This window comes from Poromitra crassiceps, assembly GCF_964638095.1.
Source record: "Poromitra crassiceps genome assembly, chromosome: 23".
Classification (NCBI taxonomy): Eukaryota; Metazoa; Chordata; class Actinopteri; order Beryciformes; family Melamphaidae; genus Poromitra; species Poromitra crassiceps.
In genome coordinates, this window is record NC_139639.1 from 1617133 (window position 1) to 1759741 (window position 142609).

The window sequence follows — 142609 nt, forward strand, 5'->3', positions numbered from 1 at the left end:
GGTAGTCAGTTAGGGTTGGACAAAACTTCTCCTCTATTTGACGAGCTGTTAACAACAATGGAATGAAAGGTCACCGGGAACATGGTGGTAAGTAAGTAACACACACACACACACACACACACACACACACACACACACACACACACACACACACACACACACACACACACAGTCTCTAACTGCATCGTTCTTCTAATGTGAAATACCATGCTACTCTGTCAATATCTGCAATACAAAGCTCATTGCTGCTGCTACTTCTCAGCACCCTGTACATATGTTGTTAAATAGCAATTTTGTTTAGGCTACTACACTTCATTATTAATACCATTTATATCTTTATAGGTTGTTCATACTGTTTACATATATCTTTATATCTGTTAATATCTTTGTTTTTTATATATCCTTTATATCTTTTAATGGTTTATATCTTGGGTATTTGTTCTAATTTATCGTGTTACTTGTGCACCAAACACACCAAGTCAATTTCCTTGTATGTGTAAACTTACCTTCACGAAATAAAGAATTCTGATTCTGATTCATCTTCTGAAGTAAGCTTTATTTATATGGCACAGGTCACAAAGTGGTGGTGTCTGGTGCCGTCTCATCAGGACACTGGCACAAGTGGGATCAGGCTATGGTTGAGGGGACCTGTCCTCCTCACCCACACAGGGCCTGCATCAAGGACCTGAAGTTGTCTGAAGCTAAATGTACTGCAGAGTAAAGCAGAGATCAGAGATATGGAGTTAAAGAGACATGCCAGACTCTGTAAGAAGTACTCTTTCATCTACTAAGTGAGGAGTCTGACCATGTTTGTGCACGGATCAAAGCTGGCCTAATGCTTTGCTCACTCATCCCAGCTATTCGTGTGTGTTTCAGCACCACGGCTAGCTCCGTCACTGTGATCTCCGTCCGCAAGGGGTCGCGCTAGAGCCAGCCCAGCTGTACTGTGCGGAACTATTGAGCTTTCCTCAGAGCGGGGGGATTAAATAAATGTGACACACGCACCTAATACATTGCAAATGTGAGAAAAGGTAATCTAATTCATGATCGTTCTTATCCTACAACTAAAATCATTTGTCTTTACGTGTTTGAAACGAGTACTTTTCAGTTTTGTTTATATACGTTCATGCGATCCTCTCAATGCCTTTTGTACGTAGTTTAGTCAGCTAAGCTAAGCTAGCTGCCTGCTCAATGTCAAGGCATCTGTCTTCTTCTGTTGACATCTGTTCCATCCGTTTACTGCACGTTGTTGCGATTATGTTTTCCTCTCTAGCTTATAAAATGCAACGTGAAATCTATTAATGTCGTGACCACTCACCGTTCCTTCATCGACTAGACTTAATCATGACTGAAGCGATAACGTTAAAGGAGAAAACCACTGCATATAGCCTGCACCTCTCCTGTGCAGTGATGTAGACAGGCTGTTCTACGAGATTGGATTATAGAATTACCCAATTCCTATGGTACATATTATGATAATTAGTCGCCAACGAGTTCCATGACCACAACAGTGAAAACTGTACAAAACTGCATAATAATCACACGTACTGTAACCCATATGCCTCAGTCATGCAGGGTCACACTTGTAAGCTTTAATATGATGTGTGAGTTAATAATGTAATCCCTTAATTCACAGCTTGACTTTAAGGAAGCAAATACAATACTTTGATTGAAACTTTATTTATTCAGGTAGTCAAAATGAGATCATGGTCTGTATTTCAAGAGACACCTGAGAACAGTGCAGAATGCAGATCATACAAAAAATGATAAGCACAATCCAATCACATGTTACAGAGTCGGTATTCAGTCAGTCAGTATTCAGTGAATATACAGGAATAGCCTCAGTCAGAATTATCATTACGAGTGAAACGAGATTGAATAGTCGAATTCTGAGGCTAATACAGGGACAAATAATCAGAAACAATCACAAACACCATTGAATAGGTCAGCAGTTAAGAATTTAAAATCATGTAAAGGATTAAGATGTACTAGTTCCATAATATAAGGTGCATACTGTAGTACTGGAAAGCTCTTTCCAATTCATGACTTGCATACTGAATATATGATTAGCAAAGGTCTAAATGCAAAATGATTGTATGACACCATTGAATAGGTCAGCAGTTAAGAATTTAAAATCATGTAAAAGGATTAAGATGTACTAGTTCCGTAATATAAGGTGCATACTGTAGTACTGGAAAGCTCTTTCCTATTCATGACTTGCATACTGAATATATGATTAGCAAAGGTCTAAATGCAAAATCCTTGTATGACTCACACAATGTAAGACAAATATGTCAATTGAACCAGCCAACCAATCAACTCCTGTGCCAGAGTGTTTTTAAGTCATCTTGGTGTTGTGATGAGAAATGGGTAGAGGGCAGGCAGGCAGAGCATGGCTGTCAGGGTTAGGGCTTTGGCTCTCACTGAGGCTTCCGGCATTAAAACTCTACTCATAGACCGCAGCTTTAGGACAAAAGCCTCCACCAAATAACAAATGTTCTGTTAATGGAAACGCAGCCAAGGTGACCCCCCCCCCCTGTTTTCTTTTCTTTTTCTTTGCAGCTCCACTCTGAATCAATATAAGCCGTACAGCATGTGTTTCAGCAGTAGTGAACATGGACGTATGAAAATGGACATTGTAAATTACAGTATATAAATACACTATATAGTATAATAATAAAGGCTGCATTCTGCACATAGCGTAATCGTCCCTACAGTCCCATCACCTTGGTCTCCCACTGTCTGACTCACATGATGTCGGTGACTCTTCCCTCTCGTGTTCCTCCGAGGTTCTTTGACCATGGTGTGAAAGGGGCAAACCAAGATGGCCGCCCCCCGGGTCCCGCTGATCCTGCTAGCCTGCGGCTCTTTTAACCCCATCACCAACCAGCACATGAGGCTGTTTGAGCTGGCCAGAGACCACATGCACAGCACAGGTCAGATCCACACTGTGGAGAGAGAGAGAGAGAGGTTCAGAAATCAGTCTAAAATGTGAAATGTTTTGTAAATCTGCATTATAATCTGTTCATAATGTCAAAGGTTCAAATTGGCCAAATCATGGCCTTTGTTACATGTCTTCCTCTATTCCTAGTTCAATAAATAGTTTGTGTGCACAAGCACATCCAACCTGTTTTGAGGCCAGGTGCTGGTCTGGATACAAATATACATAAGGGTTAAAAAAGTAGAATATCCACACACTGGAGCAGCTCCAAATATTTAATGATGACTACAAACAACGTTTCAACCCACGCAGTGGGTCTTAAATCAGGCAAATGATTAAGCCTCTATTCCTCCCATCTTTCGTGTCCCTCTCCAATGTGTACAGTGTAAGCCAACTTTTACACCTCCAATTTCAATTCAAACCACTTGTCATGTGCTTTATTTGACTTTGCAGACACAGCTTCATAAGTGAAAACTTGAGAAATGATTTTAGTGAAGCACTCCATTATTATTTGTTCTAGTTATTGAGCTGAGTTTTCTTTTTCTATTTCCTGTATTGCTTCAACTATTTTCAAACATGTCCTTGGAAAATATTAATCATCTTTCCCCTCTGAGAGAAAAAAAACACATTCTGTCAGACCAGCAGCAGAAGGGAAAGAGCTTCAAAATTAATTTTATCGTTTTTTTTCCCAGAGTAATATTCAGAGGATATAACATAAAACAGAAACACAAGATGTACCTCTGACCTTCGTTCAGTTCTGGTAGGGACAAGGCTTGGTTACCCTTGCCCTTGTGTCCCAACATGTGCTGCAAAACACTGTTCCAACTATGTCACACTCCTTATATAAGACAGGCCCTGTTTTCACCCCAAAGCTGCTCAGAGTAAGAACACTGGCCTGCAATCACTAGACTGGTCACATGGTCAAACAAACCCCATTTGAACTTAAGAGTCCAACTGATCTGAGGTCAGTATTGTCATGCGAACTAAAAAAAAGAAAGAAAAAACTTCTGAATCAGCTCGATTATTCTAAGATGCTTTGTGAAGCTAGATCCAGGGGCACAGCGCTACATTACGTGAACAATGCTCTTATAGTTTCCCTGTGACGCCTTACTTCTGAGATATCAGCTGACTGGTTTCAAGCTAAAACATGAGCGTTTACTGTGAGCTGCATATAGAGCTGTTTTCATTGATCTGTTACAGATTTTTTTCTGCTGTGGTTGCAGATCAGTTTGTGTTTTTAACCTGTTTCAACACCAGAATTAGCACAGTAAACTACTTGATTGATTGGGTTTTCTAAAACTGCTGTTTCACTCAATATATAAAGTCGTTTCCCAAACCCTGAAATCTGTTACGCAGCAGCTGCAACAGGAGGGTGAAAACAGCCAGATGCTTGCCAGATGCTTTGTAGTGTATATAATGGTACGTTTGGCTGTTGTCTCATTTTGTGTAAAGCCTAGCATTATCCTGTTGTAGAAAGTATAGGCCTGATTGTAGAATTGATTTCAACCATGGCAGAATAAGTATGTTGTGCCTGTATTGTTGTTTCAAAACTGAAATATGTTTTTTATGTGGTTGTTGTTGTTGTTTTTATGAAAAGTCTCATCACAGAAGTGGTCTTAATAGCGTCATGGCTTAACCTGGTAACGGCTGAATGCTCTCTGGAGGTTAGCAGATGAGTTACACAGGGCAGCTGTTAAAGTGGTCATAAATAAATAGCCTAGCCTATATGGCTTAAATCCAGATTATGGGTTCAGAGTTAAGCTTGCACCGCCAGTGTGTATAAATTGCTCTCTTATACGGTATGTGTTATAAAACTCATTTTGATACATTCAAGAGAAATCTTGTGCACAGAGGCAATTTAAGAGATAAGTTCACTCTTAATAGTTTCCATTATTTCCTCCTCCCCTTATCTGGGATCTGATAAAAAAAATAATAGCGTTATTATCAGTATCACTTACACTTACTGCTCACTTAATCATCTGATTTCTCTTCTTTCCAATACTATTATGGGCTATCATGACCCAGAAAAGGATCTTAATCCTCTCTGCTTTCAGGCCAGTACCAGGTGGTGCGTGGTGTCGTGTCCCCAGTGAGTGACGGCTATGGAAAGCAAGGCCTGGTACTGGCCAAGCACCGGATCGCTATGGCAAAGCTGGCGCTCCAGACCTCTGACTGGGTCACTGTTGACGAATGGGAGAGCCAGCAGCCGGACTGGACGGAGACGGTGGTCACCATGAGGTGCGGAACATGTTATTATTAACAGTGTCGGCCAGTAAACTCCAGGCCAGAGTCAAGCCTACTAGTCGGTGGAATATTATCAGATATCTGGCCAATCTGGGAAGACATTCCTTACCAAGAACTTTCTTCACCAATGTGTTTTTAAAGGTGTCTCTCAACACATTTCAATCCCTTATCGGGATTCAATCAATCCCTTATCGGCTCCTAGGGGAGCTGAATTTCAACCTTTCTGAAATGGGTGAAGACATTTCTTGCTAAGGAATTTGTTCCCAGATTTTTTTCAATATTCCAAGACTATAGGACGTATCAGCGTGATGTCACTTGACACCCAGAAATGCGGAACCCCGCGGCAGTTAATAGTATGAGTTGTGCCAAACAAACATTAATATCTCAAAAACTATACATCACATCGCTTATATTTTGACATTCCGAGTGAGAGCAGAAGTAGCTCAAGACTTTGGTGTATAATATATGCATGTCGTCTTAAAGTTGTGTGAACTGTCGCAGTTTTTAAAATGTAAAGAGTTAACTGGCTAGAGTCAGACACACAAGCCTCGCGCCACTTGGGCTCCATAGGGTTCCATTGCCGTTGCCACCCAGTGACGCAGTTTGTTTACCAAAATGCTGCTCGGCTGATCCCTCGTATACATGATGTCTCTACAACTGCTTTTTTTTCAGATCAAATGCAAAACTCTAGGATTATGATGTTATGATGTTAGATTATGATGTTGGATTATGATGTTATGATGTTGGATTATGATGTTTGATTATGATGTTATGATGTTGGATTATGATGTTATGATGTTGGATTATGATGTTGTTACATGTCATCAAACCACCGCACTCATCATTACACTCATCACACAAGTTGCTCCTAATAACCTCAGTCAGTGTAATTCCCTGTGCATCCACTGGGTGCTTGGCTGTGCCTAATGTTTTATTCAGAGCACTCCGGTGGTTAATCAAACAGGAGATGCACATCACAAACATATCATTTCTGCTCTATGTGGTACAACAAGACAAAACATTTTCGAAGCTAAATTGCCCATAGAGAAATGTATTGTGTTGTGGCCTAACCAGTGGTCATTCACTCTTTATTGAGATTGAGATTTTGTAACAGGCTGCATGCTGAACCCACCCAGTCGAGCGATTTGGGCCTTTTGATATCGACAGGTGTCCGCTTCCTTTATTTACTGATGTGTGCACTACACACAAAGCTTCCCATTCCAATTTCAACAGCAGTTGAGCCTTGAATTACTGATCCGAAACATAATTATTAATAGAAATGGATCTATTATTGATCCATTCACAGATGATGAAACATCCTCTTTTCATCCTTGATGAAATATATGGCCAATACTTTCCCCTTCCTCACATCTCTGTTGTCTGCCATGGCACCAACGCAGCCTCTCCACATGCATTCTCCTTCATCAAGTATGTAACGGAGAGTTGTTGGTGTCCTTGGGTGTAGATCATGGGTTGTAGCCACTAAAGGGGGCTGTTGGCCTAGCATGGGCTTATAAATCCGGTCTGGGATTTTTACACGGTCAGATCCCCCCACCTGCAACATTCAACTGCTTCTGTCTTCCCTGCTCCCCCTCTCCGCTGCTCCCCCTCTCCTCTGCTCCCCCTGCTCCCTCAAATCCCTTTGTGTGCGTCAGTTGCATCAGTTGGACTTCTGTAAGCTGTGTTTGCGCAACAAGGGAGCTGATTAAGACATGAAGTAGCCCGTTGTCCCAAAGCAGCACCGCGGCCGTGAGAAGCTATGATGGACCACGTCATCACATCACGCACGCACACGCGCACGCACGCACACACACACACACACACACACACACACACACACACACACACACACACACACACACACACACACACACACACACTCACACCTACCAGAGCACCTTTAAGAGGCTTTATTTCAAAACAAGTGAAGTATTTCATTCATGTTTTTTGTAATTTCCTCTCACTCATTCCTTGTTCTGTGTGTGTGTGTGTGTGTGTGTGTGTGTGTGTGTGTGTCTCTCTCCCTCTCCCTCCATCTCTCTCTCTCGTGCCTTTGCTCAGGCATCACTATGGCCGTATCCTGAAGCAGTATGAGCAAAGCACAGGAAACCCCCCTCCCACCTCGAGTAAGTTTGGATCAGTCCAGCCCCCAGAAATATTCTCATGCCCTTTGACCCCTAACTCTGTTTAATTTCCAAAATGATCGAAGTCTCTACTGTAGATGAAATGCATATTACCTTCTGTATGCCCGAAACAAATACACGTTTGATCAAATGGCTTTTCAACACATCGCACCGTCAGCCTTTTAACAGAGTGAGGTTTAAGGATTTGCACCAACCCCACGTGGTGTGCCTGTGCTTACCTAGCATGTGCCCAATAACCCAACTGTGTTCTGAATTAGCATTAGCTTTAAAGATATGGGATCCCATTAAGACGTGTTCGTGCGAGCGAGTAACGGCACAAAGGAGAGCTGTCACACGGCTGGACAAATGCATAAGTATTGCATGTGTGAGTGAGTGCGCTGGCTGTCATGTGACTAAAAGCTGGCCAATCAGTATTCAGGAAAACTTTCACGGATTTGGTCAATTAGAATAGTGTGTGTTTTAGTGACTGGTGTCGGCTCTGTTTCGCCATAAGAAGTGTAAATCGATGTGTGAACAGGAAAGGGCACCGAGGTGAAGTGAATTAAAAAAAGACAACTCTTTCAAAAGATAAGATCAGACTATGAACTGTGTCATCACCAGCACCATGGATATCTGAACTGTGTCACCAGCACCATGGGTATATGAACTGTGTCACCAGCACCATGGGTATCTGAACTGTGTCACCAGCACCATGGGTATATGAACTGTGTCACCAGCACCATGGGTATCTGAACTGTGTCACCTGCACTAGGGATGGGGCCGATCCGATCCAATATCTGTATCGGGTGCCGATATTGGCACTAATTCACGGATTGGATCGGATCGGAATCCGATCCAATCCGATGGGTATCTGAACTGTGTCATTTTGTCAAACTAGACTTTCACGTGTCCACAAGTGTTTATTTTCAGCCATTTTTGTGCATTGATCAACTACGGCTGCAGTTTTGAATTTAGCATTGCAGCAGTCTGGGCGTGGTTTCCTCCGAGGAGAGACAGTCCAGTCATGCAGACAGTGAATATTCTGATTGGACCCCCATTTTGTGAGCTTGACTGCGGACTCGCAGGTTGGCAAACACCCATTGGGCCGTGCCACCATGTTTTTGGGGGGAGGCAGAGAGCATTTTGCAGATTACATCAAACCAGAGACATGTAGATAGAAGAGTCCCGACATCTCCATTCACTCCAATGGACAATTCTTTTTGACTCTCAAGAGTTCCAGGAAGTAAGGTCCTGGATTAAGCAGCACTGTCGAGTTGCAGCAAAATAGACAGTTTGTGTTGTACTCTGAAAGGGGTTTTCCCCCCTTGAATCAAATTGTACATTATCAGCTTTATTTTAGCATGCAAAAGTAGCGCAAGACCCATTCCTGGCTGTTCATTGCCGAATGAGTCTCGCATTTTGGTCCTCCGCTGACGCCACTCTCTAGAGGACACTACATCAAACTCTTTGATTGCTCAGGAGTGATATAGGCTGATGATTGAAATATGGTTGGTCCAGGGTGACGACAGTCCAATCACAGTGGAATTCTTTTTTGGATAACATCTTTTAATTTTGACGTTAGGAAAGCAGTCGGTGTGGTTGAAGAGTGAATACCTTTTGGAGATGAAAACAAATGATTGAAGCGAGCTCTTTGTTATCTGAGTCTATTCATAAACTATCTCAAAGTAGAATTATTAATCACAAGACTTTTTTCCCTTCTTCTTCTTCAGAATAAATACAATGATCCAGGGCCCTGAGTGTAGATCAACACTTCTCTCTGAAGGAGGCCATATGAGTGGTTCAAAATTAGAAGCTTATCTTATAAATTATATTTATATCATGACTTATTTTTGTCCCTTTTTTAAGTTTGCGTTCAAAGATAGCGTCGTTATCAAGGTACCAGTCAGCCTTTCCTCTATTTCACCATCTCGCCCTGCCTCTCTCTCCCCAGACCCGTCGTGTCCCCAGCTGAAGCTGCTGTGTGGGGCAGACTTCCTGGACAGCTTCGCGGTGCCGGGCCTGTGGCTGGAAGAGCACGTGGAGGAGGTGGCCGGCCGCTTCGGCCTGGTCTGCGTCAGCCGGGGCGGGCTGGAGCCCGAGCGGGCCGTGCACCACTCGGACGCGCTCTCCCGCCACCGGCGCAACATCTTCCTGCTGAGGGAGTGGGTGAGGAACGAGACCAGCGCCACGGAGGTGCGGCGCGCTCTGAGGCGGGGCTTGAGCGTCAAATACCTGCTCCCGGACTCCGTGATCGACTACATTCGCCGGCACGACCTCTACACGGAGGACAGCGAGAGGAAGAATCAGGGCGCGGTGCTCAGGCCGCTAGCCAAGCAGGCGGACGTGCCCCTGAAGAGTCCGGATGACTGATTGACTGACTGTGGGCAGATGAGAGTTGAATACAGTTTGTCGTTGAAGTGTGTTTTCACTCCCGGTCCGGATCGCTGCTTTTCTCCACAGTTTGGATGCTGTTTTCGTCCAGCGGACTGCAGTATTGAAGAGATTTGCCACAAAACAAAAACTCAATGATTTAATGTCTGCAGAGAAAGGGGAGCATGTTTGACGTGACTGTGGATTTCCTCCAGGCATCACATTTTGTCAGTGCAGGGCATCAACACAGTGTTGTGTCAGGGCATCAACACAGTGTTGTGTCAGGGCATCAACACAGTGTTGTGTCACTTTATTGTGAAATATGCACACCGACGCCGTCTTGTCGCGTTGTCTTTGTGCCACAGTGTAAACGACCATGAAGACTTTTTTATTGTGATGATTCAACAGTGTGGCTTAGGATGCCTTTAATCCTGTCTGCTGCCGAAGCTTTTTCCATCATAGTTATTTTTTCACATCGCGCATCACATGGAGACTGAGCTATAAGAATTAAATCCTATGTGTTTGGAGTATTTTTCTGTGTGTGACTGGCTTTTTTCCCACTTTTAGCTCTCTTTCTCTATCAAATCAACAGATGCCAGAGATGGATTTACATTCCTCCCTTCTTCTTTCGTCCCCTCGTGCGTACAGCAGTGGGGTGTCTCTCTGTTCTAGCAGCCCACCGAGAGCCATTCATTCTGCGTTTATTCACTTTCCCCATTATGTGGCTTGCGAAGCTTTCTTCCTCGGGATTTTAAGTAATCCTGACAGTCGCGCAACTACAGGAGGCGTTTTCTCACTGAGGCCTATGGCTGAAAGCACCACTGTGTTACTGATACTGACTGGCATCCTTTGAGGGGTGGCGTGCGTGCGTGTGTGCCTGTGTGTGTGTGTGTTCGTGTGTTCCAGCCAGCCAGCCAGTGAGCGCTTAGACAGGGGGGTTGGTTGATTGCAGTTTGCCCAAAAGAGAGCTTAGCAAATTAATTGAGTTATTTAGGCAGGACAAAAGATGTGCCAGCCCAATTGTGCTGCACCTGCGCAGGTGATAGGCCCACTTGTGTCTTGTGCACTTGACCCATACAGTGCTCCAAACTCATTTCACCACATCAGAGGATGGTGAATGGTATGGTATCACTCTCTTGTATGCATTTTATTGCAATACTTGGTGGTCACTGTCGCACATAATTGATGCTCCTGATAAGGCATAAAACCTTCGAAGTAGAAAAACTCTTCAACCTCTTGCTCATCTTCCCTCACACGTTGATGAATGTTGAGATGTTTGTGGAAACCTTCAGAAGTAGCCTACTACACTTTAACATCAAATCTGATAAGCATGTTTACTTGATCAGTAGGCCTACTACTACCACCTGACACCTCCCACCCCCATTTTTAAAATTTAATTTTTATTTAACCAAATAAATGAAAAGCAAATGTTGATTCAACATTGTTTGCACATTTTCCCCCACTAGGTTTTAGTTGTTTTCCTGCAGACTGCTGTTACTTTCTTTCTCCCTGTGTTTATTCCTTGGTTTTAGGCTATTTTCTTGCCCTTATACACTACATCAGTATGCCTTAGAGTACAATATGGATGCAACATCATCACAAGTAACCAGTGGATAAGCAGTAAAATAGATCTTTTTCATCTTAAGATTTTGTAAAAGTGTACAATGCCAGAAGATTTAAATGTGCTTATTAGCATAGCAAACAATAGATCTTACCCCCGAGGGCAATTTTTGTTTCACATTGAGAGAGCTAGTGCACCAAATGCAATAATTGTGCAATGCAATCATTTCATAAATTGTACAGCAGTTCATGCAGAAAATAATGTTTATTTTTATATATTTACTTTGAAGTAAATGCCTTTACCCTAATCCCATAGCTAATAGCTATAAAGTAAATGTAAGTATTAGCACATAACCTGTGTAAGATAGGCATGATGTAGGCTGCATGTTGTTTGTATGGAAAGTGTGTGGAGGATTGTTGGTTCTGTGTCGTGTCTCTCATGAGGGAGTGGGAGGTGCTGCATTTTCCTTCCAAACAAAAAAACAGCAGGTAATCGGATTAAAGTGAATCTGGTTAAAATTGGGGTTTTCACACGGGCCCCGGCATTCGGTCGCAAGTAGTTAATTCTGGCGACTTCGGATCTCCTTTACCTCTTCATTCATTGGAAGTAAACGTTAAAGGAAACCACCAGCAACAACACAGCCAAGATGCCAGTGGATCTGAACGGGTATTGGAAAATGATTTCCAACGAGAACTTCGAGGAGTATATGAAGGCTCTCGGTGAGTTTGATGAGAGTTTTAACGAGAGAGGTGGTCGTGGAAGAGTCTTCATCGTGGCTAGGAGGACCGCTTCACAAGTTTCCACTGGTTTGGGAATAAACTTGATCGATTAATTTCACTGACTTTTCAGTGCAACATCACTGAAAAAGCTTCATAAATCTCCTTCATGAACTCTCCTACTTTTATAATCTAATTCATTCCATTATTCCTGTAGGTAGCCTACAGTAGAGTAAGTTTTGCTGTGACGTTTGTATCATCAAAAATGTTTTACAGCTTCTGATCACTGGGACGTCCTTGGCTGACTGGTTAGCGTGTTCGACTTTTGATGAAACGCTCTATCAGGTTCCCGGTGTCACCGGGTTCGATTCCCCATGGTGGGCAAAGACTGCAGTGGGAGATAGTAGTAGGCTACATGTGATCACGCTGGCCCTTGGCCATTGGGATTGTCCATTTAAAAAAAATCTTGGGATAACTGTAGAACTTTATTTTCGTTACACTTTTTATTTTCAAACTTTTTTGTGCATTTGAGCGGGTGAAATCAAGGCATTGAAAGTTTTTTGAAAATAGAGATAGGCCTACATAGTCATAGCTTGAAAGTGCTTGAATTAGCCTATATTTGTGCAAGAATAGAAAATGAATTTCTTTTGATATTTCTTAGACACATGGGTCATTGAAAGTGCTTAAATAGCCTCTGTGCAAGTAGCCTATAGAAATGGAAGTTCTTTTGATATATTGTTTTACTTAACGTGTAACATAGCACAGTTGAGAACTGTTCACACATTCAAGCATATAACTTACTATAGGCATCTTGCGCGCTATGCGCGCTCGATTCCTGGGCTCGCCCGCTGCGTGGGCTCGCCCGTCCTGCAGCTCGCCAAGCTGGCCCTGCAGCTCACATTCGCAGCTCGGCCGCTGCGCGCCCACAGCTCGGCTGCTGTGTGTCTCCCTCTCTCTCTCCCTCAGTCTCTCTCCCCCTCTCCCTCTCTCTTCCTCAGTCTCCCCCCTCTTTCTCCCTCTCCTCTCTCTCCCTCAGTCTCTCTCCCCCTCTCTCTCTCTCCCTCTCTGTCAGTCTCTCTCATGAGCCTCCTCAGTCTCTCGTGAGCCTCAGACTGATGACATCACCATCACTGATGACATCATCACTGATGACATCACTGATGCCATCAGTGATGATGACTGATGACATCACTGATGCCATCAGTGTGTGTGTCTGTCTCTTGTGTGTGTTTGTGTGTGTGTGCGCACACGTGTGTGTGTCTCTTGTGCGTGTATATGTGTGCATCACTGATGATGTCACAATGCCTCTGACATCACTGATGATGTCATCACTGGGACTTTGTGTGTGAGTGAATTTATGACATCACTGATGATGTCATCAGTGGAAATTATGACATCACTGATTATGTCATCAGTGGGACACAGACAGACAGGGCCCTTTTATATACAGTATAGATCGATTAAAGAGAGATAGGCTTGGGTGGGCCTTTGAATTTGAGGGAATTAGGTCTGGAAAGTCCTTGAATGTTTAAGCACCCTGAGCAGCCTACAGAAAAGTTTCACTTATCCTCAAAATGACCAACAGGTGTGAGGAATTTACATTTTACAAGTACTGCAGCTATTTAATCAACATGAAATTGTATCATTGCACACAAATGTTCTACTTCTCACAATCCTTCTCTCTGTCTCCCATTCATCTTCTTATTTCCACTTTGCGGGGAAACCTGTCACAGATGTAAATGTTGCCATTCGGAAAATCGCCACCTTGTTGAAGCCTGACAAGGACATCACCCACGACGGGGACCACATCACCATCAAGACCCTCAGCACCTTCAAAAACTACAACATGGACTTTCATGTGGGCAAAGAGTTTGAGGAGGATCTGTCCGGAGTGGATGACAGAAAGTGCATGGTGAGTGGGTGACAGAAGGTGCATGGTGAGTGGATGACAGAAGGTGTATGGTGAGTGGATGACAGAAGGTGTATGGTGAGTGGATGACAGAAGGTGCATGGTGAGTGGGTGACAGAAGGTGCATGGTGAGTGGGTGGAAACCTCAGTGCATTTGGACCAGTGTGTCCAGCAGCCATTTAATGCATTTTGAAGTAGGTTAAACCGGTTAAACCTCACTGTTGAAGGTTTGGGGACCCATGGCATTACTTAAATATGCATTGCATATGGGTGCAACACCTTTAGGTGTCTACATTTGACTCTTGCTGGCACCCATACAAACTATTATGAAATTCAGCCATTTTTTTTGTTGATTTGTCCAATCTCCGTGTCTTTTCTCTCAAACTCCCTCAACTCAATAAGCCATTACCTACTATCGCTATCACTTTTGGAATATTTCTGGATCATAAGCTTCCACAGTGCTGTGAATTGATGTCATCTATGAGGTCCAATAACAGAGGCTGCAGGGAAGGCACCTGAGTATGTGACAGAAACAAGTGCCAAAGTCATGTCTGCAGCAAGACTACATTTTATATGATCAGATGTATTCACTGAATACTGGATAGGATCAGAGACCCCCCCCCCCCCCCCTCAGAGAGAAGCCTCATTTGTAAGCTGATAGGCTGATTATATATCAGCTACATGTATAAGCTGTTTTGGGAGGTGAGAGAGATGGAGAGAGAGATAGATGGAGAGAGAGAGAGAGAGAGAGATGGAGAGAGACAGAGAGGGAGAGAGAGAGAGAGAGAGGAGTGTTCTGGGTAAGATTTGCCTAATGCCTGATTTCCTCTCCCTGACCCCAGACCACCATCACCTGGGAAGGGGACCGGCTGGTGTGCGTGCAGAAGGGGGAGATCGAGGGAAGAGGCTGGACCCACTGGGTGGAGGGGGAGGAGCTTCATCTGGTAAGAAAACATATCAGGTCGCGCCACGAATGTTAATGCATGCAATTGGGACATTTTGAATCCAAAATACCTCACAGACACAGTACCGTATGTGGAGTGCATTATATAGCCTATTTTTAGGGGTTATTCAAGACCGCTAAGTCACAGGCCCCTGTAAGACCTGTCTTCCACATGGATACATAAGCCTTACTTATTGTGCCTCATATAGATGATTTCAACTCGACAACATAAACATTCTAAATGTCCCCCAGCTTACTTCCGGTTGCAGTATTTGCTAAGACAGGACATAAGCTAGGTTCCAAACTGTTCCCAAGCAACACGATTCCGTGAAAACCATCTATAGAAGAAAACCAGTTTACAAAACCTCCAAGTATCCAACCATAGCCCTTTTATTGCAGAAGACATCAGATGAGTCTGAAATGAAACCTGCCACACAAGGAATTGGCCCTGAAAGTGCTTTTCAAAAAGATCAAACCAAACAAACGTCTATAGTTTGTTTTTCAATCAAACAGCATGCAAGATTAAGAATCAAACGTCTTTTTTTACTTTCTGAAATGAAACGCTGACCAGATTCATTCATCTCTCAGTTCTGTCTATCACGATGAACCGAGTCTTCCAATAATCTAGCAGACTGAGCAGCGTGGTCAATCAGCTTAGAACTGCCGTGCTATTATCTTGACGTGGCAGATCTAATTTCACTAGAAGAGTTCAATGGCTTCTCCTTTTTAATCTCTTCAATCAAATTCATGGTGTCGCTGAGTGTGCCCTGTAATGAAAACATTAGCATCTGAAAAGACCTTACAGTAATGACTCGCACATTACCATTTTCATTACCTCGGTATTATCAGATTTTCCTCTGTATGATTATTGCCATGAAAGACAAGTAAAAAAATAATCTGCCAAATTATTTGGTTTAAGTGATAGCAACAGATGTTCTCAGTCAGCAGCCATGAAATGAGTTATTAGTGAGAAGTTCCCTGGAGATCAGAGGGCCCACACAGTGCTGCGATGTGGAGCAACAGCGGCCTCTGGTGGCAATATATACACTGCAAGCTGAAAGCCCAATTCCACTTTACCCAATACCCACTGCCGAGTTATTCCTCCTGGGTGGGTATTGTCACTATCATTTAGTAGCTTAACATTTTTATGATACCCTTCTTGGCTAGCTACTTCTTGGCATCTTAAAAAATAAAGATAAAGACAATGATTGCTGATTGTTAACAGACTGGAAGGCTTCCAGTCTGTCAACACAAGCAAGTAAGTAAAGATTTATCAAAAAACACTGGCAATAACGGCAGTTCTCCCTGTGTTACCAGTCTCCTTTTGGTCTTCCTATTTGTCTACACATATGTACATTTGTCAAAATCACATTCGGACTTCATATCTATTGAATTGTTTGGGGATTGTTTTTCTGCAGGAGCTGAGAGCCGGTGGTGCTGCTGCCAAGCAGATCTTCAAGAAAACCTAAGCTGGCTCTTACGGAACAAGATGGAGCCCCTGGCCGAGCGTGGCTCACAGAGACACACCAGACACAACCCACGCCTCCACATACCATCCACCCATCCTCTCTACACCACCCTAACGCTCCATCCCTCCATCTTATACATCTTATTGTATTCGAAATGTCTCATCACATCTGTCCGTGACTTTCACTGTACATCTGTCTCAGGGTAGGGATCCCTCTGAGTAACATATTGATGTGTTGGATGCATGAACGCTGGTAGGTGTAGCTAGGTAGGCTTCAAGACTAGTGTCTCTGATAGGTGAGCCCCACTGACGACTCGGTGTGTGTGTGTGTGTGTGTGTGTGTGTGTGTGTGTGCGTGCGCGCGCGCGTGCGTGTGTGTGTGCGCGCGCGTGCGTGTGTGTGTGTGTGAGAGAGAGAGAGAGAGAGAGAGAGAGAGACACCGGCGGCAAAGCAATAGTTGCAGAAGGGAAGAGGCCGGTGAAAGAAAAGGTTATGAGTTTTGCTGAATCCTCTTTCTTTGTTCTCTGAATATGATATGATATGGAAGAAGGAAAAAGCTGAAGATGTAAGTTTGGTTAAGGACTGTGAATGACTGATGCGTACAGTCTCCAGGATGGATATCAGATGTGATGTGTGTGTACATATTCTTCCCTATTTCTTTGGAACTTGGTCCTTGATAGGAAAATGAAACAATCAATAAAACAGTACAGTGCTCAACAATGTAATTTGTTTGTGTCTCTTCTTTTTCCACAAAATCTTTCTTTAGACCGAACTACACCCACTAGCTACTAGTTAGTTCCTACATGAAACTGCTGACAACTAGGTCTGTGTTATCTTGGGTAACCGGGTCATTATTTCTGGAAAGAGACAATGCTGTTGAGTTTTTCAAATGTATGTTTTTGCCGTTTTGAGCACCACAAGCTGAGTGCCATCCAGTTCCATTGTATTGTAGAAAAGGCAGACATCTCTACGCCTGATATCTCCAAAACTCAGCAACTCACACCAAAACAATGGAGATGGATAAATAACACTACATGTAAGAGGAAAAACATGTAATTTTGGATTTTAGGGTGAGCTGTCCCTTTAAACTTCCATGCTCAAAGTTCCAAGTATTGTGGTGTAGTGTTTGAGCTTGTCACTTGAATAAATACAAGAGGCAAGAAAAAGATCAACTACAGAACACACACACACACACACACACGCACACGCACACGCACACGCACACGCACACACACACACACACACACACACACACACACACACACACACACACACACACACACACACACACACACACACACACACACACACACACACACACTCTGCTGGCAGATGTTACAAAATAGCCAGTGCACTCTGTACATATCATGCACTGTACACTGATTCTGGTGTGTGTGTCCCTCGGTAACCTCCTTCAATGACCATGTAAACAAGACTCAAAGAAAGGGGTCATGACCCTGCGCCCCCTCCCCAAAAACAACTGCCCCTGCCAATCCGCTCAAAGCCATACACTCACTTATCAATAGTTCTCTGCCCTCCTGTCCCCCTGACTTGTATAAAAAGCAGGGGACACACTGCACCTTCGCCCTCCTGACACAGAGTCAACTCTATCAGCCTCCACCATGCCTGCAGACTTCAGCGGAAAATGGATAATGGAAACCAGCGACAATTTTGAGGATTATTTGAAAGCATTAAGTAAGAGCGGTTTGATTCCGGCGGATTCCGGTGGTGTGGTATTTAATACTATGTTAATTTATTGTTACAGGGTGATGTTGCAACAGCAATGAAATCATCCAATTTCATGCTCTTTCACTCTTTCAGTTGAGGCTTAACGGTTGTTAAGTAATTCATGGAAAATTCATAGAGTTTGACTTTCAGTAGTCTACATTGAAGAGGAAATGCAAACATTTATGCTATCAGTTTTGAGGCATTGTTTCAACACATAAGTAAAGCTGATACGTATAATATCCATGATAGCAAATGTCAATGTTATGCTTAATAGATCGACATCATAATCTACTTGGATGATGGAGTATTCAGATATACAGCTTATTTCCCAGACTGAAATCAAGTTTATTCCAAGTCTAACACACATAAGTCAGTGGGAATCTATATGTAAAAAAAAACTGTACTGTAATGCATTCCTGTTAAAAATACAATTGACACGTATACAATGCACTCTGATTTCAAACCCTGACATAACCGGCTTTGCCTGTCCTGGCCCTATATAGATATTGATTTTGCGACGCGCAAAATTGCCATCTCCCTGTCTCAGACCAAAGTGGTTGTCCAAGACGGAGACAAGTTTGACCTCAAAACACTGAGCACCTTCAGGAACTATGAGCTGGGCTTCACTGTAGGGGAGGAGTTTGATGAGCACACCAAGGGACTAGACAACAGGAACATCAAGGTGGGTATAGCCTTCTCACAGACCCATATACTGTACACTGCTGATACACTTTCAACCATTGGACCACTATCTCGTCTCCAGAGAATATACTGACTGACTCTATCTGATTAATTTTTCACAAGTTAATTCATTGCCTTTATCTTGGTTAAAGCTCTTTTTGACACCAGGCCTGGGCATGAAATAGTGATTCCCTGATTTTCCATTCTATCTGTCATAAGTCAGACTTATGAAATAATCTTGCAATCCCCTATAACCTATAACTAAATTCATAACAAATCCCCAAAGTGTTTTCCAGTAAATTTGGAAGACACTTCTTTTGATTTGGCATCATTTAATAAGAATGTGAAGTGTCAGAGTGAGTGAGTGAGTGAGTGAGTGAGTGAGTGAGTGAGTGAGTGAGTGAGGGAGCAGAATTGTGTTCAGCCACAGCTATGCCATTTTACGTGTGATCACGCTGAATCTTTCAGCAAGTGTAAAGAGCACCCCTGCAGGTGACCTAACGAACGAAGCCAGATTTTTTAATTAGATAAATAGGGCCGGCCAAATAGGCAAAAATGGCTAATAATTAGTGGCCGAAATTCCTCAAGACAGGTTCAGCACCACGGAAAGCTCCAGAGTGGAGCAGCTGGACACAGGTGTTTGAAAAAGCCAGTGAACTCCAACTAAATGGCCAGTAATACAGGGACGGGTATTCCGCTAGCAGTGTATTAAATAGCTTGTGGCTCAAAATCTCAAAACTTAATCGAACATTTTCTATAACCTTTTGAATAATAATAATAATAATAAAAAAGCATGATTTTAAGCCAGATAAGCCCAAACTGCTTTATCTTGGGACGTCCCATAATGGGTACTCACCATGAAAAGTCTAGTGATACATTTTGGGCCTCAACCCATAATTTAATGAGGAATCACAGCTGAGAATAACATCAGATGGCTGAATGCGCTGCTGCAAACTCCAGAAAGCAGGATGAATCACAGTGTAAATGCAGCCAGGATCATTGAGGGAAGTGAAGTGTGCACACATCCTAAGCAGCTGCTGTTCAAAGATTGAGAACATATTCGAGTGGCTGATGAGTGGCCTTGACTCTAAGAGACCTAGATGAATCCAATCATCTCTTTTGGCCAGAACACGATTTCTCACTAGCTGAGTGTGGGAGTTTGTGTTGGTGTTTAATGACATGATTTTCATAAAGGTGATAATAACCAGTGTGCCATATATAGAAAGTGGTACAGCAGGGCGTGCCTGCCCCTGAGACAGAGGCATGCATTTAACACATTTCATTTGTATGCAACGCTTTTTTCCAGATGCTCAATCACACTTTATCAGCAGCTGAAGGTGCGAGAACATAAGCAGGCAGTGCAAAATAACAAGCTAATCGCACATTTAAGATTAAGGGCAATCTTATAAAAGGTGAGTCTTAACAGTGTTTAAAAGTAAGAGTGGGAGCAAAGTGAATAACTAATGCTGTCCCTCAAAAACTACTGAGATGCCCTTGAGCAAGGACCTTCAACCCAGCTACTGCAGTGGAACAGCTGTGGACGAAAGGGGATGGCACAGTGCAGGTCCTGTGTCCTGTGGAGCGAGGTGGTGATGTGTGATGGAGACGCCACTCGCAGTGCTCCTCGAGTGAAGAGCGGAGCTTTGAGGGGAATTCTGTGTTTGACTCGGATCCGTGATGGCAGAGCTGATCCCCGTAACCTGCTTCCAGTGACTATTTGTGAACACACACTGCAGTTTGCTGAGGAGTGAGAGTCGGAGTTCCAGTAAGTTGCACTCACCTTTTTTTTTGCTTGAATCTCTCTGTCTCGACTTCCAGAGTCTGGTGACCTGGGAGGGGGAGAAGCTGGTTTGCACCCAGAAAGGAGAGAAGGCCAACCGAGGCTGGAAGCACTGGATGGAGGGAGACAAACTCTACCTGGTGTGTTGACAACATTGGTCATGAGAACCCACTTTTGTCATGTTGTTGCAAAAGACTTGAACTTGGTAAGGCAGTTAGAGGCTTAGGGTGATAGGTATTTCATTATGTGACTGTTATGTATGGTAACTTAGTTATAACATCCTCAATGCTGTAATTTTTGTTGTTTTAATAAACAAATTGCTTCAGTAACATGACCCCCCGCCGATATATTTTCTTTTCTACTTATACTCATCATAAACATTGTTAACTCAGTTTTCTCTCTACTCACAGGAACTGACGTGTGAAGATGTAGTTTGTCTTCAGGTGTTCAAGAAAAAATAATAAAATAATAATTTATTTCTGTTTTCATTCACACCTCTGTTTGTTCCTTGCTATATAGCCGGTTTTCATGGAATTGTGTTGCTAGGGAACAGTTTGGAACCTATAGCTCATATCCTGTCAGGTATTATACTACAGTAGCAAACGCTGCAACAGGAAGTAAAACTAGGGGCAATTTATAATGTTTATGTTGTCGTGTTAAAACAGTTAACACACTGTATTTATACAAACCTATGAACAAACTCAATAATAAAGATGATTTTCAGGGTATAGAGGGGTATGCATGTGATGTCACAGAGGCAGAAATCACTGGGGGGGTCACGCCCACTGAGTCACAGCAAGACTGAGCTTGAATGCAGTAATCAGCCTAGATAACTGACACCTGCTGCTCAGGGAGGAACTTGACACTCATTTTGACACTCATTCCTGATTGAGGGGGCGTGTTCCAGTGGGTGTGCATACCCTCTATTTACCATTATGGAATGAGTCAAACCTGTTTACTATGATACATCAATTTGTTTACAGTAGGTGCAACAGTTGAATTGAACTGAGTCCCTCGCACAATGTGACTGCTGTAATGAAAGTCAAACTAATATTTTGCCAAACTTAATTGTTTCTTTCTTTGTAGCAATTACATAGTATTTTTCATTCCAAAACAATAAACACAAAATCGTTGTGATCAACTAAGCTGAAAATACCACCTCATTGCAATACTAGAAAAACTATATCAGAAAGAATAGAAGAATTACGGATAAGAATGTGTGTGTGTGTGTGTGTGTGTGTGTGTGTGTGTCTGTGTGTGTGTGTGTGCATGCGTGCGTGTCATATTATTTTCTTTTATCCAGATTCACAGCACCATCTAGAATCCACAGCACACATAACGAATGGATGTCATGCATACAAACAACTGTACATAGCTCGCCATGACCGTATTGTAAATATTGTGTCTGATGCAGTCCATAACATCATGCCTGCTAGTGCAGTACTGTATAAGCACAGTAGAGTGGTACCAGAGTGGTTTGGGTCTGCCTGTGATGTCTTTGCTAATATCCCCAATACACCCGACGCTGTTTTTGTTGACACCAGCCATAAGCAGGTGCTGATGCTAGAGGTAGGCTGTGTCTTTGACCTGTACATGGACCAGGCATTCCAAGACAAATATATAAAATACCAACCACTACTCGAGACCATCACGAGCCTAGGTTATACCTGTAGATACAGTGTGCTTATATTTGGAAGCCTGGGACATGTACATAAATGCACCATGAGAGGCCTGCAGATTGCTGGCCTGACAAGGGCAAGAGCCAAACAAACTGTCAAATATTGCTCTGTCTCAGCAATTATTGGCAGTCTAGCAGTATGGAGAAGGAGGTGCTATGTAAGTGCTCAGTATTAATTGACCCTGATATATTTGTTTCCCTGCTTATGAAATGTAATTTGTGGAACCAAATAAAGTATTTAAAATGTGTGTGTGACGTGTGTGTGTGCGTGCGTTAAGTTAAGTTAAGTTACTGTCTGCATAGAAACACAGTCAAATCCATTGGTCAAACCTTAAATCACTCTGAAATGCCTACGTGCGTGTGTGTGTGTGTGTGTGTGTGTGTGTGTGTGTGTGTGTGTGTGTGTGTGCGCGCGCGTGCGTGCGTGCGTGCGTGTGTGTGTGTGTTGTTTTCTCTCTGCTGACCTCAGTGTCAGAGAGTCACGTCACCATTTCCAGTGAGCAACTCACGCGAGATCGAGTTTCAGGAAGTTCCACGTCAGTCTCCAGACCAGACTGGACTTCACTGAAATAGCAGAATTTAGACCACGATTGCTACTGGCAACAATATTCATCGTATTAGCGACAACACGGGGATAAAACATGGTAAGTAGTTGTAGGTAGATACTCTTCCCATACATGCCATCTGATTCGCTTAAATGACAATTGTAAACGCTTTCAGTTTATACTGCATCATTGTAAATAGCTCGGCAGCTAACGTTACATTAGCTGGAGCTAGCTTGACTGCTTGTTCATCAATGTAAACTTGCTGGCCTGGTAGTGCTAATGATTGTCATTTATAAACCTCAAATGTGCTTGCTGTTGCTTTGGGAAGTTATCAGATTCAACATAGAATCATGGTATTACAGAGTATTGGAATTGTTTAGCGTTAGCCAGTTAATATTAGCATGCTAAAGGCTATTTTGGCTTGACTGCCAATCCTACGAAGCTAGCTAGCACTCGCATTGAGGACTCGAACAGCATAGGAAGCTAACTAGGTTGCAGACAGTTGTGCTAACTGTTTCCCAGGGTGAATTACGTTAAGTGGCGTCCTAAGAATGTCTTGCTATGTCTGTCATTTGCAGCCTCTTAGGCTGGACATCAAGCGGAGGCTGACAGCCAGGTCGGACCGAGTGAAGAGTGTGGACCTTCACCCAACCGAGCCATGGATGCTGGCCAGTCTGTACAATGGCAGCGTCTGTGTGTGGAACCATGAAACACAGGTATCATCAAAATGTACTGGGTCGTTAATACAGGGTTAACTGTACCTTATGAGTGTTTATACATAACTGCTTATTATGCAAAGACTGACTCCCATACAGACAAACGCATCAAACACACCACATGTTGGAGAATTGATAATGTGGCATGCCATTCAGTCCTCAGAACATGGCTGGTACGTGATTTGTGTTTGTTTTTTTCTGTTTTCCAGACACTAGTGAAGACATTTGAAGTGTGTGACCTTCCAGTCAGAGCTTCTAAGTTTGTGGCCAGGAAGAACTGGGTCATCACTGGAGCGGTGAGTTACACAATGTCTTGTGTATTGGGATCAATCCAGTGAGAATGGCCATCAATAACAATGCTACTCATGAAAAAATGTTGCATAGAGTTGAACTTTAAATTAACATAATACCGTTATGTTATAGTTTGTGTAAACACACACACACACACACACACACACACACACACACACACACACCCTGTTTCCCTGTTTCAATACTGGTATGTACAGTTAAGTATTCTCTTAAGCATCTTGTATGAAATCCACAATTGTCACCATGATGTTTGCATTGAGGCTCTTTGCTTCAATATTCAATACATTGTGTATTAGATTTCCTGAGTGGTGGCAGCCTATTCATTGTGTTTGAGTCAAACGGTTATGGTTTACATCATGTGTGTATGATATGATGTTTTCATCCTTTGTTTGTATGTTTGTTTGTTTGTATGTATGTATGTTTGTTTGTTTGTATTGACATATTGATCTGTGCAATTAAACAAAAGTAAATTCAGCCCAGGACCACGTGCTTATATACAGAATACACCACAATGACAGATTAGCAAAAAGAAGAAGAAGACACATTATTAAACTGTCATAGTAATAATCATCAGGAGAAGTGAAGCAAAGACAAACCTGACACTGTTTCAAGTCATCTCAGCCTTCAAGGCTAGCATTGCATGGGAAGCTCTGTACCCTGGCATCTCATGCCATAGGACCTGCTTCAGCAATGGCGTACGTAACAAAGGCCGATTTAAAGCAACTACAAATTTGATGACATCATCACTGATGACATCATCACTGATGACATCATCACTGAGGACATCATCACTGAGGACATCTTATCCATTATCCATTCCTGACTGAATGAATGGCCGGAGGAGGTGATTGGAACTAGACGATGGCTTCCGCCCCTGGGCTGAAATCTCTATTAACACATTGAGTGCCAGCGACGCCATATGGCGTCAAGAGAAATTTACCGTAGACTGCCAGCGACGCCAAATGGCGTCAATAACTCCAAATTCATATTTTGCCGGGGGGTGTCGATCTAAGCCTCTTACATCGCCTCTTACAATATGGGAGCTATTGAATGTGTCTAACCTATTTTACAGAACCCTTAGGTGGCGACAGTGCCCTCCCGATTAGACAAAGGCCAGGAGTAAAGAGAGAAGAAGTCATGAGGAAACGGAAATCGCCATTGATATGCTTGAAGCATAACGTTACTTAGCTGTGCCTGTGAAAAGCAGTCATCTGCTGCCACAATTGAGCCCCATCCGTGTCGGCTGCGATAGTCCATCCATATGATTTAGTTGCCGACACGGCGACACCGGCGTCTTTATGAAAAGTGACATTATTCTCAGCTGGGAGCCGAGGACACGCTGTAAAAAAGCGGGGGGATGCAGGCAGCGGACTTTTCAGTGCAGATCAAACTCAGCAAACTGCAGCAGAGACACTCGACTCCTCCCACCACGGAGGCGGAGGAGGAGGGGGGTGGTTGCACGCAGGGCACTAACAGCATACAACAGCAGGCTCGATGCATAGAGAGCAAACAAGCTAGAATAGGCTATCTGATGCCCACCAGCAGTAAATCAAGACCAGCAAGAAGGTGTAGGGTCTGCGCACGCAGGGGCCAGCGCTGCTGGTTGCAGCTAAAACATATTATTTGGCCAAACAAAATTCCTTTGTTTTCACTCTTTTATTGAAGGAAATTATTTTTGAGGTGTCATTATATCAGAAAATATTAGCTTCAGAGTCAATGATGTGCTTGAATGATAAAACAAGGGGTGATAAAACAGTGCAGGACATGTTGTGTTTTGAATATTGTTATTATGTTACACATCAAATCAAAGCTTTCAATGTGTAGTTTCTTTTGACATACTTTTTCCCGCAGGTAAACTAGACATTCTAACCTTTCATTTCAGCTATAGCATTTTGTTCAACTCAAAGCAGAATTCATTCTGTCGCCTTTCTAACATAAAGATGTGATTATCTCAGAAACTAATTTCAGCATGCTCTTTTCGGTCGAAAACACTCTTTTTCAGAGGGGTGTATTTCCAAAATGGAACGGTTTATAAACACAGTTTTTTTTTTAAATGAAACAGAAGGGTTCAAAGTTTCATTGAGGCTATTGGTTGTCCATATAAGAGGAACACAAAAAATGATATGGCTATATTAAAATGCATTGCGGCCTATGTGGCACAGTACAGCAACCTTTTGCCCAAGGGCCGTGGCACTCAAAGTGTTAATGGAGAACCCCTTCATGAAGGTGAAGGCACGTTGCTCAGGAGGGATGAGGTGCAACAGCCAAGATTGAGGAGGTGTGAGAAACACCGAAAACGTGAAAGAAGAAGAAGGACCAGGTCTAGAGTGAGACCATCCAACTGTGAGAGGCAGCAATGTGCCGCAAGGCATCCAGTCTGCCGGAAAGCCATTAGAAGAAGAAGACTGAATGAATGCATGACTCACCCCCAAAAAAAGCCTTTTCTTGACCACGCGGTGCCAAAAAAAACACCTCAAGTCAAATCACACCACAACTCAAAATGCATTGCATGACATATTGTTTTTGGTCCTCTGTGCAGGATGACATGCAGATTCGTGTGTTCAATTACAACACCTTGGAGCGGGTCCACATGTTCGAGGCCCACTCTGACTACATCCGCTGCATCGCTGTTCACCCCACACAACCCTACATCCTCACCAGCAGTGGTAGGCCAGTCGTAAACTTGTATCATGATTGGTTACAGACTAGGCCTTTCTAATTGATTGATTCTTTGAATAGATTGATTTGATTTATTACAGAAACTCAAATGTTTCTTTCTGTGTGTGTGTGTGTGTGTGTGTGTGTGTGTGTGTGTGTGTGTGTGTGTGTGTGTGTGTGTGTGTGTGTGTGTGTGTGTGCGCGCGCTGCATTGATGTGTTTTTGTTTGTGTGGGTTTATGTCTGTATAGATGACATGTTGATCAAGCTGTGGGACTGGGAGAAGAAGTGGTCATGCAGTCAGGTGTTTGAGGGTCACACTCACTACGTCATGCAGATTGTAATCAACCCCAAAGACAACAACCAGTTTGCCAGTGCTTCACTAGACCGGACCATCAAGGTGGGAACCATCAACTGCTTATCATTATTATCATATAATAATAATCTTATTGCACAAAGACATACAGAGGCTCCGGCCAAACAATATTAAGCGCGGCAGTTTTCAGCCTGTTTAGACTGGACGGGGGGGGGGGGGGGGGTTGGGGGAGTTAGACCAGAAAACCCCTGTGCCATCAAAAATGCATTTTCTACCTAAATAAATATATGACACGTAGTAGTTTATTGATGTGCTCACATATTACAATGGGTATTTCTGTATCTTTTCAAATTTTCTTTTCAATTTCTGCGCAAACAGGTTAAGACAGATAATTTCGGTATAAATTCAGTATAAAAAATGTTCAAAAACCAGTGCAAAATAGACAGGCAGGGTACTTTTCCCTTTTAAACCAAAAATGGAAGGGAAAAAAACATTTTCTTGTTTTTGGTTTAAAACTGAAAAACAAAAAATGGACCCGTTTTGGTTTAAAATGGGAAAACTTTGGTACCCCGACCCTCCTTTTTAAGTGGCCCGCCATGATTGTTATTTTTTGCAAAATTCATGACGGGCCACTTCAAAACGGGCAGCGGGCCGCAGTTGGCCCGCGGGCCGTAGTTTGGCCACCCCAACTCTATATTATGTCCTCTGTGTTTCAGGTTTGGCAGCTGGGCTCCTCGTCTCCCAATTTTACTTTGGAGGGCCATGAGAAAGGAGTCAATTGTATTGACTACTACAGTGGAGGAGACAAGCCCTATCTCATATCAGGGGCTGACGACCGCCTGGTCAAGATCTGGGACTACCAGGTTAGAAAACGTCACATTTTGCTTCTGATATTCTAGATGCCCAAAGGAGAAACTGGTCCCTTTATGATGTCCTCTCTACTTTACTATTTCATCACAATATGTTTGGAGTGAAATGAAGGAAGACGCATACAAGACAAGATCACAGTGAAAAGGCAGCTACTTCTCTGTGAGCTTCCTTTTTGCCATCTGGTCTATGAAAATAAGCATGTTCTTCTGACTGTGTTCCTCACTACATTGTAGAACAAGACCTGTGTTCAGACCTTGGAGGGCCACGCCCAGAACGTCTCCTGCGTCAGCTTCCACCCAGAGCTGCCTATCATCATCACCGGTTCAGAAGATGGTGAGTGAGCAAGGACTCACTCACACACTCACTCACTCACTCACTCACTCACTCACTCACTCACTCACTCACTCACTCACTCACTCACTCACTCACACACACACACACACTCACTCACTCACACACCATCTCTTTCTCTCACAAGGCCTCAGTAACATCTCTCCTTGGCTGTGTAGGTACGGTACGTATCTGGCACTCCAGCACTTACCGTCTGGAAAGCACTCTGAACTACGGCATGGAGCGAGTGTGGTGTGTGTGCGGCCTCAGGGGCTCCAACAATGTGGCGCTGGGCTACGATGAAGGCAGCATCATCATCAAGGTGAGCGAGAGAGATCTTCCATTTTAATTGTGAAGACAAAGTCATAGAAAGATTAATATAGAAAAAATAGAATCAATACTTTTACTAGTATGAAGACTGAACACATTCAAATGTACATCTGAATTCTTTGGTTTAGTTTATTAACACATACAAAGTGTCATAATACAGAAGAAACAATAGAATAAAATGACAGATTGTTGAGCTGAAAAAAGAAAGAAAGATGATATAATGCATGTAGTGGAATAACAAACTACAATGCATTTTTCCCCCTGTCCCTCCGATTCTCTCTTGTCCTCAAACTTTCTCGTTCTGCCTCTTCTCATCCATCTCTCTCCGCTGTGTAGCTGGGTAGGGAGGAGCCGGCCATGTCCATGGACACCAACGGAAAAATTATCTGGGCCAAGCACAGCGAGGTCCAGCAGGCTAACCTGAAGGCCATGGGCGATGCGGAAATCAAGGACGGGGAGAGGCTGCCGCTGGCCGTCAAAGACATGGGCAGCTGTGAGATCTACCCCCAAACCATCCAGCATAACCCCAACGGAAGGTAACCATCACGCATTATACTCACTCTCACGCTCTTTGATCCGGTACTACTTGGTACAGTCTTTCCCACAAACACTACGCGTCCTTCTGCAAGAGGAGCTGTTTAACTCAGCTGTGTGTGTGTGTGTGTGTGTGTGTGTGTGTGTGTGTGTGTGTGTGTGTGTGTGTGTGTGTGTGTGTGTGTGTGGCAGGTTCGTTGTGGTGTGTGGAGATGGAGAGTACATCATCTACACTGCTATGGCTTTGAGGAACAAGAGCTTTGGTTCTGCACAGGAGTTTGTCTGGGCTCACGACTCCTCTGAGTAAGTATACAGTTTCAAAACCTTTGTCTTCAAACTTCATCACGGTTAGAAAAATCTGCTCTGTTTTTGTTTTGTGCAGTATCTACTACTAACAACAGGAAGTCCTAGACCCTTGTTCTCAGGAGTTGAGATCACATTCAAATATGCTCCTTAATAATGAAAGAGCAGTGGGATTGTACAGACTTTGTGCTTGTTGTTACTCAAGGACTAACCCATTGAGCCTGTGTTTAAATCAAGGACTAACCCATTGAGCCTGTGTTTAAATCATACTAATTGAGGGACTGCGCTGTTCTCTTTTTTCACAGGTATGCCATCAGGGAAAGCACCAGCATCGTGAAACTCTTCAAAAACTTCAAGGAGAAGAAATCTTTTAAGCCAGACTTCGGTGCTGAAGGTAAGCAGAACATTGCTGCATGGATACAAAGCGCTATAGAGCGTGCTTCTCAGAGAGTTTGAGGTTGAATCTGTGCCTCACTGCCTGTGCTCATGTTCCCTGCAGGTATCTACGGAGGTTTCTTGCTGGGGGTGAGGTCAGTGAATGGCTTGGCATTCTACGACTGGGAGAACACAGAGTTGGTCCGCCGCATCGAAATCCAGCCAAAACATGTGAGGCTGACTTGCTCTTCATCTTCTCGGCGATCACCTACGATGTTTTACCAGTTTGTGAATCCTCGTGGTGTTGGGCTGTCATTCAGCATCTTTTACTGCTTCTCTTCCTCTCTCTCCCTTTGTCTCATCCTTTCCCTCACCTCTTCTCCATCTCCTCCCTCTCTCCGTCTCCTTCACGGTCTGTTCAGATCTTCTGGTCAGACTCTGGGGAGCTGGTCTGCATCGCCACAGAGGAGTCTTTCTTCATTCTGCGTTACCTGTCGGAGAAAGTGGCCGCCTCCCAGGAGTCCAATGAAGGAGTCACAGAGGATGGTATTGAGGATGCCTTCGAGGTGAGTGTATCTATGTGGATGTGTTGAATACTTTCAATACTAAAAAAAATATATTCATAATTATTTCACTACTGTAAAATAAGTATGAATATAAATAATATAAGAAATAAATAATATTATAATATAATAATAATAATAATAAAGTTTATTTATATACCACCTTTCATCACATACCGTAAAATGCAGCTCAAAGTGCTTTAGAGAAGAAACGTTTTAAAAGCAAAGATTTAGAAGCTATTAATGAGTCTGATGAAGGCCCATAGAGTACCGCTCAAACATCTGTGGGCTATATTTAAAAGAGGAGGTGGTATATTCTTTTCTTCATGTTACTTTAAAATTATGCTTAACTTTCATCTCCCTCCTGTCTATGTGGTCTGTGTCCAGGTCCAGGGAGAGATCCAGGAGATTGTGAAGACTGGACTGTGGGTGGGGGACTGCTTCATCTACACCAGCTCCGTCAACAGACTCAACTACTTTGTAGGAGGAGAGATTGTCACTATTGCTCATCTGGACAGGTATGGCGAGAGAGCGATTTGTGTGAATTCAAGCAGGGACGTGGAGGGTCTGATAAGTTGCATGCGGAGTCCAGTTAGAGAGATGTCACAGACGATTAAATAAACTGCCCATACTACTATTTGAAAGTTTCATTCGTTTCATTTAGAAAATAATTTTACACCATGCGAGCCGGGCTTCCGGCATGACGTTCTATCGTTGCCATGGAGATGTGAACAGCTGTACCTGCTGCCGCAGAAATGTGCACCAGCCGTGGCCGTACAAATATCACCATATTCTTATTGCCCGTTAGCAGAGCACGTCAGTTGATTTGCCACTTAACGAGGTGTCTATTTAACGAGGAGTCTTTCAATATTCGTCTGATCGACTTTATGGACCACAGAGGCAGCATCATAGAAGCTACAGGTAACACAAGGCTAATCATCTTCTTGCCTTTGGTTCCAGTTTATTGTAAAGCAAATATTCCGATGTTGTGAAATAGTCCTAATAAGTCCGTTCTGAAAGCGATTTGGACGCCCGCGTATCAAACAGTTGCGGTCTGCTTTTAATAACGTTATCGTCACCTCATCAATATAGACCGCTTGGTTTCAGAAAATACTTGAGTGTCTGATTATGCCTGATGATCTCTCCCTCGTCTCTGCTTGTCACAGACACGGTAGGCCTGGTGACGAGTGCGTGCTTCCTAAATTGTAACTGTAACAGTTGTCTGTATTCCTATACTATCCTTACTACCTCCACTGGCGTAACAAAATGACACGCCATTCCGTCCTTGTGCCTTTTTAAACAGGAGGCGAGGCGTAATGACGCCGCGACGATCACGGCTTCCACAGGCTGTGTAAAAGGGGATATTGATTGTGGAGGAGCTGCCTCTTTAACTCCTGTACTGCGTTCTTCTCTCCTTGCAGGACCATGTACCTGCTGGGTTACATCCCCAAGGACGACCGTCTGTACCTGGGAGACAAGGAGCTCAACATTGTCACCTACTCCCTGCTGGTGTCCGTCCTGGAGTACCAGACTGCCGTCATGAGGAGGGACTTTGGAATGGCCGACAAGGTGCTACCCACAATCCCCAAAGAGCAGAGGACCAGGGTGGCCCATTTCCTGGAGAAACAGGTCAGGAAGTAACATTTGCTGTATTGTTTATGATTTGAGTGGCAATTTTGTGTGCTTTTGTGCTTTTATTGCTGTAAGTCAGTATAATCAACTTTGAGTGAAAGATGGTATGATCTGGCGTTATAACCTATTCTGCTACAGTGCAGGCACTGTGGCAAATGTTTTAAGTTAATAAGAGATTGAAGATTCTAAACTGAATCGTGTAGCTGCACCCCCAGGCACTGATGGTGCTGGAGATTTGATATCACTTATGGTGGCCATCATCAGTGCTACCAAATGACATAGTGACTGATGTGTTCTTAGATGGAGTGCTTAGAAGTTTCACAATGTGATACTGAAAAAAAGAACAACAGTATATGCACAGCATATACATCTACATTAGGGCTGGGAATCACCAGATGCCCCACGATACCATATTATCACAATAGTTAAGTCACGATACAATAGTATTGCGATATTGCGATATATTGAGCATTGCGATATTGTGATATATTGTGATCTATTCCCTTTTTTCAATTGCAAATGATGTCCCCCAAAGGAAGAAACTTTGTCAACATCTGTTTTATCTAATGAGATAAAGTTTCCAGTCTGTTCATCTGATTTGAATCATTTTTATTGCACCAAAATGGGGTTGTCAAGCAGACAGACTGACCAACACTGTCATAAAAAAACGGTCATAAATGTAGCATGCACCTGACAATTCATATAATAAAATAGTGCAATACATAATATACATATACATATTACGGTACTGTACAAGGGATGTGCCCGTTGTGCCTGTAGCATGCTGATGGTTGATGTTGCTTGGTTCCCTCAGGGTTTCAAGCAGCAGGCTCTGGCTGTATCGACTGACCCAGAACACAGGTTTGAGCTGGCCTTGCAGCTGGGAGAGCTGAAGATAGCCTACCAGCTGGCTGTGGAGGCTGAGGTAAGGACCATTCAAACTTGTTTAATGACTACTGAGTTGTGAGTTCTTCTTCTATGTATTTAAAACAAACCACTGAGCTGCTTGTGTCAGCCACCTGGCGGTCAAAATTTGTGATACCCAGTATAAACCAGTTTTAAAGATTTGTTTTTTTTACACTGTCTGGCCCAACCCTATACATGAGCACACACTATTATATATTTAAAAATTCTCATAGGTTTTGTCTTCATCTAAAGTTATAACCACCCTTCATCTATACAGTTTGCAATTGTGTTGTGTTTGATACTTCAAGATAGCATACCGGCTGGCTTTTGAGCTAGCCTGGGTAAACCCATCCCCCACGTGACCTGCTCTCAGACCTGTTCTCAGTCACTATGGTAGTGATATGATAGTGACTGGGAACTGAGAGAGCAGGTCACGTGGGGGCTGGGTTTACCTAGGCTACTTTTGAGCCACAAGGCTAACTTGATGTGCTATTCCATCTCCCCCCCCCCCCCCCCCCATCTATTCTGCAAGTACTCAAATCAGCTGTGCTCGCCAAGGTTCAAAGAGCTGTTCTGGTGTCACTGATTAGATCCTCTGCCTAGGCCGTTTTTAATGAATTCATTGAATTGTCACGCCAACCCCTGCAGTCGGAGCAGAAGTGGAAGCAGCTGGCAGAGCTGGCTATAAGCAACTGCCAGTTCGGCCTGGCCCAGGAGTGCCTCCACCATGCCCAGGACTACGGCGGCCTGCTCCTCCTCGCCACAGCCTCCGGTAACGCCGCCATGGTGGGCAAGCTGGCCGAGTGCGCCGAGAAGGACGGGAAAAACAACGTGGCTTTCATGACCTACTTCCTGCAAGGGAAGTGAGTACCGGGGGGGTCCGAGTGGATAAATGAAGGAATAGACTTGTAAATGATTTGTGTTGAATTTATGGTGACCAATCTAACTGTTTTCTTTCCCCACATCCTTTGCCAGACTGGATCAGTGTCTGGAGCTGCTAATCAGAACTAACCGGCTACCGGAGGCCGCCTTCCTGGCTCGCACCTACCTGCCCAGCCAGGTGTCCCGTGTGGTCAAACTGTGGAGGGAGAACCTCGCGAAGGTCAACCAGAAGGTTGGTCCTGTTGTCGACTAGATTATTTATTAGAACAATATTGCTACAACTACGACAAGGAATTTTGGCTTTTTTTTTTAGATTTTCTAGATTTGTAGAAGCCTGGTATTTAAAGGGTTTAGGTACATTTTTGATTAGTTAATATTGTCTAAATATATCAAATATTTCATTGTCAAAATTGTGTGCGAAATTTTATCTTCAATGTTGTCGCTGACCACATAATTGTACTGTAATCTTAATTGAAGGCGGCCGAATCGCTGGCAGACCCTACAGAGTATGAGAATCTATTCCCCGGACTGAGAGAAGCCTTTGCAGCCGAGTATTTCCTCAGAGAGACCTGCTTGGGCTCTTCCAGACCCGCCAAAGACTATCCTCTTGTCACGGTGAGCAGTGGGGCTTTGGAAGTGGGAAGCGGAATGATGACAATCGTTTTTCATCATCACTGCTGATAAGTCTGTGTTGTTAAATAGTGGATGAGCATTGCTGTGGTGAAGGAGTCTCCCTCCAAACCCTAACAACCATATCTCTACAATCCCTGCCTCAATCCTATCTCATGCATTTCAACAAACTCGTTCTTTTTCAGCTCAATGAAGACAGGAATATTCTTGGGGAGGCTCAGGGATACGAGCCAAAAGGCACCTTCATTCCCCCTGTCACCAAGGTTGGTTTAAACTTGACAGCATCCAACATCTCCTGTTTACTTCTATCTTAACCGCAACCTGGTCAAAACTTTGTAATCGATAGTATATCTGAATGCCGTGTTCACCCTCCGCACATAGTAAGATTTTACAAAAGGATGGAAAAAAACGCTGGCTAATATTCTGACTCTCCCTTGCGGCCTCGCTCGCTCCAGCAGCCAGAGGAGGACAGTGAGGAGTCCAGCTCAGCGGCCGGTGTGATTGCGTCCATCATGGCAGCAGCGGTGGCTCCGGTTGCTGCAGCGGTGACCGCTGTGTTGCCTGCACAGCCTTCTCCTGAACGGTCAGCGTCTCCCGCAGAAGAAGAAGAGGAGGAGGAAGAGAACGATGAGCAAATCCTTGAGTTGTCACAGTCACAGAAGGATAAGGTAGGACGCCTTATAATGAGGGTCAAATCATTCCGATCCTAAGTTAAATTCCACGCGGTTTCATCGAAATACGTCTTTGTCATGTGTCTCTCCCTCAGGCTCTGGACGACCTGGACGTGGACCTGGACAACCTGGAGCTGGAAGACCTTGACACCACAGACGTTAACCTCGACGACGAAGACTTCCTAGATGCCTGAGACCTGCTTCCACTCTGGTCCTTAGCGCTCTTCACAATTTATTTAAAAACAAAACAGAGACCAAACCAACCCCCTAACCCTTTTGTATTTGTACTTAAAAATGTTATGTTGTTTGTCCTCCTGTTGCAGTAGAAGGATTTGAATAGATGAGGATTTTTTTTTTGTCTTTCACAGAAGGAAAAGAGGCAAATGATATGTCTATTTCAGACTCAGTTTTGTACTCCATTCGTTCATTGAGGACCTTTGACTAACTGTTCATTGAGTTATATATACTACTTGGATTATGTTGTCTTCAATGGTAAATCAAAGTTCATTCAGTCCAATAAACTGCAATTGCTGTACATATTCACATTTGAGTGGAGGGTATTTCATACTAGATGCTGATGATCTTGCAATTTCATATCTCAAGTTTTAAGTTAGCACAATTATAAATGCATTTTAGAAGTAGAGCGATTTAAAAAAACTGATCAAACGGAAATGTTTAAAATCAAATAATCTGTCTGTGAGATAAAAAAACAAAATACACTGGGGTTGTAAAAGCCTATCGCCACAAAAAAGTACAATATATATACAGTATATGACAAGCTAAATAAAGAACTCTACTGGATGGATGGAGGAACAATAAGATAAATGTTTATTTGAGGTCCTTGTATTATATTAGTGCTCGTACCTGCCATGTCCTGCACTAGCTGAAATGCACCAAAATAATTTTAATTTAATTTTTAATAAAAAAAAGAAAAATGTTTTAGCTCTTCTTAGCTCTGTGGAGTCTGGAGTCATGCTACCACAGTGCTATGCTCTGTCTCGCAGGCTGTTTAAGGACATGATGACCCTGGTTTTCAGCCAGTTTGAGAAGTGCTTGATTAAGACTGCACAGAATATGTACAGTATGTATATATTCAATATGGTTGCACTTGCAACCAAACCGTTTCAGGATTGAGGCCAGGGGCGGTTCTAGGCCGTTTTTGGGTGGGCTTTAGCCCACCCAAAAATAGTCTCAGCCCACCCAAAAAAATAGAGGCAAAAAAAACTTTTTTTTTTTTTTTTTTAATCCCTCTCCAAATCCATGGTGGTCATTAGTAGCAGTTTCTGACTACACTCAATGCGCTGTGTGCATGTTTCCCCCCCCCCTCTATGTTCTTAGGGTGGGCTGAGACAAAAATTTAGGGGGGTTCAGCCCACCCGAAAAGTTTCTAGAACCGCGGCTGCGCAGGCGCTCCCTCCTCCATCTATCTGCCTAATCCCACATCACTTCACACAGGTCACACACACAGTACAGCAGCGAAGTGGTCCTCCACAGTCCACACAATCGTTCTCCCCACTCATGATCAATGAAACTGAGGTGAGCATTGAGCAGTCAGAGTCGTTAGTAGTTACTTAATTAGCGCATATTGATATGCAAATTAGCACGTAACGTTGTCGTAGGCTAAACAAAAGAACTTGACGCTGTGCCTGCCAGACAAACAGGTGGACTGGAGGAAGGTAGGTAGGCTACCATGGCACCAGCCAGCCATGTCATGCTAGCTCGCAGTAAGCGGGTGTAAATGGATGTGATGTTTTTTGAGAAACATATGGGCATAAGTGACAAACATTTTCAAACGGGTCCCTTGTTATCTGAATGAAATTAAGCCCTTCAGAATCGCAAGTGGCTGCTTTACACAGCCTGTCTGATGTGATGATGACGATAGCTTAACATGCGTGCATGGCATCACTTATGTCTTGCTGTGATGTTAGTTCAGTATCTCAATAAAAGTTCTTACAGGCTTGTTATTTCCCTCTAAGGCAGGGATGTCAGAGATGTCGGATCAGAGATGTCAGAGATGCCGGATCCGGCCCACGGGCAGGTTTCATCCGGCCCGCGAGATGTTTTGGAATATTAAAATATATATATATATATATTATTATTATTATTAAATTCGCACCCCATTATCATGAACTACGTGTGGCTAATAAGCAAGCTAAGAGTTCATTCATAAGTTAATTAACCTGCACTACAAGGAAGTATGTCAGTAGGTCATCAGGTGTAAACAAAGCCGCCATGATGCCACGCTGGAATTGAATCGCGCATTCAGCTACCTACCAAAAAACAAAAGAATCAACAAGATCAGGCGCGGACTGCATAATCGGGCACGTCGGGCAAATGCCCGGTGGCCTGGCCTGGCCTGGCCTGCAAAAAAAAAAAAAAAAAAAAAAAATTGTGCCCGCAGTCAGGCCACTCACTGAACAGCAGGCCAGGCGCCGCCTACTGGTTTACTAGTGGTTTTATTACTTTATTCAGGATTAAAGTGGGTGCATCTCATTGTAAAATTGGACTTGGCCCAAATTGGGCTTCAAACGGCCCAAATTGGGCTTCAAACGGCCCAAATCTGGCTTTAAACGACCCAAATTGGGCTTCAAACGGCCCACATCTGGCTTCAAACGGCCCAAATTTTTCTGACGCCGGCACGTGCGTCAGCCCGTATCGGCCTGGCCTGCTTGGTATCTAATGCCCGGCCTGAATTATGATCCCAGTCCGCCCCTGAACAAGATGCTGTCGAAAAAGAGAAAGGTTGACACGGAATGCAGGCAGTTTCAAGAGAAATGGAAAGAGCAGTATTTATTTTGTGAAGTAAATGGGTAAATGAGTCGAATTGATTTTAGTAAAAAAAAAATCCGGCCCCCATGAGGTCTCAGTTGAACAAATCCGGCCCTCTACCTAATATGAGTCTGACACCCCTGCTCTAAGGGAGTGCAAGGCAGATATTTAAACAGCCTTGTTTGTGTACAGTACCAGTGGCATGGGAGTAATAAAAAGGGATTAAGGACCAGGACCCCTGGTGGTCAGTAAGATGGGCTGGTTGAGCCAATGTTAAAATGATCTTTATTTATTATTTATTTTTGCTTTAAAACTATTTTTTAATTTTCTGCTTAAAGTTCATGAAAAAAGTGGCATTCTTGTTTTTTCACACAATAATTTCATAATACCATTTGTAATGCCACCGTTGTAGTGCTGTTGTTCAAAATTAAAGTACATTTTCTCAGATTTATTGGTGTCTTTCTAGTCACACAATTTAATAGTCAGTGTTTCCCATACACTGATCTATTTGTGGTGGTACACCCTACATAGATTTTGACCCCCACAAATACTGCCACATATTAATTTCAACTAGTTGACTGCAAACTCCTGCTTTAGTGCTTACAGTATATTATTATCTTGTCGGAATATTATTCCAGCCAATAAGTTAGGAAGTTCCCTTTTGATTTAATTTTACTTTTGTTTTGCCTACAAAGCAAAATGTTACTTTACTTGAAACTCCCCTGAAGTGATTTTGGTATTATTTATGCAAGCATAATTCTACCATATAGTAACCTGTATGCAGAATCAGAGGGGGTCCTAGGCATCTCGAGGCTCCAGGCCAAGCCATGAAGGAGGCCCCTACCGGTGGCGCCCCGAAGGACGTATTTTGCCATATTTAGAGGCTGTTTGAAGTTACATCCCCCCTCAGATTCAATGGGCATGACCCTCTGCATCCTCTCTCATTCTCTTTGTGAATCTTGTAATCTTTATATCTTTGTCACTTGTCATCTTTATATCTTTATCTTTGTCACTTGTGATCTTCATAATCATATCTTTATCTTTGTCATCTTTATATCTTTATCACTTGTAATCTTCATAATCATATCTTTATCTTTGTCACTTGTCATCTTTATACAGTAAACCAAATATAGATCACTCATTCAACTCAACATCAATCTACAAATAAACATCAATGTGTAAATAATAAGTAAACAATAAGGCACTCCCACAATACAAAGAAACATCAATAACTCAAATGAAGGCACTATCAGTGGACAGCGAACGGGCACTGCAATTTAGCATGAACAAGGAGCCACATGGCGGACGAATCCACCGCATGTAGAACACAGTATAAACGTCATTCCACACAGACAACAACAAATAATAACACTCACTTGTTCCTTGGACTAGGGATGTCAACGGTTAACCGTTAATCGATTAACCGTCGCTAACGTCGTTGTTCGGTTATTGCTGTCGGTCTATCAGTTAATATTAAAAAAAAAAAAAAAAAAAAAAAAAAAAAAATTTTTTTTTTTTTTTTTTTTTTCTGCGAGGCCCTCTATTGGACGAGGCTCCAGGCGGCTGCCTGATCGGCCTGGTGGAAGGACCGCCTCTGTGCAGAATATATATAGTATATATAGGGAAACAATTATTTTTTCATTGCTGTAAAACCACAGAACGGTAAAGAAGATATTGATGTGTGTAGTTCTTCATAGATCTAGTCTCTTCATTTTGATCTCAAAGTGCGCCAGTTTGATCCATTTTTACTTGAAACTGTACAAAATTTTCTTCCGGGGGGGCATGCCCCCGGACCCCCCTAGGGGTTCAGTGGTCCATGACCTTTGGGTGGGCTGAGCCCACCCAAAGCTCTGATGCTAAAACCGCCCCTGATTGAGGCCTTGCTCAATCCAATAGAGTTGCAATCCAATATAGTCCCTTGGATTAACAATGGTGAGATAAGATTGCTAACAAAAATATTGTTGATGAAGAACACTGTTAAACTGGTTATCAAGACTGTCCAAACAACGACAACCTTGTAAACGTAGCTGCCCAGACATTCCAAAATAGAACCGAGGAAGGCTTCCATGGTACATTGTACTCCTTGTGGCTGTTTTGTGACAGGTTCACCTCTCTGCTATAACTAGATTCACTTAACATGATGTTATGTTTTAAAATAGCTGATGAAAGTCATGGGACAGAAATGCGTTAGCCAGGGGCAGTTTTTAAACATTTCATAATGAATAGCCAAATGAAATAAAGACTTTTTAATCTAGTTTGGAGTGACATGGATGTTTCCTTGTAACTAGAGGACCTTTACCAGCATAATAAGAAGCTTTCCAGCCTCTTGTTTGTTTTCTAAACTACCAGACTGATTGAATTTTAATCTGGGACATTTTCTCAACTCTGGATATCCTGCCTGAGACTGAGGACTGGTCTGTGTTGAGGCCAAACATCCTATCACTTTCCAGCTGCTGTATCTGGGGATCCCCAGGGGTCCTTGAGGGGGTTCCTGGGGGTCCCCAGCAAAAGGGTAATGATTTATTTTCACTAGAATTCCTAACATAATGTATGACTATTTTGGTCACACTTTCTGTAATAAAACGTCTAAAAGTATGACGATCCTCCCACTCTAGAGTCGTCGATTGGGTGCAACGGGGGCCAGTGCAGACCTTTGACCATTCTCTCTCCCTCCTCATGCACCTTTTGTTCTGTTTGTTTAATGTAGTTTGTGTTGTCTATTTATTTTCCCTTGGTTTTAGTTAATAAATTATTGTTCTAACTTTTACTTTGATGTATGACTGACTCTCCTCATATGTTACAACCTGGCTCAAGGAAGTAACAAATGAGGGGAGTCATACACCAAAGTTAAAACAACAATTTATTAACTAAAAACTATGGGAAAATAGCTAAACAACAACAAACTACATTGAACAAATGTACAGATCAAAAGGCGAGGGGGGAGAGAGACTGAATCATCTGAAGGTCTTCATAAACCCAGTGAGTGAGAGGGGCATCACAAAATCTTATGATAGGGGACCCTGGGACAAAATGTGATCAAATGGGGGTCCGGGGTCTAATTTGTGTCAGCTTAGGGGTCCTTGATGTGAAGAAGTTTACATTTTTTAACATTGTTTTCAAAAGTGCATACCAGATGTGGTCGAGCACATGGTGCATCTTTACTTGAACTTGGTCATATGTTTTGTGTTTGGAGAAATTAATCATCTTAATTCATGTAATAATTTCCAGACGTTTGCCTCAGGGATATATCAACTTTGATCAGATCACTGAAAAACATTCATAGACCATTTTTTGCATAATAATTGTCATACAGAGAATGGTACAAAACTGAAATTATTGAAATATGGTACTGTGGGCCACAACAGTACCATGTGATGATTTACAGTATGTGCTCCATGTGTACCAGATAAAGGGCCCATACAAAGATGCCCTGGGGCTGGGGGCTATAGGTGGGATAATCTGGACATGGCTTTTATAGCTCGGTTTCTTTCTTTCCAAATAGTTTATGATTGTATACTACAGTATTGAATTGGTCTCTCTGACTATTAAATATTATAGCTACTATAGAAGAATGTACAAACAACATAGCCTAGAAGAGCTGCTGTAATCTATTAAAGGTGTGTGCTGTTGTGTCCCTGTGACTGTAAAATGAAACGTTTCCCAATCCTTATTAACTATTTGGATGGAAAATATTGACAGTCTATAGCTTCTGTAAAATATCCGCTGGGGTTGACTACGGGTCAAAGTCGGGGGCTTTCTGCTCCACTGGTGCTTCAGCAACATGTTCCTCAGCTGGTGCCACCTCCTCTTTCACCACTTTCTCCTCAACGGGCACAGCCGATGCGGCAGTTTCTGTGATGGGGCGGGGAGGGTGGTCGATGAGGCAGTCAGGGTCCCAGTACGGGTCACAGTCGTACTCCATGCCCTTGACAGGAGGTGGAGGCGGGGGTGTGGGTGGGACAGACTTTTTGGGAGCAGGAGGTGGGGGCGGAGGGGGTGCAGCAGCTTTCATCTCCTCCTCTGTCATGGGCCTGCAGGCCGGGTTGTGGCGCGGGTCGCACAGCACCGGGACGGGACGGTGCTCAGACACATTGAGGATATTCTATGTGATCTCCTTTGGATAACTAATGTAATATTGTTTCACTTCACTGAGCGTCCCCTGAAACTGCTTGGAGCCCCACTGGGGAGGCCCGCCTCCCACTTTGAAAACCCCTGGAATAGATCAACAGCAACTTACTAAGAACATTTCGGGTTCGGCCCCATAAATAAATGCAGCCAATGGGACAGGCCGGGCCGGGCTTGTTTTTTTGGGCCTGATCTAAGCTCTATATTGTCCTAGCAAACACTGTAACAGGAAGTAAGCTATGCACAGCCAGTGCACACCAGCACAGCAAAAGTGGCTTGGAGTGGCTGTCCACCTGCCCTGCTGCTCGCTTGGTGCTGCAGCTTGATTGGTTGTCTTGCTGTCTTTCCATTTGACATTTTGAACTTAGCCCCTCCTCATGTTGCTGTAAATGCTCTCATCCATCACCAGGTATCCCAGCATGCTTTGGAAGGAGATGACAGATGCATCCAACACACAATGAATGAATGAACAACTGACTAGTGTCACTGTGGTGTGCATCATGCACCTTAGAGGGGTGAATAGAGAGAGGTGTTACAATGAAACTGGAAAATGTGTAGTTTTCACACACTCACTTTAATGATCAAAGAAAAACAGGATATAAAGAAACATACTGGATTCTTGTTTAACTTTAACTACCCCCCCCCCCCCACACACACACACAATAATAAAACTAAAACATTTTGTCTATGTCACATGAACATGAGCCATAACACCACACACTTTGCCAAGAAGAAGAAAGGTAAAGAGACAAGTTACATCAGTAGTTACTGGTCTTCTCTCAGTGGAGAGCCCTATTGAAAGAACAAATTAAATGTGCTAGACAAGTCTGCAAAGTGTTTTGGTTGTTCTATAAAATAAAATTCAACATTTGAATGCTTAGTAGTTACCTATAGAAAAAACTATAATGTGTGTAAATTGTCTTAACTGACAGTGAATCCTGAGGAACATGAATGTTTAGTCTAATCTGTGTGATTGACAGGAGAGATGATCAGAGGGGTGGAGTTTTTACCACCATTATTAGACAAGGGACTGAAGTATGGGCAGAGTTTCTCAGTGAAGGTGCAGCCAGTAAAGGAATAGATCAGAGCTGCAGCATCTACATCATAAAAGGAGACTAGACCCTCCTCATAATCCACAAACACCCCCACCTTCTGAGGCTTCGTCTTCAGAGAGAGGATGACAGCAGGGCCAGCAAGAGCTTGGTACTCATTTCCATTCCTCATCCGTATAGTCCAGTAGCCATTCTGAGGTCTCAGTTTGATGTCTCCCTTCCTGTTGATCGACCCTCTGGCCACTCCTACATCCCAGCCAGTCTTCCCTTCAACCTGGACCTCATAGTAAAACTTCCCTGAAGAGAAGCTCTGCTTTGCTAAGACACAGGTACAAGGAGAAAATCTCTCTGGGTTGTCTGGGAGTTTCTTCTTTACACCACCATCATGTACTTGTTTCCCATCATCAGACAGGATGAGCTTGGCGTGTGCTGTATCAGGATCCAGAGTCACATCCACTGCAAACTGCTGGACCCCCTTCAGCTCAACATCAGCACACAGCTTCCCCATCTCTTTACTGAGTGTCTCCTCCAGCTGAGCCACAGCTCTCCTCACAGCCCCCTCATATGATGAGTGGATATGGACCTCTATCCAGTCCTTGGTGTGTGGAGGAGTGTTCAGGGATGGGAACCTTTGGATGAGGTGAATGTGGTCTTCAGTGTGTGAGAGCTGCTCTACCTCAGCGGTTCTCTTCATCAGCTCAGAGATCTCCTGTTCCAGCTCTTTGATGAAGCCTTCAGCCTGCTTCTCTGTTGTTTTCTGCTTCTCTTCAATTGTCTGAATGAGCTCAGCCTGGCCTCTCTCCATGGACTGCCTCAGAGCGGTGAAGACCCGCACACCGTCTGCTATCTCTCTGTCTGCATCTTCCTTACTGAGCTCCACTGAGTGTTTGATCTCCTGAATCTTCAGTCGTCTCTCCTGGATCTTCTGCTGAATTTCAGCCTCCGTCTTCTCCAGCTCAGCCTTCCTTCCTTCATATTCTTCTTTCAGAGGAACAAAGCGATGTGACTTGTGGTCTGTCTCAGTGCAGAACTGACATACACACATCTGGTCAGTCTTGCAGAACAGCTCCAGCGGTCTGTCATGCTTCTTACACATCATGCCTTCCAGGTTCTCCACAGGATCCATCAGCTTGTGTCGTTTCAGGCCGCTCACTCTCTGATGAGGCTCCAGGTGAGTCTCACAGTAGGAGGCCTGACACACCAGGCAGGAATTCATGGCCTTCCGTTTGGTCCCTGTGCAGATGTCACAGGGAACTTCTCCTGGTTTGGCACTTTGCTGGTCTGGGCAGCTGCTGGCTTTCATCTGAGCTGACCTTCTGAACTGAGCAGCCATCTCAGATATGAAAGTATTGACATGCAGCTTAGGTCTTCTTCTGAAACGCTTCTGGCACATGGGACACTGGCACTGGACACTAACATCCCAGTGCTGTGTGATGCAGTTCTTGCAGAAGTTGTGTCCACATGGTAGGGTGACTGGATCAGTGAACACATCCAGACAGATGGAGCACAGAAACTGCTCTTCAGACTGGAGACAGCTGGCAGCAGACATATCTAGACACAAGACCTGAAGGGAAAGTGTGAAATAATATGTATTACATAATTCTTGAATGACAATACCTTTAAAAGGGAAACTGAAGTTGGATAAAGAAAAAGGGCAAAAAAGGGACTACACTAATGTTTTATGCAGTTTTAAAGTGTCAACGAGGAGGAGAGCTAAGGCGTGTCCAATAATTTAAAAAGCTTTCATTGGCCTGTCTATAGAGACACTGTTGGGTTAATGACAATGAACTTAGCTTCTTACAAGTTCAACAGCCGATTATTGCTGCTTTCTACTGACTTTTTAAATATACAGAAACAGCCTAGGACCGTGTTTCACAACTTGTGGGTTGCGACCAGCCGCTTTGAGTGGGTCATGGATGTGTGCATGGAAAAAAGTCCTGGGGTCCACGGCGGACATTACTGTTTTTCAGGCCTGTAGCGGACTCAGCTGTAGCTAGAGTGATGATTCTCATATCAGATGGAACTAGAAGACCTAAGGCATCCATTGGTACCAACCATTTCTTGCTAGCTTGTCGGGAACGGGACTAAATAACGCTCCAAACTTAGGCAAAAAAAATTGTGAGGCTATTTTCAAAAGGGGTCCAAATCTGAAATTTGCAACTTAATGACTAAGGAAAAATGTGGGTCGTGAGGCTAGACCAGTTGAGAACCACTGGTCTAGGAGACAACCCACCTCAAGTTGCAATATTTTATCTGACAATGGTTCATTCACCATAAGTGCATCTCAATATATTGACTTCATTAATGAAACTCTCCTCCTATATTGAGGAAACAAATGATGTCTCCATTCACACTCCTTGGTAGCCTATATGCTAATATCTCTATCATAAGTTCATGTCTGCTTTGAGACATGTCCTGCCTTATCGGCTGGATATCAGGTTGTTGCTGTACTGTCTTTAACTGACTGGATCATTCACAATCACATAATTATCTTTAGGGACCAAATTTACGAACAAAAGACCGGTGTTCTTGTGGCCTCAAGTTTATCTCCGATCTATAAGTGAATGTTTTTCTGTTTTAAATAATAATAATGTCTTAATAATCTTTTTTTTTTATCACTATCTTACTAATGATATTTTCTTGATATCATATTCAGTGGGAAATCAACTATTGGCCACAGGGCGTGGTTATTGCTTATCCTATGTGGGTTTAGAAATGCTAATGACTAGCCGATCCAATGGGTTGCTAGCCTCTCCAAGCTAGTAGCTAGCCTAGACAAGCTAATGACCAGCCGATCCAATAGCCGATCCAGTGGATTGCTTGGTAAGACAAATGAATAGTCGGCTTCTCATTTCTCACCGACGGTCTCTCAGTTGCCGGTGCTGGCTTGGGCAAAGATATAGCCTCTGACGGCTTCTCCGTAGTCTTAAATTTGTACGCTGCCCCATAAGACTACACTTCAGTGAAATCTTGTCAGTACGATAACAGGCTGCATTCCATTCCATTATCTGGATCGGCCTAGCAGCAAGTTTGTGTTCTTTCTTGCTCTCTGTTTAAACACAGACAGTAAATATGATCTGCTGTTACTTACCGCTAGTTTTATTTCCTTTTGAGAGAAACAGAGACACTTTTCTCGACTGCAGCAAGCATCGTTGTGGCGAGTTTGACTTTCTCTTTCAATTCCGGAGTGTGACGTTGAAATAGCTGCGTTGTATGAGCAAATATAAGAGCTAGCAAATATAAGAAGTTCCGGTGAGATTTTTCAAAAAATTTCAAAGTAAAATAACGATTCTGCACAATAGAGAGCCGCAGTAACGAGTCCGGAAATCATCGATGCTAACGCCCCTGGTTCCATACAGTTTTCGCCTATGGGAGTTTTGAATGGGTTTTTGGCGCGATGCTTCTAATAATCTCTCTGGGCAACGCTGGCTTAATCAAACGCGAACCAGTGTTTAGTAACATCATCTTCACACATGAAGACCACTTTTATGAGTTTTGAAGCTTTTACATGCCGTTAAACGGGCGGCTAGCTAGCAAACGGCTAAATGAGACTACACTGCTGAGTCGATGTGGATATATACGTCAATAACGTCACCACTTCAAAGGGCGAACACGGAAATTCTCTTTCCCTCACCTGGTTCAGCCCCGTTCAGCCCGAGGTAATCAGTGCACACATCAACAACAGTCCAGGTTGAGTGCTGACGTGACGTGAAGCCTATGCGACAGTGTGTAGTTCAGGATTAGCTTAGCTCGAGCATTTTACTTCTAGGGCTCGCATTTACGCTACAAAACTCATGAAAGTGGTCCTCATGTGTGAAGATTATCCCGCTGAACCTTGGTTCGCGTTTGATTAAACTTGCGTTGCCCACAGACATTATTTGAAGCATATCGCCAAAAACCCATTCAAAAATCCCATAGACAAAAACAGTGTGGAACCAGGAAGTTCGGGACTTCCGCATTCAGCCTACAAAAATACGTCATCCCTGCGGCTCTCTATTATAGAGCAGACAGGGGCGAATGAAAAATGATTATTTTCTTATAAAAACATGAATTACGCCGCTTTTACTCTGAAGGTAACCGGAAGTCTTATATTTGCTAGCTCTGCAAACCGGAAGTAAAGCGGAAGTCTTATATTTGTTGATGGAACACAGCTCGTTGAAATGCTCTCTCTCCTCCGTTTCCTGTTGCTCCGCCCTTTGGGGGAGGGGGGGTCAAATCAATTTGGTGATTGGTTTTTATTCTTACCACTAGAGACAGAGCTGTAGTAGTAGGCTACCACAAATAATTGGCACACAACTTTATTGTGCATTTATTTTTTATGAACACACACACACACACACACACACACACACACACACACACACACACACACACACACACACACACACACACACACACACACACACACACACACATACATACAAACTTGACGTCATCATACAGTGTAATTTGTGATTTGGACAAACAATGGCCATACAAATATTGTGTGTTTGCCTGTCCCCACAACAGCCTGTTCTCCCTGTTACCCTCAGGGAGAAGATACAGGGTCCCAAAAGCACGCACACATCGCTTGAGGGACAGTTTCTTCCCGCAGGCCACGAGACTCCTTAACATACACAAATAGTGTAGTAGCTGTACTGTACCAGACTGTAGATGCTACCATTATGTATGTCTAATGTTTAATTGTATGCTTAATTAGGTATATGCTATTTGCACCTGTACGTCAAATAGGTCGAATTCAAAATGTTTAAGTACGTCCAAGTATGCACATGACATGTGCACCTATGTGCAGTGAATATGCCACTGTCTCTGACTTGTCTTATCACTCTACTGCCTTGTTGCTTGTTGTGTCTTTTGTTGTTTTTGCACTCATATGCCCTGTTATATTTGTACTATGTTGTAAACGGAGTTCACAGCACAATAATTTCACACGTGATACTTGTACCATGGAGTGACAATAAAAATCTTGAATCTTGTCCTCTGAAGCAGTCCTGACTGGATTGATCCTGTACTTCATATTTTAGTCTTTCCCTGCATTGTAGGCTATATTTTTTAAGCTTGATTTTTACTCAGGCTCTGGAGCTGGATCAGCGTAACGGAAGAGGTCATAGAGGTCACGTTTTAAATCATAACACTGCAGCAACATTGTGGTACATTGCCTGCCGCTCTCCTCCTCTCCGCTAGACGGCGCCCCTCCGAGACGGGCTTGGATGAATGTGTGACGGCGCAGCTTCGTGTGCAAGTGGAGCTGCCTGGCAGCAGCAGCAGCTACTAGTAGCGAGAGAACCTATGGAGAAAACCGAGCCATCCTGAGATTGTTTATCTTTCTTGCATTTCCAAGTTATTTCGCAGCATTTAGCGCTATATCGGAAGGCTAGTACATACAAAGACTAACACGGTTCAATTTTCGGACAGTGTTTTGGACCCTTTGTGGAGGAAAGCAAGGTGCTTTTGAATTGAAAAGCAGGCGTAGCGAGCTGGCGTAGAAAAGCTTCAGGACTCGGGCTACGCAGCGAGTCAGCTAGCCAGGCCAGGCCAGGGAGAGCCGGGAGGACCACGGCCCAGCCAGCAGCCAGCCGCCCGCCCCGCAGCGCCACGGGGAGTCGGGGCCCGAGAGGGAGCCTGCCAGGCCCGCTGGCTTGATGCACCCTGCCTGCCTCGCCCCAGCCGCAGTCCGAGATGGGGGAGACCAAAATTATATACCACCTCGACGACCAGGAAACACCTTATCTGGTGAAATTATCCGTGGCAGCGGACAGAGTCACTCTCGCGGACTTCAAAAATGTCCTGAAGAAACCCAACTACAAGTTCTTCTTCAAATCTATGGACGATGACTTCGGGTAATAATTGGGTTTGTTTGGTTTGACAAACGAATTGGCATTGCACACATTGGTTTGCCTAAATTGAGCTAGATTACGTTTGTTGTTAACCTTATCTGACTTGCTTGTCATCGGGTTTATTTAACGTAACGTTGCCTAGCTAACGTTAGCGGTTAGTAGGCTAACCCTGCTGCTTGTATTACCGTTTCTTTGTTAGCTGCTAGCCTGTACTGTTAGCAAGCCAGTCTCTGGTTAGCGTCCCCGCTCCAGTTGGGCCATTTGTTTACATTGCTTGTGTGTGGTTAACCTTAGCTTAGGACGTATACGTCTTATATGGGTTTTCTGTTTGATCGTTTCACAAACGCGAACGTACCAAAATTCGCCAAAAAGACTGTCTAGCTGGTTTCAGATAGTGGAAAGACAGGAAGAGTTGACAACATCTAGGATAGTAGCGTTAGCTATCTGCTGTCAGTAACGTTAGCTAGCTAACATATCGTAAGCGTATGCTAATGAGCAAATGTCAGAATGGAAACGGCCACTCAGTAGTCAGCACAGCAGGGCCCTGCTGTTGTTGTCCATTAGTCCAGAGGAATGCAGACTTGGACACAGGAATGCTCTGTTCATCACCCTGGCAGCTTTATGAGCATGTCCTTTTGTGTTAAAACATGGCTGCAAACTACTATCGTTAGACTTTTCATGTTACACCAAACAACTCCTTTTACAACCCATATAAGTTATTTAAAAACAGATGAAGGGGGTGGGGGGGGGGACTATTTTTCAAGCACTCATCCCAGGTTTCCTTCTTGTTTTGGCTAAACTCAAATAAGGGTGGGGCAACAACTTCTGGACCTTTGCAAGTAGGACAGACCAAAGCTATTCATGCTGTGAATAGTGGTGTGGTATCCTGTAAATAAACTATTGAAACCTTTAATTGGCCTCTTGAGACTAAGTATGCAACAGTATGTAACAGAGTAGAGAGGAACCTGTCATACAGGAATAGAGATGGGCCTGTAGTTATGAAGACTCAAAGAAGGAATCACTGACCATCTCTGATCCTTCTTCTCTGGAAGGCAAGACTAATCCTGTTAGCACCAATAGTATGTGGACTTTCCCCTGGATTTTGTGTCAAAGTGGTAAACCTACCATCAGATGCTTATCTTGAAGCAATCGTAACTGATTGGATTTTTTTTAATATATATATGCAGGATTGCTTCAAATTCACAAGGTTGAGCAGGACTTGTGTAATTTGGGGAAAACCCTGACACTAAGCATTATATACACATTCCCTGAACTAATTGATTTCAAAGTTGCTTCCTTGTGACAAATTCTCTAGGTCAGAGTTCTGGCCTTGTAGAAGACCACCCTTGACAAAATGGTGATGTGGGATTTGAGTTTGTGTTGTACACTGTAATTGGGTCTAACTCTTTTTTTCCCAAATCTTGTTAGCAATATCATCTTTTCTTAGTAAGGGAGATTGAAAGTTCTCACATGGTAAACAAGCCAAATTCCACTCCTGCCTAATTTCCACTTGGTTAGATTGGAATGCCGAGAGTTTAAACGGTTCTTTCATGAATTGTTTGTTTTCTTTCAATATATTTAGCTTATGTATCTACATATTGTGTTTTATATTCGTCATCCATCAGCTGAGGCTGATGCAAGCTAGAGAGCACCAAGTGCATTCATTTACTTCAGTGCAGAGTTCCCACGGGTCCATGAAATCCTTGAAAGTTTGTGAATTGGGGGGGGGGGGGGGGGAATCAAGGCCTTGAAAGTTGGTGACAATAGACATGGGTCCTTGAAAGTGTTGAATTTAGGGTAGCATATATACCACAGTATTTTGTTGTTGCTGTGCTTGCTGTGTTAGAGAAGGCAAGAGACCACATAGTCTGCCATCACTAACACAGCACAGTTGAGAAGTGTTCACACATTCAAGCCTCTCTCTTTTTAATTGTCTAGCGTGAGCTTCTGCTAATTCTCACCATAAAAATTCTTATTGTTGTAGCAGTAATTAGCCATGATCCATGTCCCAAACTATGCTGTGTTGTTGGGTCCTTGAATTTGATGATGAGGAAGCTTGTGGGACCCCTGTAAGGGAGTTGGAATTTGAAGATGAGATATGCGTATGCTTTCATGAGGTACGGACTACAGTATGAATGAACACAGGCAATATATGATTTTTATTAATTTGTTTATTTTTTTGCTATTTTTTTGCCTTTATTATTAGATGAAAGTGAAGCGAGACAGCAAGGCTTGTGAGAGAGAGAGTGATGACATGCGACAAAGGGATTCAAACGCAGGACGTTTTACCTTTAGACTACTGAACCACCAGGACACCCCCACTCCGAACAGCCAGTATTTTGAGGCAGTAGATTAGGAATTTGTAACCAATAGTGTTTTCTCAATGTACGCCTTTGTAGTGAACTAGGATCCACATTTTATTTTCATTCCATATTGCCCATCTCCATTGCCTCAATGTAGTCAAGTAGCCTAACGTTTCATTTCCCTGTCCGAGCACTTTAGTGTGCCTGAGTGAACTAAAGGTTCACTGAATCAAAGCTGTGTCTTCCTTACAGGGTGGTGAAGGAGGAGATTTCTGATGACAACGCCAAGCTGCCCTGTTTTAACGGACGCGTGGTGTCATGGGTACGCTCAAAATAACACATTCTGGAGGAATTCTTCTTTGTGTTTTGTATGTTTTGTCTGTGTGTGTGTGTGTGTGTGTATGTGCTGCTAACGTTGACTTGTGTTTAGTTGGTGTGTTTGTTTAAAAACGGCTGTGTGTGTCTACATGTGTGCGTGCATGTTTAGCAATTATTGCCATCTGTTGTTGGCCACTTGGCCAGTGACCTCAACCATACTCTGTCCCTAGGGAGAGGTCCTGTATGATAATGTCATTAACACATAATGATCTGAGTAATGATGACACGCGCGCACTCTCCTCTTGTTCTTCTTTTTCTTTCTGCGTAGTAAAAGGCTACATTGCTTAATGCTTATATCAACTCATCTCATATGATGTGCTGTCACCAAACACCGCACACACACAAACACACACGTGTGTACATGCATGTACTAACTGACTCAGACAGAGGCACAGAGCAATAATTCTGCTGTCGCCACCACATGGGAGACATCTGGTGCCTTCCCCTCTTCATTGAGATTGGATTAAGAGCAAGTGAAATCACAGGATAGGGGAAAATACTTCTTAACAAAGAGCCTCACTGCACGCCGCCTAACACGAAGATTGAATCACAGAGGGTGTGGTGTGTGTGTGTGTGGGGGGGGGGGGGGAGAGAAAGAGTGTTTTGTGTGTCGATGTGAGTAACTGATATATTGGGTTGATTAAGTGCAGTATGTTTAGATTATTTATGGGTTTTTTTCTATTTAGTTTGCGATGCATCAGTGCGATGGCATTGGTAGGTTTCTTCTTGAGTGTCTAGTCCAGCGTGTTTGTCTCGCTCTGTGCCTGGGTTGTGTGGCCATTTTTATTAGTCTGGTTGTTTGGTTGGCTCCGTTTCAAAGACCATTCCTCTTCCTCTGTGTGTGAGAGAGAGCAGGAACGCCTGTGAGTTTGTTATTCTGTAGTAGCGGGGGGGGTATGGAAATTTTCCATGTATGAAATGTTATGTCTGTTACAGTCTGTCCCATGTGTTTGTCTCCAGTGTTCATCTGTTGTTTCAATGACCTGACTGATTGTTCTCTGGGGCCTAAAGTCACAATCACATCATATGGGGGGGGACCTGCGCTGCGACCTGTGTTGTGCTGCTGGCCTCTCGTATATTTTCAGCTGGCGCAAACTGATTTTTGTTCATCAAATCATTTTCACCCCCCTATCTCGGTGCACCTTAACTGGCCCGCAGTACAAATCAAACACACACACTCTGCCCTTTCTGCGCACCAAAGTAAACAGCCTGCACTGCAAACAAGCAAACGAAGACGGCACAAACACAGCCTATAGGCACAAACTGGAAAAGAGAGAGGGTCAACGAAATGGGCAGTTTATATCCCCGCTGTGACCTGCCAGATGCACTCGTAAAGGTCTGATCAAATAAGGTTACCTTATTAAGTTACCTCACGTTCAGCATAGACATAGTTCACTATAGTTCAATGAGTTAACCCACTGTTTTTGTTGGTCGGATATGCCCCCATTTCTCTGTAGTAAGACTGACAAACACCGCTCTGTTTTCATTCATCCAGTCAGTCGTGCTCGAGTCGCTCGCTCATCTAACACGTCTGGGCTGCGCTCATTGACCCACCCTGAGTGGACTTATTATTTATTACAGCTTTTCGACAGTGTCTAGCTTCTGGTCTTTCTAGTCTTTCCACCTGAACGTGTCTAACTTGGTGGGGGTCTTAAACCTTTGGAGGCGGTGATCCAAAAGTTCTCTGTTGCTCTGGAATCTGGTCCAAATGTAAACACACGAGTGCTCTGCCCTGTCTGTCTGGTGCCCACTGGTTCCATGAGTGCTCTGCCCTGTGTGTCTGGTGCCCACTGGTTCCATGAGTGCTCTGCCCTGTGTGTCTGGTGCCCACTGGTTCCATGAGTGCTCTGCCCTGTCTGTCTGGTGCCCACTGGTTCCATGAGTGCTCTGCCCTGTCTGTCTGGTGCCCACTGGTTCCATGAGTGCTCTGCCCTGTCTGTCTGGTGCCCACTGGTTCCATGAGTGCTCTGCCCTGTCTGTCTGGTGCCCACTGGTTCCATGCTAAATAGACTTGTGTGCATGCTTGTCGTTCTGCTTGGTTATCCCTCTGTGTGAGTGTGTGTCTCATCTCTCTGACCTGTCTGTCTGTCTGTCTGCAGCTGGTCTCTGACCTGTCTGTCTGTCTGTCTGTCTGTCTGCAGCTGGTCTCTGGATATGACCTGTCTGTCTGTAGCTGGTCTCTGGAGATGACCTGTCTGTCTGTCTGTCTGTCTGTCTACAGTCTGTAGCTGGTCTCTGGAGATGACCTGTCTGTCTGTCTGTCTGTCTGTCTGTCTGTCTGTCTGTCTACAGTCTGCAGCTGGTCTCTGGAGATGACCTGTCTGTCTTTCTGTCTGCCTGCAGCTGGTCTCTGGAGATGACCTGTCTGTCTGTCTGTCTGTCTGTCTACAGACTGTAGCTGGTCTCTGGAGATGACCTGTCTGTCTGTCTGTCTGTCTGTCTGTCTGCAGCTGGTCTCTGGAGATGACCTGTCTGTCTGTCTGCCTGTCTGCAGCTGGTCTCAGGAGATGACCTGTCTGTCTGTCTGTCTTTCTGTCTGTCTGCAGCTGGTCTCAGGAGATGACCTGTCTGTCTTTCTTTCTGTCTGCAGCTGGTCTCGGGAGATGACCTGTCTGTCTTTCTGTCTGTCTGTAGCTGATCTCTGGAGATGACCTGTCTGTCTTTCTGTCTGTCTGTCTGTCTGTCTGTCTGTCTGTCTGTCTGTCTGTCTGTCTGTCTGTCTATCTGTCTGTCTGTCTTTCTGTCTGTCTGTAGCTGGTCTCAGGAGATGACCTGTCTGTCTGTCTTTCTGTCTGTCTGCAGCTGGTCTCTGGAGATGACCTGTCTGTCTTTCTGTCTGTCTGTAGCTGGTCTCAGGAGATGACCTGTCTGTCTGTCTGTCTTTCTGTCTGTCTGCAGCTGGTCTCTGGAGATGACCTGTCTGTCTTTCTGTCTGTCTGTAGCTGGTCTCAGGAGATGACCTGTCTGTCTGTCTTTCTGTCTGTCTGCAGCTGGTCTCTGGAGATGACCTGTCTGTCTTTCTGTCTGTCTGTAGCTGGTCTCAGGAGATGACCTGTCTGTCTGTCTTTCTGTCTGTCTGCAGCTGGTCTCTGGAGATGACCTGTCTGTCTGTAGCTGGTCTCTGGAGATGACCTGTCTGTCTGTAGCTGGTCTCTGGAGATGACCTGTCTGTCTTTCTGTCTGTCTGTCTGCAGCTGGTCTCAGGAGATGACCTGTCTGTCTTTCTGTCTGTCTGTCTGTAGCTGGTCTCTGGAGATTACCTGTCTGTCTGTCTGCAGCTGGTCTCAGGAGATGACCTGTCTGTCTGTCTTTCTGTCTGTCTGCAGCTGGTCTCTGGAGATGACCTGTTTGTCTTTCTGTCTTTCTGTCTGTCTGCAGCTGGTCTCAGGAGATGGAGCCCACTCAGATGGAGGCTCGGTGGCGGACAGTATAGAGCCGCCTCCCCCTCTGGAGAGGACCGGAGGCATCGGAGACTCCAGACCCCCTTCCTACCAGTCAGTACACTCAGAGAAGTGTGTGTGTGTGTGTGTGTGTGTGTGTGTGTGTGTGTGTGAGTGTGTGTGTGAGTGTGTGTGAGTGAGTGAGTGATATTGTTGCCATGATGCACGCCTTGTGTTTGGCTCAGTGCATGTGTCTTGAATGAACCTTTCTGTGCTGTCTAATAACCATAATAACAGAGGACACAACACGTTGGATAGAAAAGTGTGACACCCTGTGACTGCCTGAGGGAACACAATCTGTTTCTACACTTTGACATATATATTTCTCCCTCTGTTTCTACACTTTGACATATATATTTTTCCCTCTGTTTCTACACTTTGACATATATATTTCTCCCTCTGTTTCTACACTTTGACATATATATTTTTCCCTCTGTTTCTACACTTTGACATATATATTTCTCCCTCTGTTTCTACCCTTTGACATATATATTTCTCCCTCTGTTTCTACCCTTTGACATATATATTTCTCCCTCTGTTTCTACCCTTTGACATATATATTTCTCCCTCTGTTTCTACACTTTGACATATATATTTTTCCCTCTGTTTCTACACTTTGACATATATATTTCTCCCTCTGTTTCTACACTTTGACATATATATTTCTCCCTCTGTTTCTACACTTTGACATATATATTTCTCCCTCTGTTTCTACACTTTGACATATATATTTCTCCCTCTGTTTCTACACTTTGACATATATATTTCTCCCTCTGTTTCTACACTTTGACATGTATATATTTCTCCCTCTGTTTCTACACTTTGACATATATATTTCTCCCTCTGTTTCTACACTTTGACATATATATTTCTCCCCCCCATTTATCATTACACTGTTTTTCCTCTGCAGAGTAATCAATCATTTCAATCATTCATAGTTAAGCGCTTTTCACTTGGAGATTGCACAGTTAATTTGTGTTACTGTTTTCATACTCGCTGTTTTCAAACATTTAGCTGGATTGCTGATTTTTGTATTGATTTTTTTGCTGAAAAGAAATGAAACGCAGCTATTCCCGGTTGTCACAGTTGTAAATGTAATATGATTAGTCAACATGTGAAAGGTGTATAGAAGTCAATAATAGCAATGAAACGCTAAATGCTCGCCAGACTGGAACAAATCAACCATCAGTAAATAATTGCAGCTTCTGCAAAGAGTATTCAAATTGTGTGCAGAGCAAGTCGTACACATCCTTAGCCTATAACCACTTCTCTGACTCAAGACAGTTATTGTGATAAGAAGCACATAATATAGAAACATTTGCTGTAATGCTTGTTAAACTACTCTGCTGCTGATAGTGAGGGAAGCATTCTCTCTTTGACAACGTCTTTGTCTCTCTGCTGTCCCTCCGCTCCCTCTGTCTCCGCAGTGGGAAGGCAGCAAGCGGCCGGGACACTCTGGACAACGACACAGAGACGGGCTCCATGGTGTCACAGAGGAGAGAGCGGGAGAGGCCGCGTCGAAAGCACAACAATGACCACGGTCAGAGAGCTGTTCACCGCATAGACCCTTTTCGCGGGGGCCATTTTGTGCCGAAAAGGCAGGGTAAACACGGGATTGATTGAATTGTTATACAATCAATGCTTGCACCCTGCTTTTTTGCCACAAAATGGCCCCCGTGAAAAGGGTCTATTGTTTTGTGTTCTAATCTCTCTCACTGTCATGCTATGCATCAGTCTTATTGCACATCATTCACAGCTCGCTCATTTTTATTTAACAGCTTAGATTAGAGTCCTGTGTTTTGTTTGTTGCAGGCAGCACAATATCATACATCATATATCACCAGAAATGGCTTTCCCAAAATGGTACAAATGAAAAACTGTTGTGTGCGCACAATCCTGTCTGCAACGCGACTCCTTACACCTACCCAGCCTGGCTGCTGTCATCACAGAGTCTGGAGGACCCTGTAGTTAGGTTTGGTGCTGAGGTTGGATGGCCATGGTTTGTGTCACAACACGACCATTTGCGGCGGTAAAGCTGGGTTTTCACGTGGTCGAAATGACAAGAACTATGCATTTATGGCACTGAGGGTACAGTTCTTTATGGCTATGGTTAAAGGGATTGCGGGCATTGTGTGAATATTTGCAGCTCCGGGGGGTGAAAGACATTTCTTCTCATTTTTATTTTTATATATTTCATTTTATTCAAGATTCACGAGCAAGTCATCCGATTTTAAATGAGGAATTTGACTTGGTGCGAGTATGCCGCATGGCGATCACATCAATAGTAGAAGATAAAGCTATATGTAGAAAAACAGTCAAAAAAGAAATCACAAAATGTAAAGTGCAGTCCTTTAAAGGGACATATGTGACAGTGGGGGGGGACCTCGGCCCATTGCCAAGCCGACTGCTTGGTCTCCCCCTTCCCCTGTCCCTTAAGCTTCTGGCATACTCTTCGCGCACGTGCTGGAGGCGGGGCTCCACGGAGTGCGCGCGCAAAACAGAACATCGCGCTGATAGAAAAATCTCCATGGACGCGCCGTGCTGCGCTCAGGCCTCGCCCCCCGACACGCCCCGTGCGATGACGTCAAAATCGCCGCGCGCCCTATGTGCTTGGCTGGGCGTGAAGAGTATGCCAGAAGCTTTATTCGTGGGGACTTTCAGGCCTCGTTGATGTCGAAGAGGTGGATGGCAGACGAGAGGTTCTGGTTCTGCCAGACCCCAGTCGCCTCGGCCAAGGGGGAGTGCCTCAAAGAGTTTGTGGCTTGGGTGGGAGGCGTCGGCGTCCCCCCCCCCCCCCCTTCCCATATCACTCATATGTCCTGGTTTCATGTGTGTCACCCTGATCACCACCCTGTTCCCCCCTGCAGCTGGAAGGCAGAATGGGTACTCGTCACGGGCGGCGGGCCGCGGTGGCCCCGAATACGACAGCTGCTCCTCCTTCATGAGCAGCGAGCTGGAGTCTACTTCCTGCTTCGATTCGGAGGATGACGACGCCACCAGCAGGTCAGACGCACACACTGTGGAGCTGCTTCTTCGTAATTGCACCTCCCCAAAAGGAAAAAGGCGTTTGGCCGGAGGACTAGGGCTACCTCTGGAATGACAGTTTCTGGGTTTTGGCACAGAATGGTACAATAGCGTCTAACCGCTGGGTGGTTTTTGTGGCTACCCTCCTGGGGTTCCTCACAAGGAGCCCTAAGAGGATCTGCTGCGCCCCACTTTTCGAGGCCCTGCTGTTCTCAGCATCCTGACACGGCACCAGCAGGTCTGGGGAAAAGCTTTCCACCACAGCAGGAAATGCTTTTCTGCCTGAACTATATTTCTGTGTCTCTTGGCGCCAACTCGATAAACTAACTGCTTTAAACAGTTAAAAACCCCATGTCGGTGACTTTAAATAACTGTGGGTGTGTCCTTTCTGTTCACAGCAGAGCTTTGATTGACAAGTTGATGGCCAATCACACACTAGGGGTGATCATCATCACGCATGTCAATTTGTAAACAGTGTTGGGCAGGCGCTAGCAACTGAAACACTAGCCTATGGAAGCTAACAACATCTGCTTTTGCAGATTGTTGCTCATTTGAGTTGATTGAGGGAATGGCATCAACCATGAGTCAACCGAACTTCTCACTAGCAACCACAATAGAGCGGTTACACTCAAGTAACCTCTCACTAGCAAAACCACAATAGAGCGGTTACACTCAAGTAACCTCTCACTTTCAAAACCACAATAGAGCGGTTACACTCAAGTAACCTCTCACTAGCAAAACCACAATAGAGCGGTTACACTCAAGTAACCTCTCACTTTCAAAACCACAATAGAGCGGTTACACTCAAGTAACCTCTCACTTTCAAAACCACAATAGAGCGGTTACACTCAAGTAACCTCTCACTAGCAAAACCACAATAGAGCGGTTACACTCAAGTAACCTCTCACTTTCAAAACCACAATAGAGCGGTTACACTCAAGTAACCTCTCACTTTCAAAACCACAATAGAGCGGTTACACTCAAGTAACCTCTCACTAGCAAAACCACAATAGAGCGGTTACACTCAAGTAACCTCTCACTTTCAAAACCACAATAGAGCGGTTACACTCAAGTAACCTCTCACTTTCAAAACCACAATAGAGCGGTTACACTCGCACAGTGAGAATGAGGGTGGTGCATTGCTGGGATCAGGAAACATGGGGGGAAAAATGCAACCAATGATATTTACTCTAATTCTTGGGCTAAAATACATGGAGAATTTCTACACAGATTTTTAAACCATCAGGAGCAAGTTAAGGTTTTGGTCATACAATGTTTTCTTTCAAAATATCACAAACTCTGAAAGCTGGTCCTGGCCAGGGCAAGCCTCACTTTGTTCCAATATGGAAACGGTGGTTGAAGCGCTTCTTAAGTTAGGTATTACTAAGGATGATTTGAAGTTTAGATATGCTAGTAAGTTTTGCTAACTTGTGGAAAAACATATCTTCGTTTCCATCCAAGTGTTTTAAATGTGAATTATGATCTCTCAGTTTCTCTGCTTGCTTGAGGCGGCAAAGATTTGTCAATAAAGAAATGTGTGCATACCCGCTCATCAATTAAATGATGACATCATTTAATTGGGGCGGCTGTAGCTCAGGAGGTAGAGCGGCTCGTCCACTAATCGCTTTGGATAAAAGAGGTCGGTGGTTCGATTCCCGCCTCCTCCAGTCTGCATGTCGAAGTGTTCTTGGGCAAGACACTGAACCCCAAATTGCTCCCGATGGTGTGCCAGCACCCTGCGTGGTAACCTGCCGCCATCGGTGTGTGAATGGGTGAATGTATACCTACTGATTGTAAAGCGCTTTGGATAAAAGCGGTATATAAATGCAGGCCATTTACATCAGACAGAGCAGAGGACAGAAAGTCCCAGAAATGTCATATGCTCTGTTGCTCCCATGTTTTAAGTCTCTTGTCATGATTGTTTGGCCGTTCTTGTGTTGGAATATTGTCAAGTGAAGTGTATCTATTTTCTGTCATTAAATGGCTACAGTCTCTCTCCCTTCTTCTCCTTCCCACGTTCAGGTTTAGCAGCTCCACTGAGCAGAGCTCCTCTCGTCTGATGAGACGACACCGCCGTCGCCGACGGAAACCCAAGACCTCCAATATGGACCGGGTACGACCACACACACACACACACACACACACACACACACACACGCGCTGTCGCCTCACAGCTCGAAGGTCCTGGGTTCGATTCTCACCTGGGATGCTGTGGGCGCTGGAGTTGTGACCCCCCCATATCTTCAGTGCCTACTGCCCAGGTGGGCTATCTTGTCGAAAGGGCCTTTCTGTGTGGAGTTTGCATGTTCTCCCCGTACCCCCCAGGGGGTTCCTCCGTACATAACCCCCCGCTAAAAACATGCAGAAGATCGTCATCCGACCAGTGACGTCGACAACATCTGAAGTTGGTCCAATGAAGGTCCCCGGGCGCTTGAAAGAAATAGCGACCACTGCTCCCGGCCTGCCCCCTGGAGGAAAGGACGAGCCTGGATGGGTCAAATGCAGAGGACATTATTTCACCGGCCACCGTCAGCATGAGTGTGTGTAGTGGCCGCATGCATGTGTTGTAGTGTGTTCGTGTGACAATAAAGACGGGCTGCCGTCTGAAATCGTGTTTATCATTTATTCTTTATCAAACATGTTATTCTATCCAACTTTCCTGACTTTGACTCTTTGTTTCCCTCCAGTCGTCGTCATTCAGCAGCATCACCGACTCCACCATGTCTCTGAACATCATCACCGTCACTCTCAACATGGGTGAGTGGCTAACATGGTGGCCTCATTTAACCGTCTCTGAATTCCACTTGCATTTGTTGGACTAAACGGAGCCCGCTGTTGTGTCCAGTCGCACATTTGTGGCCCGTGCATTTATTGTTGTTTGAGTCAAAAAACCTTTTCACGAGAAAGTAAACAAAAACAAATTCATGCTAATAATGATTTGTTGCTTGATTTGGGGCAGGTGGTAAAGCTACTTCCGGTCAGTACTGCCTTACCTGAGCTAATAATGCACTCATTAGCACCCTCGGTCCTCTTCTCATCCCTGCTCGCCTCCACAGAGAAATACAACTTCCTGGGCATCAGCATTGTGGGCCAGAGTAACGAGAGGGGAGACGGAGGAATCTACATCGGCTCCATCATGAAGGGAGGAGCTGTGGCCGCAGACGGACGCATCGAGCCTGGAGACATGCTGCTGCAGGTGTGTTTGTGGGAGAGAGAGACTGGATACATGCTGCTGAGAGAGAGAGAGAGAGAGAGAGAGAGAGAGAGAGAGAGAGAGAGAGAGAGAGAGAGAGAGAGAGAGAGAGAGAGAGAGAGAGAGAGAGAGAGAGAGAGAGAGAGAGAGAGAGAGAGAGAGAGAGAGAGAGAGAGAGAGAGAGACTGGATACATGCTGCTGCAGGTGTGTGGAAGAGAGAGACTGGAGACATGCTGCTTCAGGTGTGTGTGTGGGAGAGCGAGAGAGGAAGAGAGAGAGACAGGAGGAAAAAGTTTGTGGTGTGGCATACCTGGGATTCGGACCAGGAAAGTCTGTGTGTGTGCGTGGGTACATGTTGTGTTTGCGTTGAGTGCCAGCACCCGCAGCGAAGTGAAATGACTCAGTAGTGCGAGACTAATCAAAAGTGTTTCTATCCAGATGGCATTGTGTGTAACATTATGGAAGTCATCATGTTTGTGAACAGTTTGAAAACAGACTTGTCTTTTCAGTTGTAAATAGAGAGGCAGAGTGAACGTCACTTCCTGCTTCAGCACTGTACCAGAGATTTTCTTCCGCAATTTATTTTGCCCTAGACATTTTGTAAAATGCTTATAAAAATAGTTGTACTTGGTCAAACCAAACTGTTCAGCTATATTTAGAATTGGGAGAGACCATAAAACATTTAACTCAGACCAAAACCTAAAAAAACATCGAAAAAATATTTTCTTTAAACCCGCATTTTTTCCAACGTTTTGGTCCTAGTGAAATGTTATGCGATCTCTCCTGTTTCTAAATATATCTGTACTGTTTGGTTTGAACCAGTACATTTCTTTTTATAAGCATTTTACGAAATGTATATGGCAAAATAAATGGCGGATGAAAATCTCTGGTACAGTGCTGAAGCAGGAAGTGATGTTCCACTTTGGCTCTCTATGTGCTTAAGAGCCTATCTGACTGTCAAATTCTAGATTTTATACATGTTCCCTATAAGAAACGCTTGATCTCAAGTCCATCGTATGTTGTGGTGATATGAATTGTGGTGAATTTGAATCATATTGTTGGTCAAGCATATGGTTAGAGAGCCTGAGCCATCGTTTTCTTTTTCTTCTTCTGTCCCTGTAGGTGAATGACATCAATTTTGAGAACATGAGCAACGATGACGCAGTCCGAGTGCTGAGGGACATCGTACACAAGCCAGGGTGAGAGGCTCACTCACTCACTCACTCACTCACTCACTGACTCACTCTCACTCACTCACTCTCTCACTCACTCACTGACTCTCTCTCTCACTCACTCATTCACTCACTGACTCACTCACTCTCTCACTGACTCTCTCACTCACTCATTCACTCACTGACTCACTCACTCTCTCACTGACTCACTGACTCACTCTCTCACTCACTCACTCACTGACTCACTGACTCACGCACTGACTCACTGACTCACTCACTCACTCTCACCCACTCACTCACTCAGGGGTATCTTCGCAGGTTCTTCAACAGCAATAAATATAAAAGTCCCATCATAAATCGCATCGTGCAAATCAAGCAACTTAACAGAACCTTAGTAAAGGGTCTATTATTCTGTGTGTTTTTAGCTCGGTGTTAACAGTCTGTGTGTGTAAACCTGTCTTTGTATTTATTTACCAGCCCCATTACCCTGACTGTAGCCAAGTGCTGGGACCCCAACCCTCGTGGCTGCTTCGCTCTGCCCAGGAGTAAGTGTTCCTTTGTTTTTTGTCTCTGTCTCCCTCTCTGAGCAGCTCGCATTTTAACGTCTGTACCTCGTTGCAAAGATGTGCAGCTGTCTGAGAAATAAAAGTCAACCCCCCCCCTCTGTGCACCACCCTCTGTTTGGTCCACCAGGTGAGCCAATCCGGCCCATCGACCCTGCCGCGTGGGTGTCCCACACGGCGGCTATGACGGGGGTGTACCCTGCGTACGGCATGAGCCCCTCCATGAGCACCGTCACCTCCACCAGCTCCTCCATCAGCAGCTCCATCCCTGAGACTGAGCGTGAGTCACACCACCCCACCCCCCCAGTGTCTCGGTCCAGACTCGCTGTAGTAGACTGTCCTCTGGTGTTGCCCAGTACTACTTGGTTCACAATGTGCTTTTGTGGCAGCTTGTTTGTTAAAAGTGTTCTTATTCGTAGCGGTAGATTCCCTGCCTACCAACACGAGGGTCGCAGGTTCGTATCCACGTGTTGCCTCCGGCTTGGTCAGGCATCCATACAGGCCCGATTGGCTGTGCCTGAGGGTGGGAAGCCGCATTGGGTGTATGTGTCCTGATCGCTGCACTAGCGCCTCCTCTGGTCGGTCGGGGCGCCTGGTCAGGGTGGAAGGGAACTGGTGGGAATAGCGTGATCCTCCCACGTGCTACGTCCTACTGGTGAAGCTCCCCCTGTCAGGTGAAAAGAACCGGCTGGCAACTGCGCATGTGTGTTTATAAATAAACTTGACTTGAAATAGTCACATAATGAAGGTATGAGACTTATAGTGCAGTGGGGATGTGTTATTTCACAATTTCACATTTTTTGAAAACAGCTCTAGCCTGGTAACCAGCCCCAATTAATCCTTCATTAGGGTCTGAGCGCAAGCCTGTTCCCACTGATTCGCTGATGTATTTTTCAGCCCTAACTGATTGGTCAAACTCTTTGACCAATCACAGTAGCAAAGCAGGACAACTTTGACGATTCTGCGCCAAATAACTTAAATTGATAAGAACTGAGGGCTAATAGGTTGTTCCACTCAGTGGTTCCACAGCAAAATCAAGGACGGGAGCGCTGTTGTCATAAAAAACACAAGCTTTGTCTCTTGCCTTCAGTACTTTTGTCTGCTACATCCGGGTACCTACACCGGCAACCGCTAACGACGTTGACTTCAGCTGCAACTTAGCCACAAGCAGCTCAACAACCGGCCAACGGATTTCAAAGACGATATGTTACTGGAAAGAGCGTGACTCCAACTGCTTAACAAGCTAAACGTTTGGTCACTCACACTGGCATTTTAAGCCCGGTGAAGTGCTTACAGGTGTGTTGTTGTTGCAGCGCTCTGTAATGCGTCAGTCATCATCGGTAACGTTAGATTTAGTACCACCGCTTACCCAGCCAATCAGGCGTCCCGGACAGTATCTGTCCTGAATACCTGCCAGTGGATTGGCTTGCGTCCAGACAGACCCCCATATGGAGTGCTGCTGACAACTGCGATTCATATGGGGCTGCCGGATACCAGGCTACACTACTCCCACTCTCAAAAGAAATCCTCCAAAAAAGGTGCAGAGATACTGTAGCCGTGCAGAGACGGCCCCAATATCAGTATCTTTATGTGTTAGTAAATCTCACAGTTGAGTGGGCCCTGCCCTTTTCCCTGCATTCCAGAGACTAGTCACAGCTCCAGCCTCGCAGTCTCCATCTGCTCAATAACTCTCTCGTCAAAACCCCAGACATAACTCTCAGCTCTCATCTTCCCTGTAATCTTTTTGGAAGCACAGGGATTTTTTTCTTCCTCGCTCTGTTGGGAGGAATCCTCTCTTTCTCTGCACACTTTTCTCGTCCACGGCAAACGGGATGAGATTCCATTTTTCGGTAAGACTTTCCCGTTGGGGCAGAATATAAATTTCACTCGATCACATTCTTTAGTATAACGAGGGAGCTGTTGCTAGGGTGTTGTCAAGGCCGGCTCAGTGTGAGTCCAAGACAAATGAAGACCATGGCTTAGTCCCTGAGTCACGATCAAGACCAAACAACAGTCGAATTACAGTCCAGACCAAAGGAAACCTAATATCATTTGAGACAAATTCCAAAACACACTCATCTTTCAAAGTTGTCACGATAACAGTACCCAGCTGTGCTTTCGTTAAAAACAAAAAAAAGGAAAAGTTGAGAAACCCCCCCCCCCCTCCAGAATCAACCTCAAGACTTTCACATAGTTGTGTGAGATTGATTCCATGGGCTTTAATAAGAAGGAGGATTCCACGGCGTGAAACGGAAATATCTTCGACAAGTTTGGTCAGATACAAGAAGACCAAGAAGACGTGCAGCATGTTTGAGACAGGCCAGACCTGAATACTACAACTCTTTGAGAGTAGGATCTGGCTCGGCTCCTGTGGTAACTTGTTGTCTGTCTCTCTCCTCATGATCTCCCCCAGGATTCGACGAGTTCCACCTTTCCATCCACAGCGACATGGCGACGGTCGCTAAGGCCATGGCGTCCCCCGAGTCGGGTCTGGAGGTGCGGGACAGGATGTGGCTGAAGATCACCATCGCTAACGCCTTTATTGGTACGCTTTCTATGGTTTTATCAAAGCACCGGGCATCACTATGCTCACCCGCGCTCCCTTTGCCGACCTTGTTACCATGGCTACATTTGTCGTTTTGTGCCTCCACCGCCGGCGACCGTTCTCGTTTACGCGATATCTCAGGAACGCCTTGAGGGAATTTCTTCAAATTTGGCAAAAAAAACATCCACTTGGACTCGAGGATGAACTGATTAGATTCTGGTGGTTAACGGTCAAGGTCACTGTGACCTCACAAAGGATGTTTTTGGCCATAACTCAACAATTCATCATGCTAATTATGACAATTTGTCACACAAATGTCTAATAGGATACAATGATGAAGTGATGACATTGTACATGTATATCCAAAAGTTCAAAGGTCAGCTTCAATGTGACTTCGTCATGTTTTGCTTACCACTGTAGCCGAGTGCTCTCGCTTACTTTTGCAGATGCCAAAAATCTTTGAAGTTGACCTACTAATCACATTAATTATATTGATTTGGACGCCAAGATACTTGCATAAGTCACTTCCTCTCTCTGGATGACAACCAGGACAGGGGGCCTCCTGTTCCTCTGGTATAGTCCTCCACAAGCTCATTGGTTTTCGCTTCAGGTGATTGTCATTGATCCATGTGACGAAGCTCTTATCAGTCATCTGTACTAAAAATGGTCTTTAATTGAAGACCGCATGTTTCTCACTGGAATCATACATGTCAATATAGTGATAACGTCCATTTTGAAAAACAAAACACTTAAGGCCTTCAAAGTCTTCACTCGATATATTTTATAAGTCCAGACAGACATGGATGTAAAGTAAACTGCAACTTCACTTGTTGGCAGAGGCATACAACCTCTAGGCGGTTATCTAGTTTGAGTCTGACTTTTATCATCTAATTATGCCAGGGCAAATAAATTGAGCAGAATCACAATGTGAGCAAAATACATTTGGGAACATTCAACCCTGCCTTGTTTTTATGTGTCCTGGTGTAACCGGGTGATGGAAGCCATATTGAAAAGTACAACCGGCAATAATCGATTTGAAAGTCCGTATAAATAACTGTCACATTGTACAAGACATGTCTTTTTGTTTTTGCTCAGTCCATTGTGTGAATTTGGACTGTCAGTATTTTAGTAAGGTTGAAGTGATAATATAAAGCAGTGGTACGCAGCCTTGCCCTGCTCAGCAGCCACATTGACAAAAGCAAGTATGTGCAAGAGCCACAATCCCAAAAAGTCCCTTTCGTCCCTTTATCTTCTTTTAGGTTTCTATTTATTTTAAGTAGGACTTAAAGGAGCCACAACTCCCCATAAAGGAGCCGCATGTGGCTCTAGAGCCTCGGGTTGAGTATCACTGCTATAATAAAACCTCCTAGATCAGCTGAGAATTGATCACCATTTCTTCTAACCACAAATCATTACCAGTTTTATGATTTTAATCTAATTTGAACGATCTATTAAATTAATACAGTGTCTTTAGTGTTGCTTGTAGTGTATTATAGTAATAGGATTTCCTTTCCTTTTATTTTCCAATAAATAATGTTATATTAATGAAACACCTGGACAAGTAATGGATCCCCCCCTTCCCTTCACCCTGGTAATACTCTATAAATTTGTTCTTTCTGTTTTTTGGCTGCCAGGTACTTAACGTCAGTTTTTGCTGCTGACCTGGATACCTCGAAGGACTCATAAACTACAATTCCCTTTAATCCTCCAGTGATGGTTGTTGCTAGCCGAAACAAAACTCTGGACATATAAATTGACTGCGACGAAAAATGTCAAATCTGAATATACTGTAGACAAGTTCAGTTCATCAATGTGAAAATGATGTTATGTCAAGGAAAAAAGTCACAGAATGGGATTAGCAAAACATGATTGAGCTGCCTTAAATATTTGTGTGTCTTTATCTGCTCAGGTTCTGACGTGGTGGACTGGCTCTTCCATCATGTGCTTGTGTGTGTTTATCTGCTCAGGTTCTGACGTGGTGGACTGGCTGTTCCACCATGTGGAAGGGTTCTCAGATCGCCGCGAAGCTCGAAAGTACGCCAGCAACCTCCTGAAGGCCGGCTTCATCCGACACACTGTCAACAAGATCACCTTCTCCGAACAGTGCTACTACATCTTTGGAGACCTCTGTGGCAGTAAGTGCCGTGGACACATTTTTGCTTAGCCGAATGAAAGTTAAGTCGAGCTTTCTAGAAGTGGTCCAGTATGTCACTATAAATTCTCCCTCTACCCCCATAGACATGACCCACCTCTCACTTCATGACCATGACGGTTCCAGCGGGGGCGCTTCAGATCAGGACACCCTCCCCCCTCTGCCTCACCCCGGGGCGGCCCCCTGGCCCATGGCCCTGCCCTACCAGTTCCCCATCCCACACCCCTACAACCCCCAGGCCCCTCACGACCTGGCCCAGCCCTTCCCTGGTGGGGTGGGCGCCGGCAGCGCAGGAAGCCAGCACAGCGGTGAGTGCAGCATCGTATCAACCATATATACTCAACATGCAGAAACAATTAATATGGTTTTAGTTGGGGGTGGGGGGGGGGCTAAAACGAGATTAATTATTGTTAAAAGCAGTTTGTACAGATTTGAAGCAAAGAAAATGTGCTATCTAAGCTCATGTTTTCTTAAGAACTTTGCCCTGTGACTCATACAGTGAAGCTGTGTGTATGATAAAATAAAATAGAAATCTTTTAATTCCCTTTGGTAACAGCTAAGCCTTCCTGTCGAGGAGAGACAGTGAATGTACATAGATAGACCCTGTCCGCATTAGTCATGCTGCTTTCTTCAGTCTCTCACAAACTGTTACACAAAGCGCTTGCGTAATTTCACTGGCACTTTAAATTCATGTTAATGTTATGTAATGTTTCAGTAAATAACGCCATGTCCTACCTACACTACTGGTCAAAAGTTTGGACATGCATTTTTCTTTATTTTGACTATTTTCCCTTTTTTACAATAGTAGAGACATCAAAACTATGAAATACTGTAACACAAATGGAATTATGCAGTCACCCAAAAAAGTGTTAAACAAATTAAAATTAAAAGTCTTATATTGTAGATTCTTCATAAAGTAGCTGCTGCCCTTTGCCTTGATGGAAAGGGAAAGGCTTTATGCTTCAACTTCACTATATTTGTTTAATTAAGAAACAAATTTCAAGCATTTAAGCATAAGCCTCTAGATTAAAATGGCTGAAAGAGAATGAAAAACAGTACATTCAATGAGATGTTATACATTATAATTTTTTATATGTGTCCAAACATTTGACTGGTACATAATATACACTTAATATGCATAGAACATGTAACAACCCTGCCCCCCCACCCCCCCCCCTCCCCCCTCCCTCCTCTGTCCACAGGGAGCAGTGGTTCGAACTGCAGTAAGAACGAGGGTCGCAAGTCCGGCGGCAGCGGCGGCAGCGAATCAGAGATCAGGAGCCACCGGGCCCCGAGCGAGCGCTCGCTGGCACCCCCTAGTGAGCGAAGCATCCGCAGCTCTGTCAGCCACCGCAGTGCCCACTCCCATCACTCCCACCACTCCCACGTCATCGCCTACGGCTCCGGCCTGGTCTACGGCCCCCCCGGTCTGCCCCCCCAGCCCGCGCACCTGCTGCCCACGGCCGCCCCCGGTGCACCGCCGGGCCGGGAGCTCGCCACTGCGCCCCCCGAGCTCACCGGCTCCCGCCAGTCCCTGCGTATGGCTGTGGGAAACCCCGGGGAATTCTTTGTCGACGTGATGTGACGCAGGTCGTAGGGCCGATCACAGAAAAGCAGATTGGGCTTTCTGTTGTCGTCGTCGTCGTGTTGAAGACAGGATGACGGGACAGGAGGGAGGGAAGATTGCAGAAGCCAAACCTAATGGCTTGATTCCAGTTCTTAACCCATTGATACCTGATGCAGCATTTGTGTGTGTATCCCTTTAAAACCGCGTTAACGCGGTTCGCGGTCTTAAAGGGATACGCACACAAATGAGGGATATACACGCAAATGCTGCATCAGGTATCAATGGGTTAAGATCAGAAATGTAACCAAGCCCTATCATCTTTGGCGAGCGAGAATGTTTCCTCCTCTCTTGCGCTTTTCTTCCTAGTAGTAGTGGCCATACTTTCTTCAGTGAAGAAGCCCCCCTCCCTCAAGATGGAACCAAAGCGCCTTTCTCAGTGTCCCCCTTCCTGGCGGGGAAGAGTTTGTGTCAGGACAAAGAACAAGGGAGGGAGGCATGGGGCATCGCCGGCTGGGGAAGATGACTCTGCGCTTTTCTACGTGGATGTTTTTCATTTGTTCTTCCCTCACTTTCCTTCTCTAGTCTCCTTATCTTAACGTTCTCTGTCCTCCCCCACCCCTGCACCACCGCAGAGGAACCGAAACACAGAGCAGAGAGCGAAAAGCCTCTTCCCTCCTTCCTCCCCCCCCACACTTCTCCCTCGCTGACCTCTAACAACAGATCATGTGGACGGGAAGAAAGAAAAAAAACAAAGTGAAAGAAAGCTAAAAATGAACACTAACGGTTAACCTTATTCAGACTCTTTAAATGTTTGCTTGACTTTAAGAGAGAACAAAAATGGAAAAAGTTGTATGTAGTGCAAGAGAATCGAGGTCCTTTCTGTAAGAATGCGTTTGTTTTATTCTATACGTAGCAGGTCACAAAATAGTTTCATTTTTCAACACTAAACATGAGCATCCAGCTTCAAGAGTCATTTTTAAACGACATAACTGCATTTTCATCTGTTAACCAGAGCATTTTCAGTCTCTGTCTTGTGATAATGTATAGTGGAACAAATTTCTTACCATGTCTTTCACACTACTCTTTTATCAAGGAAAAAAATTTCTTTTTATTTATAAATATAGTTTTATGACTTAACGTTGTCGTTCTGTGTTTTTACTCTCGAGTGTGTATGTGTTTGCACCCTCCCCCCCCCTCCCCCAGTGAACTTGAGGTCATATTTGCGCTTAAAAGCAGAGAATCCCAGACCGTCCAAGAGAAGGAATGTGAAGGTTAGGCAATCTGGTGTGCAGATGTGTGTGTGGGCTGTGGTTGTGTGCACTGCCAGCAGATCAACCTGTGCACATTTTTATCTGAATGACCCTATGCAAAATGTTCTTTGCAGGCCAGAAAAACAAAACAGCCGTACTGCAGAGAGAGGATCTACTGGATCAACTGGAACAAATTAAAGTGGCTACACGTGGTTTCAGAGGGACACTGCAGGATGGGATAAAAGAATACCATCTGTATAATAGACTAGTAGTTTATAGGATAAACATGTGGATGATGTGGTAAAGATGCTTTATTGATCCCTACAGGGAAATTCCTTTTCAATTGCCCCCCCTTCACGGTAGGTCACTCGGAGTGCAGGGTTTAGTTAGCTGAACTGGTAGGCATTCTTGTTCTAGGACACGACAGTGGTTCTCATCATGGGGTCCGGGGGACTAATACCAGGGGTCCTTGAGGAGGTCCCAGGCAAATTGCTGAATTGTTAAAACTTCAACATTTCTCATCTACATGAAGTTAACACAATTATAGCATGCAGAGTAGAAGAATTTCCCCCCCGGGGATCATTAAAGTCTTTCTGATTCTGAAACGTGTGATTATAGTTTCACATCTCTACCTACAATACAGATAGTCAGTAATTCTGGACAAAATCATTAGCAATAAAACATTAGCAGATATGTGTGAGAGGCAAAATGTCATCAAATGTGGACCAAAACTGGTCCTTGATATGGAGGGAAAAAAAAGTAATCATCACTGTCTTGTCTTCCCACTCGGCCACCCTGCTTCCCATACACACATACTACAAAGAACTACAAATCCACAGCCATGAAATAAAACACAATTGACCGATCATTCAGCTTATCATAACAAGGCCTGGGCGCGGCTTGGACATTGCTGCAGCCGCGCCTTTTTCCTGTTTGAGCGGAACGGCTGTGCGTAGCCCACTGCCGCCCGGTCAGCTGACAGCTTCAGGAGAGACTGGAGGAGGGACGCAGGGAGGGAGCGTAGTTTAGCGGCTGGCTGTGTGTGTGAACCAGAAAACTACTCCATTCTGAACCATCCGAGGCCGAAAGGGGGGGCGAAAGACCGGCGGCGTGTCAGAGAGAACTAGGGTAAGTTCGCCGCAGTAGAAATGGTCAAATATTTATATCCACATTTGTGACTGTAGCTAACCCTGTAGTGGTTACTGGCAGCCGAAAAACGGTTCCGTTTGTGAGATATGCTAGCGTTAGCACGGCTAGCTTAGCTACCGTCCCGCTAGCTGCGGCAAGCCAGAGATGGCTTGTGCAAGACGGGAAGTGAAGAGTTTGTTCCTTCAAAATAAAAGCGAACAATTGTCAGTAATTCACATTTTAAATAAATATACACTAGTCGGAAATATTGAACTATCACTTCGGTGTTTTTGTACTTTGTATTACTCGAAACGTCTTCCAATAATACATGATCATCAAGGGGTTTACAAGTCTACCGGAAGTCAATATGTTGTTTTCATGCCGTCAGCTTGACGCTGTCAACTGCTCGAGCTACTTGCTAGCTAGCAAGCTTGTTAACGTTAGCTACCTCTCTCACTCGGTCTATCTCATTCTCTCTCCATCACTTTCGTCTCAGCTGAAGGTCAAGCTTCCATCACTGCGGTAACCTAGGCACTTAGGAAGGTGTTAAACGAAGCGTTACAAGCGAGGTCGTCGCCCACTAGGCGAGATACAACTGAGAAAATATGAAAGATTTATGAACGTGAGGAGATGGCCCTACTGACTGAGCAGACATCTTGACTTGGGCCAATAAAAGGGCGATTAGACCCGCTTAAGGTGTTGCTGGCTTCGTGCGCGGTGTCTTCGGTCACGACACGACACGCTCTCCTCTTCTGAGGGGGAATCATCTCGCTAATGCCGGGTGTGTGTGTGTGTGTCGTGTCCTTCAACTAAGCATCGTGCCTAATCATGTTGTCTGGCGTCCGTCTTGTAGGAATGTCAGGCATGCCCTTCATTCCATAGTAGCCCTACTACGAGCCTTATTCTCATGAATGACGAAAATCGTATCATTTGTAGGTCAACATGCAGAAAGCCATATTATCTGTTTCATATTTTTGCACTACATTCAGATGTTCAGTGCTCACGATGCTTTCAAATGTCTTATTTTGCCGAATCAGATCCAGGCTGCACCTGGCACTAAAATGCAACCGAATGAGACACTGATTTCTAGTAGTGGGCTACCAGTGGTGACATTCTGCGTCTAACTGGTCCCTGCTAATCCACCACTAATCTCACTTTGGAAGGAAACAAGGAATTGTGTGTGTGTGTGTGTGTGTGTGTGTGTGTGTGTGTGTGTGTGTGTGTGTGTGTGTGTGTGTGTGTGTGTGTGTATGTACATACATACATACACACATGCATGTGTGTGACAAAACTGAGTCACCACCGCACTGGGCAGCTGCAGGGTGTATTCAACTGGAAATGGAGTGTGTGTGTGTGTGAGAGAGAGAGGAGGGAGCGGATGTGAGGGACAAACGTCTCCCTGTAATGTGGGTCACTCTCACTCTTCACTGCTGTCACACTCTTTCACCCCATTTCCTTTCCCCATTTCCTGGCTTCCTACACTCCTTCTTTCTCTCGCTCCCTCTCTCTCTCTCTCCCTCCTCTCAGGTGGGGTTTGTTTTAGCCATGGCCAGTTGGGAGTGAAGAGCAGCCACGATGATTGGAGGACTGTTCATTTACAACCACAAGGGGGAGGTGCTCATCTCCCGAGTCTACCGTGATGACATAGGGTAAGTTGCACAGCAGCGGAGCTGTGCTGTGATGTCACACAGCAGCGGAGCTGTGCTGTGATGTCTCATGATGTGATGTCAGACACAGCAGCGTAGCTGTGCTGTGATGTCATATGATGCGATGTCACATAGCAGCAGAGTTGTGATGTGATGTGCTGGGACGACTTCTTTTTTTTTCTCTCTCTTTTGGGACTTGATTGTAAGTCCTGAACTGGAGCGACTGGACAGGCGGAGGGCAATTTTGAAATTGCATCCCCCTTCCTAGCTCAAAATGTCACATTTGTCTGCCTTGTTTGCTTTTTGTTATTCTTTTGGAAAATATGTTTGAAAAAAAGCCAATTTTCCAGGTCACTCTGCTTTTGTGTATATTGCCTATAGCACGCAGGCTGGATTATAGTGGTCGCATTAACTGAATATCTTGTCTTTTACAGATTATTTTTAAACAATGACAGAAAAGTCTGAAGGCTGTCTGTCATTTTAACACCGGTAATAATTGTGACAGAATTTTTATGCTCCTCAAAGTCTAATGCAACCTCTGCTGTAGACATTAGGCCATGTCCCTAGTATGGACGACAGGAATTGGCATAATTAGAAACCAATAAATCTATAAATAAAATTTCAGGTTCATGTCCCTGTTTGGTGCAAAATTCTGTCCCATCTTCACAGGTCACATGTTCGATCCCTGTAAAACCCAGTGTGTCAGCAGCTAGGCTATGTTTCTCGTCAAATCGTCTTCAGGGTAAAGACACAGAACCCTCACCTGCTTGCTTATTAGGAGCTGTTCTGAGTAACCGTGTCAATTAAATGACATTAAAAATGAAAAGGGAAAACAGACGGACTCACAACATATTGTAACTTTGTGTGACAGGCTCATTTTAATTGTTGCTAACAAAATCATTGTCACATTTTTCACTCTTTGTCAGAAAAGGATGATAATGATCATCTCAGATGCTGTGTCAGTATGGCAGGAGGCAGAGCAATTTAGAGAGAGAGTGGCGTCGTCAGCAGAGGACCAAAATGCGTGACTCATTAGCCAATGAGCAGCCAGGAAGGGGTCTCGCGCTTTTACATTTAATTTGCCTTATGGAGGTTTTTGTACATAAAAAATGTAGCAAAACATACACACACACAATGTGCAATGTAGATGTAGTAGTAGACCAGTGATTTTAGACACTTAACAAAGTATAGATGATAACGATGGATGTACACATTGAATTTACACAGACACACTTAAGTTCAAATATTCACAAAGTCAGACAGTACTCTGATCTGGATCTTCTAGTGTTTCAGAGAAACTCGTCTCTGCTCTGTCCTCTTGTCGAAGACTCCCCAATGGTTCAACAAGTTTTGGATTCAGGGATGGAATTTTTCAGGATTTGAGTGTTTTGGTCTTGATTCATTTTCCTCCTCACACCATTTTGTTTCCTGGTGTTTTTGTGTAATCCCTGTCACATTCCTGGGATTAGATTGATTGAGGTGAAGCAGTATGTGGTTGTAGGCATTTTGCCAGAACTTAAACCAGTCCAGTACCTTGTAGATCTACGCAGTAGGGGTGGGAATCACCAGATGCCCACGATACGATACTAAGACGATACTTGAGTCATGATACGATAGTATTGCGATATCGCCGATATTGCGATATATTGAATATTGCGATATATTGAATATTGCGATATATTGTCTAACTCCTTTTCCTACCTTTTCCTTGACCTCACCGGAAGTAAAACATGCAGTGTTTTTTTGTTTTGTTTTGTCTTTGCTTATTAAGCTTCTCTGGACTCAATAAGCCACTGCAGGCGTGGACTGCAACATCGGGCGCTTCGGGCAGATGCCCGGTGGCCTGCCATGGCATGGCCTGCAAAAAAATAAAATAATAATAATATCGATACTTGGCGTCCAAATATCGATACAATATTGTCAGACAAAATATCGCGATACTATGGTGTGTATCGATTTTTTTCCCCACCCCTACTACGCAGTGGGAGGTAGCGAGTTACAGAGAAGGGCACAAGAGGCGAACATGGATTTCGTATAACTCTTTACGTGTCAATGTTCTTCTAGGTACACAGCGGTGTGATTGGTCGATATGTTCTTCTAGGTACACAGCGGTGTGATTGGTCGATTTGTAGTTTCTTGCATGGACCATTTTGATGTTTTTATCTTCTACTGGGAATGTCCTTACTCCCAGAAATGGAGTGGTTCTAGCTGTAGTTATACAGGTTAGAGAGACACGGGTGGAAAAGGGGAAGCGGAATAGCATGTGCAATGAGCAGGTTGAGCCACAGGGATAGCCATTGATTAATCTGCTTGAGCGGAATTCAATGGCTCCAGGTTGGGGTTGTAAGATATAATCAGTTGATGATTCATCGATCTTCCCAGCTGTTTTTGGCCAAGGTAGGAATGAGGGTTTTTCGCTTGACCAAGGTCTGGTTGTTGCAGACATGAGATTTCAAGATGTTGTCTTGTTTTCTAAGGAGCTACAGGCTCTTGTCAGTGTCGGCGGTGTCCTGAAATCAAGAATGTAATTGTGGATATTTTTTGGCATGGCGTTCGTTCCTCCTCCCCTTGTCTCGCAGTTGGGCAAATACAGCTGCTCGCCTCTTCAGATATAGGAGGATGTGTGCTGGGGAATAGCACAGTAATGTAAATATACTGTAGGCGACTGAAAAGAATAGAGGCAAAGTGAACGTCACTTCCTGCTTCAGCACTGCACCGGAGATTTTCATCCGCCATTTATTTTCCCATAGACATTTCATAAAATGCTTATAAAAGTAGTTTTACTTTTTCAAACCAAACGGTTCAGCTATATTTAGAAACAGGAGAGACCACATAACATTTCATTTTGGACCAAAATGTAAAAAAAAATCACGGATTTAAAGAAAATATTTTTTCTGTGTTTTTTTAAGTTTTGGTCCGAGTGAAATGTTCTATGGTCTCTCCCGATTCTAAATATATCTGAACTGTTTGGTTTGACGAAGTAAAACTATTTTCATAAGCATTTTACGAAATGTCCATGGGAAAATAAATGGCGGGTGGAAATCTCTGGTACAGTGCTGAAGCAGGAAGTAGGCGGTCGCTTTGCCTCTCTATTGGAACAGGAATTGAATTCAGGCCTTTGTCATTACCACAGTTGCCTTTGCTAAGTGAATGAGCAAGATGAAAACGCATAGTGTGGAAGAGTCTGCTCTAGAGATTTCAGATTTATACATCATCCAAGTTTGTTCTTAATATCCACCCGTCTACACTGATAACCCTCTTTGCATTTTGTTACATCAATAACACATCCAATGGCCATATTTTCACAAACTCAGTCCACAAACAACAACAAACAAACAACAATGTGTTGATTTTGGCGATCTTAAAGGCATTTCTGCAACAGTGCAAAGTTAACTACGTTATGTTGCTCTCATGCCTGCTGTGCTGTGTACTACAGTAGCAATGTTTTATTGACATTTGATTTGATATTGCTTAATTATACAGCAGAGAGGTTTTATTGTTGAAGTGGAAATCATTCCACTTGAAACAATTAAACTGCACCTGTACTGCAATTTACGTATGACTTGATTGTAAGTGTTTGTAATGTCGTTGCCACGGTAACGGTACGGTAATGACTTAAGTCATGCAGCAGTGGGGTAAAGAGCAACATAACGCCTACATTCCACTAGGTCCGTGTTCGGTCCGTCTGCGCTGCGGTACGGCATCGGAGCCGATACGTTTCCACTCTAATCATTGTGTCAACTCCCACCTACTCCGCTGCGTTGCGTGTCTACTCCGTCCCAGCTCCGACGATCCGGAGCTCTCCGAAAAAGATACGCAAGGGTTCTATTTTTCACGGATGACGGAGCAGAGCTGCAGCAAGTTGGGCGGAGCCAGGCATGAAATCAACAGGGCAGAGGTGTTTACATCATTCAATATCAAGCCAGAGGACAAACATGTATGAGGAAAAGTTCATCATTGAAGTGGAAAACCACAAAATAATATATGACACGACACATCCTTTTTACAAGGACAACACCAAGCAAGTCCACCCCTCCTCTGCTTCTCCAGTTGGGAACAATGATCTTCTGCCTGTTTGTCGTTGTATTTATCCCACATACAAATTGTCTCGCGCGATTTTACCATGAGAACCTGTCGGTCTCGTCACTCTAGCTGTCTGACGGAGCAGAGCCGTGACGGGCTCTGCACGCAGCCGGTTAGTGTTGCCGCAGCACAGAGCACGGCGCAAAACCGGAGAACAGCCGCAACGCAACGCAATGCAACCAGTGCAATCCCGGCATAATAGGTGCCTCCAACCTATTTCCAACTTATGTACGGCGGCGGACGGATGCCGTCTCAGAACCATGTTATCCGCTCTTGTCTGTGTACATGATGCACGAAAATGTCTCTTTGTGCATTTTTGTCTCTCTCCTCTCCTTTTACATCGTCCTTCTGTCCTCTCTTTATCCTTTTATCACCTTTCTTTTCTCCATCTCTCCATCTTGGCCCCCTGTAGGAATAGGTAAGAGATGCTCCAACCTACCGAGCATGACCTTTCCCTCTCATGGCAACCGATCAGCGACCCCTCCTGGCCCCTCCCCCAGATGTCTCTTCTAAGCATGAGTCACATGTCATCATGGCATTTACCGTGGCCAATAAGAGCACCAGATACTGAGATACAGCAGCTTAACCAGTCAACTAATCAGTCCCCACCAGTGCCCCCTCGATGAGTAGTGTTGCTCACAAACCGCTCTAGCAGCCCTGAGCATGGAGTTTGAGCATGGGATCTGACGGTTCCTCTCATCCTTTGTTTTACCCCTGACTTTTCCTCGCAGAAATTGAGAGATGGATTTCCATATTTTCAAAGTGTCTCTTCTTTGTTTCAAATGTCAGCCTAATATGTTGAAAAGCTTAGATCGGAATTAACTATATTTTAGGTTACCTTATACACCTTATTTCTAGCTGCCATGATGCCTGATGGGTGCTTCTTCCGCTTCCGGTGTAAGTTTTACACTGTTTTAACTTGACAAAAAAAACAACTATGAGGATTTTACAGCAGAGCCATTCTGCTCTACAGCCGTGTCGTTCGGGTGCTGGGATAACGTAATGCATTGTGGGTAGTCGGCCACTGTGGCTAATGCTAACGGCTAGCGTAATAGTTACTTTACATGGCAGTAAAACGCCACTGACCAAATTGATTGAACTTTTAACCATTTCGAGTAACACTGTTTCCATACGGACCCGCAGCATTGGTTAGTTGTTTATAACGTGATTATATTTATAACTTTTATAACGGACTCCAGCTTCCGGTTTATAATTCGGGTCTGCAGCCGAGTATAACAAAGGAAATGGCAAGCTGCAACAATAAGTCACGTTAAACCGGACCTTGTTCCCACAATTATTTTTTACAGTGGGGCATTCAAAAATAAGGTGGATAGGTTCTGCCGTTGATGTTTTTTTTTTTTTTTCAAATCTTACTGTTTAATGAATCTGCTCCAAAAACACAAAATCCTTCAAATTGATCAGTTGTTCGATAAGGTCCTAACTAAGTGGTTGGTTGTTTTGACAAAGCAGCTTAATGGACAAGGCACATATCAATGGCAGCCTCTTAAAACACTGGAGGCCTGCCATCCTTATGTCCCTGGTGCATTCACAATCTGGCCACCCAGAGTCTATCAGTCTGACGACTAATACGCCTTTGGGACAGACGGCCGAAATTTTGGGGTTTCCGGTGTTACTTCCTCTTCGTGCGCTGCCTGCGGCTAATTATCATGAGAATGGAGTTGATTTTTGTTTTAGGTCCAGATGGCATTTAGGCTGATAATAATAATAATAATATATAGCTGCATATGAGACGTCGTCGGGCTGTAAACGACGACTGAAGCGGAAGTCTTCTTGTCGCGGACACATCGGCTCAACACAGAAACCCTGAGATATCGTCCGTCTGTCCCAGAGTCTTTTAGTCGTCGGGCTGAGAGAGACTCTGGCTTCCCAGATTGGTCCATTCACTCTTCATGCCGCCGCCCATAACTAGGAGCAACAAGTCGTTCAGCTTAGCTTTCACATCATTGCAAAATGGTTCATGTAAAGGGCAGGGCAGCCATTCATTCACCTGTAGTTCCTGTGAGTAGGCTGGCCGCTGGCCAATCAAAATGTACTTTCTAGCGTGCACAGCCTATATTTTTTGCAGTCTCCCATGTAAAGGCGGATGTAGTCTCGCTGGCCAGCCTCCTCTCCCTTCCGTCCGAGGAGTCTGGCGCTGCAGGTCTCCATAGTGGGATTGCCCTTGGAAAATAGTTTCAAGCAATTCAACTTGCCGTTTTCAGCGCGTAGCAACGAGCTAGCGTGTAGGTTTCTGCCGTTAGCTTGCTAGCTAGTTAGCGTTGTTGTTTTCACTGTGGCGGCAGGGCACTATTTACAGCGACACACAGGGAAGAGGGGAGCGGAAGCCACTCTGATTGACATGGTCAGGGCCAATGACAGAGCTTGTAATAAGCCGGGAGCGGACATCCGGCTGCCACCGAAACAGTCGCTCCAATGGGAGAGCAGAGTAGAGCAGGGGAGGGCTTATCCCAGTTATGGAGACCTGCGGCGCCAGACTCCTCGGACGGAAGGGAGAGGAGGCTGGCCAGCGAGACTAAGGCGGGCGAGGACGATGCTTTACACTCTCACTCATTCCATGGCCTCATTGCTTCATGACTTTGCTACCTTTTAAGCAGACAGACAATCCTCTGCCTAATATGAAGGGTTTGGTTGAATTGTTTGTCTGCTTGGAGGCTTGGTTACTTCTCAGAAGGTTTTCCTTATCGACTCGTTCACTTTTTATACACAGCTATTGGCCTGAGTTCTACATCTCCGTAAGATCTATACACAATTGTTGGTCTAAATCTCAGCAAGGTCTTGAGTTTGTGTCTAGAATTAGGACTTATTCTAGGGTTTGTTTTGTTCCAGGTCGCTCCCACGCATCACTCCAGTCCTTAGGAGGATTTGGTCGTCTTGTTTGAACTTGCTGCATCCTCTGCACTAAGCCCTGTTGTTTATGAATCCACATTCATCAGCCTTTCTCCAAAGCATCTTGGCACTAGGATAGACTTTGTCCCGTTGAGTTACAATGGAAGTGAATAGGATCGACTTTATCCCGTTGAGCTACAATGGAAGTGAAGCCAAATTTGAATCTCGATGTTTACCCTTTCGGGACCCAGATGTGGTCCTGCTTAATGGCTGCTAAAACATGGCGTATAATGGTCGGATTTGGATCGCGTAGGGTTAAAGAAGTAATTAATAATGATCCCAATTGAATCGAGTTAATTCTGATGTTGATGCAAATATGTTGTTGGGTGAATGTGAGCCTAACCCGAGAGAAAGAGCCCTCTCTCTCTCCCACCTGCTAATTATCAGCGTTTACACAAAACGGCATTCCTTTTCTTCCTCTTAAGTGCTCAAATGGGAGGTGTGCTTTGTCATTGAGTGCTGAACTGCTCTGATAATCACTACCTCCTGCTAGATGGATGGATGGTGTCATAGGGGCCTGAAGCAGGGCTCGCTGCTTAATGTCCAGTTCTATTGGAGGCTGGATCAAACCGTAGGCCTCGTCAAAGAAAACCGTTTTTGTCTCGTTTTGCAACAGAAATGTGTGACTGTGGAGTCTGATGAAATGTAGGCCAGACGTGTATATTCACCTGCTTTTATATTTGGTGTCTTTTGTGCTAGATTTCATAAAACTCCATGCTCCCCATTATGCAAAAGTCTGGAACTATTCTCTCAACAGAAATGTGTCTCTCCCTCTCTGTCTCTCTTGTTGTCCTCTCTCTCTGTCTCTGTCTCTCTTGTTGTCCCCTCTGTCTCTTGTCGTCCTCTCTGTCTCTCTTGTTGTCCTCTCTCTCTGTCTCTCTTGTCGTCCTCTGTCTCTCTGTCTCTGTCTCTCTTGTTGTCCCCTCTGTCTCTCTTGTCGTCCTCTCTCTCTGTCTCTCTTGTCATCCTCTGTCTCTGTCTCTCTTGTCGTCCTCTCTCTCTGTCTCTGTCTCTTTTGTCGTCCTCTCTCTCTGTCTCTGTCTCTCTTGTCGTCCTCTCTCTCTGTCTCTCTTGTCCTCTCTCTCTGTCTCTGTCTCTCTTGTCGTCCTCTCTCTCTGTCTCTGTCTCTCTTGTCGTCCTCTGTCTCTGTCTCTCTTGTCGTCCTCTCTCTCTGTCTCTGTCTCTCTTGTCGTCCTCTCTCTCTGTCTCTGTCTCTCTTGTCGTCCTCTCTCTCTGTCTCTCTTGTCGTCCTCTCTCTCTGTCTCTGTCTCTCTTGTCGTCCTCTCTCTCTGTCTCTGTCTCTCTTGTCGTCCTCTCTCTCTGTCTCTGTCTCTCTTGTCGTCCTCTCTCTCTGTCTCTCTTGTCGTCCTCTCTCTCTCTCTCTCTCTGTCTCTCTTGTCGTCCTCTCTCTCTGTCTCTGTCTCTCTTGTCGTCCTCTCTCTCTGTCTCTCTTGTCGTCCTCTCTCTCTGTCTCTGTCTCTCTTGTCGTCCTCTCTCTGTCTCTCTTGTCGTCCTCTCTCTCTGTCTCTCTTGTCGTCCTCTCTCTCTGTCTCTGTCTCTCTTGTCGTTCTCTGTCTCTCTTGTCGTCCTCTCTCTCTGTCTCTTGTCGTTCTCTGTCTCTCTTGTCGTCCTCTCTCTCTGTCTCTCTTGTCGTCCCCTCTGTCTCTCTTGTCGTTCTCTGTCTCTGTCTCTCTTGTCGTCCTCTCTCTCTGTCTCTCTTGTCGTCCCCTCTGTCTCTCTTGTCGTCCTCTCTGTCTCTCTTGTCGTCCTCTCTGTCTCTCTTGTCGTCCTCTCTGTCTCTCTTGTCGTCCTCTCTCTCTGTCTCTGTCTGTCTTGTCGTCCTCTCCCTCTCATCCCAGGCGTAATGCGGTGGACGCGTTCCGCGTCAACGTGATCCACGCCCGGCAGCAGGTTCGGTCCCCGGTGACCAACATCGCCCGCACCAGCTTCTTCCACGTCAAGCGTTCCAACATCTGGCTGGCGGCCGTCACCAAGCAGAATGTCAACGCCGCCATGGTGTTCGAGTTCCTCTACAAGATGTGCGACGTCATGACGGCCTACTTCGGCAAGATCAGCGAGGAGAACATCAAGAACAACTTTGTACTTATCTACGAGCTGCTGGACGGTAGGAGGTTTTTTTTAACCACAAGGGACTCTGATTAGATCTCATGAAATGAATGTGCTCAGTAAACATGGGAAACATGTACAGACAGATCTGAGTTTAAAAACAGATTCCCTCTTCCCCCTGTAAATGGAGCTAGTTTATATTATTATGCTGCTGATGAGTTGCGCCTATGTCCTTAGGGAAATTTAATATTTTCATTCTGTTTAAATCTAAATACCATTTCAGTTCTATTGCCGCTCAACATGAGCTCTTTCCATCGCTACATTGCTGTACTTTTCCTCTTATCAGTCTTATCTCTCACTGACAGTTGTGTGTGTGTGTGTGTGTGTGTGTGTGTGTGTGTGTGTGTGTGTGTGTGTGTGTGTGTGTGTGTGTGTGTGTGTGTGTGTGTGTGTGTGTGTGTGTGTGTGTGTGTGTGTGTGTGTGTGTGTGTGTACAGAGATCTTGGACTTTGGCTATCCCCAGAACTCTGAGACCGGCGCGCTGAAGACCTTCATCACCCAGCAGGGCATCAAGGGACAGGTCAGGAAGGGCAATACAGATTCCAAACTAATAAGGAAAGAAGTGGACATACATACAGGAAGTGGACATACATACAGGAAGTGGACATACATACAGGAAGTGGACATACATACAGGAAGTGAACATAGATACAGGAAGTGGACATACATACAGGACTGGGCCCAGTTGCACAAAGCACTGGGTTAAGATTTCCCTTAGAGTCAGATTTCAGGTGTCCTTAAAATAGAATCAGCTGCACATAACACCCTTAAATCTTGTGCTTATGTTTTCCTTAAAATGTTTAACCTTATGGAGAAGATTTAAGAGTGTTTTGTGCAGCCGATTCTATTTTATGGACACCTTAACTGTCTGACTCTAAGGGAAATCTTAACCTAAGGTGCTTTGTGCAACTGGGCCCTGGACATTAAAATGCCCTTAGGTTGGCAGAACAACAAAGATATTTGACACTACACACAACTTGCAAAGACAGGACAATAAGCTGGCTGTGCATTATTACACGGTTGCTGCTTGTATGAAGTGTGCTATACAGATAAAGCTGCCTTGCCTAAATATGTCCGTACTGTATATAATATATAATATGTTTTATTTTTCTACTTTTCCTTCCTTCTTTACTCCTACTGCGGACATGGACACGTCCGACTGCAGCACCAGGTAATAATAACAACGCCATGAGCTCCATCCAGCTCAGCAAAATCATTTCCTATGACTGCAAAGCGTATCCTATTCGTTTACCCACGTCCCCTCTGTTAACCTTCTCCTTTCACGCTCTTCCTCTTTCTCTCCGTGTCATCCCCCTCTCCCTTTGTTCGTTGCCTCACGGTCTCTCTGTCACAGACAAAAGAGGAGCAGTCTCAGATCACCAGCCAGGTGACGGGGCAGATCGGCTGGCGTCGCGAGGGCATCAAGTATCGCCGCAACGAGCTCTTCCTGGACGTGCTGGAGAGCGTCAACCTGCTCATGTCCCCGCAAGGTCCTGTTCTGATCATAACCTGCTCATGTCCCACGCAAGGTCCTGTTCTGATCATGTTAATGTCCCCGCAAGGTCCTGTTCTGATTGATCATGTCACCACCACCACCACCACCACCTTCTGAGTGGGATTACACCTATGGCATGACTGCTGTGTTAAGACATTGTACCACCCAGAACTACTAGTGACAGTAGTTGTCACTTTAGAACCTCCAGTACTCCCACTGCACCATGTTAGCTACTAATGCTAATACTGCTATTCTGTTGACTCACTTACAGCACTTGAAATACTTTGAATTGCTCACATCAGTCACTTCTACTTCTACTGTTAACATTTGCGATACGAGGATTCCCAATTGAATGACCCTCTTGCGTTGTGTCCCACCACCATTGTGCAATGTATGCAGATCATGATGTCGTCTTGGTGGCTTGTTGTCTGAATGTAGACATATTCTTGTGAACACAGTAATTCAATAACTGTCACTTTGTAGCCGTAGTCCTCCTCGCCTTTCTGCTATCTCAGGAGAAAAGTATACCAAGGAGCGTTCGACTGCATAATGCTCTCCTTTGGGGCAAATGCAAAGTGAGAAAATAAAGAATCGGAATCACTTTTATCGCCACAGTATGCAAGTTCTATACGAGGAATTTGTCTTAGTGTCTGGATGCAGCGTAGCGGTCCGGTCAAATTATACAGAGATAAAGAAGTAGGAAAGATAACTAAAAAGACAAACGCAACGTTGCAAGTAGGGATGTTCATCAATTATCGAAAATCGATAATCGATCGTTAAGGATTGGAATCGATCCTGTGGCATTTGGATCGATTTTTTAATTATTACATTTTTTTTTTTTTTTTTTTTTTTTTGTGGACTAGGTTTGGGTGGAATTCGTTCCTCCTCGCCCCACTCCATTGCACAGCCGACTAACGTGAGGTGGAGCTTCATATAGTCTCTAGTTTTCTGGCTGGGCACGGGCCTTTGTGCCAACAAAACTGTTTTAAACATGGGAAATTCACACCGGCATGCGCCGGGGACAGCAGTGTTGGAGAGGAGACACATTGAAATAAAGAGTTCATTGAGGAGAACACGTTGTCTTTCGTATTTTCTGCCATAGGCATTCATTTTGTAAAAAAAAAAAAAAAAAAAAAAAAATGAAAATATTGAAAATTTTCTAAGTATTAATAAAATCGATAATCGATAATTGATCGTTAATTCTCACCGATTATCGATTTTGGAAATTTTTCAAAATGAACATCCCTAGTTGCAAGTGCAATCAAATCAAATATATATACCGTATATACAATATGTACATGAGTGGAGGAGTGTTCACTGGATATTAATTAATGTTACGTTGAATTTACATGAAATTTACGGTCAAGAGTTAAATAGGCTTTAAATAGGCAGTGAATTGACATGAATTTACAGTCCGAGTTAAATATGAGTTTACATTGAAATGACATGAAATTTACAGTCTGTAAAGCTTCTGGTCTCTTTCAGAGTCAGTATCTAGCCTTTTCTCTTCCCTCTCCAGGCCAGGTCCTGAGTGCCCACGTGTCGGGCCGCGTGGTGATGAAGAGCTACCTGAGCGGGATGCCCGAGTGTAAATTCGGCATGAACGACAAAATCGTCATTGACAAGCAGGGCAAGGGAGGAACAACGGACGAGGCGGCCAAGAGGTGAGCGACGGGAGAGGAGGGTTCAGCTCAGTCCGTGGGTTAGAGCCCGGAATTCACCTCTGCTAAAGCGTGGGGCTGAAATGCGCCGTATTTTGACAAAGCGAGGCAGAATATCATTTGAGCTAAATTGCATTTCAGTTATTAATCTTGTTTGAAAGGATTGCTTTTTCTTTTCATTTCCATTTTGGAAAACCCAGAGCAGATTGTTGGGTTTTTCTAATGACGTTGAAGAGACCGTCTTGTCTGCTGCTAGCCCCTTGTCTGTGTGTGATTAGCGTTAGCCTTGCTTGTTAGCCTTGCTTTACAATTATTTTTCAAAATTTTCTTTCCTTTGGATGCATCTCTCCTTTCTTTCCCTCTCTTTCTTTTCTATGTGCTGTACCTCAGTGATTTAGGGGGAGGAAGGTACTGTACTGATAACTGTCCTGACCCTCTGCCACCTACACACACGCATGCACACGCACGTGCACACACACACACACACACACACACACATACACGCACGCGCACACACCAGTGTTGGGCAAGTTACTTTCAAAATGTAATATACTACATATTACTAGTTACTTTTATTTGAAAGTAATGTTACTTTACAATATTACTCTCTGTGTAGAGTAACTCATCATTACTTATAACACTACTTTTGCATTACTTTCACCAAAATAACTGCAGTAGCAGAATGACATCGCCGCCCCGGAACCATCTTGGAAAATAATTGATACCATCTTCAAGTCAGTGAAAACCATCGAAAATCCTACAATGTCCTTTTCCTTTGTTTTTGTCATCTGTAGTGGTTATTTGCTTAAAAACACACAATTTGATTAGGAAATGATTGTATCTTTATTTAAATATGTGCTTTGATTAAAAAAAAAAGACAAAGTAACTCAATTTGTAACTTGTGTTACTTGACAGAGTAGCTGGTATAATATTAGTGAAATCATATTGTAATGAGTTATATTACTGAGTTACTGCTAAAAGTAATATATTACATGTAATATGTTATTTTTGTAATGAGTTACCCCCAACACTGGCACGTGCACACACACATACACAACACACATCACTTGTCTTGTCTTGTCTAATGTCTTCAGTTAAAGTCACACTAAGTATTCAAGGAGGTTAATTTTTTTTACGAGGCTGTACATTTCACTTGCTCACACGTTCAGTATACAAATCAAACACACCTTAAGTCTTCAGTGTATTGCCCAGTGGTTGTTTTCCTCTTAGGTAGAATAGTTTGTTTTATGACCCCACACAGTCCCTCCCACCTGCTTGACGTTTATCCCTTTACCCTGACACCTAACAGGGGCGGCGATACTCTCCTGCAGAGTCGTGTCATTAAACACCAAAGGGATACTCCACTTTTTCGGGAGTTTAGCTCATTTGCCACATCCCCCCCACATAACCAAGATACACCATGCCTTACCGGCACTGTCTGCACAGTTTACAGTGAGCTACAGTCGTGAAGTTAGTTAGTATCGCCATATAATGGAGGCTAATGGTACAGCTGTTAAAAATCCGCCACAACACACATTTCACCGCGCCAAAATACATGTTGTGCCTCGGGTACTCACCACACGATGAAATATGAATCCAAAATGCACATAATCTGTCTTTTTGGAAGGAAAAGAGGTCGGCGGCCATGTTTGGAAAGTAGTGTCGGCTGCCTCTTTTCCTTCCAAAAAGACCAATTATGTGCATTTTGGATTAATATTTCATCATGTGGTGAGTACCCGAAGCACAACATGTATATTGGCGCTGTGAGATGTGTGTTTTGGCAGATTTTTTACAGCTGTACCATTACCCTCAGTTCTATGGCGAATGGCGATACTAACTAACTTCATGACTGTAGCTCACTGTAAAGTGCGTGGACAGTGCCGGTAAGGCATGGTGTATCTTGGTTATGTGGGGGGCATGTGGCAAATGAGCTAAACTTGTGAAAAACTCGAGTATCCCTTTAACCTCTATTGCATGGCATTGCCATATGGCAATGCCATGCAATAGAGATAGTGTCCCTATACAGTATGTGTAGTGTATGTATGTTTTTGGTGTTATGATGAACGGTGATAGTGTGTGTTCACAGACTAATGTTCTATCCCCTCTTGGTGTCTCTCACTCTTCTCTCTCTCCTCCTCTTCTTCTCCCAGCAGTGGAAAGCAGTCCATAGCCATCGACGACTGCACGTTCCACCAGTGTGTGCGTCTCAGTAAGTTTGACTCTGAGCGTAGCATCAGCTTCATCCCCCCCGATGGAGAGTATGAGCTCATGAGGTCAGTCCACCGAGGTTTGGAATTGTACACTTGTGTTTGCTTTGATTGTTTCTGTTCAGATGGCTACACAGTAGAGGGAGACAGCAGAGGGCATCATGGGCTGGACTCAAACAAACCGTGGCGCAAGCACACGACATGAGCCCCAGTCCACCCTGTCCTTTTGTAGCTTAAAGTCCCCATGAAATGAACGCCCATTACTTTTACTTCCTGGAAAACTGAGTATCTATATACATTTCTAACCAATAAGATAATCCGATTTTTTGAACAGTCCCAACCCTCCGAAAACCTCCCATCAAATAAAATTGCCGTTTCTCACCGATCGGTTTGATTTGATTGGTTTAGACTTTTGATTGATAGCTCACTCCATGATGTCCCACGGCAACATTCCATTTCAATAGGAAAAGCATCAAATCCAGTCCGTAACGATGACATTTCATGGGGTCTTTATAAGACCAACCATTCAATGTTCAACTTCAGGCCCAGACCTGACATGGTTGGTGCTTTATAAGACGTGCTGAAGTAGGATCACTGACCAGATATTCCATCTAATTCCTGAAGGAAACCTTTTCATGTGTTAGTTGTTTATGCATTAAGAAATCTGTCTCTTTATTTTGTCACTTTAACCTGTTCTTTTCCTCCTTGCAGGTATCGCACCACTAAGGATATCATCCTGCCATTCCGAGTTATTCCCCTGGTCAGGGAGGTGGGCCGCACCAAACTGGAGGTCAAGGTGGTCATCAAGTCCAACTTCAAACCCTCGCTGCTGGCCCAGAAGATTGAGGTGAGCTCTTCACTCGTCGGACTGCTTGGGGCCAAGTCCAGTTTACTGTACAAACAAGACGAGGTCGCAACTGTGATTGATGTTGACCTTGTTTGTGTTTTTGCACAGGTGCGCATCCCCACGCCCCTCAACACCAGCGGCGTGCAGGTGATCTGTATGAAGGGAAAGGCCAAGTACAAGGCCAGTGAGAACGCCATCGTCTGGAAGTGAGTAGTCGCCTTTATGCTTTCTGTCAACGAACGTAATGATTAACTGCCATGTGTCTCTTGTTAGTTTAACCTTACACCCTCCTTTACCCTCCCCAAGGTTCATATCCCACCCATGACTGTTTCCCGTGTCTTTTTTCCAGGTTGTTTTTCTCCTCTCGTGAAGCACCATGTTAACTTTGCTTGAGGAAAGTCCTATAGAATGTGTTGCTATTCTTATTAAAAGCACAATGTGGTGTGTGTGTGCGTGTGCGTGTGCGTGCAGGATCAAGCGCATGGCTGGGATGAAGGAGTCTCAGATCAGCGCTGAGATCGAGCTGCTGCCCACCAACGATAAAAAGAAATGGGCCAGACCCCCAATCTCTATGAACTTTGAGGTCAGAATGAACAAGCGACACGTCTCTTCTTCCCCCTCAGACACACACACACACACACACACACACACACACACACACACTCTCTCTCTCTCTCTCTCTCTCTCTCTCTCTCTCTCTCTCTCTCTCTCTCTCTCTCTCTCTCTCTCTCTCTCACTCACACTCACACTCACACTCACTCACACACACACACACACACACACACACTCTCTCTCTCTCTCTCTCACACACACACACACACACACACACACACACAGACACTCTCACACTCTCTCCTCACACACTCTCTCTCTCTCACTCACACACACACACACACACACACACACACACACACACACACTCAGTCTCACACACACACACACACACACACACACACACACACACACACACACACACACACACACACACACTCTCACTCTCTCTCTCTCTCACACACACTCTCTCACTCTCACACCCACACACACACTCTTCAGGCTGGCATCGCACTTGAAGTCCCTGGAAACCAAAATCCACAAAAACGTTCTAACTATGTTATTTAGGGTCTTATGTTAGTAATTGTGTCCCTCAGAAATTATTATACATTACTTTCAACCCAAAGCCTTAAAATCGACACTTTTCTACAAGATTGTACAAGGTACTTCCTCATTGAAGAGAGCAGTGCGCGAGGTGCTAAAATGCAGGAGCTTATGACGTCATAAGCTCTATATAACCTTTGTACACGCGTGCAATCCGCACCCACCCTCCTTTTGTCCGTTCTTTGCCCCCAGTGACAGCGCTCCCTCGCTGTCCGTCTCCCTCCCACTCTGTGTGCCGTCGTGCCAAGCACTATGCTTCTCTCTCTCTCTCTCTCTCTCTCTCTCTCTCTCTCTCTCTCTCTCTCTCTCTCTCTCTCTCGACTAGTGAGAGAGAGAGCACAGAGAGAGACACACAGGCTGGTGACGCGAGGTTACTCTCTCACACACACACACACACACACACACAGACACAGTAGCGCTGTGCAGTCGCAGCAAGTCTCTCTCTCCCTCTCCGAGCAACGAACACACACACACACGTGTGTGTGTGTGTTCGACACATGCACTCGATCTCTTTCTGCGTTTCCCTCCCCCCCTCTGTCTCACGCTCTCTCTCTCTCGGAAAACCTGCTGCAGACTGGACACGCCCACACAGTCCGCGGGAGAAAATACTCTAAAAAATAATTGATTCTCATGAGTTTTGCCACGACTGTCAAACCTAAATTTATATACTTTGCGACGTTCATCATCGTTCAAATTTGGCTGGTGGCTTATTAACATAGGGTCCTGTGATGTGATGAACTCAAAATGCTAAATAATAAAGAAATATTTCTGGTTTCCAGGGACTTTAATATGTTGCATGTTTCGCTCTGAAGTTCATTCTTTCCACATAATATGTTGCATGTTTCGCTCTGAAGTTCATTCTTTCCACATAAGATAATCTGTCCCTGCTTCATCTTTCTTCTGTCGCATCAAAATTGCAGTGAAAATTCATTATGTTTACTAAGTCAATTTATTATTGACTAACAGCCACTCAAGTGAATATCATTTTTAGATTTATTTCGGGTGCTGTGATGCAGGAAGCAGGCATTTAAACCTGCCATTTATCGTTGTAGTTAAAAAACAACAACTAGATGGATAGTGTTGGTCAGACAGAGAGCGCTGCTACACTTTTGTGCCAGCTAAAACTGAATAGAGAGAAGATGCTTGAAATGTAGCTTAACATAAAATGTTGCGGAGGCATCCATTTGTAATCGGCTATATGTTGATGGGAGTGTAATAATCAGCTAATGTTGCTAGCCTCATTAGCTTAAGCTAGAGTGAGACTTTATTGCCAGTAAAAAAAATGGATAGCGGATTTGCTCAATTAAATGTCAGATGTTTGAGACGGGATACTTGATTAGAACTCTGCCCACAGATGACAGCCAAACCTATGGATTAACGGTGATCGTGACATCAGTCATCAGCAAATAGTAGACTGCTCACTATAGCCTCGTGACATCAGTCATCCAGTCCCATCCACTCGCACTTCTGTCTCGCAGCTCGCCTGGTTTTGCACGACCCCAGCGTGAAAGCCAACCTGCCTGGCCTGTCACAGCTCCTCCTGACACGCCTCTGCCTTGCTTCTCTCTGCTCTCCTAGGTTCCTTTCGCTCCCTCTGGTCTGAAGGTGCGCTACTTGAAGGTGTTTGAGTCCAAGCTGAACTACAGTGACCACGACGTCATCAAATGGGTGCGGTACATCGGCCGCTCCGGCATCTATGAAACTCGCTGCTAAAGTTGATCCCGCCCCCGGCCCCGCCCCGCCCCGCCCAGCCAGGCAGCGAGCTGACCACTCCCCCACCACCCCCCCCCCTTTCTCTCCCAACACATTACCATCTTTTTTTTTTTCTCTTATGCCTCTCCCCTCTCTGTCTCTCCTCCCTCGATCCTTATAGCTCCTCCTCCTCCTCCTCACCCACCCCTAACTAGGTGTTGGAGAATTGAATTTACATTGTTAAAAGAAGAAAACTATGGTATAAACGCACAGATATATGCAAAGATGTGACTCATTGTATCGTATATCTCGTAGTGAACTGGTGTCATAAAGAATGAGGCACGTGATGCATGAGAACCCGGGGGGAGAGGAACTGGGGGGCGTCTCTATTCTTTAGTGTTCTTGTTCCACTATCTACTCTCCAGTTAGTTTAGAGGAACATGGTCCTACATGTCTTGTAGAATGATCTATAGCTGTTGTGAGTAACCTTTTCTGGTTTAAGAGAAAACCTGTATATTGTTATATATATATGACCACCTGGCATTGTAGGGTCCACCCTTTTTTTTTGAATGGAGAGAGGCTTCGTCTGATTTACTTATTGTGGGTTAATTGATATTTGACTTGTGTTTTTGGCGTGGTGGGAATTATCTTTGGAATCAGAATGAAACCTTTCATGCGATAGTTTTTGTCCTTGCCTCATTCCTCAGAGCACTCGGCGGTATGACAGTGAGATTATTTTGGAACCTTTTTGAAGTGACTTGATTCGTGCGGTCTGGGAGGTGGCTGGGAAAAGGGGGGAAGCGATTTGAGAATGACTGAATTGTAGTTTTTGTACTTTGTAGAAAGTGCATGCTTTTTCCTCCCTCGATTTGTTTTTCCCCCCGCATTCAACGAGCCGGGTCAAAGAAAAGTGAAGTCGAGGAACATTCTAGATCAGCCAGTCGGGCCTGCGTTTCCGAAAACGTGTCTCAGCTTTGTCCCGTTCAAAGTCAACGGGACAATGATTTCAATACTGAGCTGCTTTGAGGAAAACCGGGCACTGGATGTGTGTGTGCGTGTGTATGTGGTGAGGTTAGGTCTCCCCCTGGTGTTTGCCTCGTCAGTGTCTGCTTCTTCATGTTTGTAGCCCTGGTGACCGTTCTGTCCAATAAATTCTGATCATATAACCAACCAGTCCGCCCGCCCTCTTCCTCTGTTTTCATTTGACTGACTGTGATATTTTTGGGGTCATGTAGCTTCTATTGTATTTTGTGAACACTGGGATTCTCTGTGAAACTCTGTGCAGTGTGGTTTTAGTCTATCCATTCCAGCCCATTAGAAATGTCAAGAGAAAGTGCAGGTATTTGCTAATCTTGAGCACGGATTCTGTCAGATTGCTTAAAGGGACAGCTCACCCTAAAATCCAAAATACATATTTTCCCTCTCACCTATAGTGCTATTTATCAGTTTAGATTAGCAGTCTGCGTTTTGGAGATATCAGCCGTAGAGATTTCTGCCTTCTCTCCAATACAATGGAACTGGATGGCACTCGGCTTGTGATGCTCAAAGTGCCAAAAAAATACAATTGAAAAACTCAACAGCAGTGTCTCTTTCCAGAAATCATGACCCGGTTACTCATGATAATCCACCGACTTGTTGTGAGCAGTTTTATGTGCCATCCAGTTCCATTGTATTGGAGAGAAGGCAGAAATCTCTACAGCCAATATCGTCAAAACCCAGGCAACTATCCCAAAACAATAAATAGCACTACAAGTGAGAGGAAAAATATGTATTTTTGATTTTAGGGTGAGCTGTCCCTTTAAGTTGGCTGAGAACCTTTTGGCTTTTCAGTAGGGATGCACGATATATCGGCAATCATATCGGTATCGGCCGATGTTGGTCATTTTTTAACATATCGGTCATATCGGTATCGGTCAGATGTTGCAATGTTAATATCGGTTATCATTATCAGCCAAATTCTTCACATTGATATGAAATAATGCAGTAAATCTATGATTTATGGGCTTTTCCAAAGGCTTTGCAAATAAAGAAATGCATAACTTTTTCAAATTCAGTGTTAACATGTGTTTTTCAGTATGTACAAAATGTGATGATCATAAAAATGTGGTTTTATACAGATCAAATCGACATCGGTAAATATTGGTTATCGGCCATAACAGCAATGTTAATATCGGTTATCGGCATCGGCCAGAATTTTCATATCGGTGCATCCCTACTTTTCAGTATTGGCATTTTGAAGGAAATGCAGTTCATGATGTGGAATACAGGCACTACATGCTTAGTTTGGCTGTGGAGCAAATATGTGAACATAACAGTCAATCACTTGATTCTGTTAAACAGAAACATGTTGTAATATGCAACTTAGTATTTTTACAAAACATCCATTTGTGTAGTGCAATGCCGTGTTTGACAGAATGCAAAATGTATGCACCAATGTTTTCTAGGAATATGATTTAATGTTGTCTGTGTGAAACCTGTAGACATAGTTTACAAAATAACTCAACCAGTTCATGGAAAACACGCAGGAGACAAAATGATTAATCAAGATTGATAAATGCTTTGGCGAACATTTTTTAATACATTGATTTTCCTCTTTTGCTTTCACGGACCTCCACATCCAGGACTTCCAACAAAAATAAACCCCAAACAGTAAAATAATGATTAAAACATATTTGCTGTTAAAAGACATTTACATTTGGTACAGTGATTATTGTTATTGGCTTGTCACTCGTCAAGTCTTTCCCACTGTGAGATCTAAACTGGACATGCCGTTACTGAGGAGTTCACACACACTGATTTAAGAAACAGATTCCACAAGAATCAAGGCGAGGCTTCCCAAAAGTAGCTTAGCACCAAAATGTGTAGGCCATTCCAATATATGGGGTGATTTCCTAACTCTAAAATCAGCTTCATCACTATGAGGATGGGGGTCAATCAATGATTCCAATGCAGCAGAGATGATCTATGCCTTAACCCATTGATACCTGATGCAGCATTTGTGTGTGTATCCCTTTAAGACCGCGAACCGTGTTAACGCGGTTCGCGGTCTTAAAGGGATACGCACACAAATGAGGGATATACACGCAAATGCTGCATCAGGTATCAATGGGTTAAGTGCTTTTGAGAAACCAGGCCTAGAACAGACCAAGCCTACATGTCAACATTTAGATTATAGTCATCTATCGGTATCACTTAAATCTTAAGGGAAGCATGTTTAAGTAAAGGGAAATAACAATACATCCTTCATCACCATGGAGATATAGGACACAACCAAAGGCCAGAACATCTCAAATATTTGACCAAGTCAAATAGCTTCAGTGCTAGAACAATGGCTCCTTAGAGATGTCTTCTACAGGAATCGCCATTGTCCCTTCTGCTCGTCTGAAGGAATGGGAGAATTGGCTCAGGCGAGGAGGTAGCTCCAGTTGCTGTTATAAAATCGGATTCTTCCCCACCTGTGAGACTCGGGGTCCAATCTACCTACGGTAGATGCATCTCTGAACTGAAACCATCCGTGTTCATTGGCTTACAGGTGTTACTGTAGTCCTGTGGATTGGTGTATGACTTGGAAAACCCAGCTCTTGATTTTATTTTGTCAGGACTGCCAAAATGGGGACAAGGAGTTTTGTTTTTGTTCTTTTTACATGTTTTAAGATAGCCATGGAGAGATCTGGTGAGCATAATATATAAAAGGCATACATGTTGTGCTTATGACTCAATCCTTAGTTTTTAAAGATGTTTTTTTTCAATTTTCTTTGACTATATGAAACCCTATAATAGACACGTCCACGGTATTAGTGCTGAAGATATCATATTCACAAGGCCCCAGATCTGTATCATGCTCTAACGACAGCGTTGCTCATGTTGATCCTCTTCTGAGATAAACAAAACACATCTAAACAACTGAGGGATGAAAAGGTAATGAGGGTAATTAAATATAACCGATGAAATCTACCAACTACAAAAATAAGACCGCAATGAAAAATATTTTAAATGGGTCATGTTGATTCTTAACAGAGAAAGAACCTCTTTGCGTGCCACTGAAAGGGGTCCAGTTTGAAACGACTAGTCTTCCAAAAGACTGACCTTGAGTCAAATTGTCAATGATTATAATGTGCAAAGAAAGCTGAACCCAGATCTGTCAATAGGAGAATGTTGACAGAAAACATTTCAATCATGTCTACATCATATAAGAGCTTGCTGTTGGAAGCACACACACACACACACACACACACACACACATTACAGGCACATGCACATAAGACGCATGGCCTCACACAGGCGAACGGACACACAGACTTTTGGGGGGGGGGGGGGGGGTAGTTCAGGTGAGGAAACATTCAAAAGAAACACTCATACTCTCAGATTCAGTTCAATGAAAATATCCAGAGTTTCCCCCGTTATTTAAAAACAAATTACCAAACCAGATTTCAGTTGAAGACAAAAAGAAAGCCCGTTTGATTTTATGTTGGTGTGAGTGGAATATGCTGTCAGCGCTCCGCCACAGATCATTCACACCTAGAGCTTTCAGACGAGCTCTGAACTTCTCCTGGAGAAATTCAACAGTGCATCCATGAGTTTCAGCTGTCATCCTAGACCAAACTAGGTGGTCTCTTCTGAGTGACAGAAAAGCTGCGAGCAGCAGCAGCTGCTAAAGCCAAGATAACAAGACAAAAACACTAACTTATAAATGCACTACAATGCCAACCTGGACAGTAATAGACAACAGACTGCATCAAGTATAACACCTGCAAATATTCCTATGAGCGAGTGACTTAATACAAAGCAAAATCAAAAGTGACATACTAACAGGAGGGAGGCTATGATGATAAAAGTGACATACTAACAGGAGGGAGGCTATGATGATAACTAACCAAATGACTCAAGTGACTGACCGGTGGCTACTTAGACGCTGACTCGGAACACATGATTAAACAGAACGCGTGTTTTAGAATTGGCTGTTAAAAACAAGAGCTGTGGTGAAAACTGGCTGTTACAGTTGAGCGGTCGATGTGAAACTGAAGATAGCTCGTTGAAAACAGTGCTAGGTGTAAAAGTTAAACCATAAACTAAAATAAACGTATAACGGAAGCTACTTGTCAGTAAAACTTGACAGCTCAGTTGACGGGTGACTGCGCCCCCCCCCCCCCCCCCATCCTGGCACAGGGGGTGGTGGGATTCACATGCGCTCTAGTCCTCGTCGTCTTCGTCGTCGTCCTCGCTGATGGGGTAGCCCCGGGCGGCACTGTGGTGGGGAGGGGGGGAGGGCGGCGGGGAGCTCTTGTTGAAGAAGGGCAGGCGGAAGGTGGGGGAGGGGGAGCGCTCCTCGCGGGTGGGGCTGCTGTTGGGACTCTGTCTGGGGCTGATGGCCTGCAGCATGCGACCCCTACCCTCCTTCAGCATGTGCTTCTGCAGAGGGCCGACCGACGGCGTGGGAAGTGACGAGATATGGTTAGGACATCTGGTAGATCAACTGATTGTGTAGCCGAGATAATATTTTATTTTTTAATCAATCAGTTCATTGCAAGACATGAACTGGATTGATGAGACATAACAAACAACAAATAATAATAATAGAAAGCACAATCAAAGAATGTATGAATTAGACCACGTTTGTGTTGAGTCTACCTTCAGTGTAGACGGGTAGGGAATTCTACATAAAATCATCTCTTATCCATTAGTGGGCTAACATGGATCTATATGGAGGGACCGGGTCTTAACATGAAAAACGTTTCAGAACCCCTGAGCTGGATATCTACAGAGACTCTAGAAGGTCGTCTGTTTAACTCCCCAGACCGACTGGAGAAATCTGGTGGGAAAAGTGAAACAATAACCCCCCCTCCCTCCCCTGCAATATCTCCCCAAGGCCACTGAGGGGTGTAAATAAGAATGTTTTCTTAGGATTAAGAGACCAAACAAAGCCGACGGCCTTCTCACCAGAGCGCCCTCGGGGCCGAACATCTGCAGGAAGTTGCCGATGAACTCCCGGGACTTCTCCTCCCACTTCTGGATGAGGTCGATGCTCTTCTCTTCCACCTTCTGGACAAAGTCTTTGCTCTTCTCCTCCACGTCCCGCACCTTCCTCTTCACCTTGTCCATGCGCTCCTGAAGGTTGTACTTCTTCTCCTGATAGAGAGGGGGCAGTACAGGTAAGGAGAGGGTTCAAGTTCTGTTAGACTTCATAGGTGTTGTGCAAAAACAAATCACTGCATTGCCTCACCACATAAAAGGCAAAAACAGCTCTAAATTGCAGTATTAAACTCAAAAACATGTTTTTAATAAACAGGCGATGCTGGTCTATTACAAATATATATATATATATCAATAGCTTGTCCTCAAGAAGACCATCATCCAATGTGACCTACAGTGTTCTATATTTAGACTCAATGTATATTTAGACGCTAAGGCCCAAGCAAAAGACAAACACTTGACCTTTCTGTGTGATGACCACATATTCAGTGTGACTCGACTCATGACTTGGCATAAACTATGACCGGGTTGCACTGGAATATAAAAAGCTCCGTCACACTAACTCACTCTTCTGCTCTGAGGTTTTAATGAGCCTAACACAGTGATAACAATGTCGTACGTTAATGTAGCTGACGTTGAGCTCCTTGGCGGTGTATCCTCTCTGCAGGTTGCGTCTCACGTACACGTCGTAGTCGCGGACGATGCGCGTGATGATGTCAGAGGTGGAGATGCCCTCTGTCCGCTGGGTGGGAGCGAACATGCCTGTGGAACACAGCGGGCGTCAAGAGGACAAAACGTCACATGGTACAGATCAGGGAACGATGTTCTCCATTCGTCTGGGGTGAAGTTGAACATAAGATGACTTGGGATCGGCCTCACTTCCCCCTTTCTGAACTCAAAATAGTAGTAGAGAAAATTGCAAAAATGACTCTTTATCATCACAGTTTCTGCGTTCGTAATGTGGATGTGGAATAATTTTTACCACAACTGTTTGCCTGCGTTATTAGATTAAGGACACCAGCTACATTTATTATCCGGAATCAATCTTCTGGTTCACACACACATTGTAATACTATAACGAATTAATTATTGATACATACATAAGCCTTCTTGGTGTGTGCAAATAAAAGCTTATGGTGTTTTTTTGTTTTTTTGTTAGCCATATATCAGGCATTTTTCCAGATAATTTGATTTCTCAATCAGAGTTGCAACAGAATTTGATAGCATCTCTGTATTCCAACATAAAATATTGAATGAGGTGGATCCTAATAGTCCAGCATGACATACAGTACCATGAGGACATGGGTGACTCCACTGAAAACTGGACTCTACGCTGTAATGAAATGTATGCCAGTCCTGGTTGCTATGGTGCTCACCGGCCTCCTTGATGTGCTTGTAAACGTCATCGCTGCCTGCTGATTCGTATGGGATGTCATCATGGGCCACAAAGTCAATCTGGAGAGGTCAGAGGTCAGAGGTCATTACAACAATTACAAACACGGCAGAGTTCCCACACTTACTAAACAAATACATTCCAAAATGTTTCCATCACTCAAATTTCACGACCATATTACTGCAGTGAAATGTAGAAAGCAACCTTTACAAATGTTGACATTGGTAACGTCTCAATGCTGTCAGACGGCATTTTTAATCTATACATTTTTGTTAAAAAAAAAAAAAAAAAATACTCCAGTAACTTTAATTTTCACAAATAATATGTACATATTATACATTTAGTGTCATTATTTAAAATGGCATGACTTAGTGACAAAAAGTTTATATTTTTAATTATATTTTACAAATCACTTGGCATTGAAAACAAATTGAATGAAATTCCACACATACAAGATTCATATCTATAAATTGTACAAAAGCAAAATTCACAAAAAACAGCAGCAAAACGGTTACGGGAAATGTGGGGATGATGAAAATACAGAAATAGATCATTCTGCTCCAATTGTGTCATTGGCTCTTGGTGCTGCCAAACACCTCTGAATCTTGCCCACACACACGCGTGATCTCTGAATCTCACCCACACACGCGCGTGATCTCTGAATCTCACCCACACACGCGTGATCTCTGAATCTCACCCACACACATGCGTGATCTCTGAATCTCACCCATACACACGCGTGATCTCAATCAATCAAAAGATTGAACACCTCCGGTTCCCTTTTTTCTTTGAACTAAAGTGTCTCTCTGTCTCATTCACTCACCCGGTGTCTGGCGAGGAACTCCGGCGTTAGCGTCCAGGGAGCGTTCCGCACCACTTCGTCCACGTAGCGGCAGTGACTGACCGCGTCGTAGCGCTCGTCCTCGTTCATCACAGTGAAGCCCTTGTACTTGTGGGTCAGGTCGTCACTGCACACTTTTCACCATAAAAATATATGTGTTACAGAAAATGTGATTTAACATCGCTCAATCATTCATTTGATTAGCAACAAAACAGCAGCCTCAAGAAAGAAAGATCACGCTTGAGGTTGGAGGTTTTGAAGCCGTCTCGTTTCTTGGCACAAGATACAGCTGCTAAACGCTGTACCGATGTTTCTTGGCACAAGCTACAGCTGCTAAACGCTGTACCAATGTTTCTTGGCACAAGCTACAGCTGCTAAACGCTGACCGATGTTTCTTGGCTCAAGCTACAGCTGCTAAACGCTGTACCGATGTTTCTTGGCACAAGCTACAGCTGCTAAACGCTGTACCGATGTTTCTTGGCTCAAGCTACAGCTGCTAAACGCTGTACCGATGGGGGAGAAACGGGCAGTGGACACTGGAAAACAATCAGGATCGTGTTGTTAGTCCAGCTGTGGGAATTATTGTGTGAGCCACAGCTGTATTCAGAAAGCTTCTATTTGCAATGGATAACGGTATTTTACTGGACTGCAGTGAAAGAACTGCATTGTTATCCTCCTGCTTTATAAGACAGTCTGTCCACACACTGAGAAGAAGAAGCTCAATGTGGTGAAAACATCAAATGTATTCAACTAAACTAAGAATATATAGCAACAATATCCCACAGTGAAAGCGATTTGACTATTTGCACTGACAAACCAATGCGCTCCGTTCCAAAACGTCCAAGTTCCCCTCTTCGGGAGTTGTAGTGGATCCAGTGTCAAGTCACTATATCTGGAGTCCATATATATAATAAACTGAAATCTTCAATGATCAAGTCTGAGTCCTCGTCTCCAATTTCCGAGTTGGAATGCATGGTTGCTCGAGACCAAGTCCATGACCCGAGTCATCAGTCCTCAAGTCCAAGTCCAGTCACGAGTCCTGACAATGAGCCCAGGACTGGACTTGAGTACTACAACACTGAGTGGATCTACGGTATCTAGACCAGAGGTTCTCAAATGTTTTTCAGCCAAGGACCCCTTACAAGATAGAAAATATACTAAGGACCCCCTCATTCTGATTTGTGATTTTGGGCTAAGCTTAATTGTTTCCACGGTAACATGCTTGACTTTTAAATTGATATGTTTGTTAGATTAGAATGTAATGCATGAACCATTTCAAATTTAAAGCATACACTATTTTTGTTGAACTATGAAGCTTTTACACACACACACACACACACACACACACACACACAAAAAAACTGAAAACTTTTCGTGGTCCCTCTGGCAAAGTGGCACGGACCCCCATTTGAGAACTACTGATCTAGACTGTGTTCCTTTGAGTTTCACACTTAAAAAGAAGAGGCTGGTAAAGTTCTGCTGCTGTGAAAGCGTCTATGAATGCACACACACACACACACACACACATGCAGACTGACACACACACACACACACACACACATGCAGACTGACACACACACACACACACACACACACACACACACACACACACACACACACGCAGACTGACACACCTACCTCCGACAATGAGGTGTGTGTTGGGGAAGAGCTGTTTGGCCTGCATGAGGGCTCTGGCGTGACCCGAGTGGAAGACGTCGAAGATGCCGTCTGCGTAGACGCGCACCGGCCTGTCGGCTGGGAGGAGACGAGAAGAGCCATCACTCATCTCTTCTGTACAGAGAGTGGCTTTTAAAAGTGTCTTTGTTTGTTGATGTGTGAGACTGTGAGCATACACAAGAACGAGAGGAAATCACACAGGATGATCTGATTTTGAGAGGAACAGCGAAGACAAAATAATGGCATCAAAAAGACAAAGATAGTCACAAAGGAAGAGAAAGAGAGTCAGAGCAAGTACTAAACCGAGAGAGACGGCGAGACTGAAAGAGGCAAAGAGCCAAACTCACGAGGTGTTCCCCTCTTAGCCTCGTCCATGCTGACTCTCTGGTAGGGTTTGTCATCTGGCTCGAGCTCATCTGCGAAGGGGGCGGGGTGCGTCAGGTCCTGACAGACCCAGGCAAACACAATGACAAGACATCAGTGATCAGGGCCTGACAGACCCAGGCAAACACAATGACAAGACATCAGTGATCAGGGATTTTTTAAATTTCTATAATACTCACTCTCTATCTCTTCATGCAACATCATTACTGTACAGCAGTGATACTCAACTTGCGGCCCGCGACAGGGTGCAGAGTGGCCCCCCGACCATTTTCTAATAATTTCACGTTAGTTTTCATTGTGAATTAGAATCTAATTCACAATCAAAACTAACGTGAAATAAAGTTTGACTGAGCTCCAGCTAAATTGTCAAATACCGCCGTCTGCTCGCTACCCAGGCACTTATTTATGTATTTAACCTAACTAACTTAACCCAACTAACTATCCGGTGTGCACAACATTGTCAGACTAAACTCCAGCTGACACCCCAAAAACCTACAATCCGCTACAGAAAAATTTATATTGTTTGTTTATTAACTGGCCCCTGGCCTCGTATCATTTCACGAAAGTGGCCCCTGGGCAAAGCAAGTTGAGTATCCCTGCTGTACAGCATAGTGAGTCATTTTCTCTAACGAAAAAGTAAAATTCTGTCTGTCTCTTTAAATCTACATCTTTCTTTCTGCCACAGTATCAAATATTTTCAATTTTCTGTCATTAGTGTTTTGGGTGCTAAGAGAGCATGCTAAGGTCTCAGCGCTGTGCAACAACATGCACTTTCCATTTTCCAATTAATCTTCAGCATTTAATAATCAGCACAATCAGAACTGATTCCAGCAGGTCTCTGCTGAGAACATAGGTTTTAAAATGTCTGATGTGTTTAGCAACTGTACTCCAAGCCGTATTGTTTTGATTTGCCTTCTTTCTATCAATGTAAAAATGTGTTTCTCTCATCACTATAAACACGCACACACGCACGCACGCACGCACGCACGCACGGCCTATATAAATTGCTGCACCAAGCCGCTCCTCAGTGCAGCAGTAACTAGATCCACACACAGCTGGCTCACTCACCACAGTGCATCTGGGGACTTTGACGGGCCTCTCTCCCTCCTCCGTCTCTCCATTGGACCCCTCTTTCCTCCTCTTCCTGGACAGCAGCAGACGGCCGGAGCTGTGGGCATCCTCCATCCTCTTGAGAGCATCAGGGGCAATCGGGTCAAAGGTCGTGAATGATTTGCACAATTAAAAGAACAATAACACACATGCACACATAATATGCCGCTTTGCTACCGTCTGATGTGTGTAGGTCAAATGCCAAAAGTAGAAACGTTTAGGTAAAAAAATCATTTTTTTTTACAGTTACAGTAGCCTAAGCAAACACCAGCTGTTTCAACATCAAATGTGTTCTCAAATAGACAGACAATAAACCATGTCCACCATTCAACACAGACTCTTGAACACCTGTCATTTTCAAGGACTGTGGTCCACTTCACACACATTCAGGATCATGAGAACCCACCAGCTAAACCAATATCGGCTGTTCACCACATGGGGGTGTACTTTCACATTGTATCCTTGTATGCATTGGTGAGCTTGTGAGATCAGTTGCCTCAGTTGTTGCATAACAGGCAACTGGAGTCTTCCCAGTGACTGGACAGATTCGCAATATTTAAAGGGACACGTACATTTAGAGCTAGTTTTGAGCAATACAAAACTCTGCTATATCCAGTAAATCAGCTAGTACACACACACCCCTTTTTAAGTTGTGAAGATGGCAAGTTTTTTTTACATCTAGAATTTCAACGAACCAACAACCGCCCTGCTGACATTCTAGAGGCCAGTGTTTTTTTGAATAAATGAATTGGGTAAGCTACCTGCTTTCTCATTAGACTATAAAAGCATATAACCAACTAAACAGAAGAGTCTGGGTCCAGTGATAAGTATTTTACCAGTCTATAACTGCCTTCTATGCCCATAGGGCAGTATTTTCACCTGAAATATTCTATGAATCTTAACATCACATCACCTTTTTCAAACAGTTCATCAATCATATCTAAACCTTCAAAGATCCTATCCTAAACTGAAGCCACATCCGTCTTGTTCTTATCCATGTGAATCATGGATGTATAAAAAGATAAAAGAAGAAGAAAAATAAGGTGTGAATGCAGAGAACAATTTGTGCTCATAGCCTAGGGCTGCCATGTGTCTACATAAGTTTAGGATTTCAGTGCCGCCCCATTCCAGGCATTCCATCATACCACCCAAATACAGGCATAGGACGTTAAAGGGCGGGTTCATCATTATTATTAAATGTCTGGCCTCACCTACGCCAATCATAATCCTTGTACCTTGTTCGACTAGTATCTAACTCTTAATAGCCAATTAAATTGATTTATTGCTGTCTTTCAGTCAGTCAGTTGTAAAAGTGTGACAGTACAGTACACAGTGAGACAGACATGGTCGTTGATAGAACCCGGATATAAGGTTGGTGGTGAGGTGACACCTACCTAGCACAGTGGACTGTGGAGACACAACAACCCCGCCTCTTTCTATTAACAGCTGTGCATGCAGGACAGGAGTGGGGGTGGGCTCCCAAAGTGACAGAGAAGATTTAAGCGATTAGCTGGAAACTGAAATGATTGGCTGACAGGGCTGCTATAATAAGAAGGCATTAAGAGCAACAAAAGAACGGTGCCAATAACACTGTGTTCCCAATGTCTCCCCCCTTTCTGTCAACTTAACAGTGCAGTCAATCAGACAGACACAGACAGACAGACACAGACAGACAGACAGACAGACAGACAGACAGACAGACAGACAGACAGACAGACAGACAGACAGTCACAGACAGACAGACAAACATACACTCACCATTATGATCTCACCTCACTAGTTAACAATAAAGCTTAACAACCACCTCGACTTTGTCCAAACTTGGTGCAGTGCGAATCCCCTTTGAACCAAGGAGAGAAGTGAAACCAAGCCAGCGACTCCTAAGTTAGCTAACGTTAACAGCTGACAGGCTGCTGCACCACACACAGCCTCTGCCTGGCTTGCTACATACACGCTCTCCCCTGGCAAGTCTTGAGAATCAATAACTTATCTACGATTCCACGCACGAAATGATAGCTAACACAATCTCCAAAGTGATACTTTATAATATAACTGCTACTTCTCACTTACCGTTCACTCGTTGTGTCAAGTGTTCTGCTTTGCGAGAGTGGGCGGCTTCCCCAAGCCTGTGACAGCCAGCAGGCTAGCTAGCTAAAGAAGAAAGCTAGCTAACGCTGCTAGCTACCTTCGGCTTACACTACTATCACTAGAGTTACTTGCTGTCACGTTGATTCCCTTGTTAGCCGTTAGCGTTAGCTAGTTGGTTAGCTAATTTAACCCGCAACAGTACAAACAACCCCGTGCGTCCGTCACCGACGCGTAACGTTAACTTGTTAGCTACTCGCTGTGCTACAGCTGGAGTTGCAACTGCTAGACAAGTGACAGCTTGTAGTAGACTAGCGTTGCTGACAGCAGGCTCACCAGCACAGGAACTACAAAACTCCGGACAACCTTGAAGGAACTGACGAGACTGCTCTTGCCATTTCCGGCTACATTGCGCCAATGCGCGTGCTGCCACCTAGTGGATAGTTATGGCAAACCTCATTATCACTGGATGATTCCACTTCATTGGATAATCAACTAACATTTTTCCACAGATACTGCGACGAGAGGACAGGACAGATTACTGACATACCGCCTTCCTGCACATTACTGACATTCCCGCATATTATTGACATACCACCTTCATCTTCATAATTAAACCTCCTTTGTAGACTAGATTGTTAACTATTTTGCATTGCTCATCCAATCGAATAACATGCAGCAACCATTTTCACCACCACTATAACTTTGTGTTATTTGCCTGCTGCACACAAGAACTGCAAACATGCATAGCTCACTCAGAACTTTAGCAGCAAGTCAAAGAGGGTCCAAACTGTGACCAGTCTGCGGGAAAGCCATTAGAAGAAGAAGAAGAAGAAGAAGAGGATGACATCACAATTGCTCAAGGGACATCACTGATGACATCACAATTGCTCAAGTGACATCACTGATGACATCACTGTATCCTTGATCCTTGATAACATCATCACTGATGACATCACAATCGTGACACACATTGCCGCCACAGGCAGACAGACACCACTTAGCCAATTTTATCTAAAGAGAAGATGCCTGCTTTGTCCCACTTTGCCATTACACCGTTTTATAACAGGAGAAAATGAGTGCAGCCTTTAACACACATTGGTCACATTGGCTGCATTCTTAGCATTGTGGTCAGAGTTAGGTTGTCTTTCCCACAAATGTATGCTGCAAATGCCACAGCTCAACCATTTGAGTCATCTGAAATACTCGTGGTAGGTAGCATGTCAAAATTGGTACTGAGACAGGCTGAATGAACACTGAGCGGGGGAACAGGGATTTGGTGAACATCTCTCTGAGGAAAGATAGCATATAGAGGGAACCTTGTTATGGAATAGAGAGAGTATATACTGTAGGGCTGAAAACATACAGAGCTGATCGCCTTGTGCCCTGCAGAGAGCTCCGGTACAAGGTGTAATTTCACTTGAAGATCAGAGGGGCACATGCTATGATAATTGATACCTTGGGGGTAGCAGTAAAGTTGTGCAATGAAAGCTGCTGTAAATTGCAGCAAAGCAGCGATTACATGCTGTGGTCTCCTTCATCGGTGACTTGACCTCAAACTCAGAGCATGGAGCAATAAGTGATACCAGGGCCGTTAAAAGCCTTATTAGGAGGATAATTTTGGGACCATGGTAATAATCCCTGAAAAGAGTGCTTTAAGATAAGTGGATTTAAAATCACAGCTGTAGGCTACAAATGCATTGATATGGCAAACCTTTGATTAGAAAACCACAGAGGATTTATTCCCAAGACAAAAAGTCCTTGTGTTGTTATTTTTGTTTTATTCGTGGCTGCATCATATTGCATGTGTCTGTATAGCCTTATTCCATGTTGTTTATTTCTGTTGGTGTCATACTTTGCTTCAATTCAGGCTATATATTTCTTAGATTTATTGTCAGAATACCAAAATTCTTGTCTAGATCCAGTTTGTCAGATGGCAAAAAAACATAGTATATAACTAGGCTAGCTATAAAATATTGCTACTAAACACAGACAGTTAACCTGGCAAGGCAGCTGGATTCACACAAAATCATGAGATTAACACGTAGTATCCATGTGCTGTAACTCTGATCAGTTACATGAGGAACCTTAAAAATGGGTGATAATGTCAGATTCTTGAGTGTATAATGTTTCTTGGTTGCTTGCTACATACACCTCTTCCCAAACAGACGGATGTATTTCGTGAGACCGTTTGTCTCTCAGCTTACAGGTATAGTAAATATATCACTTAACAGTCACAAGTTCTTTACCCTTCCATTTCTGCCATGTACACAGAACAATTACTGTATAATGTTCACCATTAGCCAGCTGGCAGAATGCTTCAGACTCCCTGTCTCCACAAACTCTTTGATCACAGCCATACCTGCTGCTTTGGAGCACCATCCAAATGACAGACAGAGCAGGCGGACAGACATCGAGCAGAATGTAGATGAAGACTGTCACAGAAATGAACTGTAGACCCAAACAAATACCAGTCCGCTGAAACAGAATCTCCCCTTTTGGCCTGATCCGACTCAGACTGAACATCTCCTCCACCACATACTGGTGCAAACAATTCCAATTCTTCATGCACTCTTTTGTTCTTCCTTTCCTGTTTCTCGCCTGCTGCGTCCCCCAGCAGGGGAGAAACAGGAAAGGAGGTTCTGGTTGGATTTATAACTCAACCAGCTGGAGCACATGTAGCTCCACATTTTGAATTGGTTCTATAGCCTTTTTATTAAGATAATTACAGTATATTATTAGCTATTTTATTTGCATTTATGTTATCTAGAGATTTCAGAAATATTAAGATGAATCTTTTAAATAAATCAAAAAGTGATATTCTGAAGGCTTTAAGCAACAATTCCCATGTGGTGTCAGATTGAACTGGTGTTTTGGACAAGCTAGCCCATAATTCCTGCATATTTCTGAGACCCTTAAACAGCAGTTGACTCAGCTTCCCCTCTATTTTTTTTGACTTCCCAAGAACAAAGTTAAAAGGACATATCCAGCTGTTTTGGGGGAGAGGGTTAATTTTTACCCTTGCAGGCATGTTTTGTCAAGTGTCTAGTTAGCTGCGGGTGCACTGCACCACTGACATATTTGGTCCACAAAACACACTATTCATATTTGTCACTGTAGATTTGTCTTTTATCATGATAGGAAAACTGTTCAGTCAGTGTTTTATTTTGAATGCATTAATAACCCATCACTCATATGACCCTACAGTATAGCAGAAACCCACAGACTGGACTGCTGCTGTTCCTCCAGGCTTTTACAAGGAGTCCCAGTTTGTTTGAAGTTGCTCTTTTATTTTCCTCGGCTAGCGTTCTGTTCTAATGAGCTCTTCCACGTCTCCAGAGCAAATGCCTAGGGGGGCGGAGTTACTTGTGGGTCAATGGCCAATGGAAATGGCCCCAATTATAAAAGCAGTAGTTATGAAGTCTTCTTCAGCAGACTAGACCTGGACTGTTGGAGATGCGACTGCAGGTGAGCGGCTTCAGTTGTTCTACTTCCTATTCCAACTTATAAATAGCATATTGAATTTAAAACTGGATTCTCACATAAAGGAGGCAAACTTTACTTACCCCAAATTCTCTTAACTAGCCTAAGGGAAATTGTTTTTCTTTTGTTTGTTTTTTCCCTCGACTTTCATCACTTATCCTAATGGAGAGAAATACAATTGAAAAAGAAATACCTATAGTAGGGGGCCTTTAAATATTAGCTATAGGCTAGCAATTCTATAATATTTTTTAAAGGATAGCCTATACAAAATACTATGCAGCTATATGCCAAACAAATTATAACTCAGAAAACTCAGATTTCTTTTTTCTTAATACATAATATCGAGATAAAAAAAAGGGTAGGCTGCAATAAGGTCACTATAAACTGAGTCTGAGCATTGATTAAAACAGACACAATTTCATATCACACTATATAGGCCTCTAGCTAGAATATTAGTAATTTTTCGTGAAGGTAGTTTCTGCTTTATTGTCATCTCGTGGGTCATGTTATAAAGTGGAATAGTTTGGTATCAGATGTAGCTGAGGAATCGTGACTCAAGTTATTATGCTGTTATTATATTTGTGCTATAGAATATTATTACATTTGTATTAGTTATTTGTGCTGTTAAATGCTACTTTGCTCAGATAAATGAACTAGTGTATGTTTAGTTCTACTGATTAAATAGACTTAACAGAAGTGAGATAAAGCAGAATGGGGGGGGGTCATAATTGGGGTTTCAGTACATGTGTTTGCCATTGCAGATGTCAAGGATGATTTCCCAGGTTTTCCTGATGAGGGCGCTATGCTGGATACTAGTACTGCCAGGTGTGTTTGAGGAGTCAACCAAATGTGTGACATTTTCACAAGATTTAGAACTATCAACAGTCAAATGTAGAATATTGTAGAAATAAATTATTGTTTGTCTAAACACTGATCATATGAAACTATAAAATGTTAATCCTCATTTGACCCCTGTACACATGTCAGAAAGCAGAATGTCTTGATAACAGTGTCACTGCAGCTATGGTAGAATTGTCATATAATGCTTTTCAGAGTAAAATGATGTGTTATTCAGGAGTGTGTGTTACTCTTTACTTCCTGCAGGTTTGCTGGAAGCAACATCTCTGGTGAAAATAAAGAATGCTGAAGGTAATAGGGGGTTGTGTCTTCCATGCAGTGTTGGGAAAGCGTCTTTGAGAGGGTATAGCTTATAAGCCAGTGGTTTGCAAACATTTTCACGTCAAGGACCCCGAAACTGACACAAATTAGACCACGGAGCCCCATTTGATAAGATTTTGTGCAAAATGTGCATCTGTGATGAGTGAGAGAGACTGAATGATCTGAATGTCCTCTTAAGCCCAATCAGGGCCCAGGTGCACCAAATCAAAAGCCTAGCAACCCCAACAACCAGGCTCCTGCAAGACAGGGCCAGGAGAGTGGGTTGACTTGTTACACTTTTACAGTAGATGTTTTATTACAGAAAGTATATGAAACCAGAACCAAAATATTCATACATTCTGTCATTGTGTTATAGCCTATGGTTGGAATTCTGAAAATAAATTGCACTTTTTGCTGGGGACCCCTAAAACCCCCTCAAGGACCCCACCCCACTCTGAGAACCTCTGGCTTAAGCTACCAAATACTTTGGAAATACTGTGGAAAAATTTGAACTACAATAAAGCAACACTGGGGAGGGGGGGGGATTGTTAACTAAAGCTACTTAGAAAAAGTAGTTTGTGAAACGATTATCAAATTGACAGTGTGAATCGAAATTATAAAAAAATATAATACAAAAAAGTCACATGCCGGCAGAAAAAGTCACACTCAATTCAATTTATTGCAAAAAGTGCCCAAGTGTTCTTAGGTCACATAAGTCAAAAACATAAAATACCACTATTCATGGGAAAGTGCAAGGAATGTCAGGTTTTTATGGCCCAGAATTGTTTGTAGATCCATACACAAAAATGGCAAAAAGAGTAATTTAATTACTTGAGAATCGCTATGCAAATATGACTGTAGTCTAACTACCAGCAAGCTAAGTTTGATTGATTTGATTGATCAAGTAAGTTGATTATGGTCTTCGTGGATACAAACAAATAGTACTCTATAATACTCTATTAAGTAGTAGTCTCAGTTGAGAGTAAGAAAAGTTCAGTTATCAAAAAGTACCATCGCCCCAGCAGGGGTGTAGTGCTGTGGGAGCGCAGAGGAGTGGAGCTCCCACACTTTTTCTCCAAAGGTTTGTTATCTGTTAGTAAAATATGGGGGGGGGGGGGGTTGTTCCTCATATAGGTGCGCTCCCCCAGTTCTCCAGACAGCGCTACACACATACGCTCCAGTACTCTCCCCTCCAATTCTTGAGTGACTGAGTCACAAAGTAATACTCTGCTAATAATAAATTGCATTGGGGCCAAATTGCCATAACTCCCCAGTTCCCTGATTCCTCTGTGATTTCTGCCTCCATCTTCTTCCACAGTGAATGCAGCTGCAGGGGCAGTCAGCATCGACTCTGCTCAAGCACACCACTTCCTGACTCGATCCAGGAGGAACATTGAACCCAAGTGGTACCGCGGCACTCCTGACTTCCAGTCCTACTACCGCTTCTACAACAGCATCGGACACATTGAAGGAGTGAGTTAAGGACGGTGGTTCTCAATGTGGGGTCCAAGGACCATCAGGGGTCCTTGAGGGGGTTCCAGGGGGGTCCTCAGGAAATTGCTGAATTGTTCAACTTCACCATTATTTGATTTACAAGAAGTTAATGCACTTAGAGAATGTAGAGGGATGACTGTTTTGATCATAGTTTCACTGTTCTCCCTCTGCCACCTACAGTAGAGCAGTTAGTAAATGGTAAATGGTAAATGGTCTGCATTTATATAGCGCAAAGCGCTTTACAATGAGTAGATAGTCTACATTCACCCATTCATACACCGATGGCGGCAGGCTGCCACGCAGGGTGCCTACACACCATTGGGAGCAAGGAGGGTTAAGTGTCTTGCCCAAGGACACAACGACAGCAGCTGGGAGGGAGCGGGGATCGAACCGCCAACCCTTGCATCATTGGCCGACCCGCTCTACCTCCTGAGCTAAAGCCGCCCCGCCACGGGGCGACTAACGGGGCGGCTAAAGCCGCCCCCTTAGTCTTGGAATTATGGACAAAATCATATCCAACAATAAACATATTCTCAGATTTGGGTGCAAGAGACAAAATCTCATCAAAGAGGGGTCTGTGGCCCTAATGTCTTGATATGAAAAGAGTTGAGAATCACTGGTGTAGGATTGAATGGGGATGAGCTTTTTAAAGGGATATCTCAGCATGAGATATTAATCATAATATAGCTACTACCATAGGCATTGTCCTTTCATGAGATCCACTAACATTTTCTATGTGTTTTCTCTCTCCTGTACCGATGTGTCTGTCTTTCTCCAGCTCTATGAGATTGACAAGATCAGGATGCTGTACCAGCAGATGCGTCACCTGGAGCAGGTCCACGGGGCCGATGCCTCCAGCTACCAAAACGCCCTGGGTGTCCTGACCACCACCGCAGCACCCACCACCACCACTCCCCCCACCACCACCCAGCCCCCTCCGCCCCCCACCACGGCCGCCCCGACGCCGGACCCCCTGGCCGACGCCCAGGTGATCTTCCTGTGTAACCCCGCCGACAAGCTCTGCAAGCCTCAGATCGTCTACCTGCCGACGGGCGCCGTCCCGGTGCTGTGCGACCCGCGCCACAACCCGGCCTGCAGGCCCATGACAGAGGAGGAGATGAAAGCTGCTGCACCTCCCCCTCCCCCTCCGCCCCCACCTCCTGCTCCCAAAGAGTCTGTCCCACCCACACCCCCGCCTCCACCTCCTGTCAAGGGCATGGAGTACGACTGTGACCCGTACTGGGACCCCGACTGCCTCATCGACCACCCTCCCCGCCCCATCACAGAAACTGCCGCACCGGCTGCGCCCGTTGAGGAGAAAGTGGTGAAAGAGGAGGTGGCACCAGCTGAGGAACTTGTTGCTGAAGCACCAGTGGAGCAGAAAGCCCCCGACTTTGACCCTTATGATTTCAAACGTGACCTCTATGACCCCTTCCGTTACGCTGATCCAGCTCCAGAGCCCGAGTAAAAATCAAGCTTAAAAAATATAGCCTACAATGCAGGGAAAGACTAAAATATTAAGTACAGGATCAATCCAGCCAGGACTGCTTCAGAGGACAGGCAAACACACAATATTTGTATGGCCATTGTTTGTCCAAATCACAAATTACACTGTATGATGTCATGTTTGTATGTATGTATGTGTTCATAAAAAATAAATGCACAATAAAGTTGTGTGCCAATTATTTGTGGTACTACTACAGCTCTGTCTCTAATGGTAAGAATAAAAACAAGAAAGATTAGAGTAAACACACACACATCTCTTCTTGTAGGTGCTGAGTCCAAAGTGGTTAATTCATCAAGATTAAAAGAGACTCGCAAGTGGGTGCTTCTTGTTGTGAAGTTACATTGAGTACATGAGTTGCATCTAAAGTTGCCTTGTAAGTCATCCAGGAAAGTGTGAGGTTTTTTGGGGACTAAGTCTGAGTGGACTACCATATCGCCTATGTTGGAGGCTCGTTTGTAGATCATCTGTGGAGGGGATCTGAATGTGTTCCTCAAAGATGAATCTGCATTTAGAATATGCCAGTGTTTTTTGATGACATTATGAAATTCACTTGCTTGTGCGGAGTAGCGTAGGACACATTGTGTGGTTTTTGTTGTTGCTCTTTTGGGCGATGGTTTGAGACAATCTTCTTGTGTTTTTCTAGAATAAATGTCCTCTGCTTTTTTTATAACAGTTTCTTTGTATCCACGATGTCTTAATTTCTCCTTTAGTTGTATGCTCTGCTCCTTGTAGGATTCTTCTGAGCTACATATTCGTCTCACCGGGTGGAATTGGCTTATAGGGAGACTGTTTTTTAGTGGAGATGGGTGGAAACTGTCTGCTCTCAATAGAGTTTTTGGCTGTAGGTTTCTTGTAGATATCTGTGTAGATTTCTCCATGATCTCTCTTAATGGTTCTATCCAAAAAGTTAATTTCCTTTTGATTATGTTCCATTGTGAATCTAAGATGTTGATTCTTTGAGTTTAGAAGTTTATGAAATTCTAGAAAAGACTTCTCATCTCCTGACCAAAAGCAGAGTACATCATCAATGAATCTCCTCCACAGTTTAATTTGAGGAAAAAATGGATTCTGGGCTGGATTCAGAACAAAATCGTGTTCAAATAGTCCCACATATAGATTTGCAATAGATGAGCCTTTGGAACCCATACTGCAGCCTTTTGTCTGTAGGAAGAAATCTGATTTAAACATCATGTAGTTATTCTTCAAGACCAACTCTGCTAATCCTGTGATGCAGGAGGTGGTGTAGGCTAGTGGGTAAGACACCTCCTCTGGTCCAAGTACCATTTGATGGCCTCCAGTGCGCCCTCATGAGGAACATTGCTGTATAGGCTCTCAATGTCCAAAGTGGCCATTAGGTCAAAGCTGTCTTTGTCTTCTATTCCATTTAGTGTTTTGATCATGTCTGTTGTGTCAAGAATGAAGGAGGGTAATCCTCGAACACTAGGTTGTAAAGAAGAATCTATGTATTTTGAGATGTTCTCGGTCATGGAGCCTATTGCAGACACTATGGGTCTTCCTTTGGGGTTAGTGGGGTCCTTGTGAATTTTTGGGAGAGAGTAGAATACTGGTATCCTGGGGTGTTCTATTTTCATGAAATCTTTTTCTTTTTTAGAGATTTCTTTATTTTCCATCAGTCCCTCCAAGTATCCATGAATGTGTGTTTTGATGCAAGAGGTGGGGTCACCCTGTAGTTTCTTATAGAAAGTGACATCATTCAATTGGCGATAGGCTTCTTTCTCATAATTAGTGGTGGTTTGGAGTACAATGGCACCTCCCTTGTCTGCACTTTTCACTACTACAGACTCGTCTTTGTCAAGAGCTGATAAAGCTTCCCTCTCCCTTTTGGACAGGTTATTAAAAACTTTGTTTGTTCCTTTGTTTTTTGATAAATGGATGAGTTAATATCTTCTTCCACTATCATGTATTGTTGTTGTTTATTCTTTGTTGTTTCGTTCCTTATGGGGGGTAGAGTGTTAATATATCTCACAAGATCATAGTAGCCATACATACCCTCAAGTAATTTTAGAATTTATAGGCCACATGAATAAAACTTAATAGGCCCTTATTGTGTATTTTCGAACTTGTTGTATATATTGCTACTTTTCACTTTAGCTATATATTCTTAGCAATGTCAGACTTTGTCTGGGTTAAACATCTCTTTTGACACCTGATGTCCACCACACTGATCATCTAACCTCGCGTCACCAGGCTCTTCTCGGCGAGAAAGAGCCTGGCTCCCGCCCACAATTGATTTTGTCACCCTACTGGTTCCGGCCTAGAGCCCGCCCTAGACCGGATGGCAGCGTTTCTAGCTCGTCAACTTTCACGTTAACTTGACAATTTGACCCAAGTATCAGAACGGCAAACAACAAAACAAAAGATGGACGTACCGAAGTTCTTTTAGAAACATTGCGGATTCACAATCTCACATCTTTTAAGCCAATACAGAAGCTTTGCATCAGACAATTAATCGAGGGAAGAGACATCAAGCTAACAGCAACACAGATGTTTTTTGGCGCACTGCCTTCCGGTGTTCATTCTGGTTCCGTGGTTTACGCCCCATGACAAAAAGCGGGGTGGAAGGTGCCCAGACTACTGATCATCAAACATGATCATGGCCACACCCACAGGTGGGACCCAGATACTTCATGAGGAACACCTGAACCTCTCTTGATTATTGCTGCCTGACCTGACGAAGAGCCTGCAACGGCTCGAAATGTTGTCTTTTAAAATGCAAAATTAAACAAAACATTGGGAGCTAATCAGTGTCGCGAGTCTCTTTTAATCTTGAAGAATAAAAACGAATCACCAAATTGATTTGACCCCCCCCCCCCCGCAAAGGGCGGAGCAACAGGAAACGGAGGAGAGAGCATTTCAACGTCACATTCCGGAATTGAAAGAGAACTCGCGACAACGATGCTTGCTGCAGTCGAGAAAAGTGTCTCTGTTTCTCTCAAAAGAAAATAAAACTAGCGGTAAGTAACAGCAGATGATATTTACTGTCTGTGTTTAAACAGAGAGCAAGAAAGAACACAAACTGGAACTGTGTAGACCGATCCAGATAATGGAATGGAATTCAGTCTGTATCGTTAAAACTGACAAGATTTCACTGAAGTGTAGTCTACGATTTTCACTGAAGTGTAATCTACGATTTACACTTTTAGCAGAAAAAATAAGTCCAAAAAGAGACTCCACTTGCTTTCAGGCACTCTTAAAGTGAAAGAGAGGAGAGCTAGGAGTGCCCAATAATATCAAAGCCTTTATCAGCATGGCTAAAACCAACATTAACAAGCCAACATGAGCAGCGTGGTCTTCATCAGGCCATCAGCTGACAGGTGAGGCCTCAGGCCATATTGATGAGTTGAATGTGTTCTGTTAAGCCTGACCCAGAGATCAGCAGGAATCAGTAAGGGAATGCCTCTGTAACACATGGAGCCTCTGAAACTGGTCAAAATGGAGATAAGGAGGATCATATGAAATGATTTCTTCCTAAAAATGTTGACGTGTCAGCAAGCAACCATTCTCATCTTTAGAGTAGTATAAGTCAAAGTAAAATCTGTGCCTGGGGATACTCAATTCAATCTAATGTTCTAATTTTTTGAATTTAATTATGAAAGTCCAATAGTTGATTTCCCACTGAATATGACATCAAGAAAATATCATTAGTAAGACAGTGATTAAAAAAAAAAAGATTATTAAGACAATTTAAAACAGAAAAACAGTCACTTATAGATGGGAGATAAACTTGAGGCCACAAGAACACCAGTCTTTTGTTATTAAATGTTGTCCCTAAAGATAATTATGTGATTGTGAATGATCCAGTCAGTTAAAGACAGTACAGCAACAACCTGATATCCAGCCGATAAGGCAGGACATATCTCAAAGCAGACATGAACTTATGATAGAGATATTAGCATATAGGCTACCAAGGAGCGTGAATGGAGACATCAGTTGTGTCCTCAATATAGGAGGAGAGTTTCATTAATGAAGTCAATATATTGAGATGCACTTTTGGTGAATGAAGCATTGTCAGATAAAATATTGCAACTTGAGGTGGGTTGTCTCCTAGGTTGCAAATTTCAGATTTGGACCCCTTTTGAAAATGGCCTCACAATTTTTTTTGCCTAAGTTTGGAGCGTTATTTAGTCCCGTTCCCGACAAGTTAGCAAGAAATGGTTGGTACCAATGGATGCCTTAGGTCTTCTAGTTCCATCTGATATGAGAATCGTCACTCTAGCTACAGCTGAGTCCACTACAGGCCTGAAAAACAGTAATGTCCGCCGTGGACGCCAGGACTTTTTTCCATGCACACATCCGTGACCCACTCAAAGCGGCTGGTCGCGACCCACAAGTTGTGAAACACGGTCCTAGGCTGTTTCTGTATATTTAAAAAGTCAGTAGAAAGCAGCAATAATCGGCTGTTGAACTTGTAAGAAGCTGTAGTTCATTGTCATTAATCCAACAGTGTCTCTATAGACATGCCAATGAAAGCTTTTTAAATTATTGGACACGCCTTAGCTCTCCTCCTCGTTGACACTTTAAAACTGCATAAAACATGAGTGTAGTCCTTTTTTTGCCCTTTTTCTTTTATCCAACTTCAGTTTCCCTTTTAAAGGTATTGTCATTCAAGAATTATGTAATAAATATTATTTCACACTTTCCCTTCAGGTCTCAGTGTCTAGATATGTCTGCTGCCAGCTGTCTCCAGTCTGAAGAGCAGTTTCTGTGCTCCATCTGTCTGGATGTGTTCACTGATCCAGTCACCATACCATGTGGACACAACTTCTGCAAGAACTGCATCACACAGCACTGGGATGTTAGTGTCCAGTGCCAGTGTCCCATGTGTCAAGAGCTTTTCAATACAAGACCTATGCTGCGGATCAATACTTTCATATCTGAGATGGCTGCTCAGTTCAGAAAGTCAGCTCAGATGAAAGCCAGCAGCTGCCCAGGCCAGCAAAGTGCCAAACCAGGAGAAGTTCCCTGTGACATCTGCACAGGGACCAAACGGAAGGCCATGAATTCCTGCCTGGTGTGTCAGGCCTCCTACTGTGAGACTCACCTGGAGCCTCATCAGAGAGTGAGCGGCCTGAAACGACACAAGCTGATGGATCCTGTGGAGAACCTGGAAGGCAGGATGTGTAAGAAGCATGACAGACCGCTGGAGCTGTTCTGCAAGACTGACCAGATGTGTGTCTGTCAGTTCTGCACTGAGACAGACCACAAGTCACATCGCTTTGTTCCTCTCAAAGAAGAATATGAAGGAAGGAAGGCTGAGCTGGGGAAGACGGAGGCTGAAATTCAGCAGAAGATCCAGGAGAGACGACTGAAGATTCAGGAGATCAAACACTCAGTTGAGCTCAGTAAGGAGGATGCAGACAGAGAGATAGCAGACAGTGTGCAGGTCTTCACTGCTCTGAGGCAGTCCATGGAGAGAGGCCAGGCTGAGCTCATTGAGATGATCGAAGAGAAGCAGAAAACAACCGAGAAACAGGCTGAAGGCTTCATCAAAGAGCTGGAACAGGAGATCTCTGAGCTGATGAAGAGAACCGCTGAGGTGGAGCAGCTCTCACACACTGAAGACCACATTCACCTCATCCAAAGCTTCCCATCCCTGAACACTCCTCCACACACCAAGGACTGGATAGAGGTCCATATCCACTCATCATATGAGGGGGCTGTGAGGAGAGCTGTGGCTCAGCTGGAGGAGACACTCAGTAAAGAGATGGAGAAGCTGCTTGCTGTTGTTGAGCTGAAGAGGATCCAGCAGTTTGCAGTGGATGTGACTCTGGATCCTGATACAGCACAAGCCAGGCTCATCCTGTCTCATGGTGGGAAACAAGTACATGATGGTGGTTTAATGAAGAAACTCCCAGACAACCCAGAGAGATTTTCTCCTTGTACCTGTGTCTTAGCAAAGCAGAGCTTCTCTTCAGGGAAGTTTTACTACGAGGTTCAGGTTGAAGGGAAGACTGACTGGGCTTTAGGAGTGGCCAGAGGATCGATCAACAGGAAGCGACACATCAAACTGGGCCCAGAGCATGGATACTGGGCTATATGGATGATGAATGGAAATGAGTACAAAGCTGCTGCTCGCCCTTCTGTCCTCCTCTCTCTGAAGACGAAGCCTCAGAAGGTGGGGGTGTTTGTGGATTATGAGGAGGGTCTGGTCTCCTTTTATGACGTAGATGCTGCAGCTCTGATCTACTCCTTTACTGGCTGCAGCTTCACTGAGAAACTCTACCCATACTTCTATCCTGGTCGATTTAGTAATGGTAAAAACTCTGCCCCCCTGATCATCTCTCCTGTCAATCACACAGATTAGACTAAACATTCATGTTCCTCAGGATTCATTGTCAGTTAAGACAATTTACACACACATAGTTTTTTTTCCTTCAGGTAACTACTAAGCATTCTAATGTTGAATTTTATTTTATAGAACAACCAAAACACTTTGCAGACTTGTCTAGCACATTTAATTTGTTCTTTCAATAGGGCTCTCCACTGAGAGAAGACCAGTAACTACTGATGTAACTTGTCTCTTTACCTTTCTTCTTCATGGCAAAGTGTGTGGTGTTATGGCTCATGTTCATGTGACATAGATGAGATTATTATTGGGGGGGGGGGGGGGGGGGTAGTTAAAGTTAAGCAAGAGTTCATCCTGTTTTTGTTTTATCATTAAAGTGAGTGTGTGAAAACTACACATTTTCCAGTTTCATTGTAACACCTCTCTCTATTCACCCCTCTAACGGTGCATGATGCACACCACAGTGACACTAGTCAGTTGTCCATTCATTCATTAAGTATTGGATGGCATTTACAGCAACATGAGGAGGGGCTAAGTTCAAAATGTCAAATGGAAAGCTTACTTCCTGTTACAGTGTTTGCTAGTACAATATAGAGCTTAGATCAGGCCCAAAAAACAAGCCCGGCCCGGCCTGTCCCATTGGCTGCATTTATTTATGGGGCCGAACCCGAAATGTTCTTAGTAAGTTGCTGTTGATCTATTCCAGGGGTTTTCAAAGTGGGAGGCGGGCCTCCCCAGGGGGGCTCCAAGCAGTTTCAGGGGACGCTCAGTGAAGTGAAACAATATTACATTAGTTATCAAAAGGTGATCACATAGAATATCCTCAATGTGTCTGATTTGGTTAAAGACATAGTTGAGAGATACAGTCGTTTGGGGGAATTTTTACAGTTTCCCCCACTTTCCCAGAGTTAGAAACAAATAAATGCCTTCAGACAGACCTTGATGTATTTGGTGTTGTCTGAAGTATGTCAAACACCAATCTGAGGCCATCTTGGCTTTAATTGTTGAGTGTCTATGGGATCAAATAACACAATCATGATGATCCCATAGGCATCCAGGAATTGAAGCTTTGCCTGGGGGGAGGCCCACAGTCTCATACTTTGAAAACCACTGATCTATTCTAAACTATATCCATGTGTCTGTTCAGTCTTATGAATTCATATGGTTTTATGGTTAGAATAATAATACATTTAATTAATAAGAAGTCCAGGGAGTCACTTTTGTACAATAATACAATTTGTAAATTAATGGCCGACGCCCAGGTGATCTTCCTGTGTAACCCCGCCGACAAGCTCTGCAAGCCTCAGATCATCTACCTGCTGACGGGCGCCGTCCCGGTGCTGTGCGACCCGCGCCACAACCCGGCCTGCAGGCCCATGACAGAGGAGGAGATGAAAGCTGCTGCACCTCCGCCCCCGCCTCCTGCTCCCAAAAAGTCTGTCCCACCCACACCCCCCCCCTCCACCTCCGGTCAAGGGCATGGAGTACGACTGTGACCCGTACTGGGACCCTGACTGCCTCATCGACCACCCTCCCCGCCCCATCACAGAAACTGCTGCGCCCGTTGAGGAGAAAGTGGTGAAAGAGGAGGTGGCACCAGCTGAGGAACATGTTGCTGAAGCACCAGTGGAGCAGAAAGCCCCCGACTTTGACCCTTATGATTTCAAACGTGACCTCTATGACCCCTTCCGTTACGCTGATCCAGCTCCAGAGCCTGAGTAAAAATCAAGTTTAAAAAATAATAGCCTACAATGCAGGGAAAGACTAAAATATTAAGTACAGGATCAATCCAGCCAGGACTGCTTCAGAGGACAGGCAAACACACAATATTTGTATGGCAATTGTTTGTCCAAATCACAAATTACACTGTATGATGTCATGTTTGTATGTATGTGTTCATAAAAAATAAAGTGAGAGAGCGTGCGCAACTATGCATGTGTGTGTGTGGGTGAGTGGCACATCCAGGGTGGGAATGTGGGTGGATGCTAAATGTGTGTGGGGATGATGTCACATGTCATGTCATGATAACTGTCATGATAAATTTTATGTTATAGTAGATGTGTTGATGCCCATGGTGATGGGCTGGTGTTTCTGTTTGTATCACTGCTACTGTTATCTGTATGCTGCAGCTTGAGCTTGTCGTCCACAACAAGTTTCTCCTAAGGGAGACCAAATAAAATAATCAATCAATCAATCAATCAATCAAATGCACAATAAAGTTGTGTGCCAATTATTTGTGGTACTGCTACAGCTCTGTCTCTAGTGGTAAGAATAAAAACCAATCACCAAATTGATTTGACCCCCCCCCCCCCCCCCCAAAGGGCGGAGCAACAGGAAACGGAGGAGAGAGCATTTCAACGTCACACTCCGGAATTGAAAGAGAAAGTAACTCGCGACAACAAACATTGCTGCTTGCTGCAGTCGAGGAAAGTGTCTCCGTTTCTCTCAAAAGAAAATAAAACTAGCGGTAAGTAACAGCAGATCATATTTACTGTCTGTGTTTAAACAGAGAGCAAGAAAGAACACAAACTGGAACTGTGTAGGCAGATCCAGATAATGGAATGGAATTCAGTCTGTATCGTTAAATTGACAAGATTTCACTGGTGTAGTCTACGATTTTCACTTTTAGCAGAAAAAATAAATCCAAAAAGAGACTCCACTTGCTTTCAGGCACTCTTAAAGTGAAAGAGAGGAGAGCTAGGAGTGCCCAACGTTATCAAAGCCTTTATCAGCATGGCTAAAACCAACATTAACAAGCCAACATGAGCAGCGTGGTCTTCATCAGGCCATCAGCTGACAGGTGAGGCCTCATAACCTTGCAATCAAGCTGGATTCTCTCCGAGATCTAAAATCAAAATCCTTCATTTGGTTTGAAAACAAACAATACCGCCCCCATCTGGCTGACCCAGAGATCAGCAGGAATCAGTAAGGCACACATGGAGCCTCTGAAACTGGTCAAAATGGAGATAAGCAATATTAAATGTTTTTTTCCTAAAAATGTTGACGTGTCAGCAAGCAACCATTTTCATCTGTATACTAAAGTCAGTAATAGTAGAAAAATCTGTGCCTGGGTGGGGATAGTCAATTGACAATCTAATGTAATTTTTAGAATTTAATTGTTTATGAAAGTCCATTAGTTGAGTTTCCACTGAGTATGATATCAAGAAAATATCATCAATGTAGTAAGACACAGTGATAAAAATGATTATTTAAGACAATTTAAAACAGAAAAACAGTCACTTATAGTTAGGAGAAAAACTTGAGCCCACAAGAACACCAGTCTTTTGTTAGTAGGTAGTAAACGGTTTTTATTTATCTAAAACTAAACCAAACCAAAAGATGTACATGTGGCAACAAATTGTTGAATTGTGAGTACATCATTCATTACATGGGGGGCTAAGAAGATAAAAGGACAAGGACAACATGCATACAATTTCAATAGGCTACATTAGGTATTTAAAAGTCTGATCATATGGGGGATAGCGCTCTTCCTATAGCGCTCAGTTCTGCAGTGGACCAGGTCCAGTTTGTTTGAGGAGCGGGTCAGGCGTTGGCTTATTGCCGCTCGGTCAGGTCAGAGCCAGTTCCTGAAGCGGTCAGACCCTCGGAGCGAGGTGGCAAACGCCCTGGTCAGGTCTTCACGCCGGGAGCTGAGAGAGGGAAGCCCAAGGCGGCTACAGGCCTCTCTGTAAGATGTAAATTTGTAAATTAGTAAATTTGGTCCTTAAAGGAGGACTTACCTCCAAAACACTTTTTTTCAGCTTTTAACCAATATATATGACTTTGGGGGTGATGTGTGAAGAATTCTGGTCAAAATTTCCACATTTGACACCAAACTGTTGCCATTTTACCATTTGTATCATTTTTCAGCAGCACACCTGGCATAAGCGCCCTCTAAGGGTGTAACACTGCTTTTTTTTCTTTTCTCAAATTAATGGGATATTTGACACGTCATGACGTCATGGTGAACCAAAGACTATGGGATTTCAAGATAGTTACTCCCCTACTCCCCCTGTACCCTTTCGGCTCCTCACAACTCCAAGCCTATTGCCATGATGTCACTTGACCTGTTAATTTATTACAATCGCCTGTTATTTTCCTACCAACTCCTATGTAACACAATACTATCAATAAACGCCACTATAATCATAAAAGGAAGGACATAGCAAGTAAATCATTCCCAACCTTTTTCATACTAAGGGGCCCTATGATGAGATTTGGTCTCATGTAAATCTTATTTTTTATTTTTTATAGCCTAGATATGATTTTGTCCAGAATTCCATATAATTAGGTTGAGAGACAACGAATGCTGGAATCCTCTCAAGGACGACTGGTGGTCTTCTGTGCCCCTTTTCGCTGGGGACACAGAGCTGCTGCACTGACTGCCCGGAGGGAGGGAGGGGTTTATTGTGTGTTTGCAGCAATCAGCTCCGAGAGCCCAGCATCAAAGTGAGAGCCTCAATTTCATCCTTCCGCAAACAAATCTTATCGCAGCGCACATGTAAAATATAACGCTATACTACGACGTGACAACGTGACAAAGCTGGTCTAAACACATCGGCTACTATAATAACGTCACTGTGTACAAGCAACGCCAACTTTTCAGGAAATGTCAGCAGCGACTGGGGACTGGGGGGGGGGGGGGGGGGACTCGCTGTGTGTGTGTTTTGCTGCGCGGAATGGATTTGATCAGGCAAGTAGCTCCTGTGCTCTTAAAATACTGAACACCACGTTGTCATATTTGACATATGTCTTCATTGTAGACAGTTTATCGCTGAATGTGTCATTACATTATAAATATCTTACCTGAATAAGCTCAAATGCTGTTAGAGGATTATCACACCGAGTCTGATGCCCTTTCTGCGGCCACGCAGCAGCTCGTAGGCACCCTGCCTTTTAGAGCGCGAGCACGAGCTGCTGTGTGCTCAGGCAGCGGGGACGCGCGGGCGGAGCTCTTCACAGGTCTGACACTGCCCTGCCTGCAGTAACTTTTAACAAGAATCACGAAAAGCCCCAAAACGCAAATTAAAAACGGATTTCATTGCGCGGTTTATCTCTAGTTAGACGAGGGAATTACGTGGAGAAATCTTGCATTGTGTTACCCCAGAGCGAGAGGTTTGTCCTATTGTGGGTGTGCTGCTGTTAACGAGCCCATGTCACTTTGCTCTCGTAACGTAGTTTGAGTAGTTTCCATAGAGATACATGCAGAAAAATAATTAAATTTCTAGTTCGCCACTGAATTACCAAATTGATATAACTTTCAACCATTTTGAGCAAAGCTCTTTCCAAACAGGCCACCAGCGTTGGCTAGTTGTTGATATTTATAAAGATATGGCCCCTCTCAAATAAATTATTTTTGAGGCAGTAGGCAAACTGTAATGGCGTCGATTTCCGAAAAAGAATCTTGACTTGAACACAGCCAAAGAGTCCAGTATAGACAAGAGCATTTGTCATTTCTTGGTTTTTTCCATAGGTATTTTCAAATCACTGTTCTAATACATATCTAGGGGGTAAGTCCTCCTTTAAAGATAATTATATTATTGTGAATGATCCAGTCAGTTAAAGACAGTACAGCAACAACCTGATATCCAGCCGATAAGGCAGGACATGTCTCAAAGCAGACATGAACTTATGATAGAGATATTAGCATATAGGCTACCAAGAAGTGTGAATGGAGACATCAGTTGTGTCCTCAATATAGGAGAGTTTCATTATGGTATAATGAAGTCAATACATTGAGATGCACTTTTGGTGAATGAACCATTGTCAGATAAAATCGTGCGACCCGAGGTGGGTTGTCTCCTAGGTCTGTTTGTATATTTAGAAAGTCAGTAGAAAGCAGCAATAATCGGCTGTTGAACTTGTAAGAAGTTAAGTTTATTGCCATTCATCCAACAGTGTGTCTATAGACATGCCAATGAAAGCTTTTCAAATTATTGGACACGCCTTAGCTCTCCTCCTCGTTGACACTTTAAAAGTGCATAAAACATGAATGTAGTCCCTTTTTTGCCTTTTTTTAATCCAACTTAAATTTCCCTTTTGAAGGATTGTCATTAAAAAATTATGTAATAAATATTATTTCACACTTTCCGCTCAGGTCTCGTGTCCAGACATGTCTGCTGCCAGCTGTCTCCAGTCTGAAGATCAGTTTCTGTGCTCCATCTGTCTGGATGTGTTCACTGATCCAGTCACCATACCATGTGGACACAACTTCTGCAAGAACTGCATCACACAGCACTGGGATGTTAGTGTCCAGTGCCAGTGTCCCATGTGTAACAAGATTCTCGACAGAAGACCTGAGCTGCATGTCAATACTTTCATATCTGAGATGGCTGCTCAGTTCAGAAAGTCAGCTCAGATGAAAGCTAGCAGCTGTCCAGACCAACAAAGTGCCAAACCAGGAGAAGTTCCCTGTGACGTCTGCACTGGGACCAAAGAGAAGGCCCTGAAGTCCTGCCTGGTGTGTCTGACCTCCTACTGTGAGACTCACCTGGAGCCTCATCAGACAATCAAAAGTCTGAAAAAACACAAGCTGATCGATCCTGTGGAGAACCTGGAAGGCAGGATGTGTAAAGAGCATGAGAAACTACTGGAGCTGTTCTGCAAGACTGACCAGATGTGTGTGTGTGCGCTCTGCACTGTTTTAGACCACAAGTCACATGACATTGTTCCTCTGGAAGAAGGATATGAAGAAAAGAAGACTGAGCTGGGGAAGACGGAGGCTGAAATTCAGCAGAAGATCCAGGAGAGACGACTGAAGATTCAGGAGATCAAACACTCAGTGGAGCTCAGTAAGGAAGATGCAGACAGAGAGATAGCAGACAGTGTGCAGGTCTTCACTGCTCTGAGGCAGTCTGTGGAGAGAGGCCAGGCTGAGCTCATTGAGACGATTGAAGAGAAGCAGAAAACAACAGAAAAGCAGGCTGAAGGCTTGATCAAAGAGCTGGAACAAGATATCTCTGAGCTGATGAAGAGAACCGCTGAGGTGGAGCAGCTCTCACACACTGAAGACCACATTCACCTCCTCCAAAGCTTCTCATCCCTGAACACTCCTCCACACACCAAGGACTGGATAGAGGTCCATATCCACTCATCATATGAGGGGGCTGTGAGGAGAGCTGTGGCTCAGCTGGAGGAGACACTCAGTGAAGAGATGGAGAAGCTGCTTGATGTTGAGCTGAAGAGGGTCCAGCAGTTTGCAGTGGATGTGACTCTGGATCCTGATACAGCACAAGCCAACCTCATCCTGTCTCATGATGGGAAACAAGTACATGATGGTGGTGTAAAGAAGAATCTCCCAGACAACCCAGAGAGATTCTCTTCTTGTCACTGTGTCTTAGCAAAGCAGAGCTTCTCTTCAGGGAAGTTTTACTACGAGGTTCAGGTTGAAGGGAAGAGTGCCTGGGATGTAGGAGTGGCCAGAGGATCGATCAACAGGAAGGGAGTCATCACACTGAGTCCTAAGAATGGCTACTGGACTATATGGATGAGGAATGGAAATGAGTACAAAGCTCTTGCTGATTATATGGTCGACCTCTCTCTGAAGACGAAGCCTCAGAAGGTGGGGGTGTTTGTGGATTATGAGGAGGGTCTAGTCTCTTTTTATGATGTAGATGCTGCAGCTCTTATCTACTCCTTTACTGGCTGCACCTTCACTGAGAAACTCTACCCATACTTCAGTCCCAATCCTAATAATGGTGGTAAAAACTCCAACCCTCTGATCATCTCTCCTGTCAATCACACAGATTAGACTAATTATTCATGATCTTCAGGATTCATTGTCAGTTAAGACAATTTACAGATATGTTGTTGTTGTTTTCAGGTAACTAATAGCCATTAATGTTTAATTTTACAACAAAAACACTTTCCAGCACATTAAGACTAATTTGTTCTTTCAATAGGGAAGAGAAACCCACTATGTACTAACTGATGTAACTTGTCTCTTTACCTTTCTTCTTCTTGGCAAAGTGTGTGGTGTTATGGTTCATATTCATGTGATGTAGACAAAGTGATTTAGTTGTATTAGTGTGTGTGTGTGGGGGTGGGGGGTTTGGTTAAAGTTAAACAAGAAACCAGTATTTTTCTTTATATCCTGTTTTTGTTGTATCATTAAAGTGAGTGTGTGAAAACTACACATTTTCCAGTTTCATGGTAAAACCTCTCTCTCTTCACCCCTCTAACGGTGCATGATGCACACCACAGTGACACTAGTCAGTTGTCCATTCATTCATTAAGTATTGGATGCATCTGTCATCTCCTTCCAAAGCATGCTGGGATACCTGGCGATGGATGACAGCATTTACAGCAACATGAGGAGGGGCCAAGTTCAAAATGTCAAATGGAAAGACAGCAAGACGACCAATCAAGCTGCAGCAGCACCAAGCGACCAGCGGGGGCACGTCGGACAGCGACTCCAAGCCACTTTTGCTGTGCTGGTGTGCACTGGCTGTGCATAGCTTACTTCCTGTTACAGTGTTTGCTAGGACAATATAGAGCTTAGATCAGGCCCAAAAAAAAACAAGCCCGGCCCGGCCTGTCCCATTGGCTGCATTTATTTATGGGGCCGAACCCGAAATGTTCTTAGTAAGTTGCTGTTGATCTATTCCAGGGGTTTTCAAAGTGGGAGGCGGGCCTCCCCAGAGGGGCTCCAAGCAGTTTCAGGGGACGCTCAGTGAAGTGAAACAATATTACATTAGTTATCAAAAGGTGATCACATAGAATATCTTCAAAGTGTCTGATTTGGTTAAAGACATAGTTGAGAGATACAGTCGTTTGGGGGAATTTTTACAGTTTTCCCCACTTTCCCAGAGTTAGAAACAAATAAATGCCTTCAGACAGACCTTGATGTATTTGGTGTTGTCTGAAGTATGTCAAACACCAATCTGAGGCCATCTTGGCTTTAATTGTTGAGTGTCTATGGGATCAAATAACACAATCATGATGATCCCATAGGCATCCAGGAATTGAAGCTTTGCCTGGGGGGAGGCCCACAGTCTCATACTTTGAAAACCCCTGATCTATTCTAAACTATATCCATGTGTCTGTTCAGTCTTATGAATTCATATGGTTTTATGGTTAGAATAATAACACATTTAATTAATAAGTCAAGGGAGTCACTTTTGTACAATAATACAATTTGTAAATTAATGGCCGACGCCCAGGTGATCTTCCTGTGTAACCCCGCCGACAAGCTGTGCGACCTGCGCCACAACCCGGCCTGCAGGCCCATGACAGAGGAGGAGATGAAAGCTGCTGCACCTCCCCCTTCGCCCCCCCCCCCTCCGCCCCCACCTCCTGCTCCCAAAAGGTCTGTCCTCCCACCCACACCCCCGCCTCCACCTCCTGTCAAGGGCATGGAGTACGACTGTGACCCGTACTGGGACCCCGACTGCCTCATCGACCACCCTCCCCGCCCCATCACAGAAACTGCCGCACCGGCTGCGCCCGTTGAGGAGAAAGTGGTGAAAGAGGAGGTGGCACCAGCTGAGGAACATGTTGCTGAAGCACCAGTGGAGCAGAAAGCCCCCGACTTTGACCCTTATGATTTCAAACGTGACCTCTATGACCCCTTCCGTTATGCTGATCCAGCTCCAGAGCCTGAGTAAAAATCAAGTTTAAAAAATATAGCCTACAATGCAGGGAAAGACTAAAATATTAAGTACAGGATCAATCCAGCCAGGACTGCTTCAGAGGACAGGCAAACACACAATATTTGTATGGCCATTGTTTGTCCAAATCACAAATTACACTGTATGATGTGATGTCATGTTTGTATGTATGTGTGTGTTCATAAAAAATAAATGCACAATAAAGTTGTGTGTCAATTATTTGTGGTACTATTACAGCTCTGTCTCTAGTGGTAAGAATAAAAACCAATCACCAAATTGATTTGACCCCGCCCCTCCCCCAAAGGGCGGAGCAACAGGAAACGGAGGAGAGAGAGCATTTCAACGTCACATTCCGGAATTGAAAGAGAAAGTAAAACTCGCCACAACGGTGCTTGCTGCAGTCGAGAAAAGTGTCTCTGTTTCTCTCAAAAGAAAATAAAACTAGCGGTAAGTAACAGCAGATGATATTTATTGTCTGTGTTTAAACAGAGAGCAAGAAAGAACACAAACTGGAACTGTGTAGGCCGATGCAGACAATGGAATGGAATTCAGTCTGTATCGTTAAACTGACAAGATTTCACTGAAGTGTAATCTACGATTTTCGCTTTTAGCAGAAAAAATAAGTCCAAAAAGAGACTCCATTTGCTTTCAGGCACTCTTAAAGTGAAAGAGAGGAGAGCTAGGAGTGCCTAATAATATCAAAGCCTTTATCAGCATGGCTAAAACCAACATTAACAAGCCAACATGAGCAGCGTGGTCTTCATCAGGCCATCAGCTGACAGGTGAGGCCTCAGGCCATATTGATGAGTTGAATGTGTTCTGTTAAGTCTGACCCAGAGATCAGCAGGAATCAGTAAGGGAATGCCTCTGTAACACATGGAGCCTCTGAAACTGGTCAAAATGGAGATAAGGAGGATCATATGAAATAATTTCTTCCTGAAAATGTTGACGTGTCAGCAAGCAGCCATTCTCATCTTTAGAGTAGTATAAGTCAAAGTAAAATCTGTGCCTGGGGATACTCAATTCAATCTAATGTTCTAATTTTTTTAATTTAATTGTTTATGAAAGTCCAATAGTTGATTTCCCACTGAATATGATATCAAGAAAAAAAAGATTATTAAGACAATTTAAAACAGAAAAACAGTCACTTATAGATGGGAGATAAACTTGAGGCCACAAGAACACCAGTCTTTTGTTAGTAAATTTGGTCCCTAAAGATAACTAGAACGGGCTAAATTTGCTGAAGCAAATTTGATTGTGCTTGCTCCCCCGTGACGCTCCGCCCCCCTTGCACCGCCCCTGCCTTAGACCCCGCCCTCCCATCCAGTATCAATACAGCCCCAATCGGCAATGTGTAGCTAGGACGTGTTTAGGCCGTTGCAAGGGTGTATTAACTGGATGCTATGGTGTTACAGGTACTGAATGCTGCTATAGCACCCCCTAGAGGCGAAATGACACAATATTTGTCCTATAGGCTCAGAGTACATCCGTCCACACCTGTACCAAGTTTGGTTAGCATCGGACGATCTTTGTGAAATAGGCCCCACCCACAGAACTTTGGAGGTCGATTATATCGCAACGGTGCGGAATTTCAAAAAAACGCAAAATAAGTTTTGTGCGGGACAGTCCACACACGCTCTGTGATGTGGTTTGGTGAAGATCGGGCAAAATTTGAAGGAGAAATAGCGAAAAAACGCTTTTCGACAAAATTCAAAATGGTGGAAAATCTAGTTAGACGGAAATGGGCGGGGCCTATATCAGCAGATGCGGAATGACCCAAGGAATCCAGGGAAAAAAGAATTTTGAATGTAGCCCTTACGGTTCAAAAGTTATGGACCAAAACGTAAGGACGGCTGTTATAGCGCCACCATCTGGTCAACTAGTGTAATTTTCCCGCACAGAGTAAAAGGTGACTCTGTAAACCTACCTACAAAGTTTGGTAATAGCAGGTCATACGGTGTCTGAGCTAGAGCTAATTTAATGCCAACGATTTCGAAACCCCATTCAAGTGAATGGGGAAAAAAATCGTACGTTAACGCCAATATCGCGAAAACCGGCGAACGAAACCCTTAGCAATCCAAATGCACACGATTCCTCAATGAGCCGCACGTTTTGATGTCTCCCATGTCTGTGTAGTGTGAAAACTGTAGGAGAAATGGTGAAGCAAACTTTTGGATAGAAGAAAAATAATAAAAAGAACTAGAACGGGCTAAATTTGCTGAAGCAAATTTGATTGTGCTTGCTCCCGCGTGACGCTCCGCCCCCCTTGCACCACCCCTGCCTTAGACCCCGCCCTCCCATCCAGTATCAATACAGCCCCAATCGGCAATGTGTAGCTAGGACGTGTTTAGGCCGTTGCAAGGGTGTATTAACTGGATGCTATGGTGTTACAGGTACTGAATGCTGCTATAGCGCCCCCTAGAGGCGAAATGACACAATATTTGTCCTATAGGCTCAGAGTACATCCGTCCACACCTGTACCAAGTTTGGTTAGCATCGGACGATCTTTGTGAAATAGGCCCCACCCACAGAACTTTGGAGGTCGATTATATAGCAACGGTGCGGAATTTAAAAAAAACGCAAAATAAGTTTTGTGCGGGACAGTCCACACACGCTGTGTGATGTGGTTTGGTGAAGATCGGGCAAAATTTGAAGGAGAAATAGCGAAAAAACGCTTTTCGACAAAATTCAAAATGGCGGGAAATCTAGTTAGACGGAAATGGGCGGTGCCTATATCAGCAGATGCGGAATGACCCAAGGAATCCAGGGAAACAAGAATTTTGAATGTAGCCCTTACGGTTCAAAAGTTATGGACCAACACGTAAGGATGGCTGTTATAGCGCCCCCTAGAGGCGAAATGACACAATATTTGTCCTATAGGCTCAGAGTACATCCGTCCACACCTGTACCAAGTTTGGTTAGCATCGGACGATCTTTGTGAAATAGGCCCCACCCACAGAACTTTGGAGGTCAATTATATCGCAACGGTGCGGAATTTCAAAAAAACGCAAAATAAGTTTTGTGCGGGACAGTCCACACACGCTCTGTGATGTGGTTTGGTGAAGATCGGGCAAAATTTGAAGGAGAAATAGCGAAAAAACGCTTTTCGACAAAATTCAAAATGGCGGAAAATCTAGTTAGACGGAAATGGGCGGGGCCTATATCAGCAGATGCGGAATGACCCAAGGAATCCAGGGATTTTTTTTTTTTGAATGTAGCCCTTACAGTTCAAAAGTTATGGACCAAAACGTAAGGATGGCTGTTATAGCGCCACCATCTGGTCAACTAGTGTAATTTCCCCGCACAGAGTAAACGGTGACTCTGTAAACCTACCTACAAAGTTTGGTAATAGCAGGTCATACGGTGTCTGAGCTAGAGCTAATTTAATGCCAACGATTTTGAAACCCCATTCAAGTGAATGGGGAAAAAAATCGTACGTTAACGCCAATATCGCGAAAACCGGCGAACGAAACCCTTAGCAATCCAAATGCACACGATTCCTCAATGAGTCGCACGTTTTGATGTCTCCCATGTCTGTGTAGTGTGAAAACTGTAGGAGAAATGGCGAAGCAAACTTTTGGATAGAAGAAAATATAGAGATAGTAAATAAATACTAGAACGGGCTAAATTTGCTGAAGCAAATTTGATTGTGCTTGCTCCCCCGTGACGCTCCGCCCCCCTTGCACCACCCCTGCCTTAGACCCCGGCCTCCCATCCAGTATCAATACAGCCCCAATCGGCAATGTGTAGCTAGGACGTGTTTAGGCCGTTGCAAGGGTGTATTAACTGGATGCTATGGTGTTTTCGGCTCATCGGTATAGGGCATTCGTAGATCGTTGCTAGGGTGTACTAAGTAGTTGTGGGCGGGAAATGGGCGGGCCTTTGTGAGTACAAGCGGGAGGAGCCAAGGAAACCAGGGCAGAAAGAATTTTGATCGTAGAAGCTATGGTTCCAAACTTACAAACCAAAACGTAAAGAGGGCAGCTATAGCGCCACCGTGAGGTCAATTGGTATAATTTTTTAGGCCAGATTAGAAGAGTACTCTATGAACCTATGTACCCAATTTGGGAACAGTCGCTCTTACAGTTTGTGAGATACAGCTACTGAATGCTGCTATAGCGCCCCCTATAGGCGAAATGACACCATTTTATTTTTATCAGCTCAGAGTACATATGTGCATACCTGGACCAAGTTTGGTTCGGATCGGACAATGTGGTCCAGAGTTATGGCGGTTTTTGTGAAGTAGGCCCCACCCACCCCCGCCCCCTACAGGCCAAATGACACTTTCTTTTGTGAAATCAGCTCAGAAGTGTCAAGTGTCATACAAGAAGGAAGGCTGGCCATAATTCCAATGAATCAGCACTTCCTGCCGGCCTTCAAAATAAAACAATTTAGAAGGGACAGGTTCTGAATGCTGCTATAGCGCCCCCTAGAGGCGAAATGACAAAATATTTCTCCTATAGGCTCAGAGTACATCCGTCCACACCTGTACCAAGTTTGGTTAGCATCGGACGATCTTTGTGAAATAGGCCCCACCCACAGAACTTTGGAGGTCGATTATATCGCAACGGTACGGAATTTCAAAAAAACGCAAAATAAGTTTTGTGCGGGACAGTCCACACACGCTCTGTGATGTGGTTTGGTGAAGATCGGGCGAAATTTGAAGGAGAAATAGCGAAAAAACGCTTTTCGACAAAATTCAAAATGGCGGAAAATCTAGTTAGACGGAAATGGGCGGGGCCTATATCAGCAGATGCGGAATGACCCAAGGAATCCAGGGAAAAAAGAATTTTGAATGTAGCCCTTACGGTTCAAAAGTTATGGACCAAAAAGTAAGGACGGCTGTTATAGCGCCACCATCTGGTCAAATACTAAAATTTTCCCGCACAGAGTAAAAGGTGACTCTGTAAACCTACCTACAAAGTTTGGTAATAGCAGATCATACGGTGTCTGAGCTAGAGCTAATTTAATGCCAAAGATTTCGAAACCCCATTCAAGTGAATGGGAAAAAAAATCGTACGTTAACGCGAATATCGCGAAAACCGGCGAACGAAACCCTTAGCAATCCAAATGCACACGATTCCTCAATGAGCCGCACGTTTTGATGTCTCTCATGTCTGTGTAGTGTGAAAACTGTAGGAGAAATGGCGCAGCAAACTTTTGACCAGAAGAAAACAGAATAAAATTAAGTATGAGAGATTCTAAGATTGTGCTTGCCTATCTGCAAGCACAATAACTAGAACGGGCTAAATTTGCTGAAGCAAATTTGATTGTGCTTGCTCCGCGTGACGCTCCGCCCCCCTTGCACCGCCCCTGCCTTAGACCCACCCTCCACACCAGTATAAATACAGCGTCAATCGGCACTGTGTAGCTCAGACGTGTGTAGGCGGTTGCAAGGGTGTATTACCTGGTTGCTAGCGTGTTTTTGGCTGATGCCTATAGTTTTCTGAAACGAGAGATAGCATGACATATGTAAGCTGAATGCAGTAAGTATATTAGAAACATAGAAGCCTGGCTTAGTTTACAGCCCACTCACCACGGCAAGGTGCAGGCTGAGAGTGGGAACACGAGACCATGCAGACAAACATGAATGTCACAAAACAAACCCAGACGATACAACAAAAAAGACATACAACAAAGAGAAACATACAGCAAAGAAAAACATGGAACATGAAGACAGCAGGCAGTTGATTGATGAGGTGGGTCTGTCTCTGATTGGCAGGTGATGCTCGTCGGTTTGGGTCAGCCATGCATTTGTCTTCTGTGGTTGGCTGTGCTTCATCCTGTGAGCACGGGCACACACGCACAGACGACGCACGTACACACACGTACACACACACACGTACACACACACGTACACGTACACACACACACGTACACACACACACACACACACACACACACACACACACACACACACACACACACACACACACACACACACACACACACACACACACACACACACAGGTTGCCAGCTCATGAGCTGCTTCACAGCACCTGGCCATCAGGGACGTCTGTGTACACACATACACACCTTAACTGCTTGTCCCTGCTGGAGCTGCTGGTGGCCTGTGTGGTGCAATAACATGTTCCACCACAAACACTGTTGATATCCGTACCCAGATAGTCCTGTTCATCCATAGTACAGTTTATGATGAAGAAGACATAAGCATGCACATTCCTGGACATGTGTGTGTATGCAAATGCCATGGCACCTGACCTGACAAGAGAGAGTGAGACCCCAGGCTTTCTCAATGGAAAGCAGCCCGTTTCCCTGAATGTAGACATGTTGGGTGCAGCTTCCACTGCTGCTTCACTGCTTTATCTGTGTCAGCTGTGTTGTGTGTGGAAGTAGTTGGAGATCATCAGGTCCTGCATTAGGACTAGTGCTTTTATATAGATGTCTGTGTGGTGATCAGGTAGTTAACATCTCCCTCAATACCTGCTTGTTTTGGCATGCTGCTGACTCTGCCTCTTCACTGGAGCTGCAGCAGTCATCATGGAACTGGTCAATGCAGGTGTGGACGTTATACATCAGCTGGGTTGGGACACTATCTGAGAGCAGACAACATAAGCAGCTGTATGAGTGGTGTGTCAGCTTCTGTGTGTCCATGGATGAAATGTTATGTTGTGTATGTGTGGATCCGAAATGTGACGACACATTAGCAACGTAGTGAAACTTTCATGCTGTAATAAGAGAAGGTCATGAAGATGAGAAATGCAACACTTAGCATTAGAGTTGATGTAGTGTAGATGCACAGCGCTATGATGGTTGTTGGTAAGCATGTTGTGGGAAGGACAATGTCTGTGGGGACACAGAAGGGCAAAGATATTTGTCATACAAGCACAACAGTAAACTGTGGAAATGTGATGAGGCAACATCCATGTATTGGGAAACATCTGTTCCACACAATTGTGTGCATGCAAGGTATGACCTAGTGGGAGTCTGCAATTCTGTGTGAGCATTTGAGCATGTACAAGTCCATGCCATGGTTTTACCTCAATGTTGTGTTTGTTCTGGCATTCCATCATGGGACCTTCGGCAGTTGAGTGTTTTGTGTCATCTGCCTCCTTGCTGGTGCTGCTGCCATCATCAGAAGTGTTCATTACAGTCTTCATCATTCAACAGCTGTATTGTAACAGTCACAGAACACACAACATATGCAAGACAATGATATGTGCATTCATGAAATGTTTCTTAGAGTGTACTGTTGATAACAAATGTTGTCTCCCATTAGCAAAAAAGTGAATGTGTTCTGTGAGGCCAAAAGATGCCATTAAAGGAAAAAGGCTACACCTACCTTCACAGTTGGTGGAATCAGTTTGTACAGTAGCATGATGTGTCTTGGAATCCATGTAGTGGTGATGAGACTGTGTGTGGCTGCACGAAAGGACAGAAGTATTTGCAATCTGTCAGAAGCTGTAACTATGCAGCAGAAAGTAGTGTCATTAGTCAACACACAACATCTATTAAGCGTGTTGTAGTTCAGTAGAAGGTGAGCATTTGTGCATTTCAGTGTGCAAAGTGTCATTTATTACCTCAATGTGTTCCTGTCCTTTTGTTGTGGTATTTCATCATTGGAGCCGGAGCGTAGTTTTGGGTGACTTAGCGACTGTGCGTTGGTTGATGTGATGTAGGCAGTGTGGCCACTACACACAGCCATGACACTTTGATATCAACATGTCTTGGAAAGACCTGTGCTCTAGTAAATGGCAAAGGAGTCAGTCGAGCTGAACCAAATGCTTTTGCTTGTCGTATTGAGCAAATCTGGAATATGAGTAAGTACTTTGCCATGTAATTTTTGGATCAAATAAAAAGGTAAAGGAACACGTGACACTGGTGGCTTGAAACAGCACGCTCAACAGTCCACAAAGCATTATTGGCATAATCGTAACATAGCATAGTTTGGACCAAAACAAGCAAACAAACAGTAAGTGTGATGGTTTGAGCCCCCTATACACTGCGAGTCCTTCACAAGTCAATAATGCCAGGGTCCACTCTAGAGTTAAGAAAAAAGCTAAAGGCATGGCTGACCCAGCTGGCTTGAAACAGCACGCTCAACTGGTCAAAACTCCAAAACCAAAAGGTAATCTTTGTACCTAAAGCTGAGACCACTGCCTGAATACTTGCTGAGAAACTCATCTCACTCTTGGAGCAAGCAAAAAGGTAAAGGAACGCGTCACAATGCTGGCTTGAAACAGCGCACTCAACAGTGCACCAAGCAACCACCTCGATGCCAATCACTGGAAGAAGAGCTGCGCCGATGCTATCACTCCACACGAAGTGATCTGGCTGTACTAACTTATCACATGGCTATTGGCATAAATCTAACATAGCATAGTTAGAGCAAAAGAAGCAGTAAGTGTGATGGTTTGAGCCCCCTATACACTGAGAATCCCTCACAAGTCAATAATGTCAGGGTCCACTTTTGAGTTCCATGAGAAAAAAGGTAAAGGAAGGGCTGACTCAGCTGGCTTGAAACAGCACGCTCAACTGGTGCAAAACCCACAACCTAAAAGCTAATCTTTGTAGCAAAAGTGGAGACCACTGCATCAATACTGGCTGAGTAAGTCTGTGAAAGAAGCAAATCCACGCACCTAGCCGTGATCGTTAGATAGAATGAAGTAAAGAAAAATAACTAATAAAAGGTCACATTAGTAATGAGCTGTAGCAATCCAAGCCCACTAGAACGTGAGCTGATCATAGTGACATGATGGCCACACCTGAAGACGTCGAAGCCGTTTGTGGTACTAGGAGCTGCGAGCATTCCAGCAGTTGTGACTGTCTGTAATATCATGGAATGCACGCATTTTGTCTTGTCCAGTAAAAGCTGGAGGGAGGGCCGAAACTGCTGGCTTGAAATAGCACGCTCAGCAGCTCAGAAACGGAAGATCCAAGTGATACATATTGTACCAACAGCTGACTACAGTGCATCGTGATGCGTGCTGGGCATGGTTAATAAGCAGTAAACTGGGTTGTGGTAGCTGTAATACGTTTGCAATACACCTGACTGTAGGCAAAGGTGTGGTCGAGAGATGTAGATATGATCGAGGAGTGTGTTTTTGTTAGTGGTAGCATCTGTGATGAGTTGGGCGTATCCATTTGATGCAAACATCTGGAATATAGGCTTGTCTTCAGTGGTTGACAGGTCCTCATTGAAGTCGCCACATACAATGATAGGATGGTGAGTCATCATTTCCAAAGAGGCCAGAAGACTTTGCACGTTTTGTAGGAAATGGTTCACAGAGTACCCTGGTGGTCTGTATATAGCAGCAATGAGTGCAGTGATTGGTGTGGAAATCTTGATCACCACAAACTCTAGGTCTGTCACATCCTGTATGTACTGTCTGGCTTGGGCTTGAATATGGTTTCTACAGTAGATAGCAACTCCACCCCCCCGCTTGCTTGCAATGTCAGGAAAGTTTGAGTAAGAAACATGTCTGTGCCGTGTAAAAATGGTGTAACCTTCCAGCTGGAGATTTGGAGAAAGGCTTGAGCCTGATAAATTGGTTTCTGTGACACAGAAAACATCTGCAAGGGTCAACTCTGGATGGCGTCTGATGTCATCAATGTGAGATGGTAGGCCCTGAGTGTTGTGGTGAATGAGTTTGAATGTCTGCACTTGGTTTGTCATTTGGACATGTGTCAAAAGTGGCATGACGCTGCTGAATGATGCTTTGGGCATGTTTTCCAGAGAAGAGGAGATGTTAGGGTCAGCGTATATTTTCTTCTCATTAAGGTCTCTCAGATAGAGTCCGTCAAGTGACGTAGTCCTACTCAGTGCAACATAGGCCATTCCTGCTTCAAAGATGCGTTTCAAAGAGACAACAGCAGCCGGCAATGTCATTCCTTGCACTTTGTGGGCGGTACACGCAAAGGCTAGCTTCATGGGGAACTGGTGGCGCACCACACCTTTTGGATGGGTGAAGCGTTCCTCTCTTCTCTCAATGTAGACCAGGTTGTCTGGTCCATCTGCGGTGTTGTGGCGGTGTTTCTGCCCTGCATTTGAATTGTCCAGCTGAAGGGCAAGCTTGTCTACTGAGGTTACTCCTTTTTCATCTGTTTTCATCACAATCTTTGCTATGGTGCCACATGTACCATTCACAAGGCCATCTGTTACATCGACATTTCGGATGAGCATGACACGAGCCCCCACTGCAGCTTGTAAGGTGTCGGGTAAACGATTTGTGTCAGTTGTGACGAGTTTTCTCAGTAGCATCATGGTTGCACTGGTCAAATCTTTTGTGTAGTCCAGTGCATGAATGTCGATGATGTCACTATGCAGTGCAGATATTGTTGCTGCATTGTGGTGATTGACTTCTTTGTTTGTTGCAAAGATGTGCAGTGCATCAAGTGGGCATTGCTGGGGGTCAGTGACCCTTTGTGCAAGCAAAGCATTGTCATCCGCACTCAAAGGCTCGTGCTTTGGCTTGACCCGTATTCTGTTCAAGAGCTGTGCAAAAGCAAGGTCATCTTTCTGTCGCATGATCTCTGTCAGGGTGATAATCTGGAAGTGCTCTTGCCACAGGTATGCACCCAACATGCTTGTTTTTCCCGGGTTGTGCTCAGTCACACAAAGTGGTTTGGCTTTACCGACGGGGGGAAGCTGGTAGTAGTCCCCCACAGCTAGTACCGACATGCCGCCGAAAGGTAACTTGTTGCCTTTGATTTGCTGACATCTCCAGTTGATATAGGCAAACATCTTCTTGGAAATCATGGATACTTCATCAATGATGAGAATCTCTGCATGAGCTAATTGTACTCTGATTTCGTCCAGTGCATTTCCAAGTCCGCCATCCTCCCCATCGTCAGTCATGAATCTGGGTAGTTTAAAAAGGGAATGCAAAGTCTTGCCTGAGATGTTGAAAGCTGCAGTCCCTGTAGGCGCAGTCAGTAGCACCGTGGGCGTGGACATGTCTCCTTCCTGACGGAATTTGCGGAGTTCACGCAGTATCTCTGTGCTTTCCATTTGTATGCAATTGATGAGATGTGATTTGCCGCAGCCAGCCCCTCCAGTAACGAAATAATGGAATGGTTCAGGATTCTTACCCTGCACACGCTGGTAGCACCAGTCGCGAACACTGTAGAATATGGATGCTTGGATTTCATTGAGACTTCGATACAGCGTTTCCATATCAGCACGGGTTATCTGGGGTGCTTCTACTTGTGGTATGACACCACGTGACTGTTGAGGAAGAGTGCTATAGTCTGGAACGTCATCTTGCTCAGCGTCTTGTTGTGGATGCACCTCTTCCTGTTCTGCAACACACTCTAAACGAACTAGTTCGGCTTCTGCCCCGAACGTTGTCCATGCATCCTCTAGGGGCCCATTCTGCTGGATGTGGTCAATTGCTCTGTCAATGTCAGAGCTGTTTTTCTCATACTGTTGCCTGTTTGTGGTCACTAGCATATATACTGACTGGATGCAATTTGTTCTTGAGAGTTCAACACTGGCATTTTGGTGGAATTCTTTGTATGTGGGGTATCTCTGGGTTTTTAGTTGTGAGTCGGAGCGGTGTGGGAGATACAGTTTGAGTAATCGTCTGTAAAACTTTTCTGGCTGCTTTTCTTGAGAGAAGCGGGTGTATCTGATGATTGCAGGCTTTCCTCTGGTCCTTTTCTGTATGTATCCCATGTTATGTAGTAGTTTCACTGCATTCTTGCTGCGTGTTTGCTGGCCATAGACAACCCTGTAGTTGGAAGCAAATTGTGCCAGACACATGTTTTCAAATTCAGCCGTTTGTGGTCTAGCGCAGTATTTCTCTGGCAATCCTGACATCCAGATATCTGTCGACTCTGGGGATTTGTTGTGTAAGGCACTTAAAGACAGACTCATTTTAAGGCCATTGTCATCGGTTTGTAAAAATACAACCTGCCGTGAACATTTCTTCATTGATAAGCCGCATGTTCTTGCCACTGATTCTTGAGCGCTGACTTGTCTGTGCTTAGAGTAGGCCTGCATAATTTGCTTCATTCCCTGGATTTCACTGACACCTGTTTTGGCCACACTCTCAGTTACCACTTTCAAGTAGTCATCCATCTCATGTTCTGGTTTGGTTATGTAAGACAACATGTACATGACGCAGCTGTAGGGGTCTAGAACATATTGTATGTCTGTGTTCCCGTTCCATGCTCGCAGCAAATCTTTGTTATAAGCGTTCACCCAACAGTCTTTGGGATCACGCTTCATGAGAATGGCACTTGATTTCTTGAGTTGCTCTGCACATATCATGTAGTCTTGTGAAGTGAGGTTGCTCTTCAGCAGTACGTCTTGCAAGGTATCCGCAGACACATTTGGGTCATTTAACAAATCCCATACTGGTTTGAGTTTCTGGTTGGCTGCTGTTGATGACATCGGGCAGGCTTTGTCGTTTGATTGTGACTCTGTGGCATCTTCGTTGTTTTCAGCGTCATTGTCATCAGCTTCCGCTTCAGGAGAATGTGGGTGGGTTATCGTGGTCTTTTCCATTGGGAGTTTCGGAAATCCAAATCTACACACTTTATTGCCTTTCCTGCATGACTTGGAATGGTTTTTGCTGTGACCTTGAACCTCGGTGACAATCTTGTGGAGCTCAGGGTCTTTGCTGGGGTCGGGCAGTTGGCAGGATATGTAGCGGTCCACAAACTCACACACTTTCTGGTCAGGGTCGGATTGAAACACTGGAGCATCTTCTATCCAGAGCAATAAATGAATATGCGGGCTTCCTCTGGCCTGAAACTCCACTCGGTAAAAGTAATCTATTACTTTCCCAACAGGCTGTGCTGCTGACAAAAGGAATGTCATTAGTGCGTCCACACGCTTGTCAAACATGCGCATGACCGTCACAGGGTTGCTTCGCAGTATGTCAGTTTTAGTTACCCAGTCAAGAACGTCAAAGTCAACCTGCTCACCTTGTTGTGCCTTAATTGATTCAATGATCTCAGGCCACCTCATTTCAGCTGCACTGAATGTACAGAAAAAGGTGGGTTTCCCCAGCTGTCTGATCATGGCAAACAAATCGTTCAATGTTTTTTTCCAGTAAGCTGGGGTCCCTCTGAGTGGTTGCATAAATCGTGTAGCCCCACTGTTATGTATGAGATTCTGGACCTCATCCTTATCCTGTAGCATCCGGTTGGAAATGTTCCGGCCGTCTCGGGTCCTCTTTGTGCCTTTGCGCAACTGGATAGACATGCTATTTCGAGCAATGTGTGTTTCAGCAGCCATCTGGGCCCAAAAGCCATATGTTTGGTCTATTGCAAAACGATTACAGACATTGTACAGCCTTGTCTTGAAGTACATGCTTGGGGATAGTTTGATTTGTCTGTCTGTATCCAGTGTATTCTGTCCAGTCGGGAACTGGACTGGGAACGCCATAGCTTCTAATCTGGGGATTGAGAAAATGCCAACAGGTCTGTTTGCTTGAGCAGGTGCAATACTGTAGATTCCCTCACCAAATGATAACACTTCCTGTGCTATGTCAGCGGGCTGCATGCATGTGTCTAGGGAAAGACTATGCCTCAGCTCATCCCTGTCTCCCTCTGCATCATGCCTGTCCTCTGCAGCATTCCTGTCGGCCATCCCATCATCCTTGTCATTCTTTGCATCATCTCTGTCTTCCTCAGCATTGTTTGCATCATCTCTGTCTTCCTCAGCATTGACTGCTGCTCGCTGTTCTGCTTCTGGCTCTTCTGTTTCCTCTTCATCGGAATCATGCTCAGCATCAAATGTGGCATCGTTATTTATTGTTATATCAAAGTAGTCCGGATGGTGCTCTAAGAGGTATGCCAAGCCTGCCAGTACATTTGGCATATTCACTGTTTGGAAGAATTGATATCCTTTGAAGTTGAGGTTTCGTTTGTATTTTACCTTCACGAGATGGGATTCATTGTGAGATCTTGGCAGACAATTTACTGTTGTCTCTACCTCTGCTGGAACACAGATAACAGCACCATGGATAGCTTTTTGTCGTCCTTTGGGTAAGGATACGATTCTGGCAAATGGCACTACTTTGGTTATAAGCTGTCTTTCTGGCATTGTTAGTCCTGCGAGTACTGGGGGGATAGGTGCCAGCTGCATGTTATTTGCCACGGCTATGGGGGGCATCTGTCCTCTGCTCAAATGGCCATCACAACAATGACAGATCCATTCTTTTCTTCTCTCTGAGGGAACAGTGCATGTTTCTGGACCTCCACAGTCAATGCTGCAATTATGAACATATTGCCCTGTTAAGCAAACAGCTACCACATCAGGATTTGTACTGTACTTTGTCCGGTTACAACTTTTAACTTGTTTAGGGAACAGTGTTCTATGGCACACAGTGCAGACATAGGTGGGGCCCAGCTTTATTTGTGCACGGAACGCAGCTATGGCAGCTTGCATTAAAGGATTGTCTATGGGCTGGATTTGACAATTATCCTGCAGTCGAAGCCGGCGGTGATGGGGAGGTAGGACATATTTCCTTCTTATCTTCAATGCACACAATAACTTGTGCCGAATGTGATATGCAGGCTGTTGGAGACATCTGATCCTCTTGTTTTGGGTACACTGTTGGATGTGATGCAATCGGAACATTGGG

At 44.2% G+C, this 142609-nt stretch overlaps 10 protein-coding genes across 13 annotated transcripts; 8 read left to right on the forward strand and 2 right to left on the reverse strand.

The window, feature by feature from the left end:
* The first annotated feature begins 984 nt into the window (after window positions 1-984).
* On the forward strand, window positions 985-10156 carry nmnat3 (nicotinamide nucleotide adenylyltransferase 3). 2 transcript variants are annotated; one of them, XM_083659192.1, is made up of 6 exons: window positions 999-1031; window positions 2563-2638; window positions 2790-2936; window positions 4996-5179; window positions 7247-7311; window positions 9260-10156. In XM_083659192.1, the coding sequence occupies exons 3-6, from the start codon at window positions 2825-2827 to the stop codon at window positions 9676-9678; spliced, it is 780 nt and encodes a 259-aa protein (XP_083515318.1). In that variant the 5' UTR covers window positions 999-1031; window positions 2563-2638; window positions 2790-2824; the 3' UTR covers window positions 9679-10156. The 2 variants fall into 2 exon arrangements, with proteins under 2 accessions (XP_083515319.1, XP_083515318.1); XM_083659193.1 differs by lacking the exon at window positions 2563-2638 and having other exon boundaries at window positions 985-1031.
* A 1726-nt stretch (window positions 10157-11882) lies between these two features.
* rbp1.1 (retinol binding protein 1, cellular, tandem duplicate 1) lies at window positions 11883-16276 on the forward strand (the record flags this gene model as incomplete). Its single annotated transcript, XM_083659208.1, has 4 exons — window positions 11883-11958; window positions 13689-13867; window positions 14707-14808; window positions 16226-16276. Exons 1-4 carry the CDS (start codon window positions 11886-11888, stop codon window positions 16274-16276), a joined length of 405 nt encoding a protein of 134 aa, XP_083515334.1. The 5' UTR covers window positions 11883-11885.
* Window positions 16277-17897: 1621 nt separating this feature from the next.
* LOC310796952 (retinol-binding protein 2-like) lies at window positions 17898-20925 on the forward strand (the record flags this gene model as incomplete). The annotated part of the gene is made up of 4 exons (XM_083659206.1): window positions 17898-17970; window positions 18507-18685; window positions 20503-20604; window positions 20875-20925. The coding sequence occupies 4 exons, from the start codon at window positions 17898-17900 to the stop codon at window positions 20923-20925; spliced, it is 405 nt and encodes a 134-aa protein (XP_083515332.1).
* A 1752-nt stretch (window positions 20926-22677) lies between these two features.
* On the forward strand, window positions 22678-35257 carry copb2 (COPI coat complex subunit beta 2). Of its 2 annotated transcripts, none has more exons than XM_083659152.1 (22): window positions 22678-22786; window positions 23266-23403; window positions 23613-23699; window positions 26255-26381; window positions 26624-26772; window positions 27405-27551; window positions 27792-27891; window positions 28068-28210; window positions 28555-28754; window positions 28945-29055; window positions 29361-29449; window positions 29555-29661; window positions 29853-29996; window positions 30381-30511; window positions 31415-31622; window positions 32440-32550; window positions 33180-33394; window positions 33507-33645; window positions 33891-34028; window positions 34229-34306; window positions 34499-34711; window positions 34810-35257. In XM_083659152.1, exons 1-22 carry the CDS (start codon window positions 22784-22786, stop codon window positions 34906-34908), a joined length of 2877 nt encoding a protein of 958 aa, XP_083515278.1. In that variant the 5' UTR covers window positions 22678-22783; the 3' UTR covers window positions 34909-35257. The 2 variants fall into 2 exon arrangements, with proteins under 2 accessions (XP_083515278.1, XP_083515279.1); XM_083659153.1 differs by having other exon boundaries at window positions 34502-34711.
* A 7021-nt stretch (window positions 35258-42278) lies between these two features.
* On the reverse strand, window positions 42279-45875 carry LOC310796920 (zinc finger protein RFP-like). The gene is made up of 2 exons (XM_083659169.1): window positions 45752-45875; window positions 42279-44224 (listed from the first exon to the last, which is right to left on the reverse strand). The coding sequence occupies exon 2, from the start codon at window positions 44207-44209 to the stop codon at window positions 42569-42571; it is 1641 nt and encodes a 546-aa protein (XP_083515295.1). The 5' UTR covers window positions 44210-44224; window positions 45752-45875; the 3' UTR covers window positions 42279-42568.
* Window positions 45876-47952: 2077 nt separating this feature from the next.
* LOC310796911 (segment polarity protein dishevelled homolog DVL-3-like) lies at window positions 47953-69966 on the forward strand. Of its 2 annotated transcripts, none has more exons than XM_083659159.1 (15): window positions 47953-48500; window positions 51053-51122; window positions 54557-54690; window positions 56046-56158; window positions 57486-57621; window positions 59665-59755; window positions 60330-60399; window positions 60699-60838; window positions 61959-62035; window positions 62486-62553; window positions 62702-62851; window positions 64985-65116; window positions 67084-67251; window positions 67355-67576; window positions 68471-69966. In XM_083659159.1, exons 1-15 carry the CDS (start codon window positions 48340-48342, stop codon window positions 68851-68853), a joined length of 2115 nt encoding a protein of 704 aa, XP_083515285.1. In that variant the 5' UTR covers window positions 47953-48339; the 3' UTR covers window positions 68854-69966. The 2 variants fall into 2 exon arrangements, with proteins under 2 accessions (XP_083515285.1, XP_083515286.1); XM_083659160.1 differs by having other exon boundaries at window positions 54557-54672.
* A 1115-nt stretch (window positions 69967-71081) lies between these two features.
* On the forward strand, window positions 71082-94055 carry LOC310796956 (AP-2 complex subunit mu-A). The gene is made up of 11 exons (XM_083659210.1): window positions 71082-71213; window positions 72741-72862; window positions 81709-81974; window positions 82414-82496; window positions 83331-83466; window positions 84991-85135; window positions 87286-87405; window positions 88051-88186; window positions 88295-88392; window positions 88658-88769; window positions 90920-94055. The coding sequence occupies exons 2-11, from the start codon at window positions 72789-72791 to the stop codon at window positions 91052-91054; spliced, it is 1305 nt and encodes a 434-aa protein (XP_083515336.1). The 5' UTR covers window positions 71082-71213; window positions 72741-72788; the 3' UTR covers window positions 91055-94055.
* Window positions 94056-94097: 42 nt separating this feature from the next.
* On the reverse strand, window positions 94098-104773 carry pcyt1aa (phosphate cytidylyltransferase 1A, choline a). The gene is made up of 9 exons (XM_083659184.1): window positions 104479-104773; window positions 102367-102486; window positions 101262-101358; window positions 100876-100992; window positions 99220-99371; window positions 98380-98458; window positions 97623-97765; window positions 96971-97159; window positions 94098-96442 (listed from the first exon to the last, which is right to left on the reverse strand). The coding sequence occupies exons 2-9, from the start codon at window positions 102481-102483 to the stop codon at window positions 96224-96226; spliced, it is 1113 nt and encodes a 370-aa protein (XP_083515310.1). The 5' UTR covers window positions 102484-102486; window positions 104479-104773; the 3' UTR covers window positions 94098-96223.
* A 3973-nt stretch (window positions 104774-108746) lies between these two features.
* Window positions 108747-112228, forward strand: LOC310797336 (uncharacterized protein; the record flags this gene model as incomplete). The annotated part of the gene is made up of 4 exons (XM_083659705.1): window positions 108747-108801; window positions 109081-109125; window positions 110453-110607; window positions 111407-112228. 4 exons carry the CDS (start codon window positions 108747-108749, stop codon window positions 112094-112096), a joined length of 945 nt encoding a protein of 314 aa, XP_083515831.1. The 3' UTR covers window positions 112097-112228.
* A 4591-nt stretch (window positions 112229-116819) lies between these two features.
* Window positions 116820-126421, forward strand: LOC310797337 (uncharacterized protein; the record flags this gene model as incomplete). Its single annotated transcript, XM_083659706.1, has 5 exons — window positions 116820-118454; window positions 119705-119881; window positions 119919-120160; window positions 120843-120909; window positions 124540-126421. The coding sequence occupies 5 exons, from the start codon at window positions 116820-116822 to the stop codon at window positions 126190-126192; spliced, it is 3774 nt and encodes a 1257-aa protein (XP_083515832.1). The 3' UTR covers window positions 126193-126421.
* Between the last annotated feature and the right edge of the window lie 16188 nt (window positions 126422-142609).

Coding starts and splice junctions, on each gene's coding strand:
- nmnat3 (XM_083659193.1), top strand. CDS start 2,825: ATGGCCGCCCCCCGGGTCCCGCTGATCCTGCTAGCCTGCGGCTCTTTT. Junction 5,180..7,246: donor GAGACGGTGGTCACCATGAG/GTGCGGAACATG, acceptor GCCTTTGCTCAG/GCATCACTATGGCCGTATCC. Junction 7,312..9,259: donor AAACCCCCCTCCCACCTCGA/GTAAGTTTGGAT, acceptor CTCTCTCCCCAG/ACCCGTCGTGTCCCCAGCTG.
- copb2 (XM_083659152.1), top strand. Junction 27,552..27,791: donor TCAAGATCTGGGACTACCAG/GTTAGAAAACGT, acceptor ACTACATTGTAG/AACAAGACCTGTGTTCAGAC. Junction 31,623..32,439: donor CCCATTTCCTGGAGAAACAG/GTCAGGAAGTAA, acceptor TGGTTCCCTCAG/GGTTTCAAGCAGCAGGCTCT.
- LOC310796920 (XM_083659169.1), bottom strand. CDS start 44,209: ATGTCTGCTGCCAGCTGTCTCCAGTCTGAAGAGCAGTTTCTGTGCTCC.
- LOC310796911 (XM_083659159.1), top strand. CDS start 48,340: ATGGGGGAGACCAAAATTATATACCACCTCGACGACCAGGAAACACCT. Junction 56,159..57,485: donor AAAGCACAACAATGACCACG/GTCAGAGAGCTG, acceptor TCCCCCCTGCAG/CTGGAAGGCAGAATGGGTAC. Junction 62,036..62,485: donor GACATCGTACACAAGCCAGG/GTGAGAGGCTCA, acceptor TTTATTTACCAG/CCCCATTACCCTGACTGTAG.
- LOC310796956 (XM_083659210.1), top strand. CDS start 72,789: ATGATTGGAGGACTGTTCATTTACAACCACAAGGGGGAGGTGCTCATC. Junction 82,497..83,330: donor AGCAGGGCATCAAGGGACAG/GTCAGGAAGGGC, acceptor TCTCTGTCACAG/ACAAAAGAGGAGCAGTCTCA. Junction 87,406..88,050: donor GGAGAGTATGAGCTCATGAG/GTCAGTCCACCG, acceptor TCCTCCTTGCAG/GTATCGCACCACTAAGGATA.
- pcyt1aa (XM_083659184.1), bottom strand. CDS start 102,483: ATGGAGGATGCCCACAGCTCCGGCCGTCTGCTGCTGTCCAGGAAGAGG. Junction 101,359..102,366: donor AAGTCCCCAGATGCACTGTG/GTGAGTGAGCCA, acceptor TGGGTCTGTCAG/GACCTGACGCACCCCGCCCC. Junction 98,459..99,219: donor AGTTCCTCGCCAGACACCGG/GTGAGTGAATGA, acceptor TGACCTCTCCAG/ATTGACTTTGTGGCCCATGA.